Below are 118,137 nucleotides of genomic sequence, written 5' to 3'. Positions count from 1 at the left end.
CTTAACTCTCTACAGGATGACTTGTTTCTAGCTGATCTCTCTACAGGGTGATCTTTTCGTAGCTGAAGTCTGTACAGAGTGGTTTGTTTGCAACTGAACTCTCTTACATGGTGGTTTCTTTGTAGCCGAACTCTCTACAAAGTGACTTCTTCTAGCTGATCTATCTACAGGATGACTTGTTTCTAACTGAACTCTTTACAGTGTGATCTGTTCATAGCGTGAACTTTCTACTGGGTGATTTGTTTGCAGCTAAACTCTTTGCATGATTGTTTCTTTGTAACTGAACTCTCTACAAGGTAACTTCTTCTAGCTGATCTCTCTACAGGATGACTTGTTTCTAACTGAACTCTCTACAGTGTGATCTGTTCATAGCGGAACTTTCTACTGGGTGATTTGTTTGTAGCTAAACTCTTTGCATGATTGTTTCTTTGTAACTGAACTCTCTACAATGTGACTTCTTCTAGCTGATCTCTCTACAGGATGACTTGTTTCTAACTGAACTCTCTATAGTGGATCTGTTCATAGCGGAACTTTCTACTGGGTGATTTGTTTGCAGCAAACTCTTTGCATGATTGTTTCTTTGTAACTGAACTCTCTACAAGGTAACTTCTTCTAGCTGATCTCTCTACAGGGCAATTTGTTTGTAGCTGAATTCTCTACAGGGTGATTTATTTTAGCTGAACTCTCTACATGATGGCTTCTTTGTAGATGAACTCTCTATTAGGTACCTTCTTCTAGCTGATCTGACTACGGGGTGACTTGTTTGTAGCTGAATTCCCTACAGAATAACTTGCAATGTAGTATAACTGAGTAAATTATAAATGCAACTGAATGCTTTATTAGGGTGACTGTTCTATTAGAGTATCTCGATCTCGCATTTGCTGCACGTAGTTGCCTTTCGAATCATAACTCAGTGATTTGTAATCCGATTCTTCTGTACTACTGCAAGAACTTTCTATGATGATTATTCCAGCTACATACAGATTTTCAGCTCGTTGCTCTAAGCGGTTTGTCTGGTAGACACGAAAACTAATAATTTTTTATTCATAAAAATCGATCGCGTAATTTTGACACAGGTTGGGTTTTGTGTCATATCTCCATGGTCTTTATCTCGATTCCTTTCAAACCACAAAAAGGCACTCCTACGATGGTTGCTCCATCTACATATCAATTTTCAACTGATTCCTCCAAGGGGTTTACCCTGTAGGCGTGACAGACCTTCGACCTTATGTTACGCAAATAATCGGTCATAACTCCGTGAATGTTCATCAGATTCCTACCAAAGTTGGTACGGAGATCCGCCTTAATGAGCCCTTTAAGTGTGCCAAATTTCAGCCCAATCCGAGTACGCATTCGTGTTTTATGACGAATTTTGCGAAGTGTGCGAAATGAAGAAGATGAAGAAGAAAAAAACGAAGAAATTAAAACGAAATTTTGTTCGCTCGTATCTCGGAAATGGCTGGAGCGATTTTCTTCACATTTGGTGTGTAGACTCCCCTAACTGGGCGGCACGTCTCTAGCAAATTTGGTGCCAATCGGATAAGGGATCACAGAGCTACATAGGTGTGAAAATAGCGTTTTCTTTCTTCCTGTTAATATACTCACGGTGTGGCGCGCCGGCTTCTTGGGCCGCACGACACACTATCGTGTGTCTTGATATCAATGATCTCCAGTGCTCTGTACAGTTCGTACAAGACTTATTTGCACTAAAAGAAATATTATGATCACTTAATTAGTCTGTGACATGTTGACGCATTTTAGTACCTGTAAATCAGGTATTCCATAGCGACAAGCACGCACATCTTGCTATTCTACACCCTCTCACTTAAATTAAAACTACTCCATCATTTTTAATCCAATAGACATGAAATTTTCACACAAGCTACTTTAGATGATGAATAACGTGGAAGTAAAGAAAAGGATTCCTGGGAGTGTCAACCCGAAAGACTAATATGTGACCCTATTTTGAAAACCATACATTTGGGCACATGCAAAATTTGTGTGAATGCTCAATTGAAAATTTCATCGATTTTTTTAATTAACTGTTTTTGCATATTTTGATAAAGCAACTTATTAGGCCTTCTTTCTGTGAAAAAATTTTCACACCCATAGCTTCTTTATTCTAGGAAATATACTCAATTATATCAGACCATGTAGTAGTTTCACGATGCATGGGACAGCAATTAACTACAAATGGGTTGATTTGTTCATTCCCAAAACCAAACATTTTCTTGTCTTTAGCCTAGGGACAATAATACAAGTGATTTAATTGAGGAAAAGCACAAAGAACACATGATTAAAGTCTCAAGGATCTCTTTTCATTCATTTTAGATTGTGAGAAAGGAGATCTTTGTCAACAAAGTGATTTGATTTGTCATCAATTTGTCACCTGATCACTATACACTTCTATTATATAAACTGATAGTGAAAAGTTAGTTTGTTATGTATTAGATAGTAAATTAGCCATATCTTTGGAATGCTTCATTGTATCAACACAAAATTTTCACACAAGGTAGATAACCACTCAGTGCTTCATTGTAGCTATAAAAAAGAAAATTGGACTATGTGCCCAAATGTATGGTTTTCCAAAATAGGGTCACATAATTATGTGATGATTGAGAAGCTAAAAGACAAAAATAAAAATGCACAGCTGTTTAGCATAGTATAAAAGTATCAAGGCTCTTGTGCGTAAACTGTAGGACTAGTTCTAGTATAAAGGGAAAACTGTAGCTCAGCAATTCAAGTTTAGCAGTTGGGGTTTGGACTAAACTGTATACTAGTGTTATCCAGTAAAAAAAGTACAGAACATTTGCTAAAACCATTTGCAAATTATAGAACAAATTAAGTTTTATGGGAAGCCATATAAGTGAACTGTACTGAGCACCCTTAATGGTAATTGCCTTTCGACCCTTCAAAATGCAATTTTTTACATATTACAAATAAAAAGAGCCCAATAACTCATACTTACTTTATCGCAAAAATCCCCTTATCAAGGAAGTTACAACCACCAAATACCTTGGAGTATTAATTGACAGTAAGCTTACATGGAACAACCACATACAGTCTGTTGCTCATAAAGCTGCCCAAGTAAATGGTTTCCTGCATTGTAATCTAAGACAATGTCCCTCAAATATTAAAGCGATATGTTTCAAGTCAATGGTTCATCCAATCCTTGAACTATATGCTTCCTCCGTATAGGCCCCCCACACTAATGTTAACATTCAGGGACTAGAAGCTGTACAAAGACGTGCAGCCAGATTCTGCTTCAACAAATTTTCTCCATACTCCAGTGTGACCAACATGTTAGAGTCTTTAGATCTACAGAGCTTCCAAACCAGAAGGAACATAGCCAAACTCATTATTATGTATAAAATAATCAATAGAAATTTACACATCCCTCCAACTCATTGATCCCCAATCAACGCGATTCAAGAAGAGAATACTTTACCCAATTATAAACTGGCATATAAATTGTTCCTTTCCCCCCTCCACTGTTAAGTCATGGAACCCGCTCCATCCCCCTCCCCCCCATTGTAATTAACTCCCCTACACTTGATCAATTTTGTAATATGATTAATACCTGTGCGTTATAATCTCTTTTGATTTCTGCACAGTAATAAATATTCGTTATGTCTGAGTCTCTGAGAGCTATCCTCATGGGCGTGCGTCTGCTTTGTGATCATGTGATGTAAGAATCCACGTGATGCTACAATGTGCGATTTCGGACGCGATGAAGACAGCTGGGCAGTGCGCTGATTTAGCAGACGTCGAGAACATGAAATACAGGTATTGTAGTGTTACATGTGTGTACTCTCGAGACAGCAGGCAACGTGGGAAAGGCGCTAGGCCTATGACAGGAAATAGTACTACACGGGTACTTGGCAAGTTTAATCCTGTGACCTTGATCACACTTAGAAGTTCTAATGGAATATCGAAACCCATAATATAACACCATTTTCACATGGACACCCAAAAGTGCATGGGGCTTGAATAACCCACTCCACGAGAAGCTATATAAATACGCGCGAGTTAGCTGTTTTAAATACTGAAAACTTACCCTTGAACTTACCAGAGGTCCTTGGCAGAAAATAATGAATAGTGCTACACCATATCAAATACACTAAACTATTAGAATCTCTGAGACAAACAGCTGCTTAACAGTGTTGGTAGGAGCATGTATTAAAATCTGTGGATGCTGTCACTGCTGATTGTCTTGGTGGTGTAATTGAGGCCACACCGCCATTGGTATTGACTCTTGTAACAATGCTGTGATCATCATTCAGCTAACAATTGACCAATTAGCTTAGTCTGAAATTATAAAATGCTATTAAAGAACTACTGGTACAAGATCAGTCACCATATTAGATAACTGATATCAGATCAGTACAATATCGATAGATCGGTAATAAATTTCCTAGATTGGATTGGTATCGGTAAAGCTCAGAAAAGTTGAATCGGTACATCTCTAATGAATGTGTCTGCATTTATGGGTTCCCACACTGTCATCATATTTAATTCAGTCTTGCATAGCTTCAAGTACACAAAAAAATGGATTTTCAACTACCAGGTGCCATGCAGCTAGCTAACTCATCTGAAATTAACCAAATATGTAGTACTATTTTATTATGTTGTGCAACAACACATAATTAATTCTAAAGGTAAATAACTCACAGTGATAAACAAACATAACAACACACATAATGTATATACTATTACTTAAAGTTGATTCTCGGATTTCATAATTCATGAAATTTTTGTAATTCTTCAATTGCATTGCTATGCACTGCTAAGGAAGCGCTTGTTAAACAAACCACTTTTAACAACATATGCACAGAAGTATCTTCTAAACTGTTTTATAGTTTGACTATAGTGTTTTTCCCCACAAATTCTTTCGACAAAACCTCAAAGCTACTCTTCATTTTTGTTCGCGTACGTTGGGGATGAGCCCCCTTTCCAACTCAAAGGAATAGGCTATTCCTGGTAGTCTACGAGGCCTGCACTGTTGTTTCTCGATTGTTAAACGCCTGTAAAACCCGTGATTCACAAAGTCTGAGGAGAGTCACCACACCTGTATTTCAGACTGCTGAAAAGAAACCACCTCAGAGCAAAGTTTACCTGTGTGTAAGTTAATGCAGACTTCATTTCGCTTTACTTCCTGCTTTTACTATTTAACGATTTTGCTCATGTGGGTGCATACGGACAAACATAGATAGGTAGATATGTAGGTACACACACACGCGTGCGCCCACACACACACTTTTACAAAAACAATTTCAGTAAACCAGGTACGCGCTCACAGATGGCCGAAGGCCTATAGGCGTGCACCTGGTTAAAAGTACTGAAACAAGCTGGAGTAGTGCACAATATTAAATCACAGTAAAAATATAAGAAGTCCCTACTGTGCCCAAGATAACATAATGGAAATGCACAGTAGGGATATAATACTTCTTATTGTTTTACTGTGATTTAATATTGTGCACCACTCCAGCTTGTTTCAGTACTTTTTGTTGAAGTGCTGTATTCCCTACTCTAGTTGAAAGCTCCAAATTTTTATGTACTTGTTTAATGGGTTAATGTCATACAGAGCATTCTCTCCTTCTCTAAGCCATTCTACCATCCAGATTTCTGACTTTAGCCATTACCATGTTTTTCTGTGCATCTGTTTACTTAATGTTATTGTCTGGTTATCTCTCAAGGGAACTCAACTGACAGTACGATTGTGAATTTCCCTTCTGATTTGATGCCTGACATCTTCGAATGGAATACTAGCAAAGTTGAAAGCCTGTTTCTATTTTGTTGGAAATACTTAAGCCTGCCCCAAAGGCTTGAAATACAACAAACTCTATGTACTGTATACAGTGAAGCCATCACCACCTTTGTCTATATAGAAAATCTGATTGCAGTCGATTTTGGAGAACTTGACGAAGTTTACACAGTCCTAGTGGCTAGTACGTCACTGTTAGTAACGTGATTGGTCAGATCAAACATTTCTCACATTGTCCTCTTCCCTGTCACTCTAATCCCATCAACCATACACCTTTCATGAGGTGTCACAAAAAGACTCAGTCTAGTGGATTGCCAGTAAAGTGTGATGTCATTGCTTATTAAAGAAGGAACCATATGTTGTTGTCTGTTGACCATATTTGGCTATAAACAGTATAATAGGGAACATCGTGTATCTAGCTTTAAAATGGCACAGTAGGATTTACTCCAAATACACTTTTAAATTTTAAGATCTTGATTGACATTTTCATGGAATTGCCCATATGCTGTGTGTCTGTATTTGCCAGACTCAGCAAACTTGGTTGCTGTTATTGTAGTTCAATTTGTTATTTCACAGGATAAGATCTCTTATGAATTTTTTGTTGGTGATCATCGCATAGACAAGAGCCTGAAGGAGACACTGGAACAGTTAAAAGATGAGAAATACAGTACCAGCCACAGGCCAGGTTTAAGGTTCAAACAGTGACGAGATGTACCACTAGTATACCAGGTATGTCTGTCTGTGTGTATGTAGATGTACAGGTTACTTATTATAATCAGTGAAGTGTGTTTATGCTGGACTGGGGTTATCATGTCGTGTGTTTAGTTGTAAACATGTCCACATTTTGTGGGGAGTCTCAGAGGTATTCCTGTTAGACTATTACTACAGCTAAAAGTTCATACTATGAACTTGTATGCTAAAGAGCACTTCATATTGATAGTGATTACTATGTTCCTGTTGTTACACACAGGTCACAGTGAGGCTGTCATAGCAGTATCATTTAGTCCTGATGGAAGGTGAGTGTGTGTTTAAAGACCTTATGAAATGTCGGAAGTTTATGTAGATGTGTGTACTAGCATGTTAGTGATTGTAATTACAGTCCAGCTCTATCCTCAGTATTACAATTGGGTTCTTTTGAACCAATTGCTGTAAAGTACAAGTTTGTGTGTGTGTGTGTGTGTGTGTGTGTGTGTGTGTGTGTGTGTGTGTGTGTGAGTGTGTGTGTGTGTGTGTTCCTTCATATATCTTATCATTATGTTGTACAGGGATCTAGCTAGTGGATCAGGTGATTGTACTGTTAGATTATGGGATACCAGTACTGAGACTCCTCATCATGTTTGTAAAGGTGTGTATAGTATAGTGTGTACTGTGTACATGTGTTGAAGATACAGATCACATAGTAGACACTGTGTATAACAAGGATACAATCATATAATAGTCTCCATAACTGTATAATACAAATCATTAATGTGCAATAGTATATACAAACAGTTCAGTTATCACATGTCTCTTATGAGTCTTCAGTGTCCTGCCAAGTCTCTGAACTGTCTTAACAACTTGTCCAGTAGTCACATGATGTGGTCTAGTTGCGGAGGAGATGATGTCTAATGTAGAATGAGTTGACTGTGTCTGAGCTCACTCATAAGTAAACAGGAGAGTTCTACAGTCTTGTTCCACCATGGTATTCTGTGTAGGTACTGTTCGGGGTGTATTCTTTTGATGTGGACTTAGCATTTGGCAGTGTCTATACTCAGTAGTGCAGTTGACAGCCTTTTCATTTCTATAGCCATCCAAGGTCCAGTCTATTGTGCATAGAAGGACTTGTTGTCCTGGGGCTAGCTGGGTATACTCTTTCTCTTTTATAATTATGAGTGTTCCTGCTGATCTGACACGTGGCATGTACTATCTCATTTTACTAGAAGGAGTTTCTCCTCAGCTCCTCATTGTAGTCAGACTGATAGATCAGTAATGGTTAGGTAGCCACTGACAGTTAAACAGGATCTCATAAGGAAGACAGTTCAGTAGTGACATGTTTGGTATGTAGTTACATGAGCAGTAGGAGCTGTGAGTGTTCTTCCTGTTCCACAATCAATAACTGACTATTGTTGAGTAGTGGAAGACTTGACTTTGTGACCACAAAAGATGGACTAGTGTAGTCAGCTACAATCGTCATTGTTTGTATTGGTTGAAGGGACTTAACCACTCTGTGCAACAAGGTGGGGAAGGTTGTATTCACTACCAAAAGCATGTGATACCTCTAAAACGTCGCTAAAGCATTAGGCCATTTGGACAGGGAATCGGTTTATTGGTTTGGTCTGCCAGTAGGATGAACAATATTTGGAAGTTATATACATGAAGTTCTAAGGGCAGACATTGTGATCAAGCCCTGCTAGACTTTGATGACCCAAGTATTTGTAATGTGCAAATGGTCAGGTAATACCTAATTTTCATGGTGGCCCATATCATTGCCAGACACTATTTTGTAGCTTTGTGCATACTCAACAACATCATTATAGGTTGTTGACAGGACAGCCCCAAGTCCCACCTCTGAGACATCTGTAATGTGTCACCACAAGCAATTACAATAGTGATTACTTTAGACCATTAATCTGTCATGTTCAACTGCCCACTCATGGACTACTCTAGTGGCTGGGTAGTGTCTAATCACTGGACTGGACTACTGGACTGGACTACTGGACTGGACTACTGGACTGGACTACTGGACTGGACTACTGGACTGGACTACTGGACTGACATATTTTAAAGTTTTACACACTTTTAAGGGTGGGATTACTGTGCATTTGGGTGACTGGTGACAACATTTCATCCTTGAGTGGTGAATATGATACTAAAAAGTACAGTGTAACTGTGATAAGTCAAATGGATTCAATTAAATTGATTCTAATCACTGCTTGACAGTATCTACTGATATAGATAGTTGTATCACAATGATCACGTGTGCCTAACAGTGAAAGAAACATTTTTGGACATACACACATGTCAGTATATCTGCTATACAGTAACATAATGGTGTGTGTGAACACACAAACTAGATCCCATGACATAACTGGTTATATTTCATTACCGGAATGAAATTGTATTCTGTAAATGGGGCACGCTACTAATTCCTATGGCTTCACATGCAAAATCTTGGTTTTCATTGATCTGTGCTTGCTTTCCACTCCCTTTTGTATCAGATGTGTTTGTGGTAATTAAAAATCACCATCTCCAGTTAGAAGTACTGACTTTAAAACTCAGTTTAGTATTTTATGCCTAAAGAATTCTACAAATTATAAATCTAGTCTCACAGTTTTAGTAATCTTCTCTTTTGAAGCCATAGTAGTCATTCCTAAAAATCTATTTCCGTACTTTAAAGATAATGTTATTACAAGCCACTACAAGAATTTTTGGGGACTTTCACAATTAGCTGATGGAGGAGAATCAATTTTAGTGTTAAAATTACAGTGTTTTGTAACCATGCCATAATTTGTATATACTTCAAAGGATTTCAGTCAGATTTGCACTAAACAGAAGTTCAATGTCTCAACTACAACATGTGTTACTCATCAGGTGGAGAACAGTATCTGTGTTGGTCTTACAGCTTCATATAAAACACATAATTTTATTGATGGAAGCCATAGGACATAGTTGCTTGCCCCCTTAATTCTATTACAATGTCATTCAGCTGTTAATAGGAGTAGAAAATTGCATTGTCATAGCACAATGGCATACAGTACGGCACACAGTACATACAAGTTATAAAAGTACGTTGGTTAATTTAATGTGTCCCATTGCACAATTACATATCATGGACTCCAGTGACTAGTCACCAATTCACAATATGCATATGTTATAGAAAGTTGTATCACAATAATCACGTGTGCCTCTATGAGCGAGAGGAACATTTCTGGGTATACCTACATGTCAGTATCTGCTATACTGTAGAGCGGATACTGTCAAGCAGTGGATAGAATACATTTAATTGAACCCATTTGACTTATCACAGCTACTTTTAAGTATCATATTCACCACTCAGTGCTGAAATGTTGTTACAAGCCACCCAAATGTACAGTAACCCCACCTTAAAAATGTGTAAAGCCAAAAAAAATATCAGTCCAGTAGTCCATTCCAGTATTCCAGTCCAGTAGTCCAGTATGAATGATTGTGGCAAAACATGGTTGCATTGACCACATCTTCTGACCCCACTGCACCACGAGAGCCAATAGTGCAGATGTTCTGATTTCTGCAATTTTTAGTTGTACTGCTCTTACATAGCTGAATGTCTGACCACAAAAAATGTGGACCACTGTAATGGGGCAAAGATTCAATATTTTCAGCAAAGTACAATACGTTTCCAGCAGTGTTTTCATCATGCCATCCTGGATATTGGTACCTTTCCTTGGTTTGCAAAGGCACCCAATTTTCACTGGAACATGGTAGGGGCTTGAGAATTGGAAGCATATGTTTTCCTTTTCCTGTTCTTGTGCTCTGCTGTCTTAGAGATACAGATGTCTGCAATTTTTCATTAGGCATGTTCAACTGTGGAAGAAATACTGCTTCTTGACTGGTCAATGCATTTCTTCCTTTACATGGTGGTTCTAATTTTGCATATGCTCCTTGAATGGGTGTAGTTGCAGATCCAAAAGTAGCTAATTTAATTGCACATAGAATATACCCTTCTGCAGCACACTGATGAATAAAGCACCTCCACCATTCCTTAGATAGTCCATGAAGACTCTTCCCATATGCTGAAGGATTTACCTTGACAATATTTTGCATCCAAGCAACATTTCCACTCCTCAGCCATGCAGTAATTTTCACCTCACCTAAACTTTTCAATTCATCAATAACTTGTATAAGTAAGGCTAATTCTGGTTTTCTGTCTGTGAGCAAACCTATGGTTTGATCACAGATATCACAACATTACTTGGGGTAAGTAATGTCAGACAGTTCTTCTCCAAATAACTGAAGAAGCAATTTTCTTATTGTGCAGCATCATCAATGTCACTAGGACGATGCTGCCTTGCCATGTCTCTAGCCCAGTACCCAACATGCTGTATGTCATTATCATTATAGAAAATGTACGCATAAGACTGTTTACCATCCCTTCCTGCTCTCCCAAACCCCTGTGCCCATGCACTGATAGATGGAGGCAAACCATTCCGTATGACAAACCTTACATTACTCTTATTTATACCAAGCCCAAATGCATGTGTGGCAACAATCACCTGGATATCTCCACCTTTCCATTTGATGTAGGCTTCTCTCTTCTCTGATTCTTTCATTTTGCCATAATATCCAATAGCCAGCACATCCCTCTCCCTCAAAGCTAAAACAATAGGTCCTACGTGACAGGCAAGTAATACTACATTGCCCCTTAATCAAATCTGTTATGAGATCTGCAAAATTGCTGAAATCTCTGGAGTCTAATGAAACGGATTGTTTTGAGCCATCTGACCTTGTAGAATTTCACACTCTAGCAGCCAAATAAATGTTCGTACGATTCACTGAGCTTCTCTCAATTAAAGGATCGTGCATAAAAGACCTCAATTTTGCCTCTACTTGAGGAACAACAGTAGCAGAGAGAGCCACTAGAGGAACATTGGGAAAAAATGCATGCAAGTCTTCAATTTTCTGTATGTTTGTCTGAAGTCTTGCCAATCATAGACGAGATGCGCTTCGTGTATGGCTACTGGACCCAATTGATTGTTTGCATTTAGTGCCTGAACCTTTACATGGTTGTCTTTGTCACTAAGCAACCATTCTGGGCTCACAAAAACCACTGCTGCACTCAAATCAGCACTGAATACCTTCTTTTCAGCATTGGGATCTACTTGAGCTGATCCCAAGTAAACAACCCAAGTTTTCCAACTTGTGTGTCTGTTCTTGCATCAGACTAATGGTTGGCGTAATTAAAAGTGTCGATTGCTTTGTATAAACAGCTGGAAATTGCTAACACAGGTTTTTACCACTGCCAGTGGGTTGAATAACCAACTAGTCTGTTTTTTCTAAGACAGCATCAATTATGCGACTTTGAAACTCTTTGAAATGAGTTAAATGAAAATATTCAACAAGTACACAACTTTTGGCAGCTCCATCTAGATCATAAGATGAGAGCAACGCATTAAACTCATCCATATCACTGCAACTGTTGTTGAATGACCTTTCCTATATCACACAAAAAACCATGGTTAATTGCTGAATTCATATTGAAGTCCATGACATTTAAACGTAAACAACATAAGTGAGCTCATTATTTTATTTTAAACACATGACTATAAAGCAGTTTTGTGGCATTGTAATCATACAGAACTGGGATTTTCTTTCCAGCCAAAAATATCACCCTAAAACCAGCCTCAATTTCCTGTCATGACAGCTTGGCAGCATTGGTTAGTCACAGCTAAGCCCAAAAATGTAATCAGACTAGCCCCAAACCCTTTTCTACGGAATTTTAATAAAGCTTCTATTCGCTATAATTTTATGCCAACTGACTAACTAACTAACTAACTGATGCCTCTAGCCAAGCATAACTTGACAATGGATAAGACTATGGGCTTGATTTCTTCATTGTTCGGCATTGCTTCATCCCGAGATGTGTCTTTTTGCCATGTCAACCGCAGTACATACAATACATGCATCATGGACTTGCCTTTGTCCTCCTTTGTGTCCTAGTTCTTTTCACTGACAATGCAGGTATTGATTTATGATAGTGTGATGTGGCTGTGTTGGCTATTATGCTTATTGCCCATATTTTCCATGGTAACTGGATTGATTGCAGAGACATTTCTCATACTGTTCTTTGTTTGTAGTGCTGTGTAATGGGTGGAGCATAGCTGAAAACAGAGCATGATGGTCACCTCTCTTTCCGTTACATAATTGTTTGTTGGGGTACCCGTTCTGATGTAAAATTACTTTACTATGGTGTGCCTGATGCCATTCTCTCTTTTAATGTGGTATGCGTGGGCTCATTATGTTATGAAAAAGTAAACAAGTAGTAGGAATTTTATAGGGATCAAACTCATCAAAGCAAAAAAGTAGTGAAACAAAGGAATAGCTAAAAGTGGTGAAGGTTGCCTATACCTGCAGTGGACATTTAATCCCTAATTAAGTCATGGGTATAGACTGAAGTTTAGGGCTTTAATGTCCACTAGTATATCAGCAGGTATAGACAACCTTCCTTGTTTCAGCACTTTTCCTTGTTTCACTACGTTTTTTCATCCATAGTCCAACTTGAAAATTCTTAACTTTTCCTTCTATTTGTTAAGATTAATATGCAGTTTGACAATTCAATTAACCAGTGGTCACCTTTATTCTATTCCTCTATTAAACCCACACATGTACGTGTTGTTCAGCTAGTTACACAGCATTACAGATGACTACGAGAAACATCTCTTCAATCACTACAGAAAATGTTGATGATTTTTGTTACAAATGTGATAGTCAACAGAGAGGAAGCCATATGTGCTACCAAGAATCGACACCTTGTACACTCGGTGAAAAGAAATGGGACACAAAGGAGGACAAAGGTAGGTCCATGATTCATGCATTATATGTGACTGAATTTGACAAAACCCGGCTTCGACACACAAAACTTCGTTAGGAGATATGGCGATTTTAAGTAATCATTGTGTAATAACTTCCCAGTGCCTACAGCTGTGCAAACAAAATTTGCACCAAGTATGCATCTATTTACTAGCTATCACTGAGTGGGTGTATACATTTCTGATGCCCAAAATTAGCCCTGTTTTGGGCAGCTTTTCTCGAGTGAGTAATAATATCACAGGTGATAGTAATAGGGTGGGAGGGTGGGGGTGGATGGTGGTCTTAATATACGGGTATAAAATGGAGTAAGAAGACGATTGGAATCCAGAGGCCAAGTTTGGGCTCTCCATGGCCCTCAAATCACTCCAAATTGACCGAGAACACTATTGGTGAGCTCTCTGTGAAGTCCCAGCTCACTACACACCATTATCACAAAGCCATGGCCATTCAATGGCGCCAATCTCCCACTCGTGGCTTTGACAGGGTCGGAAGAAAGCTGCCACAGAAACCAGACTTGCCAGTCCTGAAGGAAGTACAGTGTGGAATGTGATAGTGTATTAGGCCAGCAATCCATTTCTGGCAAAAACGTAAGTTTGATTTTGTGTGTGTGGAAGCCTTGTTATGTGAAATCCGGTCACATATGTACTGTGGTAACCCAAAAGGCACCAGTAGGGCTGAAGTGACATCTAACAGCAAAGAAATCAAGCCTGTAGCATTAAAGGTTGTCAGGTTGTCAAGTTACACTTGTCTAAATGCATCAGGCAGTTATTCAGTCTATAATAAATTCTGCTAATAGCAACTGATCTAAAACATTTTTGGCCATTCTGAAGACACTTTTGGGCTTATTTATACCTCACCAATACTGCCAAGACATCATGAAGGTATTGTGAGGCTGGTTTGCCAGAAATCTGAACCTCCATGATCAGTGGCGGATCTAGAAAGGTTTCGGTAGTTTCAACAGAAACCCCCTTTCAGAATTTCACTTTTAAAAGTGATGCTGGCTGAGTATATAAGCCATTCTTCTATTGCAATTAGCTCTTTATCATAACAGTAACATTTATAATAAATATAACTTACAAATTGTCTTCATTTTCATATCTGAGGCCAACTAGATCAAATGCACAGCAGCTCATCTGCTTACTTGATAATTATTTTTTCAGGCACTTGTTTCTGTGTGAGAGTTAAAAATTAGAAAACGAAAGAGAAGAGACCGTAATGAGAACTTAAAGCAAAGAAAAACCACTATCTTTCTTTGATTAAAGAACAAATAAGGATGTCTAAGTGGTGGACTAGCACAATAGTCACATAGCTATATTAATGTTATATTAATGCAATGGCTTTATGGAGGAAATATATAGCTACACCTCCCAGAAAGTCCCTTTCAAAAATCCTAGATCCACCAATGATGATCCCTAATAGACAGTTACTCTCCGTACTGTATGATAAACATATGATAAACAACTACGTGTATTGATGTATTATTCAATGCCACATCAAAGGATCGAGTGGCACCATAAAACTTTCCACTAAACCAATATGTACACCCTGACAGTACATGACCACAAACTATGTTGTATATTAATTCAACTCCACAATAACACACTCTCTATCTGTAACATGACAAAAAGTATTGTATGGACGAAGGAGCTAAATCAAAGAAATTTTTAATTCTATGGCCTGCTATGCTGCTGCAAGTTCATTAAAAATCATGCAATCGCCATACAAAGTCACTAGTCACAATTCAGAAATAACTGAGAAATTTATCTATAATAGTTGCAAAAATGCTAATAGCTAAATGCTATCCAGTGACATGTTGTAGTGTTAGGCATGAATACATGATATGGTTATTGCATTGTAGTGAATTCATGTACAGGGTTGGCTTTGTGGTTATGCCACAAAACATAAACAATTTAGCTAAGTACATGCCAGAGCCTTTGATACCATCCCTCTAGTGGTACTGCACCTGTTGAAGCTGAATAGGCTAATAATCTGTTGGCCACAGTCCACTACTGATTATGGTAAAAGAGTTAATTATTGGCTTATCAGTACAACTCTTATTAGACTAGTTGTTACAACTGTGTATAGCACATTAAAAAAAAAAAAAATCAAGCCCATAGCCTCAGCCGTTATCGAGTTACGCTTGCCTGAAGGTATCAGGTACAGTGTAGGCAGGTAGTTAATCAGTAGAAAATTCCATTGAATAAATTTTTTTTTTCAATTTTGTAACAATTTATTGGAAGCCTTTAGGATCTTACTGAAGGCACTTTTGGGCTTGGTTGTACCTTACCAATATTGGCAAGGTGCCAGGGTGGTACATGTATTGTGAAGCTGGTTTTTTGGGTGATATTTTTGGCCAGAAAAGCCCAAATTTTCATGATCCCTGATATACAGTACTACCGTACCAAGAACATGAGAGAGATCATTGGTATGTGAGACCAAAAAACTACAATTGTTGACGTACTCTAATTATCAACACAGTCCTTGTGATCTCTTAACACTTTGTCTCGTCTCCTATGGCATGTTTGTGCATCAGTGTGAACTCCCATACTCTTTACCCAGTGCCAGGGCTGAATGCCATCTTCTCAGTGGAGTCCTTATGCTTATAAGTAACTGCTGAAATATAAGCACTGTGGTTCACATTTAATTCCTACAATGGTCACATCAAAAGTATCATTTTAGGTGTTCGTATTGTTGTTGAAATGTGCTTGTATAGCTAACACAATTGAGTGGTACCTTATTGTAGTGTACATACTAAAAGGTTGATGTAGTATCTTATCTTTCTCTCTTGCTCTACATACATGTAGCTCACTGCCATTGGATCCTCAGTATTGCCTGGTCACCAGATGGGAAGAAGATTGCATCAGGATGTAAAGCTGGCAAGGTGAGTGAAATGTATGGAGTTGTCCACCTCATTTCCCTCTACCACCCTTAATAATACTCTTACTACTACAGTGGAACCTGTCTAAAGCGGTCACCTTCAGGTCAGAGATATTTGGTCTTTATAGAGAGGTGGTTGCCTATCATATCTCTATAAAGCAGCCATAGGCCACAAACCAAGGTTTGACCTTTATACAAAGGTTCCTGGGATTATAGCTATCCTCACACATGCCTACTCTTCAATCCATTACTACATAACAAGCATAAACAAAGTAGCTAGCAGAAACCAGAAAGGATGACCAACAAGAGCGAGAAACCACTATATGGAGACATTATCACTAGGCTGCCTTACTACAAAGCCAGTGAAGGAAAGGCTATGGTTTTTATACTGGAAAGACAGTTACCTGGTAACTACACAACTGTAAATTCCGAGATAAATTCAAAAAATTAGCATATTGTGGGGTGAGCTTTAATTGGAATCGTGTGAAGAGACAAAGCCATGGAGTGGCTATAAGCTTATCTATACAGAACACAATTGTGAGTATAAAATGTTATAGAAGTATAAAGTAGTGTAACTGGTTTACTCACTGTTATGACTTGCTGTGGCTGCTTTGTGAGAGGCTTTTTTGTATAATGAAGTGCTTCCAAAAGCTGGCTGTTATATGTGTTATAGAGGTGACCGCTTAATGCAAACTATTTCTGTACAAACTGTTTAGGAATCAGTCGGGACCAGTCACATGGCCATTTTGCTGAGGTGACCACCCAACTCAGGTGACCATTAAGAGAGGTTCCACTATACTACACATTTATACACAGTATGTTAATACCCTACTACACAGTGTGAGACATATCCAATACTTGTGAAAATTTCTCTTCTACACACCATGATACAATTGTTATCAGTTTATCATACAATCTACAGGTGTGTATATGGGACTCAGTAACTGGTAAACAATTGGGGAAATTCCTAACTGGCCACAGACAGTGGATAACATGGTTGTCATGGAGACCAATGCATCAGTAAGTATGCTCATATACAGACCATATATAGACGTTCTGCATATAGTTGTGAGACTGAATTGTATGGGACTTGTAAATGTGAAGTCAAACTATTGGAAATGATCAGTGTGGACTTAGCTTTTACCTCCATTAGCTTTTATTGTAATGCCAATGGAAAGTATAGTCAATTAGCTACATGTAGGTCTACATGTAACAACCACTGTAACATTTTTTTCTAGAAGCTGTACAAGCTTTATGCTTGCTTTCAACTTTTGGTCCTTGTGTACATTTATCATTAATTGTGTTGGTAGTTATAACACTTTGTGTACTGCGATCATAACCACCTGTGCTTATATGCACTATATTTTGCATTGATAATTACATAATATTTTATGGTACATAATTCCTGTTAGGGATCTTGTATATGTACTTCACACTATAGGATGGTGGTGTATGTACTCCACACTATAGGATGGTAGTGTATGTACTCCACACTATAGGATAGTAGTGTATGTACTCCACACTATAGGATAGTAGTGTATGTACTCCACACTATAGGATAGTAGTGTATATACTCCACACTATAGGATGGTAGTGTATGTACTCCACACTATAGGATGGTAGTGTATGTACTCCACACTATAGGATGGTAGTGTATGTACTCCACACTATAGGATGGTAGTGTATGTACTCCACACTATAGGATAGTAGTGTATGTACTCCACACTATAGGATAGTAGTGTATGTACTCCACACTATAGGATAGTAATGTATGTACTCCACACTATAGGATAGTAGTGTATGTACTCCACACTATAGGATGGTAGTGTATGTACTCCACACTATAGGATGGTAGTGTATGTACTCCACACTATAGGATAGTAGTGTATGTACTCCACACTATAGGATAGTAGTGTACGTACTCCACACTATAGGATAGTAGTGTACGTACTCCACACTATAGGATAGTAATGTTTGTACTCCACACTATAGGATAGTAGTGTACGTACTCCACACTATAGGATGGTAATGTTTGTACTCCACACTATAGGATAGTAGTGTACGTACTCCACACTATAGGATGGTAGTGTATGTACTCCACACTATAGGATAGTAGTGTAGGTACTCCACACTATAGGATGGTAGTGTATGTACTCCACACTATAGGATAGTAGTGTACGTACTCCACACTATAGGATGGTAGTGTATGTACTCCACACTATAGGATAGTAATGTTTGTACTCCACACTATAGGATAGTAGTGTACGTACTCCACACTATAGGATGGTAGTGTATGTACTCCACACTATAGGATAGTAGTGTATGTACTCCACACTATAGGATAGTAGTGTATGTACTCCACACTATAGGATAGTAGTGTATGTACTCCACACTATAGGATAGTAGTGTATGTACTCCACACTATAGGATAGTAATGTTTGTACTCCACACTATAGGATAGTAGTGTACGTACTCCACACTATAGGATGGTAGTGTATGTACTCCACACTATAGGATAGTAGTGTATGTGTTTTGTGTGTGTGTTGTACTAGTGCATGCATGTGGAGTGTGTGTGTGTGTGTGTGTGTGTGTGTGTGTGTGTGTGTGTGTGTGTGTGTGTGGATTACGTGTGTGCGTACGTGTGTGTGTGTGTGTGTGTGTGTGTGTGTGTGTGTGTGTGTGCATGTATTAATTATCCATACCCACATTACAGATTTGACATACTTCCCCTTCCATAGGGAATATTATGTAGGACACTATCAGGACATGGTCACTGGGTTAGTGGTGTACATGTAGTAGTAATTGGATCATGTGAGCTCCTGTCAGGTGAACGCACTATGTCTCAACACTGACTATGTGTTAAGGACTAGACCATATGAACCAGCTAATGACAGACTGTCTAAACCAGAAGGTATCAAACTGTACGATTGTACTGTTTAAGTAGGGATCGCGGTGAAAATTTTGCATGCCGCCCAAAATTCCGCCTTTAAAAATCATCCTAGAGAAATTTCATGCAACGAAAATCACCTTTACAGAATAGTACTAGTCCATATAATATATAATACAGCATTAAACATAACAAAACGCCCACAGGTGGCCGGATACAGAACTTTTAAAAATTGCTAAAACTTTTAGACTCACTGACCACAGTTGCAAAGCTAGAGGCCAAATGAAGCAGCACATAGCTACTATTTTATGCCACAATAACAAACTCACCAGTGGGATGTAACTTTTTGGGGTTCCGACGAGTGTAGGCCCTCTGCACCTTGTCTTTTCTTTTATCTTTAATCAAGCTGCTTGTCTTCTTCATCCAACGTAACCATATCGAGGTGTTAATTTTCCGTATCAACACTTTCTTTCAGCAACATATATAGACACCACAGAATTATGTCCGAGATAATTTCAGAGCTGGACCTCAGAAGCGCTTCAGTTCTGGCACTACTATAAGACTAGATGCACTGTATGTGCAAGTCTGCGATTAGGATCCTGTTCACGATAGGTTTATGACCTGCCCATCAATTAAAGATCTAGGTGGACTACTAGTGATAGAGTACGGAGACCACACCTCTTAACAATCTAGCTGTTTACTTAGCAGTAAACAAAATGACCTCACCCCTTATTGGTTTAGCTAGCTGCACACCTCTTGGCTGACTTGATATACTCTAATACAACAGTCATGTATGATATTCTAATAGAACAGTAGTTATATTGTAGCTAGCTGTACTACAACAAAAACTAAACAAACTAGTTTTTTTTTTTTAAATTGTAAATTGAAAATGAAGTATTGATCTATGCTACAAAAAGTAGTGAAACAATATATGAATGATGGTATTACAGCATAGCTCAGTGAAAAGTCCCTACTTTGGCACATTGGCTATATTTTACTCAATGCCAAAGTAGGGGTACAGTATGTTGTAATACCATCATTCATCTCTTGTTTTACTACCTTTTGTTGCATAGATCCCTACTTCATTTTTAAATTTACAATTTTTTAACATACTATTGTGTAGTAGTTCTCTGGCTAGAAATGTTGTATGATCTCTCATGCATATCTGTGTTTATTGGTGAAATGTCTTCAAGTACTGATGGTACATTGGTTATTACCATATTAGGAAGTGATCAGTGAAGAATTACTTGTGTCGGGATGTGATGACTTTACAACTGCTCCTATGGCAATCATCCACCGGCAAGAAACCATTGGCTAGAATGACAGGTAGTTACAGTACAGTGAAATACAATATTGTTTAAACAGCACTTACTGGAGAACATGTAGTTGACCTTATTATATACACTAACCTAAAATTTCCCATTTGGAGGGTCACAGTTGGCCATAAAAGTATGTGTGGTCACATGTCAGTGCAACTAGTAAGAAAGTGACCTTAGTAATGATGTCTAGTGTTTTAATGTGTGCATTGTAGTTCCATGTTGTATCCATCACAAACCTTCTCCCAACACAAAGTGTGCCTTCCAGCTAAGATACACTAGGTGCCATGGTTGTGCAGTCATGCATGGCAATAACATTATATCACAAATAACAGTATATCATCATTTTGAAAATTTTACGTAATATTTCCTTTGATGTCTGAGGTTACTAAATCCAATAGAAACCTGTGGTAGGGTTACTAAATAGTTAGTAACCTGTGGCCTTGCTGGTGATTGTTTACTACTGTACATTCATCAAACAAAAATCGGCAAAGATTAATGGAAGCACCCATGACTTGGTCACCTTTCATGTATCCTCGTTAATAGTGATGTCTGGTTGGGATTTTCCGAATAATGTGACACCATCATGTGGTAGTGTATCGGTTACCAAAAACTTTACAAATCTTTCGTTAAGGGAGATATTTGGAATCTAGATTAAAGCTTTCATTTGGAGTTTCTTGTCATCTGATTCACTAGTGAAATCATCAAATATTTTCTTCGTGTCTGTATAGGCCACAGGCCACTACCTCATTACTCTCTATTGATGTGTGATAATATCAATTAATTGATTATATCATGTATATCATGATTGTGATTAACAAAAAGCTTATGTCGTGATATGATAACACATGTGCATGTGTTATAACCACGTTTTGTAAAATGGCTTCCAACTTAGTACTGCTCTCTACTGGAATTAGCAAAATTTGGCATTATTTTGGTTTCAGAAGTGATGAAAATGGGAAAATAGCGAACAGGAGGGAAGTGATCTACTAGGTTTGCTCACAGACTTTATCCTACTTGGGAAATACGAATCTAACTTACATCTTAAGTACAGTTACAATGAAGAGTTCATGCTTATTAGTAAGTCAGCTCTGTCTCCGTCAACATCCAAGTCTAAGAAAAAGGAACACTGTATTTCACAAAAAGTCACTACGCTTGAGGTAGCCAGCATTTTAAGCATTGTGAGGAGTCGATGATGGAATCTGAGTGCAAAAACATGGAACCATTGGCTACAGTTGACAGTTTTCCGTTTCTTCAACTGCTGCAGACACTGGATCCAAGGTACAACACGGCTTCTTTTCATGCCCACTTTACTCAAGTATTGTTACCTGCCAAGTACAAAACTGTTAAGGTGTCCGTTGCAGGTTTGTTGAGTAATGCTAGCTGCTGTTCATTGACCACGGATATGTGGACTGGGTGCCATTGCCGTTCCTATATGGCTGTGACTGCTCACATAGTGATGAATGGAAGATGAAGAGTTTTTGTCTTGCAAATTGTGAGATTACAGATTCCCACACTGCTGATAACATAGCTACTAAAACTATCAGTTGTTATGTATAGCACTGGAAACCTTAGATATAGTAGTTAGAAACCTTAGATATAGTAGTTAGAAACCTTACCAAAGATTTACTTAACTAATTACTTTATCTCATTATTGGTCATGTCATATGGGGCTGGTTTCATCATAACTGCATGACACAATCCCTGAGGGTGCACATGAAAAATTAAAAGTTGTTACAGGTTTACTTCGCCATTTGTGTATTACAAGTCACAACATTGTTCATATATTCATAAATAATTGATGTGATACATACAAAATGAAACAAGAATTTTGATGTCACACTGCTGAGAGATGAGCAATACTACCACCTAAGCATCTTGGGACAAGTGTACACATGAGGAGTTAGTAGTAGTTTGCCTGTGTAGCCAGGCATCACCACCCAAGTTGAATGCAGTGAACACCTGTAAAGAAAGCAGATAAATGTTGTGAAAACTGCTGACGAACACCGTAACTACTGACCAAGCTGAGAAGAATGAGTTGTCCTACTTTAAGTACATAAGGTTACATCCAACTCTAGTTTGTTTGTGAAGAGGCTAAGTTCCTATGCATTACTGATGAATACTCCCATAACTTTGTATATCCAACATATGATACAGTACTAGTGCCAAGCATCTGCCATAAAGTACAGCCGTGATCAACCCTTTGTATGGAAAGTGTACACTGCTTTGAGTGAGGTGGAATTATGATTACCATTACAGATGACTGTATATCTAAATTATTATACATAGTTTATAAACACTTGCAAAATTGTGTGAGTATTAATTTGGACCACAAAGTTAGGGAAGCCAGTATAAGATGGTCTCAGGCTGAGTGTTGTATAACAACCATTATAGTTAAAGCACCTTTACAGGTTACTAACAATCTGTTGACCTTTACAGAAATAACTGGCAAAGAACATCACCAGATTGGCTGGCAATAAACCCATCCAGCCCCACAATCAAGTTTCTGGTTCTTGAATTTTAGTTCAGTACATAGTAGCAGGACAGTCAAGTTGATTAATACTCAATGATATACTTTATATACACACACTACTGACAAGCTCTACCTCTTTTAGAGCACAAGGAGGTTGTATTCCAGCTGAACTGAAGACCATTAATAGAAGTTTACGTTGTGGTGTAATTCTGCCATATACATTGTCACAGATGTGAGAACAACTACAGCTTTAGTGTCTGCATTTCCTCATTAGCACTTGCCATCTTTTAGTTATTGCCTGAGTTGAGAAAGAAGCTAGGAAAGAAGAGCATATTGTTCGAGAATTTACTGAACAACATTGAGCACTGTCAAGAAATAAGTCTCACACGTCTTCACGCTGCAGCTTCATGTATCACATTACACACCTTACTCATAATAGTATCATGTAGAATGAAATGTAGTGCTTACTGTAGTCTGCCATATAATGCTGATTCATTCGTGCACAAGTTGCTCCACATGCTTTCGTGGTTTTAATAAATTCTTCAAATCGATGTTTCTATCGACCTGTTGAATGAAATACAGTGAAATTCTATAGCAATACAGATAAATACTAACATTACAAATCTATGGATTCACCATTTTGTTATCTTTATCGTGGTGGGTGATGGTGGCTTTTCCTTCCTGAGGAAGAGGGGTTCAGCTGTATCTGTCAGGCCTGTAAGGAAAAGAATCCATAGAATTGTTACTACGCTTTTACTAACCTGGTGTGTGAAGTCTTGTTGGTGTGTGAAGTCTTGTTGGTGTTGGATGCGTAGCGCATTGTAAACATCAATTAGAAGTAAGCGGCGATGGCCTATCACTGCTCTGCCATCGCGTACATAGCGGCTTGAAAATCACTGTGATGACTGTAGTCAAGATTATTACTAAGCATAACTCTTAGGAAAGTTGTAACGTTTCACACAGCTATGTAATGAGGGCCTACAAATTTTCATTATATGCTTGGGTTAGTGCTATACCACCATCTTATAACTGAATGGAAACTGGACGCCAAAGTTATTGAAATCACCACTGATATGTTACAAGTGCTGTGGATAGCTTGGAGTTTACTCACTTCGGATGTACTGGCCATACCCTCCAGCTGAGTATTACTAGGGGACTACAGCTCGGATTTGTTTCCCGGGTGTGTTTGTAAACTTGTGGAACATTTTCACAAGTCAACTGAAGCCATGTACGTACACTGCATTCTTCATGGACTTACCAGTGTCCTCCTTTGTGTCCCATTCATCTTACAGCGAAAAGTGTTGATTTGGCAATAGCACGTGATGGCTTCCCTTCATAACAGAAATCATCCGTATTTTTTGTAGTGGCTATTTTGATTGCAGAGGTGCTTTTCGAACAGCTCTTGATTCGTACTGCTGTGTACATAGCTGACAACGAAGCGTAATGGATACTTCACTTTTCAGACAATAATTGATATAACTGGGGCGCGCAGCACCATTTATTTCAGTCAGTATGTATGGATTACAGAGGTGCTTTTAATACTCACAACACCAGGCGATGTCGAGTGCCATAAAATTCAAACCCCCACGTCATCATAATTCAAAACCCACAATTGAAAATATTATTATAAATTCTTTAGACCCGAATAGCTTATGACAAAATCCAAGTAGCTAGTGTTTTGATGAATGTCCACACACTTCTTTGTTGTAATGGGAAGTTGCTTTCTTGGCTAACTTAATGGGAAATTACTTTCTTGGCTAACTTGAGTAATTGTGGTGAAGGATTAAACTCATAGCATGGCTTTTCCTTTGATTTATTTTCACGTACACCAATGATGAAAGAGTTCTTTGTAGTTGTAGCTTTCCTCTGTCATCACGCTTGATTTTATGTATAACAGAAAAGACACGTTCTTCTCTAGCATTTGAATGTAGAATAGTTAAAACAACTTTAGCAACTTTTCCAAGTTTGTGGAATCTCAAAATATCCATTCCTGGAATTTTCATCTCACATAAGGAACTCCATATTGTATCCATTCTATAGTATGTTTTCTTTTTGTTGCCCTCACCTACCTCGTAACATATTGCACTATCCCGAACAGGCTGTGGTATTGTATCTCTGGGCAAAGCTCGATAGTCAAGATATTCTTTATTTAAATCATCCAATTCAGTATTTGTAAACTTTAAAATTTTAGAGTACCCTTTTATGAAAGTACAAACCATTACAAGGTCACTTTGTTCCTTGACCTCAAAATCAACAAACTGACTATCTTTGACAAGATTTTTGTTCAAAGGAAAGCACTTTATAATATACAAAACAGCTGATGTGTAAAACTGTCGTACAGATAAATAAAACTTCCTCACATTTCGATCTGTAATGTCTTCACTTTTCAATATTTTGTTAATCTCTGATGATGTTACAATACCAATAAATAGGTTGGAGTCCTCAACTTGTTGATTCCTATCACTGCAGGGAATTTCATGCTGTTTTGTTAGCAAGATCGCCTTTTTCATTTGTGCGTGGGTGAAAAACCGCACATAAGAAAAAGGTAGTCTGAGACTACGTTTTGAGTGTGATAATAAAAATGTTTTTGTGCGGGTGATCATTTATTTTATGTGTGTGAGCAGGTGAATGACTCTAAATGTGGGTGTCACCCGTGGAATGCGGGTGAGTTGGAAGGTCTGTATTTTGTGGACCAAAAAGTTAAAGTATAGAGAGGGGTATAAGATTCTTATCTGACATTATGGTTGTTGTTCTGCAAATAAAGCATATATAATCGGTAGTGCACATAATCAATAAGTTTTGCTTCTGTCACAGAGGAAACCTTTTCAGAATCTTTAGCAACAATCAGTATCACAATATACCATTATTTATATCAGTGCATCTCTATTTTCAGGAATCTTTATATAATAATTTCTGCCTGTCTTTTAATTTTGTGTTTTAGTGCATGTCTATATATTGTATATTTTATAACTAACTCCGGTGCTCAAAACATGCTGGTCTTGCAACAGCAAATGCCATACTAATACTCACTTAGCCCAACATGTCATGCTCCTTTTGAGATATGCCATTGTCGCCAGCAAAACTACTCCACAAATATTTGTCTTACAGGGTTACTTCGCATTTTCATCTAAGCCAGGCTGTTGTACACTATCATTCTGTATTAACTATTGACTCAATAATGACCATTACCATCCTAAAACTCATAAGTAATAGCCAAAATGTTGGATCACATGAAGGAAGGTTTTACTTGTTATGATATTTCTTCATGGTAAAGCCAAGTAGTAAAAGCACTCAAAAGTGTCTTTTGTGGCTTTACCCATATTATATAAAATAGTTTCAATATCTCAACTTTAATGTACAGGATTTTTTATCCCACACACAAGTAAATTTAGTAACAACGTTTTGCTGACATGGGTACTAATAATATTAAACAAAATCACACATGGATTATACAGTTTTTTTTTTTTTTTTAGAAAACCAACGTGTCAGTAAACCGGGAGCATGTCCACAGTTTTAAAACATGCTTATCTGTGTACTTAACTCACATGGTCTTCAGTTTTTATAATATGATGGTTAACATTTCATGTATTTTGGATGGTGAAGATTGTAACATTTTTTCCTATCTGATCCTATCAATGAGGTTGTCACTTGACAACAATTTAATGTAAAATGACTCCAGTTTCTTATTGTGGCAATTAACCTCTGCATCATTGGACCATAACAACATCTCTACATCTGTCACTTACTTTGCTCCACTAATCATATTCTCTATAACCCTGTCAGCAAGAGTAAATAATACTCTTGCTGTCAGTAACAGATGTAATTCATCATTGCGTGGTATGACATACCTTCCATGGTGAAACTATGATATGCCTGCCAGCTTAGCAATTATCCTAGAAATCAGTAGTACATTACTGATCTTGTAGACTCTGTACGTGTGTAAACTGACATACTAATCCAGGTTATTGAAAGATCACACAGTCATATGGCCTTTGTGGTGCTTTGTTACTCAGAGAAACATGGCCATAATACCCAATTATTTTCAGGTGCGGAGTTTTCACTCTTTCTTACAAGAGGTCATTCCATACCAAATCTCGACCCTCTTGGATTTTTGTGAAATTTGGAAGAGACATGGACTCTACTAAACTTTATCACACCTAAATTCAGCCCATTCTAATGATCTCTCTTTAAGATATGACCACTTAAAAATTTATTTTAAAATATCGTTTATATTCTTTACAGTCACACTTTCCTTTGTTGGTGGTTGAGATGTGGTTCCAGTGAGTCATCAACAAACCCATTTGACAGTAAAGCTATGGCTGTTAAATGTTGGACTGATGAAGACTGGCTGAATAGGATATGTAGTTCACGAAGTGCTGGGCTCATTTCATGATGCTGTGAATAGACATCTGATCACCAATGTGAATTTTGCTTGGCCAAATATTTGGTGTCGTCAAAATCAGGACCTGGATACTTAACATTACAAAGCATGAAGAGTGGCCAGCTGAAGTACACGCCACGTTAAATTTTTGATGTGATTTTATATCTAGTGATTTTTATAATGCTATAATTATACACTATTCAATTCAATCATTTCTCTGTGAATCAGAATATAAAAATTAGTGTTGCCAACCAGTATGGAAAAACTGGTTATTAACTGTTATTGTCTAGGTCAAGCCAATTATTGGCTAAGAATCCTTTAAACCAGTTTTTCCCATCCACTTGGTAAATCATAAATTACCCTGTTAACATCATAACCTAACCTCAAAGAATGTGTAAATATGCAATTGTAATAACTGTTATTGTAAGGCAGGATGTTGATGGTCACTAAACATGGCTTGTCGAGTACCATTATGTCAATATCCAATTATTCACCTTCCAACCGGTTTTAGTAAACTCTGCAGGTTCACAGCACTAATAAAAATACAGGTCACTAGGTGGGGGAGGTAATTCCAAAGGCACATTATTAAATTTGGACCTAACTGATAGGCTGCTAACTGGCATAGTAGCATGCCATGGAGTGGATGCAGCAGGTTGTTCTCTTCTAGGAACACGTATGTCCTTTGCCTTCTTAGGTGGTTTGTCAAATTCAGGGTGAGGGCCCTCATTATACCTGGTATGTGAAAGTGTGGTAATAAAATGGTAGTGCAGGATCAATTCGCTTCAAAAATTCACAAACATTTTTCCTCATTCCAAATTTTACTTCCTTGGCAGAAAAATGTTGCCAATGCTATCACGCGTCATGCTGAAGAAGCATCCAACATCGTCTGTACTGCTTGTTCTTGGGTGTTCCAATAGTTTCCTACTGATAGTACACTCCTGTCTTTGCTATTGTCAGCCTAACAAGTGCTATCAGAGTCTCCTTCGAATAACCTAACGCAGTGCTGAAATTCCACAAATAAAACAGAGAGTATACGTCTAAATTGGCCAATAAAAGTCTTTGATGCCTGTTCACCACCAGTAGACTAAAATCATATCTTTTATTATACTAGGGCATCAGATCCGTCAGTAGCATCTGGAGAAATTGGTAGTTATACTTGCAAGATGGACCATCCTCTTTCATTGCTGGCGAAGTCCACATAATCGTGATATACCATTCAAAATCATATCCTTTGTTTTTCATGAATGTTGCAAGCTTAGGACTGAACGAATGTTCAGCATTTACCACCGACTGTTTCCATGAGCCTATCAAGGTTGGATGTGTTGGACCAGAACTGGGATCACTGAGTGCCTGTGTAAATTGCTCTAGTTTCAGCTTTGCTGGTCCACCACTTCTGGCATGACCTGCAATACGCTACAATTTAAATATACCATAATGTCATGAGCACACATATTTTGTGCCTCATCTTCTCTTTCAAAAAATACATCATTTTTCAATGGAATTCCAGGACATAGATTTACACGTTAAATAATATCCTTTAGCCTTTAAATTTTCTGACTTCATATGCATAATGAAACTGTGCCAAAACTGATCGTAACTTGTCTCCAATGCTCCTCTTTACCTAAATGTGTTATATCCAATAATAACCCATGAGTATCAGACATACATCATTTACATGTTTTAGCAAGTACAGTAATTATTCATACATCAGAGTATCAGGATGTATCATTGCATATCGTACCTTCAATCCATGTATGATATTCATAACCTGATGGCACGGCCCTGGCCACAGGCATTCTGCAATATCTTTCATGTCAATGTCCTGTCCCATCCATCCTTTAGTATCATGAAGAACATGCTGTGGAACAATCTGACCTTATCTTCTATTAATATCATACCATCTAGTGGTTGTTCTATTGAAGCTAGATGTTAGATGTAATTTGCCATGAGCAGTAAAACTCATGTTTGGGTGTGATTATTGCCAACATTCTGCATACAGACATTTGCTGTACTTATTACAAACCATACACCTGATCTGTAACACAGACAGCGGACGAGCCGAAGTTATACACACACACACACACACACACACACACACACACATACACATACACACACACATAGTGAGTACACTGCAAATAAATGATACGGTATTCATACCAACTTTGGTGTTTGTCATATGCCTGTTTACCCATGTATGTTGCAAGAGATACCTACAAGTGGACAAAATAGCAAGTGAAGTGTGTTGTTAGTTTCTCACTCATGTGCTCACACTCACCTATCCATAAATGTGCATGTCTGCTTTTACAGAAACATATGCCATGTCAGTTTCAGGTGCTGCGTATCCTGATGAATGAGAAACCAAAGCAGCAGCGATCACAGATCGTCCATCTGTTATTTGTGGTATTTCTTGGGAGAAACCAAATTAGCTCAAAGATTTTAATGTTACGTCTGACAGGATAAACTTTAAAAAAATGTTTCATTACCATAATTATTTCATCTCACATTTTCACATCACCATGCATAATGGGAGGTTCGGCTGCATGAAGCATCTTTTACGTATTCTACTTCCTTCCTTCCCGCCATGTTAGTGAAGGTATCTGAAATGCTGTGTAACGAGTTGAACATAGCTGACAATGAAGCGTAATGGATACGTCACTTTTCAGATGATAATTGGCGTGCACAGCGTCATTTTAAATGCAGTATGCGTGGGTTCACCAGTCATAATAATTGTTTACAAAAAATATAACAAACAAGTACACAGGAATTTTCAACTAGAGTAGGGACTATAGCACATCGATAAAAAGTACTGAAACAAGCTGGAGTAGTACATGATATTAAATCACAGTAAAACAATAAGAAGTGTTATATCCCTACTGTGCATTTCCATTATGGTATCTTGAGCACAGTAGGGATGCATACGTTCTAAAATAGCACAAAGTGCCAGTAAAGTGTGATGTCATTAGGTGTCATGATGCTTATTAAAAAAGGAACCATGTGTTGTCTGTTGACCATATTTGGCTATAAACAATATAATAGGGAACATCATGTATCTAGATTTAAGTAGGATTTACTCCAAATACACTTTTAAATTTTAAGGTCTTGGTTGACATTTTTATGGAATTGCCCATATGCTGTGTGTCTGTATTTGCCAGACTCAACAAACTTGGTTGCTGATATTGTAGTTCAATTTGTTATTTCACAAGATAAGATCTTTAAATTTTTTTGGTGATATCATTGGATAGAAAAGAGCCTGAAGGAGAGAGACACTGGAACAGTTAGAAGATGTCCAAACAGAGAAGCTGGTTGAGATACAATACCAACCACGGGCCAGGTTTAAGGCTCAAGCAGTGACGAGGTGTACCAGTAATGTGCCAGGTGTGTCTGTCTGTGTGTATGTTCATTTGTAGTGTGTGCAATAGTATATGCTTGTTGATTCCATAGATTGTGTAGCTCACTTTATGTACTGGTGTATTTCAGGAAACAGCTAAGGCCACTCCAAATATATTTGCATACAGGTAAGCAGTCTATTTCATTATGAGATCAGCAGCTTTTTAATCATTATTTGCCTGGCACAACCATAGCGAACTACGTGATAGCATACTTTAGCTTGTACCTTGATCTTACAAGTTGCAGGAATGGCACAAAATGTGAATTTGTGTTGACTTGATAGCACACTGTCATGTGAGCTGACACCCATGCAAGATGGTTTTTACTGAGTCTGTACAGTATACAAGAATAACCAGAAAATAACAGAAGAATACGGAATAATAGAACATTTTAGTGGTGGCAGTAAATAGTGCTGTGAACCTGCAGAGTTTAATAAAACCGGTTATTGGAAGGTGAATAATTGGATATTGACTGGTTATTGTCTGATTGTAAATTAGCAGACATTATGGCACTAAACATGCCTGTTAGGGTGGTACCAAAGTGACCATCAACATCCTTCCTTACAATAACAGTTATTACAATCACATATTTACACATGCTTTGAGGTGATGTTATGATGTTAACACTTGTCAGCAGGGGTAATTTATGGTTTACCAAGTGGGTGGGCAAAACTGGTTAAAAGGCTTCTTAGTCAATAATTGGCTTGACCTAGATAATACTATGAACTTGTATGCTAAAGAGCACTTCATATTGATAGTGATTACTATGTTCCTGTTGTTACACACAGGTCACAGTGAGGCTGTCATAGCAGTATCATTTAGTCCTGATGGAAGGTGAGTGTGTGTAGGACATTGTGTATGTATGAAATGTTGGAAGTTTATATAATGGATGTGTGTGTACTTCTGTATCATACCGTGCAATAGCTTATTCCAGGTCACTGTTAAAAGTTATCTTGATAGCATAGAATTACGTACATTTATAATTGTCTGATTATTACACCATTACACTGACTACCACATGAGCTAAAGCTGCCAAGTTGTTTATATCAAAATATTGTGTAGTAGTTACCTGTTCCATGGTTATGTATGGTTTTCTCAGTTAATGATTGTAACTACAGTCCAGTTCCATCATCAGTATTATAATTGGGTTCTTTTAAAACCAATTACTGCAAAGGACATACAAGTGTATCTGTGTGTGTACTGTAAGTATAGTGTGTGTGTTGTGTGTGTGTTGTGTGTGTGTGTTCATATAACTTATCATATGTTGTACAGGTGTCTAGCTAGTGGATCAGGTGACTGTACTGTTAGATTATGGGATACCAATACTGAGACTCCTCATCATGTTTGTAAAGGTGTGTATAGTATAGTGTGTACTGTGTACATGTGTTGAAGATCACATGGTAGACACTGTGTATAACAAGGATACAATCATATAATAGTCTCCATAGCTGTATAATACAAATCATTAATATGCAATAGTATATACAAACTAGTTTTGGGTGGTATGGCAATTTTGATCATGGTATTAGGTATTGAGAAAATACCCTGGTATCCGGTATTTCATGGTATCCTGACAGTGAACTAATAACACACTTTTAATCAACCCGGTATTGCTTTATTTGTGATAACAACAGTCAAGTGTTAATCTGTAGTTACTATCCAAAGTTGGGTATATACCACAAGTAAAAGTTACTCGTGGCTAGCAAGTTATAAATGCATTTTACTAACATTTGTGACTGGGCCTGCGAAAACAGGGCATGTGGGCACAGACTACAACCCATCACTCTTCAGGTCATATCTCAGTACTGGAATAGTATTTGTGCAGTCTGTAACTTGCATCATGATGCCAATTAAATGCTGACTAAGAGCTGAAAATTGCAATACCATAGCATAATGGTAATAAATGTTATGAGTGATGAAAGTGTGAAAAAGTAGGCAAAAATCATGTGCCCACATGCCCTATTATCGCAGGCCCGGTCACATTTATACAGTTGATACCAGGGACAGAGGAGACACCTTTATTTAAGGGGGGCTGGAGGTATAGCTTGGTGATGGCATGGCCTAGCTGAAAGTCGAAGACCAAGAGAAAAAACAGGGGAACTGCCTGCTGACAATAGCTTCCCTCCACCAACTACATCTCCTTATTTATTACTACATATGTAGCTGGTTCACAATTATTCCTGCACTGCTCAGAATAGTCACTGCACAGCTAACATAATTTGGTGCTACCTTAGTTGTTATTTATACATATAATGAACATACTAAAGAGTTGATCATCTCTCTCTCCCATCCTACATACACAGCTCACTCCCACTGGATCCTCAGTATTGCTTGGTCACCAGATGGGAAGAAGATTGCATCAGGATGTAAAGCTGGCAAGGTGAGTGAAATGTGTGAAATTGTCCACCTCATTTCCCTCTACCACCCTTAATAACTAGTATATTAAAAATTATAAATTTAAAAATGAAGTAGGAGTCCAAGTGATAAAAAGTAGTGAAACAAGAGATGAACAATGGTAGCTATTACAGTATAGCTCAGTGGGAAATCCCTACTTTGGCATGGTATAACAATTATTTTATGTTCATTGCCAAAGTATGGATTTCCCACTGAGCTATACTGTAATAGCTACCATTGTTCATCTCTTGTTTCACTACTTTTTATCACTTGGATCCCTACTTCATTTTTAAATTTATAATTTTTAATATACTAGTTGTTAAAGCATATAGTTAGCTATAAACATGTGACTGTTCTATTAGGGTGACTGCTGTATTAGAGTATCTCGAGTCAGTTGTGCTTGACCAAAAGGGTGTGGTCATCGTGGTTTCGATCGATTATTAGACCAAAGATTATCTCTCGAAAATCTAGACATGATTAGACTAGAGTGTTTCGAATCAGCCTACCAACTTGAAGGTGTTTGGTCACAAATACATCTAACGTAAAAGGGCGTGGTCTCGATCGATAGATCGATAATACGTAGAATAAAGAATGGGCGTGATCTTGTGATCTATCGTTCATGGGCGTTAATTTTCCGTATCAACACTTTCTTTCAGCAACATATATAGACACCACAGAATTATTTCCGAGATAATTTCAGAGCTTGACTTCAGAAGCGCTTCAGTTCTGGCGCTACTATAAGACTAGATGCACTGTATGTGCAAGTCTGCAATTAGGATCCTGTTCGTGATAGGTTTATGACCCGCCCATCAATTAAAGATCTATGTGGACTACTAGTGATAGAGTACGGAGACCACATCTCTTAACAATCTAGTTGTTTACTTAACAGTAAACAAAATGACCTCACCCCTTATTGATTTAGCTAGCTGCACACCTCTTGGCTGACTCGATATACTCTAATACAACAGTCATGTATGATATTCTAATAGAACAGTAGTTACATTGTAGCTAGCTGTACTACAACAAAAACTAAACAAACTAGTATTTTTTTTTAAATTGAAAATGAAGTAGAGATCTATAGTAGTGAAACAAGAGATGAATGATGGTATTACAGCATAGCTCAGTGGGAAAGTCCCTACTTTGGCACATTGGCTATATTTTACTCAATGCCAAAGTAGGGGCTTTCCCCACTGAGCTACAGTATGCTGTAATACCATCATTCATCTCTTGTTTTACTACTTTTTGTTGCATAGATCCCTACTTAATTTTTAAATTTACAATTTTTTAAAATACTATTGTGTAGTAGTTCTCTGGCTAGAAATGTTATATGATCTCTCATGCATATCTGTGTTTATTGGTGAAATGTCTTCAAGTACTGATGGTACATTGGTTATTACCATATTAGGAAGTGATCAGTGAAGAACTACTTGTGTCGGGATGTGATGACTTTACACTGTTCCTATGGCAACCATCCACTGGCAAGAAACCATTGGCTAGAATGACAGGTAGGTACAGTACAGTGAAATACAATATTGTTTAAACAACACTTACTGGAGAACATGTAGTTGACCTTATTATATACACTAACCTAAAATTTCCCATTTGGAGGGTCACAGTTGGCCATAAAAGTATGTGTGGTCACATGTCAGTGCATCTAGTAAGAAAGTGACCTTAGTAATGATGTCGAGTGTTTTAATGTGTGCATTGTAGTTCCATGCTGCATCCATCACAAACCTTCTCCCAACACAAAGTGTGCCTTCCAGCTACACACTAGGTGTCATGTTTGGTTGTACAGTCATGCATGGCAATAATATTATATCACAAATAACAGTATATCATCACTTAGAAATTTTTACGTAATATTTCCTTTGATGTCTGAGGTTACTAAATCCAATAGAAACCTGTGGTGGGGTTACTAAACAGTTAGTAACCTGTGGTCACGCTGGTGATTGTTTACTACTGTACATTCAAAATCGGCAAAGATTAATGGAAGCACTCATGACTTGGTCACCTTTCATGTATCCTCGTTAATAGTGATGTCTGGTTGGGATTTTCCGAATAATGTGACACCATCATGTGGTAGTGTATCGGTTACCAAAAACTTTACAAATCTTTTGTTAAAGGGGATATTTGGAATCTAGATTAAAGCTTTCATTTGGAGTTTCTTGTCATCTGATTCACTAGTGAAATCATCAAATATTTTCTTCGTGTCTGTATAGGCCACTACCTCATTACTCTCTATTGATGTGTGATAATATCAATTAATTGATTATATCATGTATATCATGATTGAGATTAACAAAAAGCTTATGTAGTGATAACACATGTGTATGTGTTATAACCACGTTTTGTAAAATGGCTTCCAACTTAGTACTGCTCCCTACTAGAATTAGCAAAATTTGGCATTATTTTGGTTTCAGAAGTGATGAAAATGGGAAAATAGCGAACAGGAGGGAAGTGATCTGCTAGGTTTTCTCACAGACTTTACCCTACTTGGAAAATACAATGAATCTAACTTACATCTTAAGTACAGTTACGATGAAGAGTTCGCGCTTATTAGTAAGTCAGCTCTGTCTCCGTCAACATCCAAGTCTAAGAAAAAGGAACACTGTATTTCACAAAAAGTCTCTACGCTTGAGGTAGCCAGCATTTTAAGCATTGTGAGGAGTCGATGATGGAATATGAGTGCAAAAACATGGAACCATTGGCTACAGTTGACAGTTTTCCATTTCTTCAACTGCTGCAGACACTGGATCCAAGGTACAACAAGGCTTCTTTTCATGCCCACTTTACTCAAGTATTGTTACCTGCCAAGTACAAAACTGTTAAGGTCTCCGTTGCAGGTTTGTTGAGTAATGCTAGCTGCTGTTCATTGACCACGGATATGTGGACTGGGTGCCATTGCCGTTCCTATATGGCTGTGACTGCTCGCATAGTGATGAATGGAAGATGAAGAGTTTTTGTCTTGCAAATTGTGAGATTACAGATTCCCACACAGCTGATAACATATCTACTAAACTATCAGCTATTATGGTGGCCGTATAGCACTGGTGGCCATATAGCACTGGTGGCCGTATAGCACTGGTGGCCGTATAGCACTGGTGGCCGTATAGCACTGGTGGCCGTATAGCACTGGTGGCCGTATAGCACTGGTGGCCGTATAGCACTGGTGGCCGTATAGCACTGGTGGCCGTATAGCACTGGTGGCCGTATAGCACTGGTGGCCGTATAGCACTGGTGGCCGTATAGCACTGGAAACCTTAGATATAGTAGTTAGAAACCTTACCAAAGATTTACCTAACTAATTACTTTATCTCATTAGGTCATGTCATATGGAGCTGGTTTCATCATAACTGCATGACACAATCTCTGAGGATACACATGAAAAATCAAAAGTTGGTACACGTTTACTTCGCCATTTGTGTATTACAAGTCACAACATTGTTCATATATTCATAAATAATTGATGTGATACATACAAAATGGAACAAGAATTTTGATGTCACACTGCTGAGAGATGAGCAATACTACCACCTAAGCATCTTGGGACAAGTGTACACATGAGGAGTCAGTAGTAGTTTGCCTGTGTAGCCAGGCATCACCACCCAAGTTGAATGCAGTGAACACCTGTAAAGAAAGCAGATAAATGTTGTGGAGACTGCTGACGAACACACCGTAACTACTGACCAAGCTGAGAAGAATGAGTTGTCCTACTTCGAGTACATAAGGTTACATCCAACTCTAGTTTGTTTATGAAGAGGCTAAGTTCCTATGCATTACTGATGAATACTCCCATAACTTTGTATATCCAACATATGATACAGTACTAGTGCCAAGCATCTGCCATAAACTACAGCCGTGATCAACCCTTTGTATGGAAAGTGTACACTGCTTTGAGTGAGGTGGAATTATGGTTACCATTACAGATGACTGTATATCTAAATTATTATACATAGTTTATAAACACTTGCAAAATTGTATGAGTATTAATTTGGACCACAAAGTTAGGGAAGCCGGTATAAGATGGTCTTAGGCTGAGTATTGTATAACAACCATTATAGTTAAAGCACCTTTACAGGTTACTAACAATCTGTTGACCTTTACAGAAATAACTGGCAAAGAACATCACCAGATTGGCTGGTAATAAACCCATCCAGCCCCACAATCAAATTCTTGAATTTTAGTTCAACACATAGTAGCAGGGCAGTCAAGTTGATTAATACTCAATGATATACTTTATATACACACACTACTGATAAGCTCTACCTCTTTTAGAACACAAGGAGGTTGTATTCCAGCTGAACTGAAGACCATTAATAGAAGTTTACGTTGTGGTGTAATTCTGCCATGTACATTGTCATGGATGTGAGAACAACTACAGCTTTAGTGTCTGCACTGCCTCCTTAGCACTTGCCATCTTTTAGTTATTGCCTGAGTTGAGAAAGAAGCTAGGAAAGAAGAGCGTATTGTTCGAGAATTTACTGAACAACATTGAGCACTGTCGAGAAATAAGTCTCACACGTCAAAACATGCTGGTCTTGCAACAGCAAATGCCATACTAATACTCACTCAGCCCAACATGTCATGCTCCTTTTGAGATATGCCATTGTCGCCAGCAAAAGTACTCCACAAATATTTGTCTTATAGAGTCACTTCACATTTTCATCTAAGCCAGGCTGCTGTACACTATCATTCTGTATTAACTACTGGCTCAGTAATGACCATTACCATCCTAAAACTCATGAGTAATAGCCAAAATGTTGGATCACATGAAGGAAGGTTTTACTTGTTATGATATTTGTTTATGGTAAAGCCAAGTAGTAAAAGCATTCAGAGTGTTTTTTGTGGCTTTACCCATATTATATAAAGTAGTTTCAATATCTCAACTTTAATGTACAGGATTTTTTATCCCACACAAGTAATTTTAGTAACAATGTTTTGCTCACATGGGTACTAATATTAAACATGGGATACACAGTTTTTTTTTTAGAAAACCAGCTTGTCAGTAAACCGGGAGCACGCCCACTGGTTTTAAAACATGCTTATCTGTGTACTTAACTCCCATCGTCTTCAGTTTTTATAATACGATTGTTAACATTTCATGTATTTTGGATGGTGAAGATTGTAACATTCTTTCCTATCTGATCCTATCAATGTGGTTGTCACTTGACAACAATTTAATGTAAAAAGTGACTCCAGTTTCTTATTGTGGCAATTAACCTCTGCATCATTGGACCATAACAGCATCTCTACATCTGTCACTTGCTTTGCTCCACTAATCATATTCTCTATAACCCTGTCAGTAACAGATGTAACTCATCATTGCATGGTATGACATACCTTCTATAGTGAAACTATGATATGCTAGCCAGCTTAGCAATTATCCTAGAAATCAGTAGTACATTTCTGATCCTGTAGACTCTGTACATGTGTAAACTGACATACTAATCCAGGTTATTGAAAGGTCACACAGTCATATGGCCTTTGTGGTGCTTTGTTACTCAGAGAAACATGGCCATAATACCCAATTATTTTCAGGGGCGGAGTTTTCACTCTTTCTTACAAGAGGTCATTCTATACCAAATCTTGACCCTCTTGGATTTTCGTATAAACATGGACTCTACTAAACTTTATCACACCAAAATTTAGCCCATTCTAATGATCTCCCTTTAAGATATGACCACTTAAAATTTTATTTTAAAGTATCGTTTAAATTCTTTACAGTCTCACTTTCCTTTGTTGGTGGTTGAGATGTGGTTCCAGTGAGTCATCAACAAACCCATTTGAAAGTAAAGCTATGGCTGTTAAATGTTGGATCGATGAAGACTGGCTGAATAGGATATGTAGTTCATGAAGTACTGGACTCATTTCATGATGCTGTGAATACACGTCTGATCACCAATGTGAATTTTGCTTGGGCTAAATATTTGGTGTCGTCAAAATCAGGACCTGGATACTTAACATTACAAAGCATGAAGAGTGGCCAGCTGAAGTACACACCACGTTAAATTTTTGATGTGATTTTATATCTAGTGATTTTTATAATGCTATAATTATACACTATTCAATTCAATCATTTCTCTGTGCATCAGAATGTTAGAATAAAAATTAGTGTTGCCAACCAGTATGGAAAAACCGGTTATTAACTGTTATTGTCTAGGTCAAGCCAATTATTGGCTAAAGATCCTTTAAACTAGTTTTTCCCATCCACTTGGTAAACCATAAATTACCCCTGTTAACATCATAACATAACCTCAAAGTATGTGTAAATATGCAATTGTAATAACTGTTATTGTAAGGCAGGGATGTTGATAGTCACTTAACATGGCTTGTTGAGTACCATTATGTCAATAACCAATACCCAATTATTCACCTTCCAAAAACCGGTTTTAGTAAACTCTGCAGGTTCACAGCACTAATAAAAATACAGGTCACTAGGTGGAGGAGGTAATTCCAAAGGCACATTATAAAATTTGGACCTAACTGATAGGCTGCTAACTGGCATAGTAACATGCCATGGAGCGAATGCAGCAGGTTGTTCTCTTCTAGGAACACGTATGTCCTTTGCCTTCTTGGGTGGTTTGTCAAATTCAGGGTGAGGGCCCTCATTATACCAGGTATGTGAAGGTGTGGTAATAAAATGGTAGTGCAGGATCAATTCGCTTTGAAAATTCACAAACAATTTTCCCCATTCCGAATTTTACTTCCTTGACAGAAAATTTTTGCCAATGCTATCACGTGTCATGCTGAAGAAGCATCCATCATCGTCTGTACTGCTTTCCATTGAGTGTTCCAATGGTTTCCTACTGATAGTACACTCCCATCTTTGCCATTCTCAGCCTAACAAGTGCTATCAGGGTCTCCTTCGAAAAGCCTACTGAAATTTACCACAAATAAAACAGAGAGTATAGGTCTAAACTGACCAATAAAAGTATTTGATGCCTGTTCACCACTAGTAGACTAAAATCATATCTTTTATTATACCATCAGATCTGTCAGGAGAAATTGGTATTTATACTTGCAAGATGGACAATCCTCTTTCATTGTTGGCGAAGTCCACATAATCATTATATACCTTTCAAAATCATATCCTTTGTTTTTCATGAATGTTGCAAACTTAGGACTGAACAAATGTTCAGCATTTACCACCGACTGTTTCTGTGAGCCTATTATGGTTGGATGTGTTGGACCAGAACTGGGATCACTGAGTGCCTCTGGTTATTGCTCTAGTTTCAGCTTTGCTGGTCCACCACTTCTAGCATGACTTACAATACACTACAATTTAAATATACCATATTGTCATGAGCACACATATTTCTAAGTTTCGTTGATTAAGTGTGCCTCATCTTCTCTTTCAAAAAATACATCATTTGTCAATGGAATTCCGAGACATACATATACACGTTAAATAATATCCTTTACCTTCAAATTTTCTGACTTCATGTGCATAATGAAACTGCCAAAACTGATCGTAACTTGTCTCCAATGCTCCTCTTTACCTAAATTTGTTATATCCAATAATAACCCATGAGTATCAGACATACATCATTTACATGTTTTAGCAGGTACGGTAATTATTCACGCATCAGAGTATCGGGATGTATCATTGCATATCGCACCTTCAATACATGTATGATATTCATAACCTGATGGCACGGCCCTGGCCACAAGCATTCCGCAATATCTTTCATGTCGATGTCCTGTCCCATCCATCTGTTAGTATCATGAAGAACGTGCTGTGGAACAATCTGACATTATCTTCTGTTGATATCATATCATTTGGTAGTTGTTCTATTGAAGCTACAATGTTAGATGCAATTTGCCATGAGCAGTACGTAAAACTCATGTTTGGGTGTGATTTTTGCCAACATTCTGCATACGGACATTTGCTATACTTATTACGAACCATACACCTGATCTGCAACACAGACAGCGGATGAGCCAAAGTTATACACACAAACATACACACACATAGTGAGTACACTGCAAGTAAATGATACGGTATTCATACCAACTTTGGTGTTTGTCATATGCCTGTTTACCCATGTATGTTGCAAGAGATACCTACAAGTGGACAAAATAGCAAGTGAAGTGTGTTGTTAGTTTCTCACTCACGTGCTCACTCTTACTGTGCATGTCTGCTTTTACAGAAACATATGCCATATCAGTTTCAGGTGCTGCATATCCTGATGAATGAGAAACCAAAGCAACAGTGATCACAGATCGTCCATCTGTTATTTGTGGTATTTCTTGAGAGAAACCAAATTAGGTTGAAGATTTTTGATGTTGCGTCTGACAGGACAAGCTTAAAGTTTCATTAACATAATTATTTCATCTCACATTTTCACATCACCATGCATAATGGGAGGTTCGGCTGCATGAAGCATCTTTTACGTATTCTACTTCCTTCCTTCCCGCCATGTTAGTGAAGGTATCCGAAATGCTGTGTAACGAGTTGAACATAGCTGACAATGAAGTGCAATGGATACGTCACTTTTCAGATGATAATCGGTGTGCGCAGTGCCATTTTAAATGCAGTGTGCGTGGGTTCACCAGTCATAATAATTGTTTACAAAAAAAGATAACAAACAAGTACACAGAAAAATTTGGAACTTTCAACTAGAGTAGGGACCATAGCACATCGATAAAAAGTACTGAAACAAGCTGGAGTAGTCCATGATATTAAATCACGGTAAAACAATAAGAAGTGTTATATCCCTACTGTGCATTTCCATTCTGGTATCTTGAGCACAGTAGGGATATAACACTTCTTATTGTTTTACTGTGATTTAATATTGTGCACTACTACAACTTGTTTCAGCACTTTTTATTGATGTGCTATGGTCCCTACTCTGGTTGAAAATTCCAAATTTTTCTGTGTACTTGTAAATAATCAACATTCTTCAGTGGCTATATTTTGACAAGTCAGAGGATTAGCAGGTAGATGTATCCATAAAAATATAATAGCTATCACATCAACATTTGTATAGTACGCTTTTTGGTAGGAGGGACGGGGTAAGTAAAAAGAGTACTCTCTGTATGCTTGTGAAAATGCTGATAATTATGGATGACCCCTTAACTACATGTATTGTACAACTGATCTAAACATATTGTAATGGTAATAAAAAAATTTTTATTCCTGACTGTAGGAAGCATATGTTCTAAAATAGCACAAAGTGCCAGTAAAGTGTGATGTCATAAAAAATGTCATAACACTTATTAAAGAAGGAACCGTATGTTGTTGTCTGTTGACCATATTTGGCTATAAACAATATAATAGGGAACATCATGTATCTAGCTTCAAAATTACATTGTTGCAACTTGTTCACGACGAGGTATCGTTAAAGAGCACGAATACGCTACTTCTATCTCGTTTCTGGGTGACTGATTTTAATGAATATTAAGCATGAATTTATACAACAACATTATAATTAGTACACACCAATTACATCATAATATAATAGCTCATATTAATGACACTCCAGCCACAAAAATATAAATAATTAAATATAACTAAATAGCACAGTCACAGCATTATTCTTCATGAGATCATTGATTTTCTTTCTAGCGACAATTGCTGCCTTTCTAACAGGATTAGTTTTAATAAAGTTGTCCCCTCTACGTCCAGCATCTTGAGGTCTTGTGTTTTCCTTACTTGATTTCTCAATTTGACCATTATAAAATTCCATTGGTTATAGCACGCTGCACATGTCTGTTCCCAGGTAAATATATCTCAGCTGTATGTATCTTACCATCATTACTAACAATTAATTTTTCGATTCTTCCTAGCTTCCACATTCGTCTTGGCATCTTATCATCTTTGATAATGACCACTTGTCCTATTTGAGGCAAAGAATTGGTCTGATTTTTCACAATGCGATGATACAGTGAAGATCGCTCCCTTAAACTCAGTCTTCCAAATGTCCCAAAAGTGATTTGATTGTCGTTGACCTTTCTTCCAACTTTCTAGTAAATTCGTCACAGAATCCTTGACAGGATAATAATCACTATCACTTTCATGTGCATTTGTCATTAACAATGGTAAAAAGTATGAAGAAAGAAAATGAGCTGGGGTTAAAGTGAACCCTGAATCAAATTCATCGTAAACATACGTCAATGGACGCGTGTTAATAATCACTTCTACTTCAGTCAAAGTTGCTCCAATGTAAAATGTTTCTGACCAATACTCTTTCTCAGTGATCGCCTCACCAGTCCCACTAATCTCTCATAATACCTGCCTTTCCATGGAGCCAAGGCTGTAGTGAATTGCCATCTGACTCCGCCCTCCGAGATGTAATGTCTCACTTCCTCATCCAACATCACCTGATGCCACTGTCTATCTATTGCAGTCTTGACTACCTTGAACTGTGGCGCATTATCACAAATAATTAACTGCGGTTTTCCCCTTCTCGCCACAAACCGTCTCAGACATGAAAGAAATTTGTCAGGAGTCAAATTCATTACCCACTCGAGATGGATAGCACGTATGGTCAAGCATGTAAAAAGACAGACCCAAACTTTAACTACTTCACTACCTTCCTTCACAAGTAGAGGACCCAGATAATCAAGGCCAATATATTGGAAAGGTTTTGATTGAGCTACTCTTTCTTTAGGCCATGGTGGCATTCTAGGAAGGCAGAATGATGGCCCTTCTTGTCGTCGACACACCAAACGACGAGAAAGAACTGTCTTAACCTCCATCCTTCCTTTCAAAATCCAATATTCATGTCGTAAAGATGCTAGTGTATGAGACACACCACAATGAATCAATCGTTCATGCACATATTGAATCAACAACTGTGTGAAATGTTCACGTCTTGGTAAGAGTTTAGGGTACTTTGCCTGTTCAGATAAGTTAGCATTTTGTAAACGTCCACAGCACCTCAAAATACCCAAATCGTCTAATTCCAAGCGAAGTTGCTTCTGTAAACAATTCATTTCTCCCTTTCGAATGGCAACAAATACATCAGAAAATTTCCTACGTTGTACTGTATAGGCCCACAATAGCAAAACAGCTTGAATTTCGGTATAAAATACTGATTGGTCCTTCATATCTTTAAAGATTTTCTTCAAAATTGCACATTTCTGTAATCCCTTCTCCTGAGAGCACTTATTCAACACACGTTTCTTAATAAATTTCAAACAGATGACAGTGATACGGAGTAACCTCCACAATGAGGAATACTTTGTCTCATCAATCCCCAATGGAGATAGAGTTGAATCCTTTTGTCCTTCGGATACTAGATTGGCAGTTTCATATAACACTTGAGATCCAACATTCTGGGGCTCAGCAAGAAATTCCTTTAACTTATCTGATGAAAGGTCTGGTATGCTCCATACAGGCCACTTAGTCTCATCATATTGCAGCCAATGTGGCCCATACCACCAACGACTACAATTGGTGATCTCGGAAACACTTAGTCCCCTAGTAGCATAATCAGTGGGATTCTGATCAGATGGGATGTAACTAAATGTAAGATCTTCTCTTCGAATCTCATTCAATCTATTTTGGACAAATACAGGCAGTTGTTTAGTTGACTGTATCCAGTGTAACACACATTCAGAATCAGTAAAAAACCCTTCTGTTACAAATTGGCAACTTCAACCCGTTCATAACAAAATTCAGCGCTCGCACTCCTATCAAAACTGCTAGAAGTTCTAGTCTAGGTATAGTAACCTGTCTACGAGCATTTCTGTAATGATTTGCATCCAATGGAGCAAGTCTAAGCTTGGAAAAAATTAAATTCACCTTTATGGATTCATCACTAACAATTCTCAAATGCACAGCTGCTGCATATGCTTTAACCGAAGCATCGCAAAATACCACTAACTGATAACTAGCATCATTCTTAGGCCATCCAACATATCTCGGTATCTGTAAACTAGACAAATTCTGCCACTTACTAGTTAATTCTTCCCACTCTTGTGAAAGTGACAGTGGTAAGTCTTCATCCCAATTAAACTTGTTTGGAGACCACTGCTTCTGCAAAAACATTTTCCCAAGCAAAACAACAGGACTGACTAGACCCAAAGGGTCATATAATCTAGAAACATCACTCAGCACTTGTCGCTTACAAACACTTACTTTAACTTCTTTGACACTGCTCATTGTAAAGCTAGGAATTTGTAAATCATCATCTTCCCTGTTCCAAATTAATCCAAATACTTTTAAGATGTTTCCCTTTGTCCTTTCTCTTTCTGGCAAACAACTCAGAAATGTTTCACTATTTGAGGTCCACTCACGCAAGTTCATAGAGGCCCTTTCAAATATATTCTTAGCTTCTTCATAAATACTCAAAGCTTCCTCAATTGAATTAGTTCCTACACAGACATTATCAACATAAATGTTATCAGCTATAATCTTAGCAGTATGTGAACCCTCCTTCTTAAGGTGAAACTTCAATGTCCCCTCTAAAAGAAAAGGACTACATATCATGCCAAAGGGTACACGGCAACACTTGTACACAGACAAATTCCCTTCAACTTTGTTTAGTGTAGTGGGATCCGTAAACCATAAAAATCTAGTAACATCTATTTCATGTTCCTGAACTCCAATCTGTAAAAAGGCCTTCTTTATATCTGCAAGAATAGCAATAAATAACTACGAAATCTTAACAAAATACCACACATGTTAGGCAGAGTAATTGGTCCTCGATGTAAACATTCATTAAGACCCTTCACACCCTTTTTCCCTTTAACAGATGCGTCATATACAATCCTGACCTTTGTTGTTGTTTTTAGCAGAGTTACAACAGGATGATGGGACAAGTAGTGTTTCCTGTTATTAACAGTGGTTTTCTGTTCCTCAATCAACTCAATAACACCTGCCTCACATTGACCTTTAATTATGTCACAATATTGTTGTAACAGTGAGTTGTCACCTTGTAACCTACGTGACAAAGATTTCATTCTATTATATGCAACATCAAAATTCTCCTTCAAATTAACATCATCAGACTTCCATGGCCAAGTTATAAAATATCGGCCATCATGATAAGAAACAGTGCTGTTAAAATTCTCTAAAGCCCTATCATCATCCTTAACATACACTGAATCACGGATTCCAATAGTATCTAAATTCCAAACGTCACTTATACATGGGCTGTCATTATAGGACATAGCCAAACAAGAGGTAACATCAAGGTCTTTGGTTTCTTCATCAGTAGTATCTGGGTATTTACCAGTAAGTATATATCCTAATATAGATGATACCAACAACAATCCTGAAGGTAGGACAATTCTCTCACGATCCATAATATTCCAAAAATAATCTGATCCCAATAAAATGTCTACATTTGCTAAGCTCAACTGGGAGGGAATGCTGTCGCCAGCTGTTCTGGAACTATAGCCTGGAGAAACTTAATATCAGCTTGTAACAAAGGTCCATGCTGAATAGGACTCGTAATCTGTTTAAGTACATTAGCATGTAATAATATCGATGATCCCTGTTTGGTCATAAGGTTGAAATCAACAACATAAGTTTCTAAACTTTGGGCTCTCTTAGTTCCAAAAGTTGATACCGATAACAGTTCTGTTCTTATTGGTTGTAAGTTTAGTCGTTGTGCCATTTGCTCAGTCATAAATGTACAGTTACTGGCACTATCCATTAAAACTCATGCTTGTAGCCATAATCCATCTTTTCCACACACAGTAACCTGAGCTGTTTCTAACAATACCCTTTCTCCTCCTGCTAATAAGGTATTACTTACAACCGCTGCGGCATCAGGTGTCTTTTCAACTACTGGCACAGGTAATACATTCTCAACAGACTTAAGCACCTCTCCAGATTCTGGCACCAGGTTAGGCGCCATTAGACTGGGGGACACTACACTAGAGGAAGCCAAACTACTTTCAGCCAAACTTAGATTGACAAATGTCTTATCATCATCAATACCAGTACTCTTAACTGACTGATAAGCTTTGAATGCTTCTATGATGATGTCCGACCCTTTTACAATAATAACATGACTTTATAAAGAAGCATTTGTACATTCCTTAAAGGTATGACCAATTTTAAGACAAACAAAACACCTTCCTTGTCTTTGCAGTTGTTTCTTTCTGTCATAAACATCAATATATTGGGTACAACAGTCATTGAAATGATCACTTTTGCAAAATACACATGGGCGTGACATCAGAGACTTTATTTCTTTGCTGTAAAATACTTGTGTTTGTAACTAATGTATCAGTAGCAGTACTATTCCCCATAACATTTCTCTCTTGTCTAGAAACATTATGGTTATAAAATCTTTTGCTACTAGTAATAAAATTACTTGACCTTGCATTAAACTCATAACGATGTGCATTAGTAAAGATGGTAACATACCTTTGAAGAGATCTTCTGAGTGATGGAACAGTCCATAAATCTTCCAGTTTCTTTGATTCCTCAAGCTTAATAACGACTTGCATTGGAAACTTAGACAATATTTGCTGTACAAGAATTCTCTGATTATTAATATCCAGTCTCTAACTGCCTTAGAATCTTTTCAACATTTTCATATGTAGACTTGATATCACCGGTTCTGTTCATGGCCATTGGGAGATGTTGTAACTGTGAATATAGAGTCTCAACTATCGCTTCCTTCTTGCCAAACTTATCTTTAAGTAATTGGATTGTAGTATCATAATTATCCCCTGTTATAGAAATACTGTCAATCGCAGTAGCAGCTTCCCCACATAAGGAACTCTTCAGATAGCTGAACTTAGTGACCTTTAGCACTTCTTGTGTATGAACTGCAACATTGTAAACATCCCAAAACTCTTGCCAGTGAAGGATATTACCATCAAAAGTGGGTAGATCTAATTTTGGTAGCTTAATCTGTGAAGTGACCTCATCCCTTTGTTTCAAATGTTGGTCAGCTGAGGTTGAAGGTAATGGCCACCCACTCCCTTCTTGTCTTCGTAAAACTTGTTCTAAATGTCCTTCTAGGTGAGCCTTTGTCTCATGAGAGTCCAGTAGTAACCCTATCAGTCCATCATCACCATCGGTTGCCCATACATACTCCTTTTCTTCTGCCGTCTTCTCCTCTCCCTTTGGTAATTCGTTCAATAGCGTCGTCCATTCCTTGTTGCATCTTTCGAGAAGAGCGATATTGGTTGAAAATCATTGTATGAAGTCCTCTAATTCGGTTTCAGCCTGTTCTAAGTCAGACACATTAGTTGGTGTCATAAATATAGTTCTTGCCTGTTTTATGTAGCTTTGTAGACGAGCTTTTGTGGGTCCAAGTAGGCGTCGTATCGGTCCAGACATCTTTTCCTTTGCAGTCAGCGTGTCCTTAGTTCGCTCTCCTTTACTTTCACCTCGTCACGTTAATATCGTTGTCGTCTTCATCCGTATGACCTTTTGCTTCAGGTCAAACAGGAGGTCCATGAAGTCTTCAGAGTCCCAGTCCCAGGTTTCGGCACCACTATGTTGCAACTTGTTCACGACGAGGTATCGTTAAAGAGCACGAATACGCTACTTCTATCTCGTTTCTGGGTGACTGATTTTAATGAATATTGAGCATGAATTTATACAACAACATTATAATTAGTACACCAATTACATCATAATATAATAGCTCATATTAATGACAGACATAGTAGGATTTACTCCAAATGCACTTTTAAATTTTAAGGTCTTGGTTGACATTTTCATGGAATTGCCCATATGCTGTGTGTCTGTATTTGCCAGACTCAGCAAACTTGGTTGCTGTTATTGGAGTTCAATTTGTTATTTCACAGGATAAGATCTACAAATTTTTTTCGTTGGTGATCATCAGTAGACAAGAGCCTGAAGGAGAGAGACACTGGAACAGTTAGAAGACGTCCAAACAGAGAAGCTGGTTGAGATACAATACCAACCACAGGCCAGGTTTAAGGTTCAAGCAGTGTCGAGGTGTACCAGTAGTATGCCAGGTATGTCTGTCTGTGTATATGTCCATTTGTAGTGTGTGCAATAGTATATGCTTGTTCATTCCATAGAATGTGTAGCTCACTTTATGTACTGGTGTATTTCAAGAAACAGCTAAGGCCACTCCAAATATATTTGCATGCAGGTAAGGAGTCTATTTCATTATGAGATTAGCAGCTTTTAAGCCATTATTTGCCTGGCATCACCATAGTAATCTGCATGATAGCATACTTTAGCTTGTACCTTGATCATACAAGTTGCAGGAATGGCACAAAATGTGAATTTGTGTTGACTTGATAGCACACTGTCATGTGAGCAGACACCCATATAAGATGGTTTTTACTGAGTCTGTACAGCATACAAGAATAACCAGAAAATAATAGAAGAATACAGAATAATGAAACATGTTAGTGGTGGCAGTAAATAGTGTTCCACCGATAATCGGATTGGTATCGTATCAGAGCCGATATTGAGCTTTTGATATCGATCAGTATTGGTTATTTAGGTACTCCGATACCGATCAATGGCCACTCGTGCCAATCATCATCATCATAACTATCATCATAAATGCTATGCTAGCAAAACGTGAAGTACAACAAACTGGAAATAGTGTTGAGCATTATTCTAGCATAAAAGGTGCAGGAATTGCTTTGTTAAACATTGAGAAACTGCTACTTACAATGTTTGCATGAAAAAGATCGAAATACTCTAATAGAACAGTCACTGCACAATAAAATATTCTAATAGAGCAGTCACATATAGCTAACTTGAGAAGTGTGTAAAGTGTATGGCAATTATTGGTATCTGTATCAGATCGGTAGGTATTTTCTGTATCGGTGGAACCCTAGCAGTAAAGAGATGTAGACGGTGGAAGGGAAACAGAGAATTTATTTGGAGTGGCCTACACAGTATACCAGGTCACTGTTAAAAGTTATCTTGATAACAGAATTACATACATATCATACAGTACGATAGTACTGTATAGTAGGGACCACAAAGGAGTAGGCGTGGCCCACAAAATATCATTATCAAAAAACCAGCCTCAATTTTCCTGCCAATGATGAGGTAGTATTGGTTAGGTAAAACTAAGCCCAAACAGGCTTTCAGATCGACCCTAAACACTTTCAACAAGTTGCTATGGAATTTAAAATAATGTTTATTTAACCAATTTTTTACTGACTGAGTAACTGACTGACTGATGCCTTTAGACAAGTGTAACTTGACAACGGCTAAGGTTACTGGCTTGATTTTTTCACTGTTCGACGTTGTTTTGGCCCAACAGGTGCCTTTTGGCATACCGCAGTACATACAATGCATTCTTCATAGATTTACCAGTGTCCTTTGTGTCCCATTCATCTTTGCTGACAGCAAAAAATGTCGATTTGGCGATAGCACATGATGGCGTCCCTTTGTAACTGCAATAGTCCGTATTTGTCATAGTGGCTATTTTGAAAGCGGAGGTGCTTTTCGAACAGTTCTGGATTTGTACTGCTGTGTAATCGGTTGAACATAGCTGACAACGAAGCGTAATGGATACTTCACTTTTCAGATGATAATTGATATAACAGGGTGCGCGGCACCATTTCTTTCTTTCGGTATGCATAGATTGTAGAGGTGCTTTTCGAACAATTCTTTATTCAAAATGCTGTGTAACAGGTTGAACATAGCTGACAACGAAGTGTAATGGATACTTCATTTTTCAGATGATAACTGATATATAAATAGCTACAGTGCACTGTGCCATTTAAGATGCGATATGTGTGGGTTTACCAGTCATAATAAAATTATTACAAAAAATGTTAACAAACAAGTACACAAATAAAATTCGGAATTTTCAACTAGAGTAGGGACCATAGCATATCGATAAAAAGTACTGAAACAAGTTGGAGTAGTGCATGATATTAAATCACAGTAAAACAATAAGAAGTGTTATATCCCTACTGTGCTCAAGATACCATAATGGAAATGCATAGTAAGGATATTACATTTCTTATTGTTTTACTGTGATTTAATATCGTGCACTAACTGTGGATTGTTTCAGTACTTTTTATTGATGTGCTATTCTCTCTACTCTAGTTGAAAATTCCAAAAAAAGTTTGTGTACTACATTATCTGATTATTACACCATTACACTGACTACTACAGGAGTTAAAGCTACCAAGTTGTTTATATCAAAGTATTGTGTAGTAGTTACCTGTTCCATGGTTATGTATGGTTTTCAGTTAGTGATTGTAATTACAGTCCAGCTCCATCCTCAGTATTACAGTTGAGTTCTTTTAAAACCAATTGCTGTAAAGGACGTACAAGTGTATCTATGTGTGTACTGTAAGTATAGTGTGTGTGTGTGTGTGTGTGTTGTGTGTGTGTTGTGTGTGTGTGTGTGTATTCATATAACTTATCATATATTGTACAGGGGTCTAGCTAGTGGATCAGGTGACTGTACTGTTAGATTAAGGGGTAGCAATACTGAGGCTCCTCATCATGTTTTTAAAGGTGTGTATAGTATAGTGTGTACTGTGTACATGTGTTGAAGATACATATCACATGGTAGACACTGTGTATAACAAGGATACAATCATATAATAGTCTCCATAGCTGTATAATACAAATCATTAATCAAACGGTACAGTTGTGCCGTTTAAGTAGGAATCCAGGTGAAATTTTTGTGTGCCGCCCAAATTCCGCCTTTAAAAAATCATCCTAGAGTTATCTTACGAGACGAAAATCACCTTTACGGAATAGTACAAGTCTATATAATACATAAAACAGCATTAAATACAACAAAACGCTTAAAGGTGGCCGGATACAGAATTTCAAAAATCGCCAAAACTTGGAATTTTAGACTGACTGACTGACCGACCACAGTTGCAAGCTTAGAGGCCAAACAAAGCAGTGCACGGCCACCATTTTACGCCCCAATAACAAACTCACCAGTGGGATGTGTCTTTTGGGGTTCCGACGAGTATGTTCCCTCTGCACCTTGTCTTTCCTTTTATCTTCAATCAGGCTGCTTGTTTTCTTCATCCAATGAAACCATATCGAGCCATTAATTTTCCGTATCAATACTTTCTTTATGCAGCATAATAGACGTCACGAGATTATTTAATGCGCTTAGACTACGCTACTGCACGGAGGAATAGATTATATATTCCTTACTTATAGCTATAATCTATATGAGACGGAGGCTACTGTACGGAGGTACCAGTGCTAGATAGCTTTCACGATAGGTCACAAGATCACGCCCATTCTTCATTCTACGCATTATCGATCTATCAATTGAAACCACGATGACACACCCCTTTTGCACAAGCTGTATTTCAGTGACCACACACCTTCAATTTGGAAGGCTGACTTGAGATACTCTATAATTGACAGAAACCATGCCCCTCTTTGGGCAAGTGCACATCTTTGCAGGCTGACTTGAGATACTCTAACACAGCAGTCACCCTAATAGAACAGTCACATGTTTATAGCTAGCTGTATACCTTAAAAAAAAAACTAAACAAACTAATAAATTTAAAAATAAAGTAGGAATCCAAACGATAAAAAGTAGTGAAACAAGAGATGAACGATGGTAGCTATTACAGCATAGCTTGATGGGAATTTCTACTTTGGCATTGAACACAAAATGTGACCGGATTTGACCAAACCAGGTTTCCACACACATCCAATTCTTCGACTTTAATTGCTAGTAACTTGACAACGCAGTATGCTATTGCCCTACAATTTTCACACAATGCTTTCATTGCTTTATGTAATAACAAGTCCAAATTTGAAACTGATAGCTCACTTTCATACTGAATTATGGTCCTTCAAAGTTGTAAATTTGGATGTGTGTGGAAGCCTGGTTTTGTCTAATCCGGTCACAAATAATGGCTATATCATGCCAAAGTAGGGATTTCCCACTAAGCTATGCTGTAATAGCTACCATTGTTCATCTCTTGTTTCACTACTTTTTATTGCTTGGATTGCTACTTTATTTATAATTATTATGTACAATAGTATATACTAAAAAACTAGTGTTGGGTAGTATGGCATTTTTGATCACAGTATTCAGCATTGAGAAAATACCCTGGTATCCGGTATTTCACGGTATCCGGTATTTCACGGTATCCTGGCAGTCAACTAATAACACACTTTTAATCAACCTAGAATTGCTTTATTTGTAATAACAACAGTTAAGTGTTAATCTGTAGTTACTATCCAAAGTTGGGCAAGTAAAAGATACTCATGGCTAACAGGTTATAAATGCATTTTACTAACATCTATACAGTTGATACCAGGGGTGGAGGAGACACCTTTAGTTAAGGGGAGCTAGGGTCTAGCTTGGTGATGTCATGGCCTAGCTGAAAGTCAAAGACCAAAAGAAAAAAGGTAACTACCTGCTGACAATAGTTTCCCTCCATCAACTACATCTCTTTATTTATAACTACATACATAGCTTGCTACACTGCTCTTCTGAAGAATACTGTGACTGCTCTATTAGAGTATCTCGAATTATTGATGCTATTGAGCTAGGCTCTCAATGACAGCTATAGATAATTTTAGGATGGCTAATCCTCTCCATAATCTTTTTCACAGGGGCTACAACCCCTCTCCCCTCTTCTCCGCCACCCCTGGTTGATACAAGTAGGCTGGCACTAGGTTGTAACCTGAAACCTTACAGTTTACTGTTAGGCTGGTCTCGTGGTCACATCCAAACCATTAACACATTACTTAATTAAATGCCAACATCTGATGTCTGGCTTTCCTCATAGCACATTACACTCATTCCAATATTTCCGAAAGTCAATACCTTTCAGACTGTTTGATGAAAATACCACGACATATGGTATTTTTGGTATACTGCCCAACACTAATGCAAACAGTTCAGTTATCACGTGTCTCTTACGAGTCCTCAGTGTCCTGCTAAGTCTCTGAACTGTCTTGACAACTTGTCCAGTAGTCACATGATGTGGTCTAGTTGTGGAGGAGATGATGTCTAATGTAGAATGAGTTGACTGTGTCTGAGTTAAACAGGAGAGTTCTACAGTCTTGTTCCACCATGGTATTCTGTGTAGGCACTGCCGAATGCTAAGTCCACATCAAATGAATGCACCCGCCAATATTCTAGTTGGCAATCCTTTCATTGCTATAACAATCCAAGCTTTGTTGCCAGAAGGACTTGTTGTCCAGGGGCTAACTGGTTATACTCTTTTATGAGTGTTGCTGTTATCTCATTGTACTGAAAGAGGTTTCTCCTCAGCTCCTCACTGTAGTCAGACTGATAGATCAGTAATGGTTAGGTAGCCACTGACGGTTAAACAGGATCTCATAAGGAGGACAGTTCAGTAGTGACATGTTTGGTATGTAGTTTGTACATGAGCAGTAGGAGCTGTGAGTGTTCCTCCTGTTCCACAATCAATAACTGACTATTGTTGAGTAGTGGAAGACTTGACTTTGTGACAAAAGATGGACCAGTATAGTCAGCTACGATCATCATTGTCTGTATTGGTTGAAAGGACTTGAACACTCTTTGCGACAAACTGGGGAACTTTGGAGGTTCTAAAAGTATATTTACTACCCAAAACACAGGAGATGTGCTCTTTGAGCTTGTACTGTTTGTGATACTTCTACCATGTGTGTACAAATTTTTGAGGAACGTAATTTTTGTGATTTCGCGGTTGCTTGGCTTTCTGTGAAATTTTCATCCTCGAAAATTAAGGGTCATTCATGATTAGCTTTGTGCTTTCTAGAGGTAACTTCAGTAAAAAACGAGTGATTCTCAAAAATAAACCGTGAAAATTACGTCCCTCGAAAATTTGTTAAAATGCTGCTAAAGCATTAGGTAGTTTGGACAGAGAATTGGCAGGTATTTTAATGGTACACAAAAGAGCTATTGTGACAATTGTAAATATTTCTCCCACAAGATACCCTTTTGATAATGCTTTTTCAGTGAAAAAGCCAACCACATTTAACACGTTTGCTCATGTTTGAGTACCCTTCTTTTCAAATGAATATGCAACTTTGCTTGAGATTTTAAAAATCGCTGATTAAGAGATGTGGCAATTGTTTCACTCACAATCTCATGAACGAAATAGCTACCATGTTGTCTTGCGAGCGAAACAGTTACCACACCCCTTAATTAGCAATTTAAAAAATCTCAAGCAAGGTTGTGTGTGTGACATTGCACTTGGGTGGTACCGTATATTGTATGTGTATCAGTGATACATGTAAGAATTGTACTGGTCGGATTTAAGAAGGTACTGGTTGGTTTTTAGAGGTACTTAACCACTGCCGACCAGTGTGGGCTGAATCCTGTACTCTCTATATGAAACTTCTGCTGCTAAAAGTCTATCCACTCTTGGCACTGTATACAGTCCTTCTTATTGTGGTCTTGTTCAGCTGATGAAATCAGCATAATGCATACATACTTCTCCATTTGCCTTTGGCACATAGATACCAGGAGTACACCGAGTGCTATTACTAGGTACAGCTACTATTACCTGTAGTTGGATATATACACACATTTGATGAAATAAAATGAGTTTGACATGCACTTTAACCGGGAGGGGCATCCACTGTGTTAATCACATGTTCAGTCACACTGGTGTGTCTGTTTCTGAAGATGGTGCTGTGTTCCAGTAGGACAAAGTCAATTAAAAGATGGATAGTCAATGAGTATATCAAGGTCTGTATCTGACATTGGAAGGTATTGCCTGTTGGAGGTCACTATCAATTGCAAACATGCAGTGGCATTGAGTATATTTCCACAGATCCTAAGATTTGTGTTTATCATGTAGCTTTTAGATGCAACGTTCTATCTTGTCAATACTCTCTCTGTCCTTGTCAAATTTTCTGTGGTTCACAATTATTCCGTAATGCTCAGAATAGTCACTGCACAGCTAGCATAATTTGGCGCTACCTTTGTTGTTATTTATACATATAATGTACATACTAAAGAGTTGATCATCTCCCTCTTTCATCCTACACACACAGCTCACTCCCACTGGATCCTCAGTGTTGCCTGGTCACCAGATGGGAAGAAGATTGCATCAGGATGTAAAGCTGGCAAGGTGAGTGAAATGTGTGAAGTTGTCCACCTCATTTCCCTCTACCACCCTTAATAATACTCTTACTACTACACAGTTATGCACAGTATTACATACTCTACTACATACACAGTGTGTGAAAAATTTGACCTTCTACATGCCATGATACAATTGTTATCAGTTTATATCTACAGGTGTGTATATGGGACCCAGTAACTGGCAAGCAATTAGGGAAATCCCCAAGTGGCCACAGGCAGTGGATAACATGGTTGTCATGGAGACCAATGCATCAGTAAGTAAGTAAGCTCATATGCATACCTTGTGTCTGCAATGGATCTGTCGATGCTCTGTTCTGTTCTACCGTTCTGTTGATGCCAACGGAAAGTATAGTGAATTAGTTACTTGTGAAAGCTACTGTATGTAGGTATAACGATCACTGTAACATTTGTACTTTGTGTACAGCAAACATAACAACCTGTTTATTGTGTATACACTATATTGTGCATTGATAATTATATAATATTTTATGGTACATAATTCCTGGTAGGGATCCTGACTGTCGTCTGTTGGCCAGCTCATCTAAGGTCAGTGTCAGGACACAATAACTCAAGATTGTATAGTACACAATGAATAGTATACTGTATGTATTATTAGTAGTGTATGTACTCCACACTATAGGATGGTAGTGTATGTACTCCACACTATAGGATGGTAGTGTATGTACTCCACACTATAGGATGGTAGTGTATGTACTCCACACTATAGGATGGTAGTGTATGTACTCCACACTATAGGATGGTAGTGTATGTACTCCACACTATAGGATAGTAGTGTATGTACTCCACACTATAGGATAGTAGTGTATGTACTCCACACTATAGGATAGTAGTGTATGTACTCCACACTATAGGATAGTAGTGTATGTACTCCACACTATAGGATAGTACAGTTCACATATGGGATACAAGGCTGGCTCATTCAGTGATGATATTAACTGGTCACAGTCAGTCAGTGACTTTTGTACGATGGGGAGGAGAGGGACTGATATATACCTCATCACAAGATAGGACTGTGAAAGTGTGGAGAGACCGTGATGTGAGTGTGTGTTTGTGTGTGTGTTTTTGCCGTATGTGCGTGCGTGTGTGTGTATGTACATGTATTATCCATACCCACATTACAGAGTTGACATATTTCCCCTTCCATAGGGAATATTATGTAGGACACTATCAGGACATGGTCACTGGGTTAGTGGTGTACATGTAGTAGTAACTGGATCATGTGAGCTCCTGTCAGGTGAACGCACTATGTCTCAACACTGACTATGTGTTAAAGACTGGACCATATGAACCAGCTAATGACAGACTGTCTAAACCAGAAGGTATTGTGTAGTAGTTCTCTGGCTAGAAATGTTGTATGCCTGCCCTCTCATGCACATCTGTGTTTATTGGTGAAATGTCTACTCTTGAAGCCATTTTGGCATGTCATGATGTTAACAGTACTAACATTTACTGTATTTGTCAATGAATACAGAAGACTCCCTTGATTGATATGTAATGATGTTATTTAACATTACATAATGTGTTGTTAATTTGGATCTCTACACAGGTGACCTCCACCAGTTGTCATTAACAAGGTATAACAAGTTGAAGGTGAGCACCAGTAATAGGTACTGATGGTACATTGGTTATTACCATATTAGGAAGTGATCAGTGAAGAACTACTTGTGTTGGGATCTGATTACTTTACACTGTTTCTATGGCAACCATCCACTGGTAAGAAACCATTGGCTAGAATGACAGGTGGGTACAGTACAGTGAAATACAATATTATTTAAACAACACTTACTGGACAACATGTAGTTGACCTTATTATATACACTAACCTAAAATTTCCCATTTGGAGGGTCACAGTTGGCCATAAAAGTATGTGTGGTCACATGTCAGTGCATCTAGTAAGAAAATAGTCCATTTTCACACAAGGGCTAAGGAATGTGGTGGTTAATAATTGCGATTGTGCAACATCCGGTCCTTTAAAATGTATTGAAGCCTATGGGAGTGAGGTAAGAAATCTTCGCGGGAGCCTAAACTGTACCGTTTATTCTTATTATGAGAACAAAATTGTAATCTTCAGGTTGTTAGCATCACGATGGTATATAGTTTGTGAAGATTCGCTGTGTTGTAAAGCGGAAAGAAGCAACTTTAGCACGGCAGAAGACTCTAGTGACTTTGTTTTCAGCATCTAGAAAGTCTACTTAGTGAGATAAACTTTGTTACTACGTTTCTACAAGGCTGGGAACAGCGCTATGCAAATTTTATTGCTGAAATAGGCGATCTTTCATCGCTGTGATTCTATCAATGCTAGGCGATTATTTCGCCCGTTACAGTAGGTTTAGTGGCCATGTTTTGTTGCCTAACGATCCTCTATACTTATAAGAGTAAAACTACCTCACTTTAGGAAAGATGCAGCCTTTAAAACTTAATATATCACTACCATTTGACACAAGATCGCTGATTTCTCGATCACAACACAGCATATCTTTCCAATTTTCACGTCATCGTTGTAGTATAGTGGCTGCTATAAAAGTACGTTCTTATAATAAGAATAAACAGTATTGTTTGGGCTCCCGTGAAGTGTAAAGACCTTAGTCCCATAGGTTTCAATACATTTTAAGGCCTCCCAAAGGACATCGCATGTTGCGCAATGTGTAATAAATTAGTATTCATTACCATACTGTGGATACTTTAGCTTATGTAGAAATGGACTATTCATCACACATGATCTTAGTAATGATGTCAAGTGTTCTTATGTGTGCATTGTAGTTGATGATCTGATGAGGGCCCGAGAGGCCTGAAGTTAAATTATAAACAAATGTAACACTGGTATTTCTCTCTTACTACACAATAGTACAGCAATTAGTAGCTCTAAGATGAAAAATACAACAAATAAAATGAAAAATAGTCACATTTCCGGTTGTGCATGTGCTCTAACACCCACTTGTGATTTTGCTGCTAGAGTAGTGAGTCATACAGAGTAAATAACACGGGAGGGAAAAAGAGACATAATGGGTGGGTAGGGTTACATTTGCTCATCTCACTCATATAATTATGATAGGGTTGAGACAAATAGTTTGAAGCTTCGTTTGTTTTCATAACATTCGGATGCTGCTTTACTCCACCAAAATGCATTACCATGGATACTAACAAGTTAAACTGGTTGTACAAGTGTTGTCACTCCTTGTGGTAGCTGCCATTAACATTTTTTGGTTAGTTATAGTTTAAACAATGGTTGTGCTGGAGCTGTAAGTGTAGGAGTTTGTACTACAGTGTACACCCTAATAACCATCATTTGTGTTAATTAATTGTTGACATGACATTTGTAAAAAAGCTTTGAAACTTTAGAAATATTTTCACTAGAAGCTTCAGAGGATGTATTTGTACATTCGTTCCAACCCTAAATTATGATTTAACTTCAGGCCCCTGGGCTCTCGTACAATACTCATCTTCCAAACACTCTCATAAGCTTTGTTTGTTCCATTGCTCCAACCTACTGCCAATAGTCTGGAAGTTTCTCCAGAAATTCTGCTCTCTGTGCCGGATAACTTCCAGGCGGCTAGGCACAGCCGTCCTGTTTCTACTAAAGGGTGTAGGTTGTTGGAAGGGTCCATCAACAGCTCTGGGTCGTCTGGAAGGATCTGGAAGGTAGTCTATCAGAAGCTCCATGCCATGGTTGAGACCTCCATCTGGAGCTACCAGTACCAGTGAAGCCTTCTCCTCTGTGACTTTCCTGAGGCAACTGCCTATTAGGCAGAATTGTGGAAAAGCATATTCTGTCCACTTGGTCTGTGGTACGTATTTGCAGGGCATCTGTAGCTATTGCATTGGGGTCGAGTCTCCAACTCACGTACTACTTCTGCTGGGTGTTGAACTGTGAGGTAAACAGGTCCATGGAGCATTCCACTGCCATTATCTGCTGAAACACTTCCTGCTTCAGGTGCCACTCTGCTGATAACTGGACTGACCTGGACTCCTGGTCTGCTATGAAGTTGTCCACTCTGAGTAGATAATCTGCTGACAGGAACAGGTTCCTTTCTAGACACTACTGCCATAGCTGGAGCTGGATTGTCAGTCTGCTCGTAGCCAGGGATCATGTTCCTCCCATGCAGTTCACTTAAAATACGGTTGTCTGATTGTCCATACGCAGATGAATGTGTAATCAGGAAACCAAGGTGTTGTCTGTGACATAGTCAGCTGTGACTTCTCTTGGTTCACTACAAAAACCCAAAGTCTCTAGCAGCGATGTTATCTGTTGTAATTGCCCCTCCAGCTCTTCTCTCCTCTGGGCCATCACTAGCATATTGTCCAGGTACATAACTAATCTAACTCCTTGGTGGCGTAGACATGCTAGTACAGGCTTCAGCAGCTTGGTGAAAACTCTTGGAGCACTGCATAATCCAAAGGGGAAACATTGGAACTCATAAAGTTTACTGCTTCATGCAAACTGCAGATATTCCCAATGCCCCTCCCAGATTGCCACCAACAGGTAAGCATCTTTCAAAGCCATTCAATCTCCTGGTCTCAGAAGATTCCTCAGCATGGCCAGACTCTCCATCTTGGAAGTGTGAGGTTGCCATGAATTGATTTAATGGTTTGAGATTGATTACTGGCTCCTTCTGGGGAACCAGGAAAATCCTGCTGACAAACTGATCAGGGCATGGGTTGACAACCTTTATTGCTTCTTTGTCCAGCAGTTTCAGCACTTCCTCTGCCACCAGTGTTTGGTCGTCCTTGTCAAAGGCTGAGATTGTTGAAGTGGGGTAGACATTATCTCAAGTTTGTAACCCTTTGTAGTACCCATTGGTCGGTTGTTATGGTTTGCCATGTCTTAACACAATATGGGAGCCACCCCGCAGCCGGAAAGTGGCTAAGTGAAATAGGGGTAATAATATTTTTCAAAAAGCATTGGTCTTGCATACATACAGTATGTGTTGTACTAATTGTTTCATTTCTTTCCCTTCCATTTGGAGAACTTGAGGTTGGGATGCTGCCTGGAGTATGGCTGGTGGCGCTGGTGTTTCCTGCCGCCGTACTTTGCAGGGACACCCTTCTCCAAAAAATGCCTCAAATCATTGGGGTCTTGTTGTCGTTTCTGTCCTGGCCTGGCTCCTGTCACCTTTGCTAGAGTTTTCTCGTGCTCCAGCCTCTTGGTTGCTCACTCTGAGAAGCCCCTCATATTTTCTTTCTGTCAGACCTTTCCCGGTTAAAATTCTTCTCCAGGTAGTTGTTAATGATGTCTCCCACCTCCCATGCGGCTGTCATCAGTTACTGTTGGATTGAAGGTAGCGAATTCCATCACTTCTTTAGCATCTAGTAAACTCACAATGTCCTTCCTCGCTCTGGTGTAGTAAACCAGGGAGGGACTAACCCACACCTGTGGACATGATAGCTGCTGGTTCCCAAAATAGTGTGGCGATGGAAACATCAACCAGGGGCTGCTGCTCATTTGAGAAAACATGTTACTTGTTGAAGGGAACATGAACGCTTCAGCCCCACTACTCGGTGGATACCTTGCCACGTGGCCACCTTTTCTAAGCTTCTGGATCAACGAATCCCTAGCTTCTCTATCATCCAGGATTTCTGAGATGCGTTTCTTGTGCTCTGACTGGTCATTCTCAACTAGGTTAGTCACGGTCTCGGAGTTTTCTTCAGACGCCATGACACGATCTATCGTGTGCAGCAAAAGAAAGAAAAGTGGGTGTTGGAACACATGCGTAACTAGAAATGTGACTATTTTTACTTTTTATTCGTTGTATTTTTTTTATCTTAGAGCTACTAACTGCTGTTGTACTGTATAGTAAGAGAGAAATACCAGTGTTACATGCAGCAAAACTCACGAAATATAATTCCATGCTGTATCCATCACAAACCTTCTCCAACACTACAGTGTGCCTTCCAGCTAAGGTACACTAGGTGTCATGTTTGGTATATCACATGTAGCAGTATATCATCACATGATGGCCTCTGAGTGGTCACTAACATCAGATACTGTTGTGATATTGTTTAGGTCATCAACAACTTATTAATCAAGTCAGTTTCTCTCCTGATGCTCGTCTCATTGCTAGTACTTCATTTGACAAGTCAGTGAAGTTATGGGATGGCAGGACGGGCAAGTCAGTGAGGAGATAGTTACACTAGTAATGTTACTAGTATACACACCATACAGGTACATCACCAGTTTGAGGGGTCATGTCAGTGCTGTATATCAGGTGAGCTGGACTAGTATTGTGTTTGTGAAGATGTTAACTTACAAGGTTTACTAGGGTCATACAGGCAGACACCATTTCCACTCAAACAACAGCTGCAAAGCCTATCATAATATTGTACTAGTTGTTTATAGTATTTCAAGTTCTGTACTAAACATTTGTATACACGTAATCTCCTCCCATACAGATCTCCTGGTCAGCAGACAGCAGGTTATTGTGTAGTAGTAGTTCAGATAGTACACTAAAGGTGACCTGCACCATCAGCCCCACCCACTCATTACCCACCCTTCCCTACAGGTGTGGGATATTAAGAACAGGAAGTTACTGATGGATCTACCAGGTCATGTTGATGAAGTGTTTAGTGTTGACTGGAGTACTAATGGGGAACAAGTGGCTAGTGGTGGACGAGATAGACATATTAAAATGTGAGCAATTATCATGTGTGGACATTGTGTGACCATGTCGTCTTCTTGTGTAGATGGAGAAGATGATAATGAATATTTTATATATTTATTGAGTTCAAAGTACAGTGAAACCTCATTATAAATACTTTTGATGACATATGTGACTGGATTTGCGAAAAGGTACCTTTTCCACACATTTGACATACCACCAAACAAAATGTCATAACTGTTGCCTCCTTGAACTGATTGACTTTCGTTTTGTATCAAAATGTAGTCACATAATGTAAGCATACTCATGGAAAATTACAGACACGTGCTTGCAATGATACAAAAGTTACAAAGTTTGAAAGTTGAAAAAATGGGTCAAATTTTATGTGTGAAAAAGGTACCTTTTCGCAAATTGGGTCACATATGTTATAAAATCTTGATGTATTTACAACATTTCTTTTTCACTAAATTTTGGTTCATTCAGTAGTAGTCCCTCACTTCTCACACCACTGATGAATGACACTACCTAGTGAGATAGAACACAACTGATGATTTACTATCATATTAGATACTTCCACCGTATGTACTATCTTAGTAACCATGGATACTGGTATCTAATCAGTCAAAAAGTCATGGACCTGTAAGCACTATCATTGACATATTTTGGTATGTTTGCAATCTACTAGATCCTGTACTACAGCTGCAACAAAGAGTGAGAGTGTACACCAATTATGATCATAAGTTACTAACATGACATAATCAACAAAGCTTTGGTAGTTTTCTAGAAATTAAGAAGTTTGGGAGGTTAAATTTTGACCTTTATTCCAGCCCTAGTATGTACACCAACACACACACATGTACCTTAGGGTTATTCTTGATGGTCCAGTCGTCTTCCCACAATACTCGATACAATCCAGTCTCAAAACATCAATGAGCTAGTACCCTACCAATATTGTGACTGGCTGACACATCAGTTGTCTTGAACAAGTGTCTTGCTATACAGAACTCTCTGGTTGATGCCTCCACCACTGTAGTACCATTATTATGAGTGACTGACCCTGTGATGTGATAGTTGGTGATCTCCAGCTGTAGTCTGTAAGGGATGTGTGGATAATTTGAAATAAATGAACACGTATTTGCAGCAGACAACAGTGAACATTTGAAGGAATTATGTCACATACAGGTGGTCTTGAATTGTACAGATATGTAGCTAAAATATGAACTACCACAACCTTCACTGGAACTGTACAATGAATTGCACTAATGTCATGTCTAATGTTCTTTAATGTTTATTGGCATCACTTCATGGACTGTGCTTTGTCAGTTTTGATCACATGTTGTCAATTTAATATGTGACCCACTGAGCAAAAATCTGACTTGTTTGCATTATTCTGTGCCATTGAAATACATTGGGTAAAAGATGCGTGCTACATAAATAATTTTACACATGTTTTAATCACTTCAGTAAACAGTGAAGGAAGACTCAAAATATACCAATGGATTTGCTTCTTCATGGTGAGTAGGAATATCTTGGTTTAGTTTTACCATGAGGCAAACGTGATTATGTGTATTTAGTAAAGCATTACTTTATCATCACCATTTCTAAACTTCAATAGCCTTCTTGCTCAACAGTATGGGTGTATTTAGGCTAAAACTATACCTTGATGAATGCCCCAGTTCATGGTGAATAGAATGACACAAGTCCCGACTCTGTAGCCTGTTACACTTGAGGCTTACAATCAATTAAATGAATGCCTGTAATATTTTTCTTGTGTATAAATCAATTGTTTTGTTCTTGTTGTCTATCGCTATAACTCTGAAAGCACTAACCAGATAGGGCTGAAGCTTTTAACAGCCTATTGGTTTAGCCCTCTCACAAAATGTGACCGAATTTTGGAAAACTGTTGATATACGCACAACAGTACTTTTGTAAGAAAATGCATTTAAAAACTATGGGTAAAAAATGCAAGCTCCAGAAAAAAAATTACACAATTTTTTTTATCGCCTCGCTGGTGGGCAAATTAAGCCGCCAATGGACAGATCCTGGGCATCATCTTGTTTGCCTGTCCATAGAGAGTACAAAAATCTTTGTTTTATCACCATACACGAAAAGATTCAAAAGTTACAGACGTTTGTTTACGTTGCGGTGACGAGAGAATTTACCGAAGATCGTTTTTCAGTGAATTTGCCTTCCTTCTCGAACAAAGAAGCATGGCTGGGGAAAAAATTATACCTTGGTAGATGCACAAATTCATGGTGAACACAATGAGCCAAGATTCAATTCCGTACGTCGTTGTATCAGTAAGTTATGATGGTTTATGTAAGCGCCTGTAGATTCTTTTCTAGATAGCTTCTGTACATATTAAATTATTTGTTTGTCCGGCTGTCTAGTGCTGTATTTCCAACGCTGCTTAACTTAGGAAGCGGAAACTTGGCTAGTCCATTCCTCTTTCCCTGTAGAAAACAAAAAAACAATAAAATGCATTTTGAAAATTGTGCAGACATCGACGGTTTTCTAAAATTAGGTCACAAATAGAGTTTGAGGAAAATGCAAACAAGTTGGGTTGTCGCCCAGTTGGTTACATATGATACCAAAGACCTTGCTACGTACCAGATAATGTGTGATCACTGTTGTGTGCTGAGTCATGACTGACCTTGAACTCTATAATGAACAAACATTAATTTTACAGTCCAGTCCTGATTAAAAAAAGTAGACTACGGCTCTCAACTGAATGCAGGGATTAATAAAACAATAAGACTACTAGCTGACTATATAGTAAGGAAAAAAGCATTTTAAAACTCTAATACAAAAGTATTCTACCCATTGCACCAGGTTTTTGCAGATCCGGTCACAAATGATTTTGAATGAAACCTATGAAATTTTTAAGCAGTACCAAATTCCAAAATTTTGTGTTATGTTACTAAACGTTTTTGTGGAATCAGCTCAACACATGAGCATGTGAAGAAAGAGCCTAACAGTAAAAGTTTTGATATCTTATTCGCCTACTCAAACTTTGTTTTGTTGCAGCACAACATGAGTTATGGGCATTGTTTGTGTCATGTTGAAGTGATCGTACATGATCAATCTTTCTTCGTGGATTTCATAGGATTCCCCCTATTTGTGGTGAACATGATGGTTCAAGTAGCAACTCCGTATATCATTGTGTTTGTAAGTTACAACTGCTTTTGTAAGCATCTGTAATCATATCAGTAGGGACCACAAAGTTGTAGGCATGGCCCATGAAACACATCACCCAAAAACGAACCTCACTTTTCCCTGATGATGATGAAGTAGTATTGGCTAGGTAAAACCAAGCCATCAGATCGACCCAAAACACTTTAAACAAGTTGCTACGGAATTTAAAAAGAAAATTATTAAACGGAATTTTCTAGTGACTGACTGACTGACTGATGCCTTCGGACAAGCATAACTCGATAACGGCCAAGGCTACGGGCTTGATTTTTTCACTGTTCAACATTGCTATGGCCCGAGAAGTGCTTTTTAGCCTACTGCAGTATGTACAATGCATTCTTCAAGGATTTACCAGTGTCCTCCTTTGTCTCCCATTCATCTTTGTTGACAACAAAAAGTGTTGATTTGGCGGTAGCACATGATGGCTTTGGAAATTGTCCATATCTTTCATAGTAGCTATTTTGATTGCAGAGATGCTTTTCAAACAGTTCTTGATTCGTAATGCTGTATAACATAGCTGACAATGAAGCGTAATGGATATACTTCGCTTTTCAGATGATAATTGATAGCTGGAGCACTGTGCCATTTCTTTCTTTTGATGCGTATGGGTTCACCAGTCATAATAATTTTATTTTACAAAAAAAATTAACAAACAAGTATACAATTTTTTTTGGAATTTTCAACTAGAGTAGGGACCATAACACATCGGAGTAGTGCATGATATTAAATCACAGTAAAACAATAAGAAGTGTTATATCCCTACAGTGCTCAAGATACCACAACGGAAATACACAGTAGGGATACAACACTTCTTATTGTTTTACTGTGATTAAAATGATTTTTAAAATGACAAACAACACTTTAGCCAACCAGACAGTTAGTGATGCATCATATGAGGTAACTTTAGCAGTGTTTTTTTGTGAATGAATGAATCTTTAGTTTTACAAGAGAGCATTTCTATTGTGTTTTATAGACTGCCTTCATTGTAAGCCAATACTGTTAAGGAGACTTTTAGAAACATTTCAACTTCACCACTAAGATTTAACTCTCTTTATGTGGATAACTTTCATGCTAATGGTCATTCACCCACTCACCTACATGAAATGTGAAAATCACCTACATAAAATGTTCATAGAGCTGATTCATGCACTACTCCAGCTTGTTTCAGTACTTTTTATCGATGTGTTATGGTCCCTACTCTAGTTGAAATTCCAATTTTTTAAGTGTACTTGTCTATATATACTTAAATCAATCTTTTCGTTGTTGCTACTTTGTAGGGCTGTTAACGAAGTTGTTGGCATATGAGGCTGAAACTTTACCAGAGCACACATTTGGCTACATAGATTGTAAATATTCAGTATTATTAACAAATTCAAAAATCCACCATTATACTGGGTTTTCACAGATCTGGTCACATTTTGTTAATGACCTACCACTAAGTAAGCCATACAAATGCAAGCTATTTTTATAGCCTACTTATCATCAGGATGGAAATTGAATATTAAATATGTGCCAATATTGGTGCTAAAGCAGTTGATGAGAAGGTCATGACAGAAGTAATGGTATGGTTACTAAAGGATATTATTGGATTAACTAATGACTCAGAGGCCTTGAAGGAGTTCACACAGCCAATGTTAGTGATTATCGTAGTTAACACTACAGATACTCTAAGTTGTGCAGTAGCAAACAAAGCTACAGTAATTTATAAGCTGGGTAAGGTATTTTCCAGGCACATTTTAAAAGCATTAAAACAAGCTACCACTCATCTGTTGGTGTATTTAGGGTTAATAGTGTAAAAAAAAAGACATTTTCAAAATAAGTCACTAACTACTGTTACATGTTGGACTAACTCTTACTTGAATACAGCTAGGGCTAAGGTAATTATGCTCATGATTCTTTGCATTATCCTATTCAGAATTTCCTGGAAAAAGCTTGCATTATGCTCCAAAATTTATGCATTATTCTCAAAATTATTCCAATAAATTGAAATAGGAATGTAGAATTGACTGTGTATTTAAAATTCTATGGTAAATTATTGCACATAAACAAAATATTTCATTGTTCTAATAGAGTAACATGCAAAAAATAGGATTGATTGATTTATTAGAATATATATAGGTAAATGTTCTATTAGAGTATACATCTCGATCTGGTGAGTGTTGTATTAGAGTATATCGATCATTCATTCATGAAATGTTTAATAATTCTTTCAAAATGCTAGCATAATGATTCTGGCATTATGCTAAAAATTATTTTGGCATAATTACTGCACCCCTAAATACAGCTGCAGTGGCAGTTGCCTTCTTGGCGAGGAAATTGATTGAAATATCTGCAAATCACAAGATTATGAGCTCTAACTCCCGGAAATGACAATCTTTTATCACGATACTGCATTTCAGCCTTCAACCGTGAGCAAACCTTTACCAAAAATTATTGGTGGTTTGATTGTAGGACCAGGTGTCCTACAGATCTTCGCACTTGTGCTGCAAAACCTTAATAATAAAAAAGATTGCTGCATCATTTAGACAGGATTTTGGGGTCCAAAACGGGTTTTTGTCCGTGAAGACCAAATGAATGATAGCCAAAACTTCCTCACCTCACAGTAGTCACCCATCAGCAAAGAAGTCACGTACCAAGTATGACTAATTTCTGAGGTTGTTAACTATCTGGGTGAGCCTGTTATTGGGCTAAAATCACCCAAAATGGCATCTTTTTCTCATCACTTGCTCTCTCAACAACTTAAACCATAATTCTTGACATAAAACACTTTAAGATCCATAACTAGCACTGTTGTTAGAAATTGCAAAAATAAACTGAGAGAGAGAGAGTTATTAAGAGAGCAAGTGATGAAAACAAGATGCTATTTCAATGATTTTTGCCCAATGCCGGGCTCACCCAGATAGTTAACCTCAGAAATTAGTCAAACTTGGTACGTGACTTCTTTCTTGACGGGTGACTACTGTGAGGTGAGGAAGTTTTGGTTATCATTCGTTTGGCCTTCATGTATGAAAATCTGTTTTTGGATCCCACAATCCTGTCTAAATGATGCAATGGCGGAAATCATGCTTCACCAATCAAACTACCAATACTTTTGGGTGAAGGTTTGCTCACAGAGGTTGAAGTGCAGTATTGTGTCGTCATTTCCGGGAGTTAGAGCTCGTCATCTTGTGATCAGAAGATAATTATTTCAATTGATTTCCATCCCAAGAAGGCAACAGAATTTACTGTCACTGTTCAAGTGGGAGTTAGTCCAGTAGTTAGCAAATTATTTTGAAGATGCCAATTTTTACGTTAATAATCACATAGTGATTTAATTTGCCATACATTAGTCTCAATAGTAGGAGTGCAATTAATCCCAAATCACAAGGCCTTGTTTCTGTAATTGCACTGTAAAGTAGCCAATAAAATAGCAGAATCACAGAAGCCTTTTAAGTGCAACAAGAAAGTGATATAATGAATAGCCAATCAAAGAAGCTGACAATAGAAGCCTTTTAAATGCAACAAATGTAGACATTTTGATTAGCCAATCAGAATTGCTGACACGTGAAGCCTTTTAAGTGCAACAACAAATGATGTAATACAAAGAAGGATGATGCAATCACCTGGTAGAAGTTAATGGCCACATAGAACTGGATAGATGTGTACTACAAACCATGAAGGGTGGTCACTATGTGATTAGTAAGCAATCACACATTTTCATGCAATTATGGAATAATTGTACTCGTAACAGCCAAAATTGCACTCAAATGTGTGTGATTACCTATACAAATCTGCAAGAGATAGGTTATTTGTTCCATTCATACAAATCTTCTTTAATTTTGTATTGATCATAGAAGACTTGATAATTACTCACTTGTGATAGTAATCTCATAGGAATATATAATCTATGGTAATCGAGGGGTCCGTCACGAGCTGGAATCCCGTACAACTCGTTTGGAATCCCTCGGAATCCCACACGGAATCAGGAATCTTGCCTTGGAATCTGGAATCTTTGGCTCGATAGAAGTCCGTTTATTTCAGGAGACTTCCGGATATTTTAATAGCGCGCGCCTACGTTCTGTATCTGGGCCTGTTGTTCTTTGAATCTATAACTTTGAACGTTACTTCAAAGTGTTTGAGCTGACTTTTTACGGATTCAAGAGAGATAGAACGTGGTCCGCGACGTGCGAGGTGACGTGGTTGATTGCGTAGCTGTGTCTAACTCGAGATACCAGTAGCCTAGTGAGCAGCGAGCAATAGTGCGATAGCTAACCCAGAGCCTCGCCCCTCGCCAGCTCAGTGGCCATGCAGTGACGGTATGCATTTTAAAAATTTATTTGTGATGGCTTTTTTTATTTAGTTTTTGTTCGTAGTGATTCTGATTTTGCCTCGAATTTTGCCTCGCCGGATGTTTCTTCACCAGAGTTGTTATCATTGATGAAAGAAAGGTTACCAGGATATGTACAGAAATGTTTTCTTGCATCAGGATTTGACACGGAAGAATCTATTGCTTACATGGATGCATGCAGATTCTGTTAAAACAATGGAAACATTTGTAGAGAAACAATTTTCACATGATCCTAGCATGCACAGCAAGTTCTTACCTACTAGTTCTGGGTCCTCGTTTGAATTTCCTCCAGGTCACAAAGTTTTGATCTTGAAGAATTATACACTGTTAAAAATAAGGAGTAACTGTTACTCCCCTAGGGGAGTTCCCAGTGTAGGGAGGATTTAACACCCCTATATTTTTGTGGAGAGTAACTAACACCCCACTAAGGAGTAACAGGAACCCTTTGAAAAATCTATTGTAGGGAGTTCTAGTTACTCTAGGAGAGTTCACATAAGCATGCAAGGCGTTTCCTTTACTCCACGAAATTCTGCAAATAACTCCGTATAAAATTTCAAATGATGTTAAAGACATACAGCAAAACTGTAACAAAATATTTACAATATCCAGCTTTATAATATTGGAAAGTCTCTGAAAAAAAAGAGATTAGTAGCAAGGCTTCATCAGCAAACGATGCTTCACTGCCACTTCACTGGAGTTACTTCCTGCCACATGACATGTTATCAGCTGTAGTAAATAGCAGTATATAAGAAATATTCAACAATCATATACTTGTTACCTTTATGGCTGAAGGTACGTCACACACAGTTGCCAACAAACTTGTAAAAACAATTCTTCCAGACCAGCAGCATTGGTAGTGTAAGCTAAAAGGCAAACAGTTGCTATCATGCAAAACAACACTTTTTTGCTACCTGGAGTTCATCATTTTGTTTGTCTATTTGTTCACTGATTTCTTGTGGCACCTGTAATATATGTTTACAAATTGATGCACAGTCACTGTATGTTAACACACTTACTGGATGTTGTAAAAATTCTATGTTCTCAGTGACATTGAGACATCCATGCTAAAGAAGTAAATATGTGCTTACATAACTATAAACATGATCTCCTTACAGGTCAAGAATAACTTGGAAAGTTGATGAAGTTGAAGACACACAATGTACATTGTATCAAAGATTCTTGTTAACTGCAGACGGTACATACATCTTACTAGTTAATTCCAGTGAATCTGCATGTAATTATGTAAAAAGACAATGATACGGGCTACTGACCTTACCAGGCAATATCATTGTGTCCGGCTGCTAACGTCAACTGAAGGCAGACGGACATGATATGTACGCCATGTTTAAGCTAGGTGGCTTTCCTCTCCTCCCTCAAGTCTTCAACTTCTTACACACTGACTACTAGTAGCTAGCGGTGAGCATGGATGGGCTGAATACTGTACGTACCAGCATAGATAATGTATGCGTTCCTACTGGATTGGAAACGCCAGTTAAATTATTTTCCTATCCTAGTTACGGTGCGCCAAACATTGGGAAATTTGTTGAGTGGCTGTTTGGCTTTCTCTTGCTTATTTGAAGGCCGGTTTGAAGGCGTGGACATTCCTTTTACATTGTTTATTGTGTTGCGTTGTGTACTGAACAAGAACACAGCGTGTCTGCGGGCACTGGGAGAAATATTGTTTGCGACAGGTGACAATGGCAGGTACGCACCAGCTAATAATTCAACAGCAGTACTATTAGCCAACTTCTCGTCACCGCATTTACACAACCAAAGAAATGTGTGATACATTGAAATAAATTTTATGCTTCAGCACTGCTCAGCTTGAGCTAAACAATAGCACAAAGTAGTGCTTGTTTTCTGAAGTTTTATCGAGGCAGTGGAAATATACAGTGAAGCAGTGAATATCTAGCTAGCCTACTACACTCTACCTGCTACAAGTGGTGTAAACAGCAGCAAAGAAACAATGCTACACTTTCTGTTTCTTCAGGAAATTTGCACAACCGTTTTGAAACACCATATTTCACCTTTGAACCTGAATTTTCTTACGCTATTGTTTACTGCCCTCCAGCGTCCCTACCCAGTCCAGCCTCCAATTAGTGTAGGTGATAACTAACCCAGCTGTAAACAACAAACACTAATTTGCTGGTTACAAGAACAGCGAAATCTTCCACCTGTCGAGACCATAAAGTTTACGCGCAGCGAAACGAGGATGGCCTATGACGTCACTACGTAAATAATACGGGCGTTTCCAATCCAGTAGGAACGCATACATTATCTATGGTACCAGTCAGTGATACGACTGAGTCCGCCGCGGGCCGAATTTTATTCTCTTTCCCTGAGTCTTGAACTATTTCTGCCGTATCACAATAAGGCGCCTAAACCCTCACGAGCAGTGGTGACTTCTGTTGGAGCCAGTTTAATAAACCGGTGTGTCACACGAGACGACTCAGATTAGTCTGGCGCCGCCCGCCCCTTCGCAAAAAGTAAGGGTCTGGTGAAATCATAGATACTAAATACATACCGTGTTTTTCAGGTTTCTTGCGAAAATCAAAGCATAATCATAAACGTGATCAAACACGTGATCTGTAATTCAAATATCTCGAACGTGCAAGGTATTTAAAGTGAATACTCGCACCTTTTGCCGATCATTGTACACGTTCAAGTATTGCTAGTATGCTGCAAGATATGTAAGCCTTGCCAGTTCGAAGCACGGATCACGTGTTTGATCACGTTAATGCTTTGATTTTCGCCAGAAACCTGAAAAACACGGATGGATTGGAAACGCAATACATTTTACGGTTACGGGCTCGATACGGTCACGTGATTTATGGCAACGTTACCAAGTGTACAAACTGCAGTTGTTCTTAACACTGAGACTACTATTACAGGTTTTATAAAGTGTTAAATCATTGCTAAAGGATTCAGCTATTTATTGGTTTGTGACTGAAGGTTAGTCGTTTCGTACAACCGAAGGTGTGAAGAAAGGAACGCGAAATTTGTGTTCAAAAACTAGTGTGGGGGTTTTAGTGCATAGGGCGTATTACATACGAAGTTTTAGAAGTGCTGAACAGTTTCGCCACATCGTAATGAATACAAAATAATTATTTTTAGCACTGTACAGCAGTTACTTTCCGTAAGCGAAGCGAAAGAATGGCTACATGACGGTAGTGGCTGTGGGGGTTTTCCTGGCTTTGTGAAAACAAGTCTAGCGATACATGCTATACTAAAGAAAAGTTCATACCTTCGAGAGTGCTAAAAAAAGGATGAACGAATTAAAAAAGACACCTGTTTTCGAGAAAACTCTGGGCGAATTCGACAAAAATGTATTGTGCCTATTGAAAATGCTGCTGTGCCCCGTAAATGTCATCACGTGACCGTATCGAGCCCGTAACCGTAAAATGTATTGCGTTTCCAATCCATTATGTATTTAGTATCTATGGTGAAATACAGATACTAAATCATTTCTAGCGCTCAGATTTGGCGCTAGCCAATTAGTGCATGCCAATGACGTTCACACAGAAATCGCCTTGGCAACACGATGCTTTTCTGACGTAACAAGCAATACGTACGCTGTCTAATTGAATTCCTTTTGAAATGATTAGGTATTTGTATTTCACCAGACCCTTACTTTATGCGAAGGGGCGGGCGGCGCCAGACTAGACTCAGATATGAGCTCAAACGTACCTGAAGAAACAATGAACGAGATAGACTCTAGTGAACGTCCAGTAATTATTCACGAGCAAGCAAATAATTTATTATCACCTTTTAAGCACTACAATTCCTCAGAGAAGCAAACCGCTTTCAACTACTCAACACGGCTCTGTTGTTAAAGAAGCCGTTTCTATGGTAATACTCTTCACTCTAAATAATGCGCTTGTAATAGAAATGGTATTTAATAATTATACATACGTATTTCAAAATATTCTTGAGTAACAATTCGTCCTCCTGTTCATTGAGACATCCATGTGTTTTCGTACTCTCTGTTTCCTTCACTATGTTGGTTAGCCTGTAAAATAAAACATGAGTAAATGGCTGCCATTGAAAAGGAAGCCTAAATAATTACTTTCCTTTTTTACATTTAGTAGCTAGAATTGACTCTGGTTAGTTAATGGAGAAAATAACATAGTGAGACAGCTATAACCTGCATGTGGCTCATTCATATGTGGCCTCAGCCATACTGCGGGCTCACTAGGTTCACCTTAGCTACTAGCTAGCTGGTAATGGGAACTCTTCAGTTTGGTGCCTTCACTTACTTGGAGTTCTCTTTACCCTTAGCGGGTTACTGTTACTCTCCTAGTAGTCCAAACTCGCCTTTCCGGCAGAGTAAAATATTTCACTCCCCTAGTTACTGTTACTCCCCTGTTTTAACAGTGTAATACCAAGCATTCACATCTACATTTGTGATCACATCTACAGGAGATTCTAGAAACTTGCCAGATAAAAGAATTCCCCTCCGCACGGCGTCGCAAGCGTATAAGTCTAGGATTTTAAGCACTGAAGTATTTGAAGTTCACTGCATAGCTATGTCAAATGCCAGATGATGGTTGCAAGATGGTATGCTGCGATAGATGTAATAAATGGTTTCATGCTGCTTGTGTGGACTACTGTGATGATATAAAATTGTGGTACTGTGTTCAATGCAGCAAATTTAAGGAGTGGAATCTATAGGTAGCTAACATTTATAGCTACGTGTTTACATTATTGTATGACACATCATGTATTTTTAATTGCCGAGGTGGCTAATTGTCATTGTGCTTATATTATGATTATTGAATTTTAATAATCTGTTTTGAATTGAGTTGATTGTATACAAAGTTTGTAAACATTAGATCTATATAGTTACTTGCTTGTTACAAGATAAAAAGCAGCTTTCTGGATCATCCTTACGCTCAGAAAACCTTTTATCTCGCCTTCTAGAGTATTATTGAGCTTTTCACAGCTAGTTCCGTAGCTAGCTGTAACTGGATATCTGGAATCCGGAATTTTGCTTGGAATCTGGAATCTTGGGTTGGAATCCGGAATCTTGCCTGGAATTTCGTGGGATTCAGAATCTCGTACAGGATTCTAGGGTCGTGACGGACCCCTCGATGGTAATCTATTCTTCCAACTCGTTTTCGCTGTCGGTGAAATCCCTTAGGCTTTTCAACTGCTCCAAGTAGCTCCAAACTACGCGGGTTCCTGTTATAGTACCACTCGGAGCATGCGAATTTTTTTTTTGGGCACACTTTGGACTTAGAAAATTTTCACGAAATATTTTTTCCGGATAATGTTGTGTACGTAGCCCGGATACTGACATGTGGAAGACTAGTTCGCGGCAGGGCCAACAGCGTCGTGTTCTCCGCCAGGCTGGTAGCAGCTAGAAAAGAAGGGCGAAAAAATTGTTTCAGAAGAACCAGCTTATATAGAAGAACTCTTTTCTCCTGCCGTTTTATCAGAAGTACATGGACTCAGTGTTCCTAGCTGTTCTTACCTTGTTGTCTCACTCAGTGGCTGCTCATCAACTGATTTCTCAGTGGCGTCTCGCATTACCTGGCAGTACAGAGGTATTCACAGCTATTGGTGAAATTGATTATGTGAGTATGAAACAGCACAGATATTATACCTTATATATTATCTATGGAACTGTGACAGCTTGTGTTTATTCTTGTGAAATAAATGAACCACTGTGTATGTATTATATGCTTTTCAAGCCTGCATTAATGGCCTGTGGGCAACATGTACCCACAGACAATTACTATTACAGTTATACTAATGTGACAGTTGCATGGTTGAAGTTGGTGGGTATTGGTTCCCCAGAGCGACGATAACAAAGACATATAGGATTGGTGTTATGAATTCTGACTGAACAAGGGATATTCACTACCTATGTATGGTCCTGTAAAACCATCTGTGATCGTGATCAAGATTTTTGATTTTATCTCAGGAAAAGGAGATAAAGCTTCACTCAAGATCTTCACTGCTTTGCTAATACAAGCCACCTGATTGCCTCTTTTAAGTCAGTAGAAACTAACCTCAGTTTTGATCGCTGTCATGGATGGTTTTACAGGGGTATTATATTTGTGTGAACAAGCAGTTGTGCTTTTGATGGGCTTAATAAAGAGATGTTTTGTCCTCGGACGCTATGATGTTTGTAGTATTGGAGATAACTTTGATTTGACCAGTTCTATGACTATGCTGCTGTAATCTATGGGCCTCATTGTTAGGGTGAGTTGAATCACTTAAACACAGAGCTTCAAAACTGGTTAGTGATTTTCGTTGTTATGAAAGACTCCATCATTTACAACTACCCACCTAGTATATACAAAATTTAGAGAAGACATGATCACCATGTATCAGTTGTTTCATGGTAACATGCACCAATCCTTGCAGCTTACTAGATTCTACAAGCATGCAGTGCATAAAAGTTTGTAAAGAAATATTTTATAATTGAAGATTGGAATGCACTACCGAAATACCAAAACATGTTGTAATGGTAAGTGAAATTACTATAAATGTGATTTGAATTGATCAGGTATCTGTCTCAAGCTTTTTATTGTTGTAATAATTTTATCGTTGTAATATCAAATTTAAAGACTGAATTACATCACAATTCACAATATAAAGTAATATTTTTCCCTAATTTGCCACTCAGATGTTCCTTACTTTACAGAAATGTTGCTGATTTTATGTATTGTGTTATAGGTATTGTATTAGGTAACAATTCACTACTTTATTATGTGATGATCAGTGTTGGGACAGTGACTTTTTATAAAGGTAACATATTACATATTACTTACAACTGAACTATTTAGTTACAGTTACATATTGCCCATAAAATAAAGTAACTATAATAATATTACATATTATATTACTTTGTGTCCACAGCCCTAGGCTAGCTGTCACGTGTGAAACTACCACTTTATCACGTGACATGATTGCATTGTTGGACAATGTGCAAATCTTGGTTATAAGTAAGAAGCTGGTGAATAAGCTTCATTCAGTAGGCTTCATTACTTCGTTGTGGCTAGGTGTTACTCAGTGGATCACTAACCTACTTAGAGTAATAATATTATGTAATATTAGATTCGTTACAGTAACTATATTACTTAGGTAACGCATTACATTTGTAAGTAAAGTAACTTGAGTTATATTACCTGTTTTTATAGCGTATTTTGTTATATCACAAAAGTAATAATATTACATAACACATTACTCCCAACACTGGTGATGATGATTTTGTGTGACGATCTATGATTGAGTGTGATGTTCTTAATTTGTAGGTGGATTCACATTGTTATTGTGAATAATTTTAACCAAGCTACTTCTTGTCTAATTGAGGTGTGGAACAATGAGTCCATATTATCACGGTGATCTTGTGAGATGACTGATCTATGTTTAACAATGAATGGTTTGACATTGAGCATTCAAGGGTAATGGCAACAACAAAAGACACGATTGAAGTTTTGCATTTAGATGTATATTACAATAGCACCAGTGTGTGTATTGTAAAGCACCTCCACACAACTAATTTTTGTTGATGGCTACATGTTATTGATATCACCGTCTTTAAGAAAATGGTATATTCTTTTTTCTGGAGTGTATATAGCCAATTGTATTTTGCTGTACATAGAATGTATGCTCACCTCAATACACAATATGCTAGCTGTATCCCCACACCTGAAGGCTGCATTAGTGTTAGTGTAGTAGATTTAGTGCACGTTATTTACTATTTTATCCAATGGTAAATTTGAAGAAGTACTTTTATTACTCCATGATTTATAAGGTAGTTGTACTTGAAAACGTATTGTCCTTTACTTGTCTAAACAATGCCTGGCTGATGGCTGTAAAGAAATTACTCGTACAGTGCTTCCTAACCCCTAGGTACCAAGACATGTTCAGACAATCAAAAGTTTGGATAGTCAAAGCCCATTTTATACACAGAGTTACTTTAATGGAATGCACACCTTAGACGAAATACTCTAATAGAACAGACACATCTACTGTAAGTATGTGGATAGTCGAAGCTCAGATAATCAAGTATTCACTTCTATTAGGTGTGATATATGTAATCCATTGTTGTGACAGCTATAGTGGATGCTTTATGTATGTACTAATTGTGTTACCATACCATCTCTTGTACAACTAATGATAGCCTAATTAATTTAGGGGATAAAAAAGGAAGTTGTGAAGTTTAATTACTCTCCCATAGCCATATACTGCTGGTATCAGTTCTCAGGTACTATAGTATAAGAGCACATGTCATTTAAAATTTCAGCAATAAAAATCAATGCATCCTCGTCAATTTTATAGAGTACATTTACTGTACTTCTATATGCATGTGTGAACTTGAAGTGCTATTGGTCAATAGTGTGTTAGTGTCAGGTCATTTGGGTTGCATTTCAAGAGACTTAATGTGGACCCATACTCATGCACCATTTGAGAATGTTTTTGGTGTCTTAAGTGATATATGGAGCCACGCTCACAGCATTCTCTATGGGCATTTATGTATCATGTCGGATTGTGTTGTTGTAGGCAACAATAGCCTGCATGGTGTCAAGAACAAGTGCTATGCCTGCTTATGGGAGCCTGTAGACTATCATGGAGCCACACCCACTTATCAATCATTGACTATGTGTGTTTTGGTACCTGTAGCTGCTTGTTCATTTTCTTTTGCAGACAATTCTTCCTGTTGATCAACAACCCTGACTTGCATTATGTAACTCTTACTCCTGAGTTTAAAGCAGCATTGAATGGATTATCTAACTTAAGTACTGTAGAACCTCTCTTAAAGTACCCTCCACTATAAAGAAACATTTCTGTGGTTCCTATAGAATAGGACTTCTCAGTAAAATTTCATCAGTTGGTCTCAAACTGTTTGTTACATACATAGTGGTTCATTACATAGTGGTTCCAACAGATAAGAAACCTCTTAACAGGGGCGTAGGCAGGATTTCCAAAAGGGGGGTTCTAGTTTGGAAAGAGGGGGGGCACCTTTCTGAAAAACAGTTGAAGACCAAAAAAAACTTGCTGAAAACCAGTTGAAGACCAAAAAAAAAAAAAAAAAGGGTCACGACAATAATAGCTAGTTATCCTTACCAACTATATCACGTCTGTTATGTAAAATAAAATCCTATTTATAGCTTCATAGGTAAGCTACACTGCCTCATGAACATTGTGACTGCTTTATTAGAGTAATTGACTGCTCTATTAGAGTATCTCTTAACTCTGAAAAGGGGGTTCGTCCGAACCCTTTGAACCCCCCTGGCTACGCCCCTGCTTAAAGATTGGTATTTTTTGTCCTTTGTAATAATAAAGATGTAAGAGGGTAATAAACTACCACTGCTATTGATTTGGAACCTAGACAGATGAGGTTGTCTACAATCAAGGGGTTCACTGTAACTAACTAACTGTATGGTTGAGTCATATATGTAGAACTATGTTCTATATTAGCCAGTAAGTAGCCTGGCAGTCACTCAATTAAATGGTTAACAGTAACCACATCTGTGGACTATGATCATACACAATTCTTGCACAGTACATAACATAGTTATTAGAAACTAGTGAGTTTCTTTTCTGTTTTCATCAGCTCCCACATATTTACCCATTATTGCAGATTTAACAATTATTTTGTCTGAATAACACAAATTGAATATGCACAGTTATTAAAAAAAAGAGCAACATTTGTATATAGGTACCTAACTAGTCTCACGTGCCAGACAGTTTGTGTGGGGGCAGGAAATAAACCATCTGGTCACTGTTGTACACTTTTCATGAATACACTGACATGTAATTAGATTACATCACACTATTGTTTTTTGCCAAGGATAATCGTGCCAGCCAGTCACGTCTGTGAGCAGGCTGAGGCAAAAATTGTACTGTTAATGTCATGATGTATTTGAAACATTGCTGAAGGTCTTCCTTGACAATTCCACTACTTCACAAATCCATAGCGAACCAATACTAAACAATGATTTTAAGAGCTCTGTACAGGGGGAACAAAGATCCTAAGCCCATGGCATTGTTCAACTTCAGTCCTTTATTACAGTAAGATTTTTAATAATTGGTGTTTATTTTATCATAGAGCCTGCAAGGCAATCTGATTGGCTCTGCCAACATTCTGGCAGTGGTCACAGAATGTATACAACAGTGACTAGAAGGCTTATTTGCCACCCCCACATAAACTGTCTGGCATGGAGTTGGAACAATGAGTCCTTATTTTCACAGTGATTGCATGAAGATGAGATGACTTGATCCAATAAGCATTTCTTGGTATTCTTTAGTGTGTTAGGTTACCTCATTAGACGTTAAATTTCCTGGCCAGTTGCTTGCAATATCTGAGTTTCCACCTACAAACAAGAACATCATACCCAATACACATGTGATCACACAACATCATGACCACATTACCACATAATGTAGTGATGAAAATTATAATATCTATAATGCACCTATCAATGTATTTACAGGAAGAATTGACACAAAACTGTTGCCACACTATGGGGCATTAATTTTGATAATGATTCATTAAGCACACAAATACTTTTCCTTGTACATAACTTGTCATATCCCTGTGTGGATAAGTGGGGATTTGACACAATAGGTTTGCCCTTCTATGGGTCAGTTGATTCAGCTGTTTGAAATCCCCATATATGCCCAAGGGCGGGATAGTGGGGTAATACATTGATAGGCGAATTAACGTACATAAAAACAGTAACATCTCTATAGGGTAAGTCTAAATGGGTGTATCCATTCACTGGACTGGTATATTTTTGGTTTTTGCACATTCTGTGGTTAAAATTTATTGAGTCTCACAAGTCAAGGGTCCTGAGGGAACCTACAGCCCACTACTAAATGCTGAATATGAGCAGTAGAGTATGTGATAACTGTTTTTAATATTTCCGCTGTGATTTATTATGTCCTACAACACTTATTCCCTACCCTGGTGTACAGTAATGCTGTAGGGAATGTATATCAACAATAATTAACCAGTGATCGACTTTCCAGTTGACAATATCCTTCAAGATATCCTTAGTGTGAGCTCAGGAATTGAGCTAGCATGGACGGACTTGTTTTCAGTACTGCGGGATGCAATGATTATAATTAAGCACACGCTGAAAAATTTCTAATCGGTAGCTAAGCCTTTCTCCAGAAGTAAAGGTCTTGCCACACAAGACTATACTATATATAGCTTGCTCCTTGAGCTCACTAAGGATATCTTGTCAACTGGTGAGTTGATCACTGGTTAACTATTGCTGATATGCATTCCCTACAGCATTACTATATACCAGGGTAAGGAATAAGTGTTGTAGGACACAATAAATCACAGTGAAATTATTAAGACAGCTATAGCATACTCCACTGCTCATATTCAGCATTTATTAGTGGGCTGTAGGTTCCCTCAGGACCCTTGGCTTGTGAGACTCAATACATTTCAACCACAGAATGTGCAAAAACCAAGTCCAGTAGTCCAGTCCAGTGAATGGATACACTCATGCAGTCTAAATAGCGAACACACACACACACACTGGTGTCACAAGAATAAAACACAAGCTGCTTCACACTCACATTATCAGTTTCACCAATAGTTGTGAATAGCTCTGTGCTGCCAGGTGCGAGACGTCACTAACAGATCAGTTTCACTTTAGGATATTTAGTAAAAGATTTTCGCTTAGGCTCCTAGGCTATGGGTAAACACCTCGAACAGGCTCTGCCTTCTGTGTACACCCTCCAGTGCCTAACTGGTAAAGTAGATAATAATCAGTTGATGAGGCAGCCAGTGAGAGAAACAAGGACAGTCCATGCGAGTCCATGCATTTCTGACGGCAGGAGAAAGAGTTCTTCTAAAACAATTTTTTCGCCCTTCTTTTCTAGCTGCTGCCAGCCTGGCGGAGAACACGACGTTGTTCTGTTGTTGGCCCTGCGAACTAGTCGGCTTCAACATGTCAGTATCCGGGCTATGTACACAACATTATCCGGAAAAAATGTTTCGTGAAAATTTTCTAAGTCCAAAGTGTGCCCAAAAAAAATATTCGCTCGGAGCATCCCTCCTGTAGTGGCGCCTTACCCCATTGTGCTAGTGGAGTAATTTTAGCTAGTTCTTCTCTGTATGGTTTATCTGCAGGTTTTCTCGTCCTCAGGAATGGTCTACACGAGTGTAGCAGTCTTATAAACTGTACACGTGAAGTCATCTTTATTTTAATTATTTCGTCCACTGAACTCGTAGTCTCGTGCCCAGACCCCACCCCTAGCCCCACCCACTGTTTATCACAAGCGGCTCGACTGTGCGTCAACAAGACGTCACGTGCGCTAATATAATTTGAACTTCAAATGTGAATTGATTTGATTGGACAAAATCTCATGCACGTGATTTTGCTTGTTTGTTGACCTTTTCTCTTAGAACCGCTGTACGATAACACGGGGTCTGGACACGAATGTAAACCTCCATCAGCCCTACCTTGAGCCCTACCCAGTTACTAAGTGGAAAAGTAAACAGTTTATAAGTGTCACTTGAAAGAATGTTGTCGATTTTATTTTAGAAGTTACTTCGCTTACTACTACTAGCTGAGACTGTGATCGAGTATCAGCCAGACCTCGGTGTCGGTTTGCCGAAGATGGACAAGGAGACACAAGAGCAATCTGAAAAAGACGAGTATGATTCGTCCTCGGATTCATCAGGTGAATTGAGGTTCAAGTGTACGTACGCTATATTAATGAAAGAATTAGCCGGTATTGAGGATAGCAAAAGCGGTCAATGCCTAGAGGGATTTAGTGTTACCATAGATAATGTATGCGTTCCTAATGGATTGGAAACGTCCGTTAAATTATTTTCCTATCCTAGTTAATACGGTGCGCCAATACATTGGGAAATTTGTTGAGTGACTGTTTTGCTTTCTCTCGCTTGTTTGAAGGCCAGTTTGAAGGCATGGACATTCCTTTTACTTTGTTTATTGTGTTGCGTTGTGTACTGAACAAGAACACAGCGTGTCTGTGGGCACTGGGAGAAATATTGTTTGCAACAGGTGACAATGGCAGGTACGCACCAGCTAATAATTCAGCAGCAGTGCTATTAGCCAACTTCTCGTCACCGCATTTATGCAATCAAAGAAATGTGTGATACATTGAAATAAATTTTATGCTACAGTACTGCTCAGCTTGAGCTAAACAATAGCACAAAGTAGTGCCTGTTTTCTGACATTTTATTGAAGCAGTGGAAATTTACAGCAAAGCAGTGAACATCTAACTAGCCTACTACACTCTACCTGCTACAAGTGGTGTAAACAGCAGCAAAAAACAATGCTACACTTTCTGTTTCTTCAGGAAATTTGCACAACCGTTTTGAAACACCATATTTCACCTTTGAGCCTGAATTTTCTTACGCTGTTGTTTACTACCTACCCAGTCCAGCCTCCAATAAGTGTGGGTGGCAACTAACCCAGCTGTAAACAACAAACACTAATTTGCTGGTTACAAGAACAGTGATAGCCCATGACATCACTATGTAAATAATACAGGCGTTTCCAATCCATGTGACATACATTATCTGTGGTGTTACAGGTGTACTATCAAGTTCTTATCCCCTATTATGAGATCCCAGTTGTCGCTCCTTTATGCCTGTCAACGCACTAACAGTCCGGGTATGTAAGGACCTTCAAGGGGGTGACACACAGGCACTCACTGTAGGTAGATCTGCAACCGTGGTCTAAGTCAAAGGTCAAAGCCACCAAAATCGTGCCAATTCAACAGTCAAGGGTAAAAGTTTCCAACCCACAATCGAAAAGTGCTGAAATATCATCGCTAAGTCACCGGTCAAAGGTCGAAAAAGGCTCTTAGTCACAGGTCAAAGTAAAATTTCGGCTGGTCAAGACTTTGACCGTGGTTGCAGATCTACCTACAGTGCATACGTACGTGACATCCCCTTGACCTTATATGCCAGACCACTTGTGCTTGCATAACTGGTCCAAGGGGACAACTTGTGCTAAAGAAAAAATGGTCTGGGCTAAACAAAAAAAGATCTGCATTTGCTACACAGTTATATTTATAATCATGGTACATATCAGAACCTTCACTTAATAACAGTTAATAGCTACAGCTACATAGTAGCTGTGACTTGTCGGTTTCAATTTTTTGTTGTGCTTACACTTGTAGCCAGGGGCAGCGGAGAAGGAGGGCTGTATCCCCTATCAAAAAGTTTAGCCCCTCAAAAATATCTGTGGCATTAGCAATAATATAGCAATAATTGTGCTGGTTGTATATATTACACCAAATATAGCTACCTGCAATTCCACTAGATTCTACTATAAAAACATTGAGATCAGTATACCCTAGTAGAGTGAGTAGTCACCCTAACACAACAGTCAAATAAATAATATTAATGGTAAGTACTAGAATCACTCTCAGGTTCAATTTCAATTTTCAAAATTTTCTGGTGGGATGAGAGGCATGCTTCCTACGCCCCCCCCCCCCCCCCCCCCCCCCAGGTTTGCATGTTTTGCATGCTAGTGTGCTTATACACCGTCATCCCTGGAAAAGTCTACCTACCTCCAGTCCCACCCTAAATAAAATTGCATCCTCCAGAATTGTCAAGTATTGCATGTAACAGCTTCTGCCCACTTTATAAAATAGTCCATGATTGTTAGGATGTGGCAATTTCCTGCTAAGCAATTGGCCCAATGAAATCTACTCCCATGTGGCACCAGGGAGACTTCACTGGGACTGGGTGCAATGTTGGAGCTATGTTTTTAGCTTTTTGTTTACATGTTGACAAATATCACATCACTGAACTATTTTTTTTGTATCTCTAACCACACCTTTCCATAAAAATCTTTCTATGATCCGTGCTAAGGTCTTCCTGTAGCCAACATGTCCTGATAGTTCTTCTATGTGGCATGTTTGAACAATTCTAAGTTGCTCTTTTCGATCTCAAACTTTCCGCACCTTATTATTTCCTTATTATCATTTCACCATCAGAAATGTAAATTTCTTATAACACACTTTTGATTGATAGTAATGCCATCCCTGTACTGGTTATTGGTAACATATTGATACACATCCTCTAGTAGTGAATTGTCATTATCACTATTCACCTCTCTTCAACGGTTGGTCCAATGGATCTCCGTCAGTGTGGTCCGAGGCATGGTCCATAATCCACCATCTTGTACTCTCTTGCTACAGTTAATTACACTGATCACTATAACTAGTTTAGTTAACATCATGCATGAAGCGGAAGAGGAGCCGATACAACTAGCTACTAGCTAAACTTCTGGAGAATAGCTGATTTTCCTGTGGAGAAACAGCAGACTGTGTAAGATATATAATTATGTGAATATCATGTTTTAAACTTGAAAGGTTATACGTGGATACACTTAGTGACCATACTTAGCAATACCTCATGAAATTTTAACCTGGACCATTTAATGGTAGGATCATTTTTATTGTCGCAATTGGTCCATCTGGACTGTTCATGCACCCAGACACCACCGCCTACATCCTCTACATATGTGGCTCAATATGACACCCTCCCCTGGTCCTCTTTGCACAGAGTGAGGATCTAAACACTCTAGCATTCGAATACCTTGTCATAATGGGATTCTGCTGTTTGTTTGGACTGAAGTTTAGATTTTGCCTTTAAATAATACACTGATGTAAACTGAGATAAGGGTGTAACTAATTTCTGGACTGGACTACCGGACTGACCTATTTTTATTGTTTTTATACATGCCAAGGTTGGATTTATTGAGTGTTGCTAGCTAAGGCCTTCAGGGGACCTTCCTTCAGCCTGTTGTGGAATAAGCGAAAACTTTCTTCTAAGGATCTCACTACTTATTATGATCTATAGCACTTATACACTCCTTACTATTGTGCTGCACGGAATATGATAGCAATGGTTATCCAAAACTCAACTTACCAATGATATTCGTGAATAAAATAAAGTGATGCAGACCATCTGAGACACAGTCCTAGGACAATCTGTCTTACCCAATTACTACACAACTCTGCCATCATGGTAGTTCTTACATGTGCAAGCCGGCCTATGCACAGTAAAAACAGGTGTGTTAAAATAGCACATTTAGGTGTGCTAAAGTAATGTCTCCAGTTTTAGCACAGTGCACATGTGCTGTTTTGATAAGTGTGCTGTTTTAGCACGCGTGCTGTTTGGCCAAGTGTGCTGTTTTAGCACATGTGTTATTTACGCTAGTGTGCTATTATAGCAAATTTAGTGTTACACAAAAGTAAGATAAAAAGCACACACAGCATAAACAGAGTTTTGTAAGTAACCAAGTTCCATCTTTCTCCTACTGTAGCTATGTTAGTATTGTTGCAGGTATGTTGATCACCTCAAAACTACAAAAAGATAGTGGTACAGAGTGTAGCTACTACATACAATTAAATTTTGACTCCTCACCTGTTAAAAGTTCAGTGATAGACACAACACTCCATTATAGCTGCCCAAAAATGATTTGCGCAAGGCTCCAAGTGTAGAAGAATTGATACAGGATATGATGCCAAACCTAACGAAGAATAATGAGAACAGTTGTCACAGCTCAAATCCTGAGAAAAATATTGAAATATAAACACAGATCTTATAGTATGAATTTGATCACACCTGGCATCTTTGTTAACGACAAGTTTTGCGACATTGTCTTGAGTGGTAGTCTGGCTTGTTTATTCCTTACAAACACTGTACACAGGGTACAGCACTTACACAGTGACATTTAATTGCAGTTGTAATGAGCACTCACTTGATGCTAGAGCACTAGTTGAGCCTGCCTGAGTGTGCATTTTGATAGAGTGGTACATTCATACAGTATGATATATGAGGAAATCGTCACTGCTCAATATCTGAAAAACAATATTGTAAAGATAGGTTACAGTTTGAATATTCATCACACCTGGTGTCTATGTTAATGGCAATGCCGTGTGATGCTGCCTTAACCATAAGTAATGATCTGGCTGTTTAGGTCCCTACAAACACAGAGTGGTTAAAGTATTGCTGCATTTACAGTGTACTCACTTGATTTTTGCACTGTCTGAGTGTGGCACAAACTGTTGACAGAAAAACATGTAGACCATATAAACATTGCGAGTCACTTTGATATATTTTGAAGAGCATCAACTGTCAACAATCTCATCCACTAAATTCATGACAAAAATTGGATACTTGCATTAAACTACAATCATTTGTATACAACGTTGCATATATTATGGCATCAGAACTGCATTCACAAACAGCCATAACAACATGTTATTATTTATAACCCTATAGATAAGGATAGCCTGGTGGCAGACACCGGACTAAAATGCACTACAATTATACCTGTGAAACATACGGTGTACATACGTATGCATGCATACATTCACCCATATAATATATACTGTATATAATATGATGGCAGAGCATTTTGCAGAATATATTATTTAAACAGTTACATGATCAAATGCTATATATTATACTGATAATGTCTTGCTAAATGTTCCAATTTGGTAAGCTGTATATTATCATTCAACAATTGAGTTAATTAATGAAGCATACGTTGAGGTTTTCTTAGACCTCTCAGGTGATTCCAATATAATCTGTAAAAATAGGAGAAACCCAGCAGCAGGAGTGGATTTGGGATATTTTACATAAAATATATAATACGCTGCTAGCAGGGCGATTAACCCATCCACAACCGAGAAGCCATTGATGTCTACTTCAAACAGCAGTTCCTTCTCTGCAATTATCAACCCTTGGCTGTTAACTTTATCATCGTTGTTTCTAAGCTTGCACAGCCTTCTTATCTGAAAGCATGGATGGATAGAGGCTGAAAACCACACCTTAATGAATACCCAAGTTCATGACGAACACAATAGCACAAGTTCCATCTCCGTAGCTTGTTGCACTGGTAACTTATCAAAGATTAAACGAGTGCCTGCATTTTATTTTCCATATAGCCACTGTACAAATAAATTCTTCTCACTGTCTACTGTTATAATAATATAATTCCAAAAGCATTCACCAGATAAGGTTGAAACTTTAACAGCCCATTGGTTTTTCCCTCTCAACAACAAAGGAATCATAAAATGAAATGTGAGAAAAATGCAAACTAGCCAGGTTTTCGTTCCCAATTGAACATACAGGTATAGACAGGCCACACACAACACGACACACACACACACACACACACACACACACACACACACACACACACACACACACACACACACACACACACACACACACACACACACACACACACACACACACACACACACAACCTTATTGCTGGTTTGTACTGTACAGCAATATAGAGTCTCCAATCTTGTGATGTCATTTAGGATAAGGCACTGTACTGCAACAGTATTACTTCACATTACATACATTGCTCTGTAGGGTCAACCATGTGAAAATTTATGGAATTAAATATGCAAATGGAGCCGTAATTAGAGCCAAAGGCACCATACGAATTGGTGAACTAGACCCATTTTTCTATTGTTGTATTAGAGATATATATGTATATGGAGATGAGAAGATTTTTAATGTAGAGGCACTAAATATTCTATAGTACAATGAACACATCAAAGCTATTGAACTCGAGCTGATGGGTCAGACACTGTGGCATGTCTTTGCTGACTTCTTTTGCCATGGAATGTTACATTTAAAGAAGAAGGATGGAAGTGTATACATTATTGACCAACGCTTTTGGATGCATAATGAATAGTATTTTAATATTGAAGTTTTATAACATAGACTATAACTAATAATCATTTCAAGTATCTGTAATCAGTATAGTGCATACGCATATTTATGCATATATGTCAAACTGGATAAACTACTTTTAAGCTGGTGTGTGCGTAGCTCATGTTGAGGATTGCAAGTGTATGGATACACATATGTAGTGATGGCAGTACTTACCAAAATGCTTTAGTCTTTATAGTTGTGAGTGTATTCTGATACTTCCTGTGGTAATAAAAATTGCAGTACTTACTAGAGCAGTAATTCTTGCTAGCATATTAAGAGCATACAGTATTTAAGGTGGCGATAAGGCAATAATGTGTATAGAGAAGTCATAGTAAATACATATTATGTACACATACATTACGCACACTCTGTATTAGCAAGACTTCACTTCATAAGTTGTGACTTGTGTCCACTTCTCTCTGGACTAAGATCAGAATCTGAATCACGTCGAAGTCCTTTGTCTTGTGGTCCAGTCTGTTGATCTACGTTTTGTTTGCTACCAACACAAAACATGTAACATTGTAATAATACATATCCATACATTATATTTACGTATGTAAAATCACTCTAATAGTACATACAACTAATTTTAACATCACACACACACACAATGACCCCAACTCTGATCATGATATAGCTTTTGTTACGATATGATTATCACGAGATGATATATCACGACATACAATATATTGTACCATCACTAGTGTACTCTGACAGTGTAACAGCATACAGTAAACTAGTTCATTATGAATGTAAATCAGTGCAAGGACCACCAGAGGGTTGTTTTGAGTTGGAGGATGCTTTCCAAGGTGGTTTTTAGGTACTGTATGCGTTCCATTAGGATTTTTGCAAACAAGTTGATGTTGTACTACTAAAAAGCCAGGCGCCACTGTGCAGCTATACCTGGATTCAATCACCAATGCATAAATACATTTATCATAGATAATATATATACTATGGAGTTATGAATATTAATTACTGTATTTTTTGTAATTCCCGAAACACGTTGCTATGTGCTGCTAAGGATGCATATTTTTAACAAACCTCTTTAAATAACATTACCCACAGAAGTATCTTTTCAACTGTTATAGTGTGTCTACAGTATTATTATCCACTAATTCTGCAAAGCCTTGGGGATGCTCTTTATTTTCGTTCGTGCAAGTATGGTCACATCCATGTTCAAGACGGTCGACGAGATACACATTTCTTGGGAGCCTACAAGGCGTACTACAGTACAATGTTTTTCAGTTGTCAAATGCCTGATAAGTCCTCTGGGAAGGCCACCACCAAAGTCTGTAAAAAGTCGCTACACTCAGTCTTTAAACTCAGAAAAGAAACCATCTTCAAGCCAAAGTTTACCTATGCGGAAGTTTAATACAGGCTTTGTTTAGCCTTTATTTCTTGTGTACAGACTGATTTTACCATTTACTGGTTTGCTCACTTGGGTGTGTACTGACAAAAGATAGGTACACGCATGCACGCGCGCACACACACACACACACACACACACACACACTTTTCCAAAAACAATTTCAGTAAACCAGGTGCGTGCCCCCAGCTGGCCTTCGGCCAGCTGTGGGTGCACATCTGGTTAACAACATACGCAATCCTTATTATGGACCTGCTATTATGGTTCATGATATAATAAAAAGTAAATAACAAGTGCATTGTGCATAGGGTACCACTAGAAAAACAACAAATTAATGCACAAGACTACAAGGCCTTGGGTTTCACATTAACTGGGATGTTGAAAAGAAGACACAGACATATGCTGGTAAGTCCACACATGTTACCCTATATAATTCCCATCACAAAGCATTGGTGATCAGGGTAAACAATCAATTGTTGGCCTTGCAGTATGCCAACCTACGGGGATTTCATTTGGAGCAAGATATACACAAACTTTTATACCCAACAATAAACAATTTAAAATAACCATAGTAGTATAACGTACCATCTTCCAATGCAGTGGCACTCCTCAGCAGCATCCGGTTAAAGGCAGTGGCATAAGGCATCAGTCATATATTGTCAGTCGACTTCGTTTTAACACTGTCCACTTGATAACTTTGGTACATCAATTATTGAGTTATTTTGCTTGGCATTCCCACACAATTCGAAATTAAATCTTGTCAATAGTACAAAACAGTCTACCACTACTAATTGTAATTCCACCAAAATTTCAAGAAAGTATGTGTGATATTCAAAATACACTCGAATCAATTTCTAATAAAGCAAACACTTGATATTTTAAACTTTAAAATAAATTAAACAGGACCCATTAGAGATACTACAAAAGGTCAGCACAGTAATCCTGGTGCTACTGAGAAGAGCTGTAGCTACTTTGTTTCCTGCCGAACCAATGATGTATGCTCTTTATCCACAAATAACAACCAACATCTATCCACTGTGAATGGATCCACTATGCTATGGCTTGCTCCTGAGCAGTGTAACACATCTTCAACCCTTGACAACATGTCACAAACCTTCAAACTACTAAAATCCAAGTGTACGTGAGTCATTGGTGCTTGAAAGTTGTGTAATTTGAATTACAAACACTCTTCCAGCTTACAATTGCTTATGTAGTCAATTCTCCTGTTTAGGTAGCCTTATAAGACTGTGCTATGCTTCACCTTGCTTTGTGAACTATTTCCTTCTAGGTAGCTCTATTGTTCATCACTTCCAATTTACTACAGCAGGTTTTCCGTCTTCTTTGTCTGCAGAAATTATTCATAACGGCTGTCACTGTACAGCCACTAATCTAGCACTACCTCACACAATAGCCAGGACACGAATTTCGATTCCTTTCAGTTATGGCTTCCTTGTAACAGACGTTTATTACTCTAAACAACATTATTCCATCTGGAAGGGTGATTGTGCCAGTACCGCCAATGACTAGAGTCTTTTACAGTAAATAACTGCAGTTTGTCCCTTAAAGGTCCACTGAAATGGAAATTTTACCTCCTATTTTATTGTATGGATGTGTTGTTTATAACGTGCAGTGCACAAAAACACCTTTTTAATGATTTCATTGTAATGATATACCGAGATATTAACCCGCAAAGTTCGATCACGTCACGAATAATTGAATCTGTGACGTAAGATCGGGAACCGCAAGAGTTTTATTACTCGTGTTACAATGGTAGAAAGTGGCAGCTCGCGCAATTCATCGTTCAGCAGTAATGATTCAGACGAATCTTCCTCCACATATTCATCAGTAGAGGCGAGCGAAGAGTTGCACTTGTCTCTACCGTCCGAAGTATTGCCATATCGCTTCGAGCCGATATACAATTCTGATGAGGAGCCTGCAGGGCCTTCTACTAGCGAGAGTTTTAGTCTACCCACCGAAACCGAAGATTCTGAAGTTAGCCGCGTGGGGAATACTGACTGGTAGGTTGATAAGGAGTGGGAAGTTTTGTGTGTATACGTGTAGGTGTACGTGTGGCCATTGTGAAGTAATGTCCACGGACAGAGAATCTATCTGTTGTAAAGAACTAGAGCAGACTCTTTCCATTTTGGAAGATTCTGGTCCTGCAACCCATCCTGTATGTGTTACACAGCACACTGATTTTGCTACAGTGTGCTTATGCCGGACAGTACTACTGGTCTCACTGCATAGTCATCGTTACCACCATGGCAGTAGTGATGTTCCTGATGATGAAAACAGGTTGCTGCTAATAAGTTTGCTACTGTATTTTATAGCAATCTTTCCCTCCAGGAGATTCCGATACCTTGCCTATAGGCAGATGACGTGGTGGGGGTGGCACTATTTGGGCAGGTACAGGCGTGTAGTGCTACCATCATGCATTGTGTCCAGGATCAGGCACGAGTTTCCTTCAGAAGAATATACTGGGCATCATTACCCACCACCTACACCTTAGATTAAGTATGTATCATATAATAATATAACATGTTATCTGTGTATCAACGATTAAATTATTATAAATAGTTATTTTTTATAACGTGAAAAGCGAGGTATCAAGTCTTTGTCAGGGTGTTCATATTGGCTGGCCAAATGTGGTGGTTCTTCTGGTAAAGGCGGCCTCTCGTCAGGATGTATGACAAAATATATTGTCTTCGCCATTAATTGTGCTGCATACCCTACAAAGGCAAATTTCAATCCATGATTTATACCTTCACATGGCTTACTATAGGTTGGTGGCACTGGCACAATTTTAGGTGTGCATTCTCCTTGTTTGGCTTTTGGATAATAAAATTTTATCCTCTCTTTGCCAGACTTGGTTATGGCTTGTTCCCTCGCAAAGTTCTCATTGAAGTGCATTACAGCAATCAACAATCTACATTAAATAGTAAATTTAAATATAGTGATACTTTATTTAAATGATTCTACCTGCAGTATATTCCCACATAAGAAAAGGCCAGTAGCTTTGGTGCAAAATGATTTACCACACTATGGTAGCTTTCCAAGCTACTGGTCTGGTGATGGGGTGATAGCTTCCGAACATCTTCCATCAACCTGTTATTGCTGATGATGTCACTGACCTTCTCGCATGCCTTACTACCTAAGTGTGTATGTATATTATTAATCAAATATTTGAAACATTGCATGAATATACCTGGTATTAGCCATTTTCTATGCCTGTCTTCCAGGTCAGTGTGGTTGCCATAGCAACTGCTGTGGTCATTACAGAGATGGTCAATTAAAGATTTCCATCTCTTCACCATTTCATCACCATCACCATTTGGAGAAGATGCTGCACACCAATACATGTGGTTGGTGATGCTCTTGGTCCACTCCCCAACCACAGCGCAGTCCTTGTATTTGGCAGCTTTCTGCAATTTTTTCTTCAGCCCTGAATAGTCACAAGATAAGTCATATGCAAGCACACTGAAAGTGTTCATTTACCTTTAGCAACATGCCAGACATCATATCTGTGTTCTATATCAGGGTAACTCTGCCTCATAAATTTGTGTATTTGCTTATGCCTGTCAGTTATCAGCATACTAACATCCAGTGAATTATCACTTAGAAATTTGAGTGCCTGACATAGCCCTTCTTTTTCCATATGATTACTGGATTTGACAAGGTTGCTCTATAGTAGGCAAGAACACAAAAGATATTGTGTTTGGAAAGAATTATGTATTAATTATGTATTATGACTTACTTGAACTAATTCTATATGTATAACTTTATTGATAGACAAGTCAATGATCCCATATGACCCAAACTTAGCAGAGTGACCAGGGCTATCAGCACGACCATCACCACCAATTGTGAGGGGAGAACCAGTAGCTCTGCATTTATTCAATAATTCAGATTGCTTTGCATTCCAAATTGATATCACTGCTGGCTGTAAATATTTCTTTTGATGAGTATAGTATGTTCGATCAGTGATGCAGGCAACATTCATGTGGGACAGTGCTCTAAAAAATTTTCCAGCAGTTCCTCCACTGTATAGAATAGCTGCAGACAGCATGATGTTTCCAGCAGGTGTGTCCTTAATGTGAGGTTGGCTTGACCAAGATCTCTGATACCCACAGTGAGAACATGCCTGCTTTACTGTGACAAATGTTCCCTGTGGCTTTGTTGTTATTCCAGGGCATAAGCTATGGCATGATGGACAATGAGTGAACAACTCTAACAGAGATGATCTAAACACTATGTATTTTAGTTCATCCAGTGTTGAACCTGACTGAATTGAAGAACATGGCTGCTGAATGTCATCACTGTGTAAATTAATAGGTGCTGATGAAATGTTTATAAGTGTAGACAAAATATTACTTACTCTGTTGAGGCTTCATCCTGAGAAATGTAGAAAGAACTCTCAAGATCAGTTTCGTCTGGCTCAGTTTCCTCAGGCTCACTAGAAAGCAACAGTTCAGTGGTGCAGGAATCAGTGGTGCAGGAAAACTTTTTCAGTGGAGGTACTGCTAGAAGATTACACTGTATTCCGACTGACTCTATTACCAGAGAACCTATTTTCAATTTAGTCACATAACTAATACCAGGACTGACCTTTATTCTGTGTATGTGTCTGTATTTCCATTTGTGCAGGTGGCTGTTCAGTAGTAGCAGACTCTAACTCAACTTCTAGCTGATCAGACTCAGTATCCCACTGTGAAAAAGTTGCAGACTCCAACTGTTCAGATGTAGCAGACTCCAGCTGTTCGGTATTGGCATATTCTAACAGCGGTGTACTCTGCAGATCTTCTGTTAAACTAGTTTGTAGGACCTCATCAGCTATCTGTATAAAAGTTTACTGTTTGATTTTTCAATAGCTATAAATTTTGTTGATTTTCAATATGTTGTATTAATTTTACTGCTACTTACTGATTTTCGTCTTCTTCGTTCGGAAGCTGGTCTCTTGGGTGGTGCAGATGGTTGGCTGCTGCCACCATGAATAGATCTGGGGAATATGGTCGGGATGGCACCTCGCTTCAAGCGCTTCTTAGCAGGGATACCTATGGCATCTCGATAGCGTGAGCCGTCAGTTTCAAAGCACTCGGGTGTAAAATGCTTTGCACAAAGCAAAGAATGGGGCGTTGGCCCTCCCCAGTTCCTTCGCTGCTGTTGTATAGCCCGTGTCCATTTTGCTCTTAGCGTACCATCACTAGGAAACTCGTGTAAACTGTATCGCCGTCCACATTCAGTGTGGCAATCGGCTGCTACACAGCGTCTTGGCATGATTAAAGTGTTATCAGAAGCTATACGGATCGACTATACTGCAAACATCGTTTTAGTTATGATTTTTATAGTGGTGATGCGTATTGAGCTTTCCCGGTATGATGCTTTATGACGCATCTTGCGTCATCAACCACAAAGACCTAAAATCTGTCATATCTATTGATCTAAGTGGAAATAGACTGAATCACATGCATCAACTTGTATTACTATTAGTGAGGATTAACTATAGCACAAGTTGATTTTATCATTTCAGTGGACCTTTAACGTGGTGTATGCTATAACATATGAAACAACACAGATAAAGTTCAGTATGCTACAAATACCATTTTCATGCCAAGAATAACAGACTAGCATACACAAACTAATTCTAACAAACCTCCAGGGCTTCATCTAGGAAATGACTCAGGGGGTGGCAAAATATAGTCCTCTGTCCCCCCCCCCTCCAACCGAAATGAAACCCTGTAGGTTCGTCGTTTACCAACAGTCCAATGTGATTGACAACAATGCGTGTTTGAATCCAGATTCTATGATGATAATAGATGTTGAGTTGGCCAATAATATACGTCAGTCAATAATTGATTGCTTACGCTACATTTTATACGGAACAATTTGATTAAAAGTTGTTAAATTATTGTTGGAGGTTCGTTTACATTTTAACTTACCAGAGGAGGGCTGACACGATCTAAGCACCACCAAAGTTAATTGCATAACTTTAAATCACTTAAGCAATGTGTAACATATTATACTATTGTACAGTAATACTTACTTGGACATATTATATACTGGTACTTCTTAATTAGAACCAGGCTTTTTATTTAGAACTGTGTGTATGTTAAAAGTCATGTGACAATATAGTTGTTGCCAGCTGTGTAGTGTCTCTAAGTCTGTCCTTGTAGTTTCACATCTACCTGGGCTGTTACAAATGTCTAAACCAAAGATGCATGATTATAAGGCTCACTGGAGACATTTAGAGTCTGCTTCAGCCATGATCCTCTCCCTGGCGAATGCTGTCGCTCCATTTCGTCAAGATAGTTTTAGATCACGTGATTGAGTCTCCTATGGATAAACTGTGTATATTGACATCAAACTACTGGGGTTGAATGGGGCTGATGATTACACCGCTGGATTTAGTGGAATGGAAGCTTTCGATTGGCACCTAGTTTTAAACAGAAATAGTTTCTCTATACAAACTCTATGGCTCACATGGAAGTGTTGGCCCTCCTCTGTTTTCTTACCATACATTTGATAGTCTAAGTTGATGTGGTCTGGCAGTCAAATAACATTGCATTGGTTACTCAATATATTACGCTTAACTTAAGGGCACTCAATACTCAATATAAAATTTCTGACAAAATTTGTGTCAGGTGATCATCAGGTATCTGGATTCAAATGTTGCAAAAGAGTACATGACTTTGAGCAGATTCCGAAGCATACAATAGACATGAATGCTGCTCTGGGGGGTCTGGGTGCTCTTTATTTCCAATTTTGCATTTTTTATGTCTAGTTTCACTATAAGATTATAGCAGCATTTCAAGTTATTTTCTGTTTATATAGCACAACCATACACTGCAGTTGTAGCACACTGCAATTTCATGCTAACTTGATAACATACAGACACATGAGCTGATACCCTTAAAGAACTGTTTTTACAGGGCATGCACAGTATGCAAGTATTATATACTAGGGCTGAGCGATAGTGAATTTTTCACTGCTCGAACGATATTAAGACACTGCAGTACACAATAGATGATAGTAAAACGATAGTGATGATTCACCCAATACCTATGTATCGCCTTCAAAGAGATTTGTAAGAAGGAATGTACCCATGCATATTTTCTTGCACAAGATATTAAACAGCCTTTTTAGGCTGATTCTTGTTCCAAAAGTTTTTACTTTATAAAGTATTTTGCAGTTATTTCTGTGTAATTTTACTTGTTAATTACTGTCCGATAGTAAATTTTCAAACAATATATCAATATTGATAGTGATACTATCTCGATATTCCGACACGCACATACTACGTATCTCCCAGCCCTTTTATATACTCAGAAAATAATGGAAGAAGACAAAATCAGTGGTGCAGCCACACTGGAGTAAACCAGAGCATTGTACTGGCATCAGGGTTGTCTACCATACTATCATTTCTTCAAAGTTAAGCCAGCCTCATGCGAGCTGTGCATCAAAACACTTTATTCATGTTTTCACAGTAAATATATCAATTCTTTTATACTTATAACTCACAAATCAACATGTTTGTCTGGGTGTCAAAGCGCAAATGGTAAGAGGTTTTCCCTAGGGGTTTTGCTTTTGTCACATATCAGGGGCGTAGCCAGTGGGGGTTTGGACGAAACCCCCTTTTTCAGTAGCAGATTATTTAATAACAATATATATACCAAACGTTCAGCCTTGGAGCACTCCAGGTATAGATGCACACTGTCTCAGACCTGCTTTAATGAGTCATACCAATGATGAATCATCAACGATATGAATGCTGGTGTATCACATGATTAATCACATACGTGATACCTGGTGTTGGTAATCTGAAGTGAACGCGAATTTAGATGAGGCTGTTTCAGCTGCAATAAACTTCAGTGGTCGTGTTATACACATGTCAGGTTAGCATAAAATCAGAGATAATAAACAACCGGGATTGGAAACGCCTGGAATTTAACACCTTTTTACAAGTAGATCCCCGTTATGGTGGTCGCTATTCAGAACCAATCCTTACTGGAGTTATCAGTTGTGTTTCGCTAAACTGCCACGTCTTACTGTGCTAAAATGACAGGTATGATTAGTCTTTATTGTGTGTGTGGCTCGCGTTCGTATAGGCTCCATCTGTCACATGTACAATTCCACTATCAGAGCCTATAGGGCATCATAGATAGTATATACTATCTATGAGGGCATCTATTGCTGATGACTCTGGGTGCTTGCAAACAAAATGTTGAAAGTATAAGACCCCTGTACTTGTATTGTAGTCTCTCTCAGGGCTTTGCTATTAATACTTGCACATTTAATGTTGCCTTTAATTATGTGTAGCTGAAAGTTTGCTGGTGGCTGCAGTGGATAGAGTATTGAAGGATGACGCTTTCCAGTTGCCATCACCTTGTGCTACAGCCACCATCAGTGTAGCCAGAACAGTGTCTGCCTGGATCAAGGAAAACAACAGTGCAGTAAACAAGTTTGAAAAGGACTTAGTTTCGTCATTAACCACTTGTCTTGAACAGCCTAAAGTGAAATCGGCAAATATAAATAGAGAAAAGATGTGGCGTGCATATCATCAGCTGCGAACATCAGATGGATATATAAAGAAATGGGAGAAATTTTTGCAAGCAGCTGGAATTGCAGGAAAATGCAGTATATTTTTCCAAACGATAGGTGATCACCTGTTCAAGGAACTCATCAAAGTACATCATCCCCTGAATGAGCAGGTAGGTAGCAGCAGCACTTCAAGACTCCAACTTACATACATGGAGACAAATGCTGTACGTTATGCTGCTGGGTACATCCCGAGGTCGTTAAAGAAGAAGCTGATCAAATCAACTAACCCATTAAAGGACGACTTGCAATTGTGTTTGATGCAGCTGATTGATGATGATGGCAGTGAACCTCATGTTGATGATTCAAAAGATTGGCTAGAGAAGATTGACCGGGGTGGATTGATCAAAGTCAAGAATGATACTTTTGAAGTTTTTATTGAAATGGAACATTGTTTGCGGTCACATATAGCAAAAACTAGTATTCCAAGCTTTGGCGACAATGTTAAAGAAGAAATTATCTCTTCTCCAGATGTGCTGTTTGTTTGGAGCCTACTAAGTAGTGAGTGGGAAGAAAAGACAAGCAATGAGTTACTGAACATGATTGTTTCAGAATGGGTGAAAATTCGGGGTTTTCACTATGCCAGTGGGTGGATAGAGAAATACAAAGAATCCCAGAAACAGATGATGCAAAAATCTAAAGGACTGAGAAAACAACTACAGTCTAACTGATTAACATAATGGTATTGAATGATTAATACAATAGTTCTATTGGTGAAAGTTGTACAAAATTTACCTTGAATGTATAATTGATGAAAGTACTATAAAATTAACTACTGATGTAAGTTGTATATATAATTACAAAATGTTTATTTCTTTTTCCTCCTTCGTTTTGGAAGTGGCTCATTAATATTTTCCTTGTCCATAGCGGTATCAAGCTTGCTTCCTCGACAATTACCACGTTTGGGTGCTTGAGCCACAGATTTAACTACCCGGATAGCTTGAGTGTTCTTTAAGAAACCGTCGGCATTGGGATTATCATTCACCCCTCCTCTTTGACGCTGCAAGCCAAAAAAACGCTCCAGTGAATCTTGGCAGATCCTCTGGCTAAGGAAGGATGACACACCAGGAACAGTGAACAGGTATCTAACAAGTTCCACAAAAGACTTGCCTAGAATAAACTTGCACTATATAGTAGTTCAGCAATATGTACATACACTTACATGTCATTCTCATACCAAGCCTGGTTGCTGGACTAATTAACATAAGACCCTTCTGTGTCTTCGTAAAGCCTTGCCGCTTCTTGACCGATTCCTCCCACTGATCCAAATACCCTAAAAAATCTTCTTCAAGCCACTATCATAATAATAATTATTACAAGAGGTATTTTGTTTCGTGCATAATTACTTTCAATCTAAAATCTTCTTCATCTTTTTTTTCATAAGGCTGCTGAAATACTTTCCTTGAATGATATCCATGGTGATAGTCATGGACATTAAGTGTGTCGAAAAATTTGTCCATCATGCCTACAAACCGTGCCGTTTCAGCTACTTCATCTTCACCAAATTGCTCTAGGGCATTGAACACGGTATTGCTTAGCACCTAACCATCATTAATCCCGTGAATAAATAGTGTATACACAACTACCCACCTGAGCAGCAAGATCTACTCTCATTTTGGAGAAGGAGGTGAGAAATATATGTTCTCTCTTGAGCTTAGAGAGAATTCTGGTACCCTTCCCTGGTTCTATGTCAGCATTGTACAACTTGACTAAATGGTTCCAAGATATACTCTTGCCATTGCACTAAAATTATGCAACAATCAAATTTTACACACAACTTCAGAATCATACCCAGAGACTGCGATTCTTGGATTGCCAACAGTTGCGTATTGTCTTTAACAAGTGTGGGGGGTCCGAAATAAAGTAGAGATGCCGTCCGTCATCAGCATAAGGGTTGATGACCTTGTAGAGGACTTCTTCAGTGGGGTCGTGCAACTTGATGAGTCTCCTGTTAGCAGTGTTTCCATCTAGAGTAGCAGCAAGTACCTGAAACAACACAACACAAAATATCAAAACACAGACAATACTCCGAGCAAGTCAGAGTAGTATACAAGCATACCTTAAGGCCACAGTTTTCAACTCTACGGACAGCTTCCCAGAATGGCTCATAAAGCAAGTCTCCTGAAATATCAGTACATGGAAACTGAGCGTATGGAAACTGAAGGCTTGTAAACAGTCCTCTAATCATAAATACCATCATGGACTTCGCTAACACTTGGTCAGCAGGCTTGCCACCTTCAACCTCACTCTCAAACTTCAGGAGATGTGTATTTATGTCTCCTAAGTCGCAAAATCCTGTTAAGCAACCTGTGTGCTTGTCGAACACCAAGTCTTCTTTCAAGTGCATCTCATCTAGTAGCATTATCACACACTTCTCTCTTTCTGGACAGCTATCAACTTTAGCAGCACTCATAAGCATCTTGTCCACATCTGAAGAAAAACCACTGGCAGCCTTTACATAATGGGTATAGTCCCTCAATGTTCTCTGGGATGGCAACTGCAAGCATCCAGAATTTCGTAAAGCTTCATAAGCTCCACCAGACCTTTTAAAACAACGTTAGATTCAAATTTCTGAATTTTTTTGCATACCTATGCCGTAAATGTAAGCACCATCGAATAATCAAAGGATGCCAACGCATGCTGCGGGCATCCTTCTTTGAGGCAGCTTCAATTTGTTGGTTCCAAAAAATCTTCTTGAATGAATCTGGTGGCAAATCATCTAAAAAACTTGTGCTCTGAGATGCAATCTCCTATTAAAGTTTAAAAACCATTTTTTAAAACATTGCACTATGCGTATAGTTCACCTTCAAATCTTTGTGCATATCATCGTCCACTTCTATTCCATTTGATTCACAGTACACTGCAATCCTTTCTTTCAAACGATCATTCTGCTTTGAAAGGTTTCGGTACTCCTTTGCCAGACCACCTAGCCTGGTGACTAGTACTGGGACTGGCTGGCATCTACCAGTAGTAAAATAGTATAATAGTAACAGGTTATTCTATACTTTCTACACACCCATAAGTGATGTGAGTGGCATGTGTAGACTCATCATCAGGAGGTCTTGACTTGTAGCGTTGATGCTGTACAATCAAAGTTGATCTGTAGCTGGAGCAGGCAGAACAACGGACATTGCCACTACGCTTGTCTGTAGTTAGAAATAGTTGGCAGTTGTTACTCCGTATTGTAGGAGACGACTTCTTGAAAGTGTCAAGATAACCAGGGCATGAGCCTACAGAAGGAAGTGATGACCCATATTACAGGAAATAACAACAGTAAGCATACTGCAATATTAATATAGCTACTAACCAGATATGTGATTCAGTGTAGTACTTCGGTAATGCCATAAGTCCAAAAACTTTTCATCGGGGTTCCCAACACATACTTCAGCTGAGTCAATAAGTGTTAGTACCTTCTCCATATCATCAACCAACTGAATCTTCTCTGGCACACCACTGAATAAGGGGTTAACTGTAGTGTCCACTTGTTGGGTCCTCCACATTAATGTCCAATGAAAATCACTGGATACTACTATGGTGGCAATAACAGCAACTTCTGTTGCTTCCTCACCCTGAATAACCAGCTTACTGATAATCAGGGGATCTTCTGCTGTTATATTCCAGGTGGAATACTTAGATATTAAAGCCTTGACACGCCTTGATAGCTGAGAAAGAGATTGAACATGTGCCGACGTGAATGCTGCCAACGACAAGGAAATCGGACACGTTAAGGCACTGACACTTGCTGTAGTGTCTTCATTTGTCTCCTGCACCATAATGGCATCACATTTCTTCTGTCTCTTCTTCCTTTCCTCATTCTTTCTATGGACAGCAAGCCTGAACTTTCTTCCCCCCATGTTCGTACATATCTGAATGGATAAAAAACATTTATTTTTAAAATTCTCAAACATGAAAATATATCATTGCATACAAAATGTAAAATGCCTATGCAAAACTATAGGACAAGTACTATGCTACAGCCAAACTACGTTATATGAACAGTTATACATTAGAAGATCTTCCCCCACAAAAACAAGGTATCATTGATTCTTTTATTTAAGTGAAAAACGCATTTTTGACCTTTTCACAAAGCAGAGAATTAAAATTTTTAGGTTATGCAAATGTGTGGGTCAAAATGTTTTTAAATAACAAAATCCAAAGCAAAAAGACCTCTTCAAAGGCCTAAACTTCCCCCACAAAAAATACTTCTATGGCCTAATGGCGGAAACGACTCCAAGCTAAACTGTTCGAATTATAAAACGCGTGAAAGGACTAAAATGACTAACCTCTTCTCAAGCAACTATACTAAAACTCACGAGAGGAGACTTAAGACACCACTACCTTCACTTCCAGTAGTTTCAACACGTTTAAAGGTGTCATTGCACCTACGCGGATCGCCCGTATACTACTATTGGTGTGACGTCACCGTTTCCAATCCCGGTTGTTTATTATCTCTGATAAAATGTTGAATACTTCATATATATTTACATTGTATGCTTGTTTTTATGGCCATGAGGAGGGCACGTGATGTGTCCAATAAATTGGAGTACAAGATGTTGCCTGCTGACAGGAGACCAAGAATAATGTTTGCCTTCCGAAGATCAACAAATGGGTTGCCGGGGTGTGGAGAAAAGGTGGTGAGTTCCTGAGAAGATATTGAAGCTATGATGCTGTCCGGAAGTGAAATTACTAATATTACAGTAGGTTTATAGTGTATAAAAACATCAATGTATAGGTTTCAGCTAGTTTAGTAGTACACACAGAGGCCATTTTAATGTTACTGTCTAAGGGCAAATTTTGTGTATGCAATGCTGTATGCATCTAAAAACTGGCTGTGGGTCAGTACTCCACTTCTAATTCGAACCTTCCTCTAGAGAACCCTGGCTACACCCATCACATGTAAGGCATTAAATAGAAGTTTAATTATTAGAGATTGCGAGACTCTCAACTGGCCATGGCAAGGCGATTTCAAACCAGGTTTGGGCTAGTGCCAGTCAACAAGCAAGCCAAAGTGTCATACATATGTATCAGTGTGTTCGGAGTTGTTTACTTTCATAGCATAGAAAGGAGCAGACACGCAGCCTGAAAAAGGTACGGAAACCTAAAATAAAAACTGCATACTTTGTGCTTAAGAGACAGCTATAATGGCATGGAGCATTGTAATTTGTGAACACGTTGCTTGGTTTATTCTGCTTGCAGATTGCAATTGCCACCACATGATAATGTAGTGCCCAGGGCTTTAAGAAGTTTTAGGGCTGTAAGGAAGTGGGTGTTCCACACTGAAATATTGCATAGAATAGCCATCAACAAAGTAGTTAAGCAATTCCTGCATACAGATAGCTAAGGATAGATTCATGCATAAGCTTGTAGGAACAGCCAGTCACTGCCCCATCATGACAAAATCTCTGCCACACGACTGAACAGAATATTGCAACATTTAAGCACATGCGGGCAGTGCATTTTAGTGCTGAGGTGCAGTGGTGGGCAGGAACCATAATTTTTTACTCTATATATGGCTTCCTGGACCTTATCCGCATTGATGTTACAACTTAAAAATAGCATCGATAGTGTGGGGACTTTGTAGAGGGGGCTATTGGGAGAGATGATATTTCACTGTTATATGTTCCAGCATGGATGAAGGTGACGCATAGATATTTACTTACAATACAAATGCCCACTATTTTGCATCCATATCAGAACTTATAATTATGTCTGCTTCCTTTACTAGACGGGTTTATTTTGCATCACAACAACACTCTTATTAGTCTTTTATCTTCATTATCTAATAGCCTTCAAGTTGTGAAAACCGCAAACAAGGCTCAGTCTTGTTGATTTGTGATGAAGTCCCACACCAACAAATTATGACATCATTTATTTTGTCAGTATCCATAGCACAAAGGCAAAAAGATGTTATTTGTTAATTGCCGCATACTGCTATACTGTTTTATTGATACTGGGAGGCCTTAAATTGCTACCAACATGCAGTTCTTTAAACTGGCAGATTGCGCTCCAGTTACCAGAGTTTAGGCTATGCCTAGTCTGGCGCGGCCGCCCCTTCGCATAAAGAGGAAGGGTCTGGTCACTCTAACATTCAAAATTTGTAGCGTGTTACAGAAAACAGGTAACACCAATCAGATCGTGTTGTTGGTAATTACTAATTTTAGTGACGTTTGTTTTGGAGATACCATAGATACTAGAGAATTACATAACGTGTGGAAGACAGTTTTGTGAAGATGCGATACGATTGAGGCTGCTTGTAGTTGCCAATAGGGCATTCTTTAAAAGAAGGAAAGATTGAAGTAGTAAAAGTCTTGTGTAGTTGGATTTGATGTCTCATTCTACTGTCTAATCAATATGGAAAGAAACTTTGATTATGTAGCAGCTGTTTGTTACGAGAACTACTTACTTTGTATGGTCATCAGAAGTGCCATTCTTGCTGCCATTATTGTGATGTAATGCCTACACTGTTACAACTCTGTAATGCTAGAGTGACCAGACCTTTCCTCTTTATGCGAAGGGGCGGCCGCACCAGACTAGGCTACGTCACTGATCTAGGTAAGGACATTACACAAAATACAGGTTTGAATAAGTGCCATGCGTATCAGTCCATGCCACGTGAAAATACATTGCATGCGAACGGCAAATGGGAAACAATACAGTGGCCTTAACATAGATTAAAATATTTTTTAACGAATTAAAGATAACACTATTTGGAACGGGGGGTTGAATCGAACAAGAGTAAAAAAAAATACAGCGTATCTCTATTACATCCTGGGGATCATCATCAGAGTTCGATGTACATCACGCCTCAGCCTCCTCTCACCCAATACGTTAACGTAGCCTGGGTAGGGCAGACGTCCTCCATTTTCACCAGGTGCTTTATACTATTACGTCACGAAACGAATGGAATTCGTCATCAAAGGAATACCGTAAACAACATGCTAATGTGCTAAAATAACACAGTAGTGTGCTGTTTCTGTTAAGCAGCACGCTGGTGTGCTAAAATTGCACGTCTAAGTGTGCTAATCAAAGTGTGCTGTTTTTCAATTCAGTCAATTTAGCACCCTGGTGTGTTGAAGTTTCTGAAATAACACACCTAAGTGTGCTGTTTTTGTGAAACAGCACACTTCAGTGTGTTAAAACAGCACACTTAAGTGTGTTAAAACAGCACATCTGTTTTTACTGTGTGTGACTAGTGTAGTGACTGAATTGCATTGTACAAGCTTACCACTATCTCCAATACTTAATCGTTGGTTAACTATTGCTATCACATTCCCTGCAGCATAATGGTAAGACTTATAAGTGGGGCAGAGCATAATAAATAATAGTGAAATTGATTAACCCTTTGAAGACCAAAGTCCAATGTATTGGACGCAAGTACATGGGCTGGTATAAGCTGTTATAACTACTTATCAGTACACAGTAGAAAGAATTCGCTAACACCATGATACTCACCATGAAATTCCTGACAAAATCACACAAGTATCGCTTTGTTTGAAGAGAATCTGCTGCTAGGCCGCCAAAAAAACAGTAGCTCTTCCATTATCGTCCGCCATTACTCTACGCCTGCTACTTATCTTGATGGTACTTTGTCCTAGTGCATCAAACTAAACGCCATCAGACTTAGCATGTGATGGCGATTCAATTTGTATACAAAAGTAGGGCTAAAACGAATATTCTAAATGAAAGAACGAATATTTTTAGTCAAGAATGAATAATAGAATATTCTATATAGTGTAACACTGAAATACAGTGTATATGTATTATTTCTTATTATTCAATTGTAAAACATCATTAAACTTTGATATCTTAAAACCTCAGTAGGCAGCTTTTGAAATTGTCTGATGATATAGCTACTAGAGGTGTACCAATAAGGATTTTTCAGTTGTATCGATATCCGATTAATTTGTACCTAAAAGAGCTGATACTGATTATATACCAATTAAATTATTGTATATTCTGTAAATTGTAAATCAAATAGAACTACATGTGTAGTTACTGTATGAGGTATATTCTAATGATTTGTAGCATTGAAAAAAGAGAAGTGATGTAACTTTGCTATATTGCACGACTACCTATGGTGGTGTGGCCTCTATTACACAACCCAGACAATGAGGCACCACAAATATTTTAATACATGCTTCCTTGTCCGGATTACTCCGTGTTTTGATTAGTTACCAAGATGACTGTTATACACAGATGATCAGTTTAGTTTTCCTGTAGTGCACTTTTTTATCTTATAACAGCTACTGTTCTGGGTAATAATATTTTAACAGTTATAGCAACACTCATACGTGCAGTCGTATGGCTTATCGTAACTTAGCGTTTCATAGAATAGTATAGAGAGGCTTTCTGTTTGTTTATAGTAAGCAAAAAGGCTTTTCATTTACAGCTGGCCATGCAAACTAATGGATTCATACAGCGTTTGTGCCCATTATTACTGAATATGGAAGGCATATCGGCAATCGATCTGATCACCCTCATGATCACCAATCCGTACATCTCTCCAGTGTCTGCTGTTGTTGAAGTTGTAGAGACTGACAAAGATTCCTCATTACTAGTGTCTGTCATCTTTACTATAATTTCGATGTTTTGAGTTACAATAATTGCTTCGAACGAATTTGAATCAAATACGAATTTGAATATTTGGTGTATTCGTTTTAGCCCTATACAAAAGATCATGTGACTACCTCATGAACTCACGGTAAAGAAATAACAAAGTTGGCATTCAGTAGAGATTACATTGCCCGTTCATTGTTCCAAACAATAATCCGTCTTTGTTTTGCAGAAGACCACTGCCTTCCTTATAACACAAAGTTACACATTCCTCCATACTTGAAAATTAATTCAGTCCTTGAAGGGTATTTAATTAACGTTAGTTTCTGCTTATTGTATTGTTCTATATTGATTATTTAGTAGTGGGCTGAAGATTCCCTGAAGGCCCTTAGCTAGCAAGACTCAATAAATAATGTGTGAAAACTAAAATATATTAGTCTAGTAGTCCAGCCCAGTGATTAGTTGTATCCCTGGGACAATATGATGATTTTTTTAAAGTAAAGTTTTGAACATTCTTTAGCATTAAAAAAGTAACTAATCTAAAGACTGGATAGTTTCTTAGTTGCAATTCCATTATGGTATCTTGAGCACAGTAGGGATATAACACTTCTTATTGTTTTACTGTGATTTAATATCATGGACTACTCCAACTTGTTTCAGTTCTTTTTATTGATGTGCTATGGTCCCTACTCTAGTTGAAAATTCCAAATTTTTTCGTGTACTTGTAACAATGAATAATCTCTAGTATCAGCGCTATCACTTCTCATGTCTCTGAAAGAGTGCTTGAATGGTCACTCGTAGCAAATCGCAATCGTGTGCTAACAGGAAGAAGTAGACTATACTCAACACACAGAGATGCTATGCGCGATCTTCTAAGTCTAATAAGTGCTGTTGAGTACTTGATTAATGCTGCAACAAAACCCAAAGAAGCTCACACAACGGAATCCTGTAATTTTATTATTATTATATGGCTTCTTTACTATATGAAGCTGCTGCCAACAGTGTAATGGTAAAGAGAAAAATTTTCGAGGTGTAGGGTGGTTGGCGATCTGTGGAATACAGGCTTATTAATAGGTCATGGACACTCGGTAAGCATAGCTATATAATTTTTAGCACGAAAAAGTGGATAACTTTTGCTGTACATGAGTGAAACCAAATAATATGAAGATGAACAAAATGGCAAATTTCAGTTTTGTCCTAAATACACGTACTGTTTCCTTTTCACTTGATACTTACTAGTGGACCAATACTAATTGCAAATAACCACCAGAGGGTTGTTTTGAGTTGGAGGATGCTTTCCAAGGTGGTTTTTAGGTGTGCGTTCTATTAGAGTTTTTGCAAAAAAAAGCATGAACGATCCCTATTATGAACCCGCTATCGTGGTTCATGATATTAAAGTTTGAGCTCCTTAGTGTATAGCAAGCATTAAGATATGGTTACCATTTACCAAGTAGTTCTGTTTATTTGGTGGTTGGTATAACATGATCCAGCAATTCAACTAGTGATTATTGAGAATGTGATGGTTGAAAGAGTTTAGTCTTCTGTGTGATGCTACAGTGTTGAGTACACCTACTGCATTCAATTTATAGACATATGTCACAACTTTAATGATGGGTGGCAGCAGATAATGTTCCTACATTTGTTGTTGATATGAATGATGCAGTATAGTTCACTTGGCTGTTAGCTGCACAGTACAAGCCAACATTATTAAAGATAATATGACATGCTACCATATAATGGATTATTTTCGAAGGAGTTTAATTTTCGAAATATTCGAAAAGCACAGGTTCTATGATAATTTAACTCTTTGAATATAAATCCACCTACACGGCATGAGTATACCACAATGGATTTCTAACTTTACGTGAGACCTCGTGCAGAACAAAAACAGTGTGAAATATTCATTGCATTATGGCTTTACATTGCTATTTTAAACCCATCTCCAGCAAGTTTCCAGATCCTAATAGACCTTTGTCTAAAAAAAATGCCATCAGTGGCAATCAGGGAGGCGAATAAAAGTGTAGAGCAGGCTACCAAAAATGGCAGCAAGAAGCGTAGCAGAGAAAAATATGGCAGGTTTACATCTACACAGGCAGCCCAAGTTGCAAAGTTTGCCATTGACCATGGGAATCAAGCGGCCATTCTTCGATATAGCAAAGAATTTCATGTGGAGATAAAGGACAGTATGCTTAGTACCTGGAAGTCTAAATATTGTAATGCAATAAAAGAGTGCCAGAAAGAAGGGAAGTACGCTGAATCAGGAGAAATTGTTGTGACCAGTTTACCCAGCAAGAAACGAGGAAGACCACTGTTAATAGGAAACGAGCTTGACAAGCAAGTTCAGAGTTACGTTTGTGCTATACGTGATGGAAAAGGAGCTGTTACCACAACAGTGTTTTAGTAGCTGGAGAAGCTATATTAAAGCATTGCAATAAAAAGTCTTCCCATGATAACGGAGGTCCAATTAAACTCACCAGACATTGGGCTAAATCTTTACTTAATCGCATGAATTATGTAGAGCGAAAAGCTACCACCACTGCAAAAATAGATTTATCACATTTTGATGAACTTAAAGAACAGTATATTTTAGATATAAAGGTTGTGGTGGAAATGATGAAGATTCCAAGTGAACTTGTGTTTAACTGGGACCACACTGGGATCAACATTGTCCCTGGATTACAATGGATCATGGAGCCAAAAGGCTCAAAAAGGGTTGAATTAGCTGGTCTTAATGATAAGCGCCAAATAACGGCAGTATTTTGTGCTTCATTGGCTGGTGAATTTTTACCAGTACAGTTGATTTACCAGGGCAAGACTACAGCCTGCTTGCCAAATTTCTGTTCCCAGACAATTGGGATGTCACATATACCCCCAACCATTGGAGTAATGAAGACAAGATTAAGGAGTACATTGACAATATAATTGTACCGTATGTCCAAAGAAAAAGGAAGGACCTCAAAGTTGCACCTAACCATCCAGCACTGGCTATATACGATGAGTTTAAAGGCCATCTTACCCCTGGTATATTTTCCTTGTTGGATTCTAATCACATCTTTGTTGTTAAAGTGCCTCCAAATTGTACTGACCGTCTTCAACCCATGGACTTGTCAGTGAACAAAGCTGTAAAAGAATTCTTAAGGAAGAAATTTCAACAGTGGTACTCTAGTGAGGTAGAAAACCTTTGCTGCTAGAATGGAAATTCACTCCTGTGGGTTTACACATGAGTAAGCTGAACCACTTAGAGCAGACTGGCTTGTGGAAGCACACTGTTACTTTCAGAATAAGCCTTCATTGGCAAAGAATGGATTTCGTGCTGCGGGAATCACAAGTGCTCTAGAATTATAATTAAACTGTGTTTGATAACGTTTTTGCTGATTAAGTTGATATGATCAAGGAGTACGTTTTACAATATTGCAATAATTATTGGTATAATTTTACATAGCTAAATACAATTAAATGTGTTGTACAAGCATTAAGAATTCTGTACAAGTGGGAATGGAAACAAGCACTCTTTTCAAAGCACTGGACTAGGTGGTGACGCATCGAGCCTTGGTTAAAAGGAGCAAGTTCCTGTTTAAAACAAATGGCCATTGCAAATGCAATAGCAAAGACTCCACAGTCTGCAGTTCCATGCTGCTTTTGTGCTTGAACAATTTCTGGCATAGCTGTTGGTCCAAACAAACCACTTATGACTGTCAGTGTTACAGCATCATACAGTGAATCATATATCATTACCCTGTCTGAGCTGTCATCATGGACAGTGGAGGCAAGGATCCAGTGATTGCTATGACAATGTACCACCTGCAGCCGTCGTGATTTCTCTCCATCCACCTGTTTCTTTGCTTGTAGCAGTGTATTCTGAAGTCCATTATTGTTAGGAAACTGCTTTTTAGTAACTTTTGAGCAAAGCTTATGATGGTGTCATCTAACTGGTTGCCGTGTAATATTGCTTTCTTGTGAGAGTCAAGTAAAGTTGTGCGGTCAGTTTTAACCCACTGTGTGTCAATATCTTTCTTTTCAGCAGCCATAAAACTTAAGTGGAGCCACTACTGCAATCCAAGTTGTCACTTACAATCATTACTTCATCAGATGATACCGGTATGGGGTGACTGGTACTTGGTATCAGTATAGTGGGTGCTTCCACAGGCTCTAGCTTGATCTTCTTAAGTGGCATTTCCAAATCAGACTTCTTTAGAGCGAGATCCAACAATTTGCATTTAGTCTTCAGGAGTTCTTGATCTGAACAGGTAAATCTCAATTTGCACGGAATTTGCACGGAATATGCATGCCACCCTGCTCTAGGTCATAAGAATGTCTACTGCCAGTAACTTCGCACGTTATTGTCCCGGACAAAAGAAATACGGAACAAACCGACGAGATTTCTCTCCACATGTGGCCAACAACTTGACTTTCTTCAACGATGGCTACGGTTTCCTGTTGGCAAAACAAAATTTCTCCTACAGGAGCAGCCCATATGTCTTTATAACATGATATCTCCTGACGACTGTAGCAATTTTGATTGGACCACTACACATACTAGCCATCTTGATGCACACTAGCGAAATTATTTTTAGTGGTGCTAATGCTAGGCAACTGACTTCGAAATTTAAACTTTCAAAATTTATTTTAGCAGCTGCTCTTTGAAAATTTCCCCTTCGAAAATAACCCGTTATACGGTATTCTGATGCTCTACACCTATAGCATGTACGTGTTCAGTTGGATCCTCAAAACATTTAAAGGTCCACTAAAATGGTAAAATACACTTTGGCTATTATCAATCCTTGCTATTGATGGGATAGGTTGGTGCATGTGATTTAATTAGATTTTGTTCTGTTTAGTAGATATAACACATTTTAGTGTGTTGTAGTTTGTCAATTATATTACATCATAATGCATCAGGGTGCTATTAAAGTGATAGAAGCGTCCATGTACAGCTAGATTCGATGTAATTTCATGTCATATCTAACATAACAACTTGAAAGATCTTGTACTACAACCAGTTACAAGCCTACGGGAGATAGTAAGTGAATTTACACTGGTCTTGTGGTGAAGAACGCTCGAGAACACCTGTTTAAGGGACTGTAAATCAACAGTACAGTGGTTGAAACACATTTATGTTTATTTTTTAAATGTTTTGAATACATTTAGGGTCCAATACAGTGAATGTAGGTAGAGAAATGTGAGGAAAAACAATTGCAATAATGCCACTGGCAAGATATGCACGAGATATTATCCCTACCAGGTGGAGAAGTTACTCGGGAAAGTATATCATAGATACCATTGTTTGTTTTGTGGTACTGCTATCCCAGCTTCGTAAACAAATCGAACTAATCTTAGTTCAGTGAAGCATAATGAAGCGTGAGCTTTGAGGTGAGCCAAGCTTTGAAGTGCGAAACATACAGGATGAACTGTTACAGGCAACTACAGAATAACTCCCCTATTGTCTTCCAGCAAAACGCTCAAGTAATCTTGGAACACTATGAAGTTGAAAAGAAGAGCTTGGTGTTGTCACCTGCACATTTATAGACTTTCACCGTTTATCCTTTCCCACTGCAAAGTGTGCAATAATAATACTTCCGGTTCTCTCACAACATGATGCAACTAGACTTTGTGGCTTAATATCTCGGAACATAATTGAATTATTAAAAGGTGGTTTTTGTACATTGTATGATACAAGCAACCTACGTATTTGTTCAATAAAAATGCAAGTGAATTTTCCATTTTCAGTGGACCTTTAATATGTAATTCAAGGATACAATTACACATAATCTTAAAATTTGGCTCATTTGTAGCACTGCTTGACCTGCTAAAAGTATTTTTTCGTTCAAATTCCTGACAATATTTACAACCAATCAAAATTTCCACTATACATTTTCTTAGGGAAACCTTAATAGTGCAGTACCTATTTCAACCCTTTCCCAAACTTGTAATGGAGCCAAACCACACATGTCTTGGTTGTTTTGTGTAGATAAATAATATAGATTAATTGTGAGAACCCTATTGAGAACCTTGGTCTAATGTCCTATGAATATCTTCAAAAACAGTGATAAGTTGTGTGTCACATAAGTGGCCAGGAAACTGTTGATTCATCAGAATCAAGACACACAGTAGTGTGTCGTGTGGCCCAAGAAGCCGGCGCGCAACACCCGTGAGTATATTGACAGGAAGAAAGAAAACGCAATTTTCGCACCTCCGTAGCCCTGTGCTGCCTTGATGAAACAAGATGATTTTTGCTATGGACACTCCCTCCAACTTCAGTACTCCACATTCCAAATTTGAGCAAAATCGCTTCAAGCGTTCCCAAGATATGCGACTTCAAAAATTGACTTAGTTTCTTGGTTTTTTTTTCTTCTTCCTCTTCTTATTTTTCTTCCTCTTTTCGCACACTTACGAAAACCGCTATAAAACGCGAACGCAATATCCGATTGCCTTGAAATTTGGCACACAGAAGGTGGGTATAAAGGCACATCTCTGTACCAACTTTGGCAGGAATACGATAAACAATCAAAGAGTTATTAGCAATTATTCACGAAAAATAACACCAATATGTTGTCACGCCTACAGGGTAAACTGCATGTGGGAAGAAGCTGAAAATTGGTTGGTGAATAGATTGACTATTGAACTATTGAGCCTCAAACCTTTTTTGGTTTGAAAGAAATCGAGCTAAAAACCAGGAAGATACAACGATAAAACCAACAGTGTGTAACAATTACGTAATCGAGATTAACTAATAAAAAATAACCACTACTTTCCACGCCCACCAGAAAAACCGCTTGGGGTAATGCTTTGAAATTCGCTGTACAGATGGAGTAATCATCTTAGAAAGAATCTTCAATGGTGTAGAAGAATCAGATTTGAAGTCACGGAGTTATAACATGAAATCAAACTTGGTGTAGCAAGTGTGAGATCGAGATACTCTAATAGAGCAGTCACCCTAATAGAGCAATCACCCTGAAAAGAATTCAACAGATCAGCTAGAAACAAGAAACCTGTATAGAGATAAGCTACAAACAATTCACCCTGTAGAGAGATCATCTAGAAGAACTCACCTTGTAGAGAGTTCAGCTACAAACAAATTGCCCTGTAGAGGAATCAGCTAGAAGAAGTTATCCTGTACAGAGTTCAGCTACAAATAAACCATCATGTAGAGAGTTCAGCTGCAAACAAATCACCTGTAGAGAGTGTAGCTACAAACAAATTACCCTGTAGAAAGGTCAGCTAGAAGAAGTCACCTTGTAGAGAGTTCAGCTACTAACTAGTGACCCTGTAGAGACATCAGCTAGAAGAAGTTACTTTGTAGAGAGTTCAGTTACAAACAAATCATCCTGTAGAGAGATCAGCTAGAAGAAGTTGCCTTGTAGATAGTTCAGTTACAAACAAATCATCCTGTAGAGAGATCAGCTAGAAGAAGTTGCCTTGTAGATAGTTCAGTTACAAACAATTCACCCTGTAGAGAGATCAGCTAGAAGGACTCATCTTGTGGAGTGTTCAGTTACAAAGAAACCACCATGTAGAGTTCTGTAATAAATATATGCATTATATATATATATATATATATATATATATAATTTGTACATTTATTGATAAAATCTGAAATATTTAAAGTATTCATCTTTTCTTCCTGTGGATTTACGAGAGTTAATTACAGTGTTTAGACAATGGCATGTCAAGAATGCTTTGATATTTGCAAAGTATGCAGGGTTTTTATTCTGGTAAGACACCTGTAAACAGGTGGAACCTAGTAAGACACCTAGCCACAAACTTCAACAAACAAATTGCATACTTTGTGGGTTCATAACAAAATTCCAGTCACCACAGGCCATTGTCTAAATTACTAAGACATATTGGCTGTGAATTATTTGTTTACAATGCTTACAAAATAATAGCTTAGCAGGTTAAATGATAGTTTTCAGCATAGCTGATTGCAAAACGCATTCTTGCAGTGGGCATAAATAGAAACTTTGAGCGACCGATTTCTAGCATGCCTACAAGTAGAAGAATACTAACTTTAGCACAATTCTAGTTACTATGTGACAGTAGGAAACGGTGTACAATTTGCAAAAACAAATTTTCAACTTGGCACGTGTCCCATTCCGTTCCATTCCATTCCAGCTTTTAGCTCTACCCATTAATAGAATAGTTGATTAGTTGTGGTTCCATAAGTTGGACTTGGTTGTAAGTAGCCATTACCATCTTCCCATGAAAATTGAAATCACTACCTAATATGATTTGAGGTGAGGTTGTTGAATCATTATGAACTAGTTCAGATAAAGGTTAAAACATCCATAGAAGTATGGTTATTGTTTGGTGGCCTGTAGAATATGAGTATAAATACAAAGGCCTGTGTTTCTGAATTTGAAGTTTGCCCCAAATATTTTCTGCATCTGATGTATAGTTTAAAAAAGAAACATTTGAAATATGTAAAGAACTTTTGAAACCAATGAACATTCCACCAGTACCTCAACATCTGTCCTTTCTGATAATTTTATCTAATCAAAAACAGCCAAGCTGTAAAAAAAAGGTGCGGCCCCCAAAAAGGCCATGGTGAAAAAAAGATGTGAAATCCAAGGTGGCGGCCAAGAAATGGCTGTGATGGTAGGTTAATGGTTACATTTTAATAACAACAATTCAGGTGAATTTGGTGCCAAGACCAAGCGGCACAAAATTCACCCGAATTGTCGTTATTAAAATGTAACCATTAACCTACCATCACAGCCATTTCTTGGCCGCCACCTTGGATTTCACATCTTTTTTTCACCATGGCCTTTTTGGGGGCCGCACCTTTTTTTTACAGCTTGGCTGTTTTTGATTAGATATCACTTCTTTTTGTATTTGTATACTGCAAAGCCGGCCTATGGCTGGCTTTGGGGCTTTTTTAACCCATGTGTTTTTTTCTTTACTACAGGAAGAAGAAAAGAACTTAAAGAAGAATTTTAGTACTTTAATTATTTTTGATTTTATTAGTAATTATACAAATTATATATATATATTTATTACATGCCCATTATTCCCCACAGGATATTTTTTTGCAGCTGATCTCTCTACTGGGTGACTTGAAATGTAGCTGAACTATATACAGGATGGTTTCTTTGTAGCTAAACTCTCTACAAGGTAACCTCTTCTAACTGGTCTCTCTACAGGGTATTTTGTTTCTAGCTGAACTCTCTACAGGTGATTTGTTTGCAGCTAAACTCTCTACATGGTGGTGTCTTTGTAGCCGAACTCTCTACATGATGGTTTCTTTGTAGCTGAACTCTCTATAAGGTGACTTCGTCCAGCTGATCTCTCTACGGGGTGATTTGTTTCTAGCTGAACTCTTTACAGGTGATTTGTTTGCAGCTAAACTCTCTACATGGTGGTTTCTTTATAGCTGAACCCTCTACAAGGTAACTTCTTCTCTACAGGGTGATTTGTTGTAGTTCAATTCTCTACAAGATGGTTTGTATGAGGCTGAACTCTCTACATGGCGGTTTCTTTGTAGCTGAACTCTCTACAAGGTGACTTCTTCTAGCTGATCTTTCTACAGGGTGAATTGTTGTAGCTGAACTATCTACAAGGTAACTTCTTCTAGCTGATCTCTATACAGGGTAATTTGTTTGTAGTTGAATTCTGTGCAGGTGGTTTCTTTGTAGCTGAACTCTGTACATGATGGTTTCTTTGTAGCTGAACTCTTTACAAGGTGACTTCTTCTAGCTGAATTCTCTACGGGGTAATTTCTTTGTAGCTGAACTCTCTACAAGTTGATTTGTGTGTAGCTGATCTCTCTGCAGGTTGATTAATTTGCAGCCGATCTCTCTACAAGGTAATTTGTTTGTAGCTGAACTGTCTATAAAGTGATTTATTTGTAGCTGATCTCTCTGCAGGTTGATTTGTTTTAGCTGAACTCTCTACAGGGTGATTTACTTGTAGCTGAACTCCTTACATTGTGACTAGTGTCTAGCTGATCTCTCTACAGGGTGATTTGTTTGTAGCTGATCTCTCTACAAGTTGATTTGTGTGTAGCTGATCTTTCTACAGGTTGATTTGTTTGTAGCCGATCTCTCTACAGGGTAATTTGTTTGTAGCTGAACTCTGTACAAGGTGCTTTTTTGTAGGTGATCTCACTGCAGGTTGATTTGTTTGTAGCTGAACTCACTAAAGGGTGATTTGCTTGTAGCTGAACTCCTTACATTGTGTCCAGTTTCTAGCTGATCTCTCTACAGACTGATTTGTTTGTAGCTGAACTCTCTATAAGGTGATTTATTTGTAGCTGAACTCCTTACATTGTGTGTAGTTTCTAGCTGATCTCTCTACAGGGTGATTTGTTTGTAATTGATCTCTCTACAAGTTGATTTGTGTGTAGCTGATCTCTCTGCAGGTTGATTTGTTTGTAGCCGATCTCTCTATAGGGTAATTTGTTTGTAGCTGAACTCTCTATAAGGTGATTTGTTTGTAGTTGATCTCTCTGCAGGTTGATTTGTTTTAGCTGAACTCTCTACAGGCTGATTTGTTTGTAGCCGATCTCTCTACAGGGTAATTTGTTTGTAGCTGAACTCTCTACAAGTTGATTTGTGTGTAGCTGATCTCTCTGCAGGTTGATTTGTTTGTAGCCGATCTCTCTACAGGGCAATTTGTTTGTAGCTGATCTCTCTACAGGGTGATTTTTTTGTAGCTGACCTCTCTTCAGGGTGATTTGTTTCTAGCTGATCTCTCTACAGGGTGATTTTTTGTAGCTGACCTCTCTTCAGGGTGATTTGTTTCTAGCTGATTGCTCTACAGGTTGATTTGTTTGTAGATGAACTCTCTACAGGGTAATTTGCTTGTAGC

At 38.3% G+C, this 118,137-nt stretch overlaps 5 protein-coding genes and 3 long non-coding RNA genes across 18 annotated transcripts; 3 read left to right on the top strand and 5 right to left on the bottom strand.

Annotated features, from left to right (window-relative positions):
• The first annotated feature begins 3,730 nt into the window (after positions 1-3,730).
• LOC136243989 (notchless protein homolog 1-like) lies at positions 3,731-63,038 on the top strand. Its single transcript, XM_066035521.1, has 18 exons — positions 3,731-3,874; positions 6,341-6,431; positions 6,735-6,780; positions 7,030-7,109; positions 16,111-16,187; positions 17,106-17,203; positions 56,494-56,530; positions 56,886-57,041; positions 57,152-57,190; positions 57,240-57,324; positions 57,552-57,595; positions 57,646-57,745; positions 62,007-62,112; positions 62,166-62,208; positions 62,393-62,452; positions 62,503-62,630; positions 62,684-62,767; positions 63,020-63,038. The coding sequence occupies exons 1-17, from the start codon at positions 3,731-3,733 to the stop codon at positions 62,694-62,696; spliced, it is 1,347 nt and encodes a 448-aa protein (XP_065891593.1). The 3' UTR covers positions 62,697-62,767; positions 63,020-63,038.
• Positions 63,039-63,042: 4 nt separating this feature from the next.
• Positions 63,043-64,197, bottom strand: LOC136243988 (large ribosomal subunit protein uL18m-like). Its single transcript, XM_066035520.1, has 3 exons — positions 64,184-64,197; positions 63,540-63,690; positions 63,043-63,123 (listed from the first exon to the last, which is right to left on the bottom strand). The coding sequence occupies exons 1-3, from the start codon at positions 64,195-64,197 to the stop codon at positions 63,043-63,045; spliced, it is 246 nt and encodes an 81-aa protein (XP_065891592.1).
• Positions 64,198-70,652: 6,455 nt separating this feature from the next.
• LOC136244485 (uncharacterized) lies at positions 70,653-72,652 on the bottom strand. Its single transcript, XR_010695341.1, has 6 exons — positions 71,394-72,652; positions 71,231-71,345; positions 71,134-71,181; positions 71,029-71,079; positions 70,896-70,980; positions 70,653-70,843 (listed from the first exon to the last, which is right to left on the bottom strand). It is a non-coding gene; the product is annotated as an uncharacterized lncRNA (long non-coding RNA).
• A 2-nt stretch (positions 72,653-72,654) lies between these two features.
• Positions 72,655-77,700, top strand: LOC136244479 (uncharacterized). 4 transcript variants are annotated; one of them, XR_010695331.1, is made up of 5 exons: positions 73,701-75,557; positions 75,608-75,693; positions 75,917-76,592; positions 76,802-76,873; positions 77,380-77,700. It is a non-coding gene; the product is annotated as an uncharacterized lncRNA (long non-coding RNA). The 4 variants fall into 4 exon arrangements; XR_010695329.1 differs by having other exon boundaries at positions 75,608-76,592; XR_010695330.1 differs by having other exon boundaries at positions 73,702-75,693.
• Positions 77,701-79,713: 2,013 nt separating this feature from the next.
• Positions 79,714-82,316, bottom strand: LOC136244746 (uncharacterized). The gene is made up of 2 exons (XR_010695562.1): positions 81,665-82,316; positions 79,714-80,445 (listed from the first exon to the last, which is right to left on the bottom strand). It is a non-coding gene; the product is annotated as an uncharacterized lncRNA (long non-coding RNA).
• Positions 82,317-82,459: 143 nt separating this feature from the next.
• LOC136244448 (uncharacterized) lies at positions 82,460-99,838 on the top strand. Of its 6 annotated transcripts, XR_010695247.1 has the most exons (4): positions 82,460-82,584; positions 82,636-82,774; positions 93,426-94,315; positions 94,375-95,105. XR_010695247.1 is itself a non-coding variant. In XM_066036033.1 (3 exons), the coding sequence occupies exons 2-3, from the start codon at positions 82,711-82,713 to the stop codon at positions 99,447-99,449; spliced, it is 1,014 nt and encodes a 337-aa protein (XP_065892105.1). In that variant the 5' UTR covers positions 82,460-82,584; positions 82,636-82,710; the 3' UTR covers positions 99,450-99,838. The 6 variants fall into 6 exon arrangements, 2 of the variants coding, with proteins under 2 accessions (XP_065892105.1, XP_065892106.1); XR_010695246.1 differs by having other exon boundaries at positions 93,426-95,105; XR_010695248.1 differs by lacking the exons at positions 93,426-94,315; positions 94,375-95,105 and adding an exon at positions 89,659-91,952.
• Positions 92,700-95,718, bottom strand: LOC136244442 (THAP domain-containing protein 10-like). Its single transcript, XM_066036025.1, has 8 exons — positions 95,107-95,718; positions 94,792-95,020; positions 94,562-94,736; positions 93,682-94,502; positions 93,392-93,628; positions 93,166-93,337; positions 92,964-93,112; positions 92,700-92,915 (listed from the first exon to the last, which is right to left on the bottom strand). Exons 1-4 carry the CDS (start codon positions 95,458-95,460, stop codon positions 93,923-93,925), a joined length of 1,338 nt encoding a protein of 445 aa, XP_065892097.1. The 5' UTR covers positions 95,461-95,718; the 3' UTR covers positions 92,700-92,915; positions 92,964-93,112; positions 93,166-93,337; positions 93,392-93,628; positions 93,682-93,922.
• On the bottom strand, positions 99,459-103,227 carry LOC136244438 (uncharacterized). 3 transcript variants are annotated; one of them, XM_066036019.1, is made up of 11 exons: positions 103,062-103,227; positions 102,086-102,644; positions 101,795-102,008; positions 101,583-101,739; positions 101,368-101,528; positions 100,838-101,321; positions 100,570-100,764; positions 100,369-100,521; positions 100,125-100,319; positions 99,941-100,073; positions 99,459-99,888 (listed from the first exon to the last, which is right to left on the bottom strand). In XM_066036019.1, the coding sequence occupies exons 2-11, from the start codon at positions 102,630-102,632 to the stop codon at positions 99,587-99,589; spliced, it is 2,541 nt and encodes an 846-aa protein (XP_065892091.1). In that variant the 5' UTR covers positions 102,633-102,644; positions 103,062-103,227; the 3' UTR covers positions 99,459-99,586. The 3 variants fall into 3 exon arrangements, with proteins under 3 accessions (XP_065892091.1, XP_065892090.1, XP_065892089.1); XM_066036018.1 differs by having other exon boundaries at positions 103,117-103,215; XM_066036017.1 differs by having other exon boundaries at positions 102,086-103,227.
• Between the last annotated feature and the right edge of the window lie 14,910 nt (positions 103,228-118,137).

This window comes from Dysidea avara, chromosome 14 (genome assembly GCF_963678975.1).
Source record: "Dysidea avara chromosome 14, odDysAvar1.4, whole genome shotgun sequence".
NCBI classification, from domain to species: Eukaryota; Metazoa; Porifera; class Demospongiae; order Dictyoceratida; family Dysideidae; genus Dysidea; species Dysidea avara.
This window is presented reverse-complemented; position numbering and strand designations above follow the sequence as displayed.

What these genes read in the sequence shown, in the direction of transcription:
- LOC136243989 (XM_066035521.1), top strand. Translation starts at nt 3,731, where the DNA reads ATGAAGACAGCTGGGCAGTGCGCTGATTTAGCAGACGTCGAGAACATG. An exon ending in TCATGGAGACCAATGCATCA is followed by an intron (nt 17,204 to 56,493) that starts GTAAGTATGCTC and finishes AATTCCTGGTAG; the next exon opens with GGATCCTGACTGTCGTCTGT. An exon ending in TGGGATGGCAGGACGGGCAA is followed by an intron (nt 62,113 to 62,165) that starts GTCAGTGAGGAG and finishes CACACCATACAG; the next exon opens with GTACATCACCAGTTTGAGGG.
- LOC136243988 (XM_066035520.1), bottom strand. An exon ending in CCAGTCACAATATTGGTAGG is followed by an intron (nt 63,124 to 63,539) that starts GTACTAGCTCAT and finishes CTATCTCACTAG; the next exon opens with GTAGTGTCATTCATCAGTGG.
- LOC136244448 (XM_066036033.1), top strand. Translation starts at nt 82,711, where the DNA reads ATGGACAAGGAGACACAAGAGCAATCTGAAAAAGACGAGTATGATTCG. An exon ending in TTCGTCCTCGGATTCATCAG is followed by an intron (nt 82,775 to 98,499) that starts GTGAATTGAGGT and finishes AATTATGTGTAG; the next exon opens with CTGAAAGTTTGCTGGTGGCT.
- LOC136244442 (XM_066036025.1), bottom strand. Translation starts at nt 95,460, where the DNA reads ATGCCAAGACGCTGTGTAGCAGCCGATTGCCACACTGAATGTGGACGG. An exon ending in AACGAAGAAGACGAAAATCA is followed by an intron (nt 95,021 to 95,106) that starts GTAAGTAGCAGT and finishes ACTTTTATACAG; the next exon opens with ATAGCTGATGAGGTCCTACA. An exon ending in CAGGATGAAGCCTCAACAGA is followed by an intron (nt 94,503 to 94,561) that starts GTAAGTAATATT and finishes TAATTTACACAG; the next exon opens with TGATGACATTCAGCAGCCAT.
- LOC136244438 (XM_066036017.1), bottom strand. Translation starts at nt 102,686, where the DNA reads ATGTTTGAGAATTTTAAAAATAAATGTTTTTTATCCATTCAGATATGT. An exon ending in TTGAAAACTGTGGCCTTAAG is followed by an intron (nt 100,765 to 100,837) that starts GTATGCTTGTAT and finishes GTGTTGTTTCAG; the next exon opens with GTACTTGCTGCTACTCTAGA. An exon ending in GAGTAGATCTTGCTGCTCAG is followed by an intron (nt 100,320 to 100,368) that starts GTGGGTAGTTGT and finishes AATGATGGTTAG; the next exon opens with GTGCTAAGCAATACCGTGTT.